The sequence below is a fragment of the Mobula birostris genome, chromosome X, assembly GCF_030028105.1.
Source record: "Mobula birostris isolate sMobBir1 chromosome X, sMobBir1.hap1, whole genome shotgun sequence".
Lineage (NCBI taxonomy): Eukaryota > Metazoa > Chordata > Chondrichthyes > Myliobatiformes > Myliobatidae > Mobula > Mobula birostris.
Window position 1 is genome coordinate 41117508 of NC_092402.1, and position 141642 is coordinate 41259149.

The 141642-nt window shown below is 39.9% G+C and overlaps 1 protein-coding gene and 1 long non-coding RNA gene across 8 annotated transcripts; one reads left to right on the forward strand and one right to left on the reverse strand.

The window, feature by feature from the left end:
* Nucleotides 1-53920: 53920 nt before the first annotated feature.
* LOC140191761 (V-type proton ATPase 116 kDa subunit a 1) lies at nucleotides 53921-113277 on the reverse strand. 5 transcript variants are annotated; one of them, XM_072249479.1, is made up of 21 exons: nucleotides 113209-113277; nucleotides 109441-109603; nucleotides 108612-108690; nucleotides 108158-108255; nucleotides 103531-103659; nucleotides 94485-94588; nucleotides 91453-91579; nucleotides 90306-90388; nucleotides 88944-89037; nucleotides 87877-88089; nucleotides 85018-85168; nucleotides 84783-84922; nucleotides 84095-84255; nucleotides 83318-83408; nucleotides 75633-75751; nucleotides 74596-74812; nucleotides 74252-74359; nucleotides 73126-73233; nucleotides 69398-69515; nucleotides 61298-61469; nucleotides 53921-56802 (listed from the first exon to the last, which is right to left on the reverse strand). In XM_072249479.1, the coding sequence occupies exons 2-21, from the start codon at nucleotides 109555-109557 to the stop codon at nucleotides 56709-56711; spliced, it is 2523 nt and encodes an 840-aa protein (XP_072105580.1). In that variant the 5' UTR covers nucleotides 109558-109603; nucleotides 113209-113277; the 3' UTR covers nucleotides 53921-56708. The 5 variants fall into 5 exon arrangements, with proteins under 5 accessions (XP_072105580.1, XP_072105579.1, XP_072105578.1 ...); XM_072249478.1 differs by lacking the exon at nucleotides 113209-113277 and adding an exon at nucleotides 112710-112848; XM_072249477.1 differs by lacking the exon at nucleotides 113209-113277 and adding an exon at nucleotides 112588-112847.
* Nucleotides 112813-117889, forward strand: LOC140191762 (uncharacterized). Of its 3 annotated transcripts, none has more exons than XR_011883914.1 (3): nucleotides 112813-112896; nucleotides 116428-116567; nucleotides 117121-117889. It is a non-coding gene; the product is annotated as an uncharacterized lncRNA (long non-coding RNA). The 3 variants fall into 3 exon arrangements; XR_011883915.1 differs by having other exon boundaries at nucleotides 112839-112907; XR_011883913.1 differs by lacking the exon at nucleotides 112813-112896 and adding an exon at nucleotides 114529-114624.
* The last annotated feature ends 23753 nt before the right edge of the window (nucleotides 117890-141642 follow it).

The window sequence follows — 141642 nt, forward strand, 5'->3', positions numbered from 1 at the left end:
AACTTGGAGCCTACACCCAGTAAGAGGACTCTGTGGAAACGCAGAGCGACTGCAGGGCCCACAGCAGGAGAGGTTAGGCCAGCCGGCCCTCACCCCTGAGAGGGATACTGATCCAGAGGATGAGGATCTGGATGTGTGGTATATGCTGCCTTTTGCTAACTCCCCATTGGTTGAGGAAGAGACTACCAGCCCTTCTCCCGCTGAGTCAGGTGAAATGGGTGGGGGAGGGGGGCTATCTGTGGACAGCCTGGGTTGCTGCAGGACCCTGCAGGGAAGGAAGCGGGGCTTGGCCACGGGACAGAGGTGTCTGAGTTGCAGATGGGCACGAGTGGTAGGTCGACAGATGCCTCGCCAGGTAGACCGGAAGTATCCCCAGTCGTGTCTGAACCTGAAGAGTTAGGTGAGGGGGTGCGGAGGTCTCAGAGAATTAGGAGACCACCGGATAGGTTGGTCTACGTAGCACCAGGGGAGCAGAGTGTGACCCCTACCGTGTTGGGGAGCTATGTCACTGCCTTTTACACCTGGATTGGACTTTGTGTTTTGCAGCAAGGGTTGGCAAATTATCTCAACGTCATGTGGACATAGTCGACTAAGTTTGGTGGGGGGAGAGTGTAACGTGCTGAAAGGTTTCACTGCTAATGTAGTGGTTTCTCTGTGGCAGTAATGTTTGGGTTATGAGGAGAGATAACAGGGCTTTGGAATGTGGGGTTATCCAATGAGAGGGATGTTGTTCTTTCTTGTATGTCTGGGAGCAGGGATTTCATGGTCTTTTGCCAGGTGGAGATGAAGAGAGAAGACACGACTGGAGAGAGTTGGTAGACCTTGGATGGAGTGGACCTGGAACGAGGGTCTGAAGGTCAGTGCCGATCGGAGGAGGTCGATGATGGATGAATGGCCTTATCAGTGAGCTCCAATGTTGCACATTAGACTGTTTCATGAGAATGGGCCCTTTTTTTTAAATTTCTTTACTCACCATATAGTCAAATCAAGAATTATAAAGTCAATCGTTTAATTGCATATTGTGTGCTGTTTATTATTTTGGGGCACTGATTTGTAACAAGGGACACATCACACAGCATCCACCCAAACGAGATTTCTTAAGTTTGGATGGGCCGAGGACTGTCTTCCCCTAGATTAAGCTGCTAGCCGAACCGAGGGTTACATGTATTCCATTGAACTGCTGCTACTAAGTTAACAAATTTCATGTCACGTGCTGGTGATAATAAACTTGATTCTGATTCATTAGTTTACAAAGAGTCGGACAAGTTAAGCCAAATACAGTTGTGATCTTCTCAGATTCTGCCTTGGTACTGCAGAGTTTGGAATCAAAGCGTTCAAGGAAACTCGATCTGTTAAGTGTTCTGCAGAGTATGAGAATAGTAGTACAGTTTTGTTGCGTACCAGCACATGTGGATTCGAGTAATGAAAGGGCAGATGTTATAGCAAAACAGACATTTACTAAGTCAGAGGTAGGTGTCATAGTCAATATGGGAAAGTATGAAGCCAAATCTTGTATCAGGTTAGCTGGGATTAGAAAATGGCAGAATTTGTGGGATAGGATGGGACAGGGAGGTGCCACTACAGTTTAGTTCCATCATTTCAGGGGAGGTGCCTTTTGGGAAGGAATAGGAGGGAAGATGTGTGGTTGGCGAGATTGAGGTTGGGACACACGGACTTGCACTCTACTTTGGCACTTGTTGGTAAACACGGGAACGAATAGTGTGACTTTTGTAAGGTACCAGAGGCAGTGGAACATGTGATCATGGTGTGCCACTGATATTTGTTACAACATGGGAATCTGTTTAGGCAATTGTTGGTTAAGTCATGTAGGGCCCTGGAGAGCATTTTAATTAAAACAGGTTTGGGAGGAAGGATTATGGCTCCTGTCATACTCCATTACAGTAGGTGGTGGTAATGCACCTTCCTGAAGGGTGCAAGCTGTCACTAGCACAAAAGAAGAAGAGTCAATCATATTAGTCCTGACGAAGGGTCTCGGCCTGAAACGTCAACTGCACTTCTTCCTACAGATGCTGCCTGGCCTGCTGCGTTCACCAGCAACTTTGATGTGTGTTGCCTGAGTCAATCATATTAATGGATCTGCAGTCACATATAGGCTGGAATTGGTTTGGCTGGAGCAAAGGAGACTGAGGAATGATTTTGTAGAGGTTTATAAATTGAGGGCCATAGACAGGGGATTGATAGCCACAGGTTTTCCCCCCAGGAAAGACGAGTCTAAAACTAGAGGGAATAGGTTTCTGGTGAGGGGGAATGGCTTAAAGGGGATCTGGGGTTCATGTTTTTCACACCAAAGCTGGTGGGTACATGGAATGAGCAGCCAGAGGAGATGGTGGAGGCAGGTACAATTACATCATATACTTATAACATTTGTGCGAGTACATAGATAGGAAAGGTTTACAGGGGTATGGATCAAATGGCATTAGCTTAGATGGGCACTTTGATTGGCACAAATGAGTTGTTCTGAAGGGGCCTTTTTCTGTGCTATACCAGACAAGATAATGCTGACAGAGCAGTAAGCATGTAGTGTCAGCTTGTGATGCATTGGCGATATTTGCTGGGAGACTTGAATACCTCTATCTTGTCTATCCCTTTCATAATTTTATATATTTCTGTAAGATCTCCTCTCACTCTTCTGAATTCCAGCAAATATAGTTCCAGGCGACTCAATCTCTCCTCCTAGTCTAACTCCCTCATCTCTGAAATCAATGTGGTGAACCTCCTCAGCACCACCTCCAAAGCTAGTATATCCTTCTTCAAGTAAGGAGACCAGAACTGCACGCAAGTCTCCAGGTGCAGCCTCACCAGTAGCAGTATAATCTAACTGCTCTTAAATTCAATCCCTCTAGCAATGAAGGCCAACATCCCATTCACCTTCTTGACAGCCTGCTGCACCTGTAAACCAACTTTTTACGATCGATGCACAAGCACTCCCAGGTCCCTCTGTGCAACAGCATGCTGCAATCTTTTACCATTTAAATAATAATTATTTTTCTCTTCCAAAGTGGATGACCTTGTATTTACCAACACTGTACTCCGTCTGCCAGACCCTTGCCAACTCACTTAACCCATCTGTATCCTCTGCACAATTTGCTTTTCCACTCAATTTAATGTCATTAGCAAATTTAGATACACTGCACTCAGTCCCCTCTTCCAGAGTGTTAATGTATATCGTGAACAGTTATGGGCCCAGCACTGACCACTGTGGCACACTGCTCACCACCGATTGCCAACCAGAGTAACACCCATGTATCCCAACTCTCTGCTTTCTATTAGTTAACCAATCCTCTATCCATGCTAATACATCACCCCCAACTCTATGCGTCCTTATCTTACGGACAAGTCTTTTATGTGACACCTTATCAAATGCCTTCTGGAAATACAAGTAAATAACGTCCATCTGTTCCCCTCTATCCACTGCACTCATTATGTCCTCAAGGAACTCCAGTAAGTTTGCCAAACAGGATCTGCCTTTGCTGAATCCATGCTGCATCTGCCTGATGGATCCATTTCTTTCCAGATGTCTCGCTATTTCTTCTTTAATGATAGCTTCAAGCATTTTCCCAACTACAGATGTTAAACTAACTGGACAATAGTTACCGGCCTTTTGCCTACATCCTTTTTTGAACAGTGGTGTGACATTCACCTCCTTCTAATCTGTTGGGACCTGCCCAGAGTCCAGAGAATTTTGGTAAGTTATCACCAAAGCCTCAACTATAACCTCTGCCATCTCTTTCAGTACCCTGGGATGCATTCCATCAGGACCAGAGGACTTGTCTATCTTTAGCCCCTCGAGTTTGTTCAGCACTACCTCTTTAGTGATAGCTATTGTATGGAGGTCCTCACTTCCCATCGCATCCATATCATCTCTCTCTGGTATGTTAGATGTGTCCTCCACTGTGAAACTGACACAAAATAGTCATTCAAAGCCTCAGCCATTTCCTCATTACCCAATATCAATTCCCCCTTCTCGTCCTCCAAGGGACCTAGGGTCACTTTGGCCACCCTTTTACGCTTTATATGATTATAAAAACTTTTACTATCCATTTTTATATTTTGTGCTAGTTTATTTTCATAATCTATCTTCCCTTTATTGTTGTCTTAGTGATTCTTTGCTGTTTTTTAAAGTTTTCTCAATCTTCCATTTTCCCACTACTTTTGGCGACTTTGTACACACGAGCTTTTGTTTTGATGCTGCCTTTTATTTCCTTAGTTATCCATGGCTGGCTCTCCCCTTCCTTGCTGTTCTTGCTTTTAACTGGAGTATTCTTTTGTTGAGCACAGTAAAAATTCTCTTTGAAAGTCTTCCAATGTTCCTCAACTGTCCCACCATATAGCCTGTGTTCCCAGTCTACCCTATCCTACTGCTCCCTCATCTCATTGAAGGCTTCCTTGTTTAGGCATAATACACTGGTTTTAGATCGAACTATTGCACTCTCCATTTGTATGAGAAACTCAATCATGCTGTGATCACTCTTTCCAAGAGGATCCTTAACTACAAGATCACTAATTTTACCTGTCTCATTGCACAGGACCAGATCCGAGATAACATGTTCCCTTGTAGGTTCCATAATAGGGTTGTTCAAGAAAGCTATCGTGGATGTATTCTATGAAGTCCTCCTCAAGACTGCATTGACCAACTTGATTACCCAATCTATGTGCAAGTTCAGGTCCTCCATGATAACTGCTGTTCTGTTCTTGCATGCCTCAGATATTTCTCTGGTTATTGCCTGTGCCTCTGTAATGTTATTATTCAGTGGCCTATAAACAACTCCCACTAGTGATTTTTGGGGCAAGTGGGAGAGGAAATGGAGGGGCTATTTGTCAATCATCCAGTGTGATTTCAATTATGAAGCAATCTGCTTTTGAGAATACAATTCATATTCAGGCACTGGAAATGGATGAATTCAAGACTCGTTAAAGCAGCAGTTTGATCTTGTGCTTAACACAGAGGAATAAAATATTTTCAGCATGGTAACATACATTGCTGACAAGGCAGTGCCCCAGGAAGAGGCATTGCTTTTGCTTTGCCTAGAAATCCTTTTTCAAAATGAAATGGTCTGGATCATATTAGAGGCCTTAAACAAAATGCTAAGTTAGCCAAGTAAATAAAATCCTCATGTTTCATGCAAAAACATTGCTTTGTAAGTTGCGCACATAAGGCATAATCTCTGATCAGATCGCATATGAAATTTTAAAAATTAGTAATGATTGCTTTAATTGCCATCAATTCACCCCATGGTAATTTCACACAAGATAACATAGTGGTTTAAAAGACCAATTAAGAGTATGAAGTTAATTTCTCAAATTATGTTCAACATTTGTTTGCCTTTTTGCAAATGCTACTGAGAAATTATGTGCAAAATTGCCCCATTCCACAAAACTGCAAATATGGAAAAAAAATTTGCATGAAACTGGAAATTCTCCACCATTTAGTTAACAACTGAAAAGATATTAACTGTTCCTTTACAGTATTCCAAACAGTTTTTTGTTTAATTGAACGTTTCTCCGTGAACTTCTATTGATTTGGTGTTCCCAGAGGCTCACCAATTATCCATAAATCCATTGTTGGACGTACAGCATGGAAATAGGCCTATCAGCCCACTGAGACCACATCAACCATTAAACATCCATTTATACTTCTACACTAAGCCCATTTTTATTCTCTCCTTATTCCCATCGAATCTCCCCCCACCCCCCCAGAGTGTACCACTACACAGTAGAGGCAATTTACAGTGACCAATTAATTTATCCTTGGGAGAAAACCAGATTACCCAGCGGAAACCCACAAAGTCACAGGGCGAACCTACACACTTCACACGGGTCAGGAACAAACTTGGGCTACTGGAGCTATGGAGCTGTATCTGTACCATTGTGCCTTGTTCTAATCCACTGGGTACAAGAGGAGGTGAATATAGAAATAATTTATATATACTCCACAAATAACTCTTCTTTAAACTATTATAGTTATTTGGAAACTAGAACTAGCTCCATGTGTTCCCCACCATCAGTAGTTTTGGTTTTATTTCTTAACAATGGAATAAAGATGATTGGCACAGTTAAGTAGCAGGAAATAAGTTGGTGGGGAAGTTGAGAGGGATGCAAGGAGAAAAATATTTGATGGTTATGGGTGGACTGAAGGACTTCTTTCCCTCTAATATTAACTCAGCGAGAGCCAAATCCTCATCCATCCCACATTATTCCCCTTTAATGATTTGCTCAGTGACAACTGAGAAATTTCATCCAATTAAGCATGTTAATTGTTATTTGAATGCTAATTTAAATATCTTTAAATTGTATTATACAATATGTTCAGATTTAACTTTTTTTAAGTACTTCCAATAGTTGATTATATAATTACTCCTATTTACAGTGCAAAATTATAGTTGTGGCACAAACCAGTGGAGAAACAGGCCCATCATGACTATCTATACTAATCCCATGTACCAGCTCTTGATCTGTAACCAATAGGCCACAGTGATTCAAGTGTTTGTCCAGATACTGCTTAAATATTGTGAGAATATTTGTCTCCCTCTCATCAGCAGTGTGTCTAGATTGCAATTATCCTTTGAATTGAAAACATTCTTCCTCAGATCACCTCTAAACCTCTTACTCCTTGCCTTAAATAAATGCCCTCTGGTTTTATTCTCTTTAGTGGGGTGGGGTGGGGGGTGTAGTTTCTTACCATCTGCCCTATCCATGCCTCTCATCATTTTGTATACCTCTCTGTCAGGTATCCTCTTGACCTCCTCTGTTCTAAGGAAACTAAAGTCAGCCAGTCCAGTGTACCTCATAACTGTAACTGTCCATCCCAGGTAACATCCTGATAAACTTCCTTTGCATCCTCTCCAGTGCAGTTATATCTTTCCTATAGTGTGGCAATCAGAAATGCACACAGTATTCCAGTGTGGACTAATTTTTGTTTTATAAAATGGTGTGTCTGAAAAAATAACTTTAAAATATAAAAAATTATTATGGTGGTATCTGATGCAAGTAATTTAGTTATTAAGACCATGACATAAATAAAAGACAGTCTTCCAATTTTAAACATTGCAATAACTATATCAAAATAACATAGCACATCAAAACTTCTCAACTCTTTTCCTATTGCCAAACAAGGCTGGTTTAACAATTTTGGTTGCAAATGACGTTTTTCCAGTTTTAAAATCACTTACTTGTTCATTGTAAGAATAAATGTTTTGAAGCACATATCTGTGGGAACTTTAATCTAACCCAGATTAACTGATATTTCTGTGATTCCTGTAAACACTACATAGCTCATATAGATTATGGTTTGTAAGCACATGTTCCAAGAAAGAATTGGATAGTTCACTGCCAGATCATGCCAGTTGGCAGAAAGGTTAGAGGAACATGAACAGCAGAATGTGATACAATGCCACACCCTTGGCAAGAGCAAATAAAGTGCTTAGCATGTTAAGTTTTTGCTAAAGGTTGCAACAGCCTGATAGTATCATCTTTGAAAAATGCCTGTTTCTGTTGCAGTACATTACACCTTGATCACATTTTCATTAGCTAAATAATATAATTATTCCTAATTGTGCCACTCCCATTTGGATGGTCCACATGAATCAGTGTGTTCTTAATTTCTATCCTCTAAAGTCCAGAGAGTGTCTCACTACTCCACTACATTGAGGTAAGTTGCTATTAACTCCAACATAGTGCATCAATCTTAAGAGGGGTTAAAATAATAGGTACATAAGAATGTTGCAAAAGCTCTCACTTTTCTTAGTCTGAGAATGTTTTGTCAACTGGGGTATGATATTGAATCCAGTAGAAAGTGACTACTTGTGATAATTCTATAGCTACTTCCGGCAACACGGTTTAACTGAGCTACAGACTCATGGCAAGGGATAGCGTTACTCCTGTATGGCTCAGTTGCCACCACCATAACATCCAGTGAGGTCCAGAGGAAGCTGGAGGGTGGGGGCAATCTATTGGCAGACATTTCCCATTTGCACCTCACTGGTCAGGCAGACAACACCGGAGGACACCAGGCATTGAAATTGATGTGTGCCTTTTCAGGTACAGAATCAGGTTTAATATCACCGGCATATGTTGTGAAATTTGTTAACTTCGTGGCAGCAGTACAATGCAATACATGATAAATTTAGGGAAAAAAAATAAGTAAATCAATTACAGTAAGTATATATGTTAAATAGTTACATTAAAATAGTGCAAAAACAAATAATTCTTTTAAAATCAGTTCATGGGTTCAATGTCCATTTAGAAATCTGATGGCAGAGGAGAAGAAGCTGTTCCTGAGTCACTGTGTGTGTGTGTGTGTTTGTTTGTTTGTTTTCAGGCTTCTGTACCACCTTCCTGATGATAATAATGGGAAGAGAGCAGGTCCTGGATGATGGGGGACCTTAATAATGAGCGTCGTCTTTCTGAGGTACTCTCCTTAAAGATGTCTTGGCTACTACAGACACTAGTACCTAAAATAGAGCTGACTAATTTTACAACTTTCTGTAGCTTCTTTCGATCCTGTGCACTAGCCCCCATACCAAACAGTGATGCAGCCTGTCAGAATGCTCTCCACAATACATCTGTGGAAGCTTTCAAGTGTTTTAGGTGACAAACCAAATCTCCTCAAACGCCTGATGAAATACAGCCGTTGTCTTGCCTTCTTAATAGCTGCATCGCTATGTTGGGAACAAGTTAGATGCTCAGAGATCTTGTCCTCTCAGTGGGTAAGGAACCCAAAACAAATGAATTAATTCACTTCCCAATCCAGCTCCTACATGATGCATGCTTCTATCTGAGATAAAACATATTAGGAGTTTGAAACAAATAGAAAACATTAGAATTATCCGGTTGAGCAGGACTGCAGTCCCAGAACAAGAATCTTCCATCAGACTGACAACAGGTCATTGACCTAAAATGTTAATACAAGTTCTTTCCCTTTTGATAAGTGACTTCAGCATTTTCTGATTTGTAATATTAACTGTGGCCTAGCCTACACCAACAACTAAGTGGCTAATTTTGTTCAGTTATAGAAGCTAAAAGTAATCAGTTTTCCTTTCCTAAATTGAATCCTAACCTTTGTTGTTGCAATGTACTACCAACCCCACCCGCCCCATCCACCTTTCAAACCCCTTCCTCCGCCATCCCATAGGGTGAGCTCAAAGAAGAATGTCTTCACATCTTTATTCATGGCCTGGGTAGACAATGTACTAAAAGAAAACTAAACTACATTTAATATGATGTAGAATATATTGGGAAAATGAAATACTCTTCCAATCAACAGCAGAAAAAACAGCCTTCCATAAACAAAACAGTTCTGAATCCAGTTCATGACTTGGCTGTGAATATAACACATTCTGTCAATTTGTACAACAAATTTTAAATGGGTCCATTACTCTGAAAATGTTTGTATGAAAGCCAAGTACAATATGAGTAATTATTTAAAAACAAACTCTACTGCTACTACCTTCAAGAATTAATTGCCTGAAAGATTTGAAATCAGTCGATTTTGCATGCCAGTGATTTTTCTGATTAAAGACATTTTTTGATAGTTTATCTTCAGCTGCAATTCATTTCTCAGCAGTGTGCACTTTATAAAAGAAATTCATGTTTTCATTATTAAATTTGGTACTTAACAGTTTCTTAACCAGGCTAAAATGGCAGAGAAGTAAATTGCATTTAAAGCTTAATGCATTTTAGGAAGACTTTCAATCCAAGTTATTGAAATATCTTTCCAATCATCAAAATTGGAGCAGCACAGTAGTGTAGTTGTTAGCACAATACTGTTACAGCACAGGAGACCCAGGTTCAATTCTTACTGCTGTCTGTAAGGAGTTTGTATATTCTCCCCATGACCGTGTGGATTTCCTCCCACAATCCAGAGACATATGTGTTAGTAGGTTAATTGGGCACATGCATAAAATTGGGTGACATGAGCTCATTGGGCTGGAAGGCCCTGTTCCTGTGCTGTTATCTCTAAAATAAAAGATAAACAGAAAAAAAGCAGCTCAAATAAATTTATATAAATTCATGCTAATAATTTAATCGGGGAATTCTGCATGAATGGACATGCCTCAATTTAAGACAATTTCACTTCTAACAATGCTTGAATGGGACAGGCCAGAAGATCTGCTTCATTTCAAATCTTAAATATACCCAAACCTCAAAGTCTGTAGCAGTTCAAGAGGGCGGCTCTGTGCCACCTTCTTAAAGCAACTGGGGATGGGCAATTAAATGCTTGCTCAGCCTGTGAAATAAATGCATGTGGGAAAAAAAAAAATCCCAGTTATAAATTTTCACTTTCCTACTAGTTGTATTTTCTATTACTTTTAATTAGTGTAACTAGGAGCAATCCAAAAAAGAAAGCTACAATATTATAGGTCGGAAGTTAAGTCATTTGGTTGAAAGACATTTTGCAAGAAACATGATTCTTGGCGATGGGGTTCCTAAGATGCAAAGGGACATTGAGGGCCAATCCATTCTTATTGGGTAACTAGTGTTGAAAGACACAGCATAACTGAAAGTATAATTAAGTATAATTACCAGCTGTCAGATTTATCAGTTTTACAAGCTGTTGATTTGTTGTCTATTCTGAGTGCTGGTTTCATTCATTCGTAATTTTTGTTTTACATCTACGCAGCATCTTGGAAAATTGAAGGAAATGGAGATGTAGAATCAAGTTGTTACCTTATGTTAACACACACAATGCTGGAGTAACTCAGCAGGTCAGGCAACATCTATGGAGAGTAATAAAGAGATGATTTTTCAGCCCAAGGCCCTTCATCAGGACCATAACATGGCTCTATATTCCTCTTCGTAGATGCTGCCTGACCTGCTGAGTTCTTTCAGCATTTTGTCTGTGTTACTCTGGATTTCCAGCATTCGCAGAATCTGTTGGGTTTATGTTATTCCATGTTCAATAGTTACAACAGCAACTGGACATTATAAGATTTCTATACTTCATGTGTGAGGGTAAAGTCTTTGCAGTGCAACACAAAGATTACAGAAAAGAACTGCATGCTTCAGAGATTGTGCTATTTTCAAACAGGTAATGTAAAAAAAACTCGTTATGTTTACCTGCTGCTATTCTTGTAAATAATCTTGTTTTTTTAAATAAACATTGTATTGATTTTATAACCAAATCAACTTGGTTTGGAAGTATGACGTTTTCCACCAGTCTGAAGGTTTCTGAAACACAGTTAGATTGGTTTACTTCCAGTATATTGCCAAATAAACAAGGGTTCATTGTTCAACTGGCAGTGATATTATGACAGATATAAAGTGTACAAGGCCAAATTTCCATTCACAGGAAATATGTGAATGTCTGCAGAAGGTAACCCATAACAGGGATTGAATTAAAAAAAAGCGCAAACTATAAAACCTATGTTATTAAGCATTTGAATTTTTATGTGTCCGTGCATTCTGGCAATACTTCAGTGCTAAGATTACATTTGTTTAATTGGAGGTTTCACAGCATACAAAGCAACTTCTATTTCTCTGCATGGCACGAGGCCCTCCCCACATTTCCCACAACAAAAAAAAACAGGGATGATTGGAACTCAGTAGACCTAGATGAAAGCATCTTTCAACACGTTTAGCAATTTAGGAAAAGGAATCAGAATCCAGGTTTATTATCGCTGACATATGTTGTGAAAATTGTTTTGCAACAGCAGTACAGTGCAATTCATTAAAAATTACTACAAGTTACAAGAAGAAATATATGAAAAATAAATAAATAGCACAAAGAGAGAGCAAAATAGTGAATTAGTATTCATGGGTTCCTGGACCATTCAGAAAACGATGGCAGAAGGGAAAAAGCTGCTTTTGAAACATTGAGTCTGTGTCTTTGGGCTCTTGTACCTCCTCCCTGATGGTAGGAATGAAAAGAGGTCATGTCCTGAATGGTAAGTCTCCTTCATAATGGATGGTGCCTTCCTGAGGCATCGCCTTTTCAAGACGTCCTCAATGGTGCCCATGATGGAGCTTGATGAGTCGACAAGCTCTTCAGCTTTTTTCAATCCTATGCAATGGAGCCTCCACATCAAATGTGACGCAACTACTCAGAATGCTTTTCTGTAAAAGGTGGCTGGAGTCTTTGGTGGCATGTCAAAGAGGAAAATTGAATCAGCCATGATGAAATGGTGGAGCAGACACGAATGGCCTAATTCTGCTCCTATATCTTATGGTCTTGTACCAAATCTCCTCAAACCCGTAATGCTATGCTATCCTCCTCCATTTCTGCAAGCTGAACTTTATGTCTAAATAAAGAGACCAATGTTCAGCCACGCAAATTTCTGTTTCCCTCATTTTATAAATAATGATTATTGGAGGGACTTAAAGAGAAGTTAGATAATTGTTCAACAGATCAGAGAATTGAGGGCAATGGAGAACTGGCAGAGAAGAGAAGTTGAGACTTGGGGTAGATCAGCCACAATCATATTGAATGGTGTGGCAGGCATGAGTGACCTACTCCTCCTATTAGTTTACGTAAATGAAATCTGAGTACTTGTAGAAATTCCCTTCATGAAACCAAAAATTTGAGGCCAAAAATTCTTGGTCGGGGAGTAGGAGGAATGAGGAGGGGGAGGTTGAGGAGGGGAAGGGAATGTTGTTCCCTTGTTCAAAAAAGGTAGTAGGGATAGTCCGGGTAATTATAGACCAGTGAGCCTTACGTCTGTGGTGGGAAAGCTGTTGGAAAAGATTCTTAGAGATAGGATTATAGGCATTTAGAGAATCATGGTCTGATCAGGGACAGTCAGCATGGCTTTATGAAGGGTAGATCGTGTCTAGCAAGCCTGATAGAGTTCTTTGAGGAGGTGACCAGGCATATAGATGAGGGTAGTGCAGTGGATGTGATCTATATGGATTTTAGTAAGGCATTTGACAAGGTTCCACATGGTAGACTTATTCAGAAAGTTAGAAGGCATGGGGTCCAGGGAAGTTTGGCCTGGTGGATTCAGAATTGGCTTGCCTGCAGAAGGCAGAGGATCGTTGTGGAGGGAGTACATTCAGATTGGAGGGTTGTGACTTGTGGTGTCCTACAAGGATCTGTTCTGGGACCTCCACTTTTCGTGATTTTTATTAACGACCTGGATGTGGGGGTAGAAGGGTGGGTTGGCAAGTTTGCAGACGACACAAAGGTTGGTGGTGTTGTAGATAGTGTAGAGGATTGTCAAAGATTGCAGAGAGACATTGATAGGATGCAGAAGTGGGCTGAGAAGTGGCAGATGGAGTTCAACCCGGAGAACTGTGAGGTGGTACACTTTGGAAGGACAAACTCCAAGGCAGAATACAAAGTAAATGGCAGGGTACTTGGTAGTGTGGAGGAGCAGAGGGATCTCGGGGTACATGTCCACAGATCCCTGAAAGTTGCCTCACAGGTGGATAGGGTAGTTAAGAAAGCTTATGGGGTGTTAGCTTTCATAAGTCGAGGGATAGAGTTTAAGAGTCGCGATGTAATGATGCAGCTCTATAAAACTCTGGTTAGGCCACACTTGGAGTATTGTGTCCAGTTCTGATCACCTCACTATAGGAAGGGTGTGGAAGCATTGGAAAGGGTACAGAGGAGATTTACCAGGATGCTGCCTGGTTTAGAAAGTATGCATTATGATCAGAGATTAAGGGAGCTAGGGCTTTACTCTTTGGAGAGAAGGAGGATGAGAGGAGACATGATAGAGGTGTACAAGATAATAAGAGGAATAGATAGGATGGATAGCCAGCACCTCTTCCCCAGGGCACCACTGCTCAATACAAGAGGACATGGCTTTAAGGTAAGGGGTGGGAAGTTCAAGGGGGATATTAGAGGAAGGTTTTTTACTCAGAGAGTGGTTGGTGCGTGGAATGCACTGCCTGAATCAGTGGTGAAGGCAGATACACTAGTGAAGTTTAAGAGACTACTAGACAGGTATATGGAGGAATCTAAGGTGGGGGCTTATATGGGAGGCAGGGTTTGAGGGTTGGCACAATATTGTGGGCCGAAGGGCCTGTACTGTGCTGTACTATTCTATGTTCTATGTTTTATGAGGTGAGCTCGGGCCCTGATTTCAGGATTTCTCTGGACCCGGTGGCATTGATACCCTATGTGGTTGGAATGGCCCTTGTCTGGCAAGTGGACTCAGCTATACAGTGGATGGGGTAACACTCTGCAGCAAGCTATGGGAGCAGGGAGTACCATTCCATAAAACAGGAAATGTTGGGTCCAAATTTAAAGTTCAAAGTAAATTTATGATCAAAGTACGTATATGTTACCATATGCCACCTTGAGATTCATTTTCTTGCTGGCATTTTCAGGAAAAATAAAGAAATACAATAGAACTTACAAAGAGCTATATATGAAGACTGACAAACGACTGATGTGCAAAAGAAGACAAACTGTGCATATAAAAGATAATACTGAGAACTTGAGTTGTAAAGAATCCTTGAAAATGAGTCCGTAGGTCATAGAATCAGTTCAAAGTAACGATTCTAGAAGTTATCCACACCCATTCAAGAGCTTGATTGTTGTAGGGTAATATCTGTTACTGAACCTGGTGGTGTGGGACCTAAGGCTTCTGTACCTCCTTCCCAATGGTAATAGCACGAAGAGGGCATGGCCTGGATGGTGGGGGTCTTTGATGATTGATACAGCTTTCTTGTGGCAGCGCTTCATGGAACTGTACTCAATGGTGGGGAGGGCTTTGCCTGTGATGGACTGGGTTGTATCCACCACCTTCTGTAGTCTTTTTATTCCAGGGCACTGGTGTTTCCATACCAAGCCATGATACAACCAATTAGGATACACTGCACTGTGAATTTATAAAAGTTTGTCAAAGTTTTTGGTGACATACTGAATCTACATAGACTCCTAAGAAAGTAGAGGCATCCTCATGCCTTCTTTATGATGGCACCTACTTGCTGGCCTCAGAATGTAAGTGCCTTCACAGGATGGTCTGAGATGTTAATGCCAAAGAACTTAAAGCTACTGTATCCTCTCCACCAATCCCCTAATGAGGACTGACATGTGGGCTTCCAGCTTCTTCCTCCTGTAATTAGCTCTGGTTTTGCTGACAATGACTGGACGAACAGTTCTCTGACCCTGAAATGAGGTATGAAAATAGAAGGGAATTTTGGAGCATGTGGCTGGAGAGGCATTTGCTAGTATTAGGACAATTAAGTTCAGAGTGATCAGGTCTCAGAATGGAGCAGATGTCCAAGGATTATTGAGCTAGATGAAAGATCAGAACCATAAACAGGTCTATTACCACTAACATATGTCATGAAGTCTGTTGTTTTGTGGCAGCAGTACAGCAAAAGATATAAAAATTGCTATAAGTTACAAAACTAAGTAAATCATGCAAAAGAGGAACAAGGAGTATTCAAAGAGCTGAAAAGACAAATGCTCTCACAGATTAATGCTGGAAAACTGGAGTGGCTGCATAAGAGATTTATGATGATACTGCCTGGAAACAGAGAGCCTGCAGAGAGACTTAGATAGTTTAAGGGAATGGGCAAAGAAATGGCAAATGAAATACGATGTTGGAAAGTAAACAGACAGACTATTATTTAGCTGGAGAGAAAATTCAAATTGCAGAGACGCAAAGGGACTTGGGAGTCCTTGTGCAGGATACCCTAAAGGTTAGCCCAAGTTGAGCCGATGGTGAAGAAGGTGAATGCAATGTTGGCATTCATTTCTAGAGGAATAGAATATAAGAGCAGGGGTGTGATGTTGAGGCTCTATAAGGCACTCATGAGACTACACGGAGTATTGTGTGCAGTTTTGGGCTCCTTATTTTAGAAAGGATATACTGACATTGGAGAGGGTTCAGAGAAGATTCACGAGAATAATTCCAGGACTGAAAGGGTTACCGTATGAGGAACATCTGGCAGCTCTTGGGCTGTATTCCCTGGAGTTCAGGAGAATGAAGAGGGACAACACACAACAGTGCCTCTTTTACCTCAGACGGTTGAGGAAATTTGGTATGGGCCCCCAAATCCTAAGGACTTTCTACAGGGGCACAATTGAGAGCATCCTGACTGGCTGCATCACTGCCTGGTATGGGAACAGTACCTCCCTTAATCATATGACTCTGCAGAGAGTGGTGTGGAGGACCCAGTATATCTGTAGTTGTGAACTTCATGATTCAGGTGTGTAAAAAGGGCCCGTAGGATCATTGGGGACCTAAACCATCCCAACCACAATCTATTCCAGCTGTTACCATCCGGGAAGCGGTACCACAACATAAAAGCCAGGACCAACAGGCTCCGGGACAGCTTCTTCCACCAGGATTAAGACTGATTACCTCACGCTGATTTGAATGTACTCTATATTACATTGACTGTTCTATTTATTACAAATTATTATAAATTACTATGATTGCACATTGCACATTTAGTTGGAGATGTAACATAAAGATTTTTACTCCTCATGTATGCGAAGGATGTAAGAAATAAAGTGAATTCAATTCAATTCAATCTCATAGAAACATTCTGAATGTTAAAAGGCCTGAACAGATTAAGATATGGCAAAGTTATTTCCCATGGTAGGAGAGTCTAGGTCAAGAGGGCATGACTTCAGGATTGAAGGATGTCCGTTTAGAACAGAGATGCAAAGAAATTACTTTAGTCAGAGGGTGGTAAATCTGTGGAATTTGTTGCCACAAGCGGCTGTGGAGGCCAAGTCATTGGGTGCATTTAAGACAGAGATAGATAGGTTCTTGATTAGCCAGGGCATCAAAGGGTATGGGCAGAAGGCATGGGAGTTGGGTTAACTGGAAGAATTGGATCAGCCATGATTGAATGGCAGAGCAGACTCAATGGGCCAAATAACCTACTTCTGCTCCTATATATTATGGTCTTATAATGGACGCTGCCTTTCTGAGACACTGCTCCTTGAAGATGTCCTTGGTGTTTTGTAGGCTAGTGCCCAAGATGGAGCCGACTAAATTTACAACTCTCTGCAGCTTCTTTCGGTCCTTTGCAGTAGTCCCCTCATACCAGAAAGTGATGCAGCCTGTCAGAATGCTCTCCATGGTATATCTATAGAGGTTTTTGAGTGTATTTGTTGACATACCACATCTCTGCAAACTCCTAATGAAGTATAGTCACTGTCTTGCCTTCTTTATAACTGCATTGATATGTCGGGATCAGGTTAGATCCTTAGAGATCTTGACAACCTGGAACTTGAAACTGCTCACACTCTCCACTTGTGATCCCTCTATGAGGATTGGTATGTGTTCCTTCATCTTACCCTTCCTGAAGTCCACAATCAACTCTTTCATCTTGCTGACGTTGAGTGCCAGGTTGTTGCTGTGACACCACTCCACTAGTTGGCATATCTCACTCCTGTACGCCCTCTCATCACCACCTGAGATTCTACCAACAATGGTTGTATCGTCAGCAAATTTATAGATGGTATTCGAGCTATGCCTAGCCGCACAGTCATGTGTATATAGAGAGTAGAGCAGTCGGCTAAGCACACACCCCTGAGGTGTGCCAGTGTTGATCGTCAGCGAGGAGGATATGTTATCACCAATCCGCACAGACTGTGGTCTTCTGGTAAGGAAGTCGAGAATCCAATTGCAGAGAGAGGTACAGAGGCCCAGGTTCTGCAACTTCTCAATCAGGGTTGTGGGAAGAAGAAGAAGAAGAAAGCCCTTAACTCCGAGTGGAGTCATCGGGACATCATCATGACGGCGTTTTTTTAGCAGGCTTTCTTATTTTTACGAGGCCGAGTTATAGAACATAGAACACAGAATACTACAGCACAGTACAGGCCTTTTGGCCCACAATGTTGTGCCAACCCTCAAACCCTGCCACCCATATAACCCCCCACCTTAAATTCCTCCAAATACCTGTCTAGTAGTCTCTTAAATTTCACTGGTGTATCTGCCTCCACCACTCACTCAGATAGATAGATAGATAGATAGACATACTTTATTGATCCCGAGGGAAATTGGGTTCTGTTACAGTTGCACCAACCAAGAATAGAGTATAAATATAGTAAAATAAAACCATAAATAATTAAATAATAACATGTAAATTATACCAGGCAGTGCATTCCACACACTAACCACTCTCTGAGTAAAAAACCTTCCTCTAATATCCCCCTTGAACTTCCCACCCCTTACCTTAAAGCCATGTCCTCTTGTACTCAGCAGCGTTGCCCTGGGGAACAGGTGCTGGCTATCCACTCTATCTATTCCTCTTAATATCTTGTACACCTCTATCATGTCTCCTTTCATCCTCCTTCTCTCCAAAGAGTAAAGCCCTAGCTTCCTTAATCTCTGATCATAATCCATACTCTCTAAACCAGGCAGCATTCTGGTAAATCTCCTCTGTACCCTTTCCACATCCTTCCTATAGTGAGGTGACCAGAACTGGACACAGTACTCCAAGTGTGGCCTAACCAGAGTTTTATAGAGCTGCATCATTACATCGCGACTCTTAAACTCTATCCCTCGACTTATGAAAGCTAACACCCCATAAGCTTTCTTAACTACCCTATCTACCTGTGAGGCAACTTTCAGGGATCTGTGGACATGTACCCCGAGATCCCTCTGCTCCTCTACACTACCAAGTATCCTACCATTTACTTTGTATTCTGCCTTGGAGTTTGTCCTTCCAAAGTGTACCACCTCACACTTCTCTGGGTTGAACTCCATCTGCCACTTCTCAGCCCGCTTCTGCATCCTATCAATGTCTCTCTGCAATCTTTGACAATCCTCTACACTAGCTACAACACCACCAACCTTTGTGTCATCTGCAAACTTGCCAACCCACCCTTTTACCTCCACATCCAGGTCGTTAATAAAAATCACGAAAAGTGGAGGTCCCAGAACAGATCCTTGTGGGACACCACTAGTCACAACCCTCCAATCTGAATGTACTCCCTCCACCACTACCCTCTGCATTCTGCAGGCAAGCCAATTCTGAATCCACCTGGCCAAACTTCCCTGGATCCCATGCCTTCTGACTTTCTGAATAAGCCTACCATGTGGAACCTTGTCAAATACCTTACTAAAATCCATGTAGATCACATCCACTGCACCTTTCTAAAATCTGCCTCCCAATCTGCTAGCTAGTTGCTAGCTCGATGCTCAACCCAGCACGGATGGAAAGCGTGCAAGGGAACGGCTGGATTCGAGCTCGGGAGCCTTCGCTCCAAAGTCTGGCGCTGATGCCACTACGCCACCTGTCGGCTAACAGATTGTGGGATTAATATTAAATGCTGAGCTATAGTCGATGAATAGCATCCTGACATAGGTGTTTGTGTTGTCCAGGTTTGTTCCCGATGTTGGGGAAATCCAGAACGAGGGGTCACAGTTTGAGGATAAGAGGGAAGCCTTTTAGGACTGAGATTAGGAAAAACTTCTTCACACAGAGAGTAGTGAATCTGTGGAATTCTCTGCCACAGGAAACAGTTGAGGCCAGTTCATTGGCTATATTTAAGAGGGAGTTACATATGGCCCTTGTGGCTAAAGGGATCAGGGGGTATGGAGAGAAGGCTGGTACAGGGTTCTGAGTTGGATGATCAGCCATGATCATACTGAATGGTGGTGCAGGCTCGAAGGGCCGAATGGCCTACTCCTGCACCTATTTTCTATGTTTCTATGTTTCTAAAGCCGTGAGAAGAGCCATTGAGATTGCATCTGCCCTTGACCTATTGTAGCGATAGGTAAATTGCATTGGGTCCAGGTCCCTGCTGAGGCAGGAATTCATTCTAGTCATGACCAACCTCTCAAAGCATTTCATCACTGTAGATGTGAGTGCTATTGGGCAATAGTCATTAAGGCAGCTCACATTATTCTTCTTAGACACTGGTATAATTGTTGCCTTTTTGAAGCAAGTGGAAACTTCCACCTGTGGTAGTGAGAGGTTGATAGTGTCCTTGAATAATCCCACTAGTTGGTTGGCACAGGTTTTCAGGTCACCATCGGGACCTTCCGCCTTGCGAGGGTTCACTCTCTTTAAAGGCAGTTTAACATCGGCCTCTGAGACAAAGATCACAGGGTCATCAGGTGCAGCAGGGATCTTCACAGCTGTAGTTGTGTTCTCCCTTTCAAAGCAGGTGTAGAAGGCATTGAGTTCATCTGGTAGTGAAGCATCGCTGCCATTCATGCTATTGGGTTTCGCTTTGTAGGAAGGAATGTCTTGCAGACCCTGCCAGAGTTGTCGTGCATCTGATATCGCCTCCAACCTGATTCGAAATTGTCTCTTCACCCTTGAAATAGCCCTCTGCAAATTTTACCTGGCTTTCTGATACAAGCCTGCGTTGCCAGACTTGAATGCCACAGATCTAGTCTTCAGCAGGTGACGTACCTCCTGGTTCATCCACGGCTTTTATTTATTATTTAAACCTCTCCTTGGGGGTCAAAATGAAATGTGACAAATACTTTGAAGTTCAATGGCAATTATGTAGGCCAACTCTTTTAAAGAAAAACATATATTTTGAGAATTATTCAGCCAGTAGTTTTACTGCCAAAAAAAAACAAATAGCAAAAAATTTGGATCTCAACACAAGTGGCTTGTGGTGTGCATATTCTTTAAATTAATAAATACTAGGGTTGTAAAATAGAAATTTCACCAAGTTCCATTAAACATGTTCTGTTATTCCAAATTATGTTATTTTCAAACAGATACTTTGAGCAATCTGTGGTTTTTAACTGGAAGCAAGGCTCATGGTTGTCTGTCTGATCAAAGTTGTTCATGTTCCAGTCTTTTCCTGTTCCACTTGGCATCCATTAGGTAAACAATTAAAAGTTGATTTCTGATACGATTCCAATTTTTGGCATGTCCAACTGTTTAAGGAACATGTCTTCTTATATACTTCTGCTGTCAAACATGACATAGTATTTTCAAAATATAGAAATATTGTGAGCACAGAGACTCCCATTGAAAGATATCTGATTTACATCATGTAACTACATAAAGGTCAAATTCTCACTGACACTCAAAATCATTCCAAATCAAAAAGCATGCCAGTCTCAAGAACATGAGCATGTTAATTAACTCCTTCTACTTATTCTGCTGTTCCATGGGATCATAATGGTTTTGTAAGCTGATTCCACATACCCAATTTTTCCCATATCTCTCATTGTATTTATTTAACATCCCAGCAAAACAATTAACCCATGAACCATCAACAATTATCATTTATGTAGGAGAGGTCCATATTGTGACCAAGGCCATTTGGTGTTTATAAAAAATACTGATGAAAACTCAGTTTAATTGCATTTAATGATGAACTTGAGAAAGAACTTTATTCCAGGCACCCAATGCAAATTCCCACTCCCTTGCCACCCAGTTCTCCATATCCTGTCTAAAACAAAGTTTCTGTCGATAATCTTGATTGAATCAGACATAATCTAACGACATAGAACTATCTCCTTTCCAAAACATTTACAATAATCAGGTCCAGAATCAGTCAGCCGTGATGCGTATATGATTAGACACTATCTGTAACATCTGACTGCATCATCAGGTGGCACTGGAAGTTCCAAACGTTACAAATAAGGCAATCCTTCTAACAGTCATACTGCCTCCATTTCAGGCATTTGTTTTGCCGGGCATATTGTCAATAATGCAAGATAACAAGGGTGGGTGATAGAATAGACTTTTGTTCATATTCAGAAGAGGTAGAATGAAATGCTGGAGCTTTGGGGGAAGGCTTGTACAAAGACCAAAAATTTTTTTTGCAAACTATTGCCAACAAAAGTGTCAGAAAATGGGGCTTGCAGCCTAAATTCATATCATGTATATTTGATTAAGCTTCTAAGTCAACAATGAAAAGCAACACTTCCAATCAAGATGGCGCCTGTGTACAATGCTCCTTTGGTCGACATCTTCTGGATAGATCATGAAACCATCTTTTTCACTTGTTTTATATCCTTTACGTTTGTTTCTAGTCTTGAATGTGATTATGGAACTGTTGGAGCCTATGTTTGCTGCTTGGAGATCTTTGGGTGCCTCAGCACTCTGCAGTTTCTGAGGAGATTCCAGGAGACAGAGGCAGCATGAGCAAACTTCAGGGCAAGAAGGTTGCAGGATGGTGCGTGAGCCTATGTTTGACCCCATTTTGCTGATTTATAGCTTCTGTTGTTCACTGATTAAAGCGATGAGGGCAATGAAAACATTGGGGTGTGTGCGGAAGTTTGGAGATCATTTGCGTGTTCCAACACGCTGCAGTCTCTGAGAGGATTCTGGGAGGCAGAGACAGTGTGCGGGAACCTCATAGTGGGCAGGCTGCAGGATGGGGCACAAGCCCAAGTTTGGCTCCATTTCGCTGATTAAAGCTCCCGTTGTTCGCTGATTAAATCGACAAGGGAGAATAAGCATCGAAGCGAGTGTGACAGGGTGAGCACTGGCTGCCTGTCTTTTAATCACCCTGTACTAGAGAAGGAAAGGGCTGCTGCTGGGCCCGGAGAGTATACCCGCATTTTTGTTTTGGAATAGGACTTTGGACTATAGATGCTTTTTAATCCAGTTTTATTGTTTTTATATTCTGTATTCTTTTTTCCACCCGCTCTGTTTTTTTTCTGTGGGAGAAGAGATTTGGCGGTCAATGTAACTGATCCATTTTGCTCGTTATTAGTGTGGGAGAAGGGATATGGGGGTCGATATAACCGATCCATTTTGCTCATTTTATTTGCAGGAGGAGGGATTTGGGGGTGAATGTGCCTGATCCATTCTGCTCGTTTTTCGTGCGGGAGGAGAAATTTGGGGGTCGATGTGCCTGATCCATTTTGCTCGTTTTTCGTGTGGGAGGAGGGATTTGGGGGTCGATGTACCTGATCCATTTTGCTCGTTTTATTTGCAGAAGGAGGGATTTGGGGGTCGATGTGGATTGATCCATTTTGCTTGTTTTTCTTGCGGGCGGAGGGATTTGAGGGACGATGTGCCTGATGCATATTGTTCGTTTTCCGTGCGGGAGGAGGGATTTGGGGGTCGATGTGCCTGATACATATTGTTCGTTTTTCGTGCGGGAGGAGGGATTTGAGGGTCGATGTGCCTGATGCATTTTGTTCATTTTTCGTGCGGGAGGAGGGATTTGGGGGTCGATGTGCCTGGTCCATTTTGCTTGTTTTTTCGTGCAGAAGGAGGGATTTGGGGGTCGATGTACCTGATCCATTTTGTACGTTTTTTTTGCAGAAGGAGGGATTTGGGGGTCGATGTGCCTGATCCATTTTGCTTGTTTTTTCGTGCAGAAGGAGAGATTTGGGGGTCGATGTACCTGATCCATTTTGTACGTTTTTTTTGCAGAAGGAGGGATTTGGGGGTCGATGTGCCCGATGCATTTTGTTCCTTTTTTTGTGCAGGAGGAGGGATATGAGGGTCGATATTCCTGATCTATTTTGTTCGTTTTTTGTGCGAGAGGAGGTATTTGGGGATTGATGTACCTGACCAATTTTGCTCTTTCTTCGTGTGGGAGGAGGGATTTGGGGATCGATGTGCCTGATCCATTTTTCTCATTTTTTGCGTGGGAGGAGGTATTTGGGGGTCAATGTACCTGATCCACTTTGCTCGTTTTTCTTGTGGGAGGAGGGATTTGAGGGTCGATCTGCCTGATTGATTTTGTTCATTTTTCGTGAAGGAGGAGGGATTTGGGGTTCGCTGTGCCTGATCCATTTTGCTCGTTTTTTGTGCGGGAGGAGTGATTCGGGGGTCGATGTACCTGATCCATTTGGCTCATTTTTCATGCGGGAGGGGGGATTTGGGGGTCAATGTGCCCGATCCATTTTGCTCCTTTTACATGTGGGAGGAAGGATTTGGGGTCGATGTACCTGGTCCATTTTGGTCGTTTTTCATGCGGGAGGGGGGATTTGAGGGTCGATGTGCCTGATGCATTTTGCTCGTTTTTTCGTGTGGCAGGAGGCATTTGGGGTTGATGTACCTTATTCATTTTTCTCATTTTTCGTCTGGGAGGAGGAATTTAGGGGGCGATGTAACTGATCCATTTTGTTCATTTTTCGTGTGGGAGGAGGGGTTTGGGGTTGATATGCCTGATCCATTTTGCTCGTTTTTTGTGTGGGAAGAGGGATTTGATTTTGGATGTACCTGATCCATTTTTCTCATTTTTTGCGTGTGAGGAGGTATTTGGGGGTCAATGTACCTGATTCATTTTGTTCGTTTTTCAAATGGGGAGGAGGAATTTGGGGATCGATGTACCTGATCCACTTTGTTCTTTTTCGTGTTGGAGGAGGGATTTGAGGGTCGATCTGCCTGATCCATTTTGTTCATTTTTCGTGAGGGAGGAGGGATTTGGTGTTCGCTGTGTCTTATCTATTTTGCTCGTTTTTCATGCGGGAGGAGGGATTTGGGAGTCTATGTACCTGATCCATTTTGCTTGCTTTTCATGCGGGAGGAGGGATTTGGGGGTCGATGTGCCTGATGCATTTTGTTCGTTTTTCATACGGGGAGGAGGGATTTGGGGATCGATGTACCTGATCAATTTTGCTCGTTTTTCATGTGGGTGGAGGGATCTGGGGGTCGATGTACCTGATCGATTTTGGTCGTTTTTCGTGCGGGAGGAGAGATTTGTTGGTCAGTATGCCTGATCCATTTTGTGCGTTTTCGTGCTGGAGGGGGGATTTGGTGGTCGATGTGCCTGATCCATTTTGGTCGTTTTTCATGCGGGAGGAGGGATTTGAGGGTCGATGTGCCTGATCCATTTTGTTCGTTTTTTTTGTGGGAGGAGGGTTTTGGGGTCGATGTACCTGATCTATTTTGCTTATTTTTTTTGTGGGAGGAGGGATTTGGGGATTGATGTTCCTGATCCATTTTGCTTGTTTTTTATGTGGGAGGAGGGATTTGGGTGTCAATGTGCGTGATCCAATTTGCTCATTTTTTTATGTGGGAGGAATGATTTGGGGGTCGATGTACCTGATCCATTTTGCTCATTTTTTATGTGGGAGGAGGGATCTGGGGATCGATGTGTGTGATCCATTTTGCTCGATTTTTATGTGGGAGGAGTGATTTGGGGGTCGATGTGCGTGATCCATTTTGCTCATTTTTCGTGCAGGAGGAGTGATTTGTGGGTTGATGATTGTGCTGCCTTTATTTTTTTTCTTGGTTTCCTGGCTACCCGGAGAATTGAAGATTTTCAAAATGGTGTACTTTGACAATAAATGAACCTTTAAGTGAAACACATCTTAACCTCCCCCACCCCCACACTTTCCACAGGGATTGCTTCCTCCGTGATTCCCTTGTCCATTCTTCCCTCCCCACTCAGATCCCTCCTGGCACTTCTCTCTGCAAGTAACAGGAAGGCTCCATCTGCCCATTCACCTTCTCCCTTAACTCTATTCAGGGCCGCAATCAGTTTCCAGGAGAGGCAGCTCTTCATCTGGAAATCTGCTGGGGTCGTCTTTTGTGTCTGGTGCACCCAATGTGGCCAGCTTTACATTGGTGAGACCCGACGTAAATTGCAGGGCTGCTTCATTGAGCACCTACATTCCATCCACCAAACGCAGAATTTCCTGATCGCTAACCATTTTAATTCCTATTCTGATTCCCTTTCCCGCATATCAGCCCATGGCCTCCTCTTTTGCCACGATGAAGCCACTCTCAGAGTGGAGGAACAACACCTCATATTCTGTCTAGGTAGCCTCCAACCTGATGGCATGAATATCAATTTCTCCTGCTGGTAATCTTTTTGTTCCTTCCATCTTCCGTCTTCTTCTATTCCCCACTCTGACCTCTTACCTCTGTTCCTCACCTGCCTATCACCTTCCCTTGGTGCCCCTCCTCCTTTCCTTTCTCCCATGGTCTAATCTCCTCTCCTATCAGATTCCTTCCTCTCTAGTCCTTTACCTTTCTCATCCTCCTGGCTTCTCCTATCATCTTCCATCTATTCCTCCTTCCCCTCCTCCCACCTTTCTATTCTTGCATCTTTCCCCTTCCTTTCCAGTCCTGAAGAAGAGTCTTGGCCTGAAATATTGACTGTTTATTCATTTCCATAGATGCTGCCTGACTGCTCAGTTCCTCCAGCATTTTGTGTGTGTGGCTCTGGATTTCCAGCATTTGCAGAGTCTTTTGTGTTCAAATTTTTCAGATGTCTCTGTGTCAACGTTGTGTGAACATTTTGTTGATAGGTCACCATTACACAAATTAGGGTCCACTATTTTCTTCATTCTCTGTACACACTCAAGATACAAGACTTGCATTTGTCTGGTATTGCTCACATTCTATTTCGGATGTCCCAGAGAACTTGACAAACAGTAAAGTTTTTTTTCTACATTACTAGCATAATGTAGAAAACCAGTCTTCACACTGTAAGCTCCCAAAAACATGTAAACATGTGGGCTTTGGAGGGAGAATAATGGGTTTCAATAATATTGAGCTAGGAGTAAATATTGGCAAAGGACAACTCTTCTGCACTTCTTTGAAAGACTTTTTTTTCAATTTTTACACTTAGTGGGAAGAACAGATAAGACACTTCATTCAAAAGAAAGTACATTTAACAGTGCAGTAATGCGCCCAGAATTGGACTGGAATGTCACCCAAGGGTTTGTCAATGGAGTGGACCATTTTTCTGAACATGCAAATAATATCAAATCACACTAGATTCCAATTACCAATCCATTCAATACTTCAAGCCTCACTTGTGGATTTCATCAACAAACTGGAACCATAGAACAATACAGCACTACCCTCTGTCTTCTATAGGCAAGCCATTCTCCCTGAGAGCATGAGGGTCCACCCCCACCCCCTGAGTTCTGCTGTTTCCTCGCACATCCCAAAGACTTGTGGGCTAGTGAGAAGTGGCACTGTAAATTGCCACTAGTGTGTAAGTCAGTTATAGTACTTGCAGAGATTTGATTGGAATAGGGGGAGAATAAGAAACGGGATGTATGTGGATATCATGGAATCATAAATTGATACAGGCCCTTCTGCCTGAGAAGCCCACAGTTTACAATCTGTTCCTGATAAAAGAGGACAGTGCAACATGATGGTGGTTAATCGGAAGATTTAATCTTTAGGTTTTTGTTGAACCTCATTACAATAGAAAATTCTCAACAAAGGAAAGAGGTCAGAGATGGCTGATAATGAAAATGGTGAGAGAGCAGATGCCATAAATCTCTTTGAAACTGATTATTCCAGGACAATGATAGGTTAGTAAAATGGGGAGATGAAATTTAATACTGAGAAGTATGAGTGGATCTTCCAAGAGAACGACAATCTTGTTGTGGTTTGGAGGCTTGTTTGCCTCAATGACCCAGAGAGCTATGTTGGCTGGAGTCAGGGCCTTATGCTTTGGCTCTTGGTAGGGTCACCCATGTCAAACAGGTCAAAGGGTAGAGGCCATCTCAGGGCTAACAATCCTGACTGGTAAAACAAAATCATTACGGAAACAGCTATGAAGAATCCTTCTACATCTGAGTGCAACAGTTTTCCTGAGTCTCCACCCAGGACTTGCATGACGGACAGTAGTGAAAACCGAGAGGCAGCTACTGATATAATGAAGGAAGCCCTGAACACTGCCAGAGATGGAGGATTTTCATTGATGCTCTAAATTCCAGTGATGTAACGGGCAGTAAGTAGTTATGAGAAGATGCATTTTGGCAGAAAGCGTGGGGGGAGAAGCAAAATATACTAAAGTGCAGCCAGGAAAAAAAGAGTCTTAGGAATTCATCCGCATACATCTTTGAAGGGGACAATACGTGTTGAGAGAGTAGTTAGCAAAGGATACAAACCTTTGGACTTTATGAATTGGAGACATTGATTACAAAAGCAGCCAAGTTAAGCTGAACATTTATTAAGCTCCAGGAAAGCCAAATCTAGGACAATGTGCCAAGTTCTAGTCACTACACTCCAGGAAGGATGGGAAGGTCCCCGAGAAGCTGCTGAGATTTTCCAACGATGAAACAGTTTAGCTGTAAGGTGAGGAAGTAGAAGTTGGGCCTTTTCTCCTTGTGGCAAAGAAGGCTGGGTGGAAATTTGATAGAGGAGACCAGTTTACATAAGGTTAACAGTGAAAAGTTGTCTCAATTAGTTGCTGTTGCAAGGATTTAGGTCAGAGATTAGAGTTTGGGGAAGAGATTTTGAGGAAGAAGTGAGAAAGAACTCTATCACAGCGAGTAGTAACAACTTGGAACTCACTGCCTAGGAGGGTATTGTAAATGGAGATGATCAATAAATTCAGAAGGGATCAACCTATGCACTTGACTTGCTGGGTTATGGGATGGCATTGGCTACATTGATCTATGGAGAGCAAGCGTAAACTGATAGATTCTATTCTATGTCACTGATGCACTATCAATTACTCCAAAAGACTGGAAAGAGTAAATACTGAAAGGCTTTTATTAACAGTAAATGGTCTAACGTCCATGCTGAGTATCTGCCCCGGACTGAGGGAGGAGCAGTGGCACAATTACCTTTATTCAGGGGTTTGTGGGAGGAGCCACAGGGGCAGTCAGCAGAGGGGCGTGTCCAGACAGGTAACCCAGTTACAACATATATACATGGTTTACCACAATCACCATGTCTAAATTCCTCCAATATACATAGAGAGTATTAAAGAGTTTATTTTAAGAAACAAGAGAAAAATCAAACTCACTCAAGTAGCTGTGGAGCTGAGCATGCACCAAGTATAAATACAATAACTCCCTATTATCTCATTATTAGAGGCTAAATACACTGAAGTTAAATTAAAATTACACTGATATTTTCCATTAAAGACAGCACATTGGTACATCTGAAATAATTGGCCTTACTTCCAGCTCTCAGCACTCGCGGGATTTCCTGATACATGTGTTTCAAGTCATGGAAATGCCAAATAGTCAAGTACAACTATCATGGCTTTACCTGTGTCATATTAAAATATTCAGGAAAAGGAAATTGTAAAAATGTAGCAGCAGTATACAACTATTTAGGACTAATGTTTAACTGCTGGATCACATACATTTTCTTTCTTGATATTCCTTTCAAAATCATATGTGAAAATCCATATTTTTTTCTCTTAGCAGCAGAAACAGCTGATAATTGTAAACCTCTGAATTCTACTTCTTTCAAGCGAGTATTTCCCCCAGAGACAATACTTTACCAATATCCTTGTAATCGATAATAATAAGTCAAATTGTTTAATGTTAAAAAGACTCATGGTCTCACAGCAAAAGTAAAGCAATAAATTATATTTTCAGAGATTAAAACTAAATCAATTTACTGCCAAACTCTTAAATCTGGAGTTGTAACCTGAATTGTTTTGTCTCATTTTGATTTTTTTATATTATTGGTCAATTCATTCTAGTATAGACATTGAAAAATGACACACGTTCATAACTCATTTCTTGTCTGATTTTAGTTATAACAGGATAATGGATAGTCAAGTTAACACAGGAAGCACATCACATTAGGTAAGCCTGCAGAATCCCACTGAAATATTCGCTTTAGAAAGTTAGGCCTTGCTTATGTATGGTGCTTTTCAAGAACTGCAGATAATTGAGGGAGTCCGATAAAGGCAGTAAGTAGTATAAAATCCTATCAGAATCAGAATCTGGTTCGAAGAAGGAGTCTGAGAGTCTGAGTGGGAGTGCCGAGAAAGACATTTTTGAAATTTTCGTTATTTTTTTCTCTCCAACGGCGTTCTGAGAGGCAGGACTGCGCAGGCGTGTGACGTCGGGCTGTGCAGTGCGGCAGATTTAAAAGGAACAGAGCCTCATAGAGCGGGCAGCGTAGTTTGCGGGCTGCGGAGTGAGCCGGGAGCAGAGTGAAGACTTAAGGGCTTCGGCTCAACGGGCTTAGGCGGAAACAGGCGAGGAAGGTTTGGCATTCATTTTCTGTTGTTATTTGAGGAGAGGGGCAGTTTGCTGTTCTCGGTGTCGGATGTGGGAGGCCCTGGAGTCTCCAAGCCTCCCGGACATCCACATCTGCGCCAAGTGCATCGAGATGCAGCTCCTAAGGGACCGCGTTACGGAACTGGAGCTGCAGCTCGATGACCTTTGTCTGGTCAGGGAAAGTGAGGAGGTGATAGAGAGGAGTTGCAGGCAGGTGGTCACGCCGGGGCCACGGGAGGCAGACAAGTGGGTCACGGTTAGGAGGGGGAAGGGGAAAAGTCAGGTAATAGGGAGTACCCCGTTGGCTGTGCCCCTTAACAACAGGTACTCCTGTTTGAGTACTGTTGGGGGGGACAGCTTACCCGGGGGAAGCGACAGTGGCCGTGCCTCCGGCACAGAGTCTGGCCCTGTAGCTCAGGAGGGTAGGGCAAGGAAGAGGAGGGCAGTTGTGATAGGGGACTCGATAGTAAGGGGGTCAGATAGGCGATTCTGTGGATGCAGTCCAGAGACCCGGATGGTAGTTTGCCTCCCTGGTGCCAGGGTCCGGGATATTTCTGATCATGTCCAAGATATCCTGAAGTGGGAGGGTGAGGAGCCAGAGGTCGTGGTACATATAGGTACCAATGACATAGGTAGGAAAAGGGATGAGGTCCTGAAAGGAGAATATAGGGAGCTAGGAAGGGAGTTGAGAAAAAGGACCGCAAAGGTAGTAATCTCGGGATTACTGCCTGTGCCACGCGACAGTGAGAGTAGGAATGCGATGAGGTGGAGGATAAATGCGTGGCTGAGGGATTGGAGCAGGGGGCAGGGATTCAAGTTTTTGGATCATTGGGACCTCTTTTGGCGCAGGCGTGACTTGTACAAAAAGGACGGGTTGCACTTGAATCCTAGGGGGACCAATATCCTGGCAGGGAGATTAGCGGGGGCTACTGAGGTGACTTTAAACTAGAATGGTTGGGGGGTGGGAATCAAATTAAAGAGGCTAGGCGTGAGGAGGTTTGTTCACAACAGGGGGATGGGAACCAGTGCAGAGAGACAGAGGGGTGTAAAGTGAGGGTAGAAGCAAAAAGTACTATGGAGAAAAGTAAAAGTGGCAGGCCGACAAATCCAGGGCAAGCATTAAAAAGGGCCACTTTTCAGCATAATTGTATAAGGGCTAAGAGAGTTGTAAAAGAGCGCCTGAAGGCTTTGTGTGTCAATGCAAGGAGCATTCGTAATAAGGTGGATGAATTGAAAGTGCAGATTGTTATTAATGATTATGATATAGTTGGGATCATAGAGACATGGCTCCAGGCTGACCAGGGATGGGAGCTCAATGTACAGGGATATTCAATATTCAGGAGGGATAGACATGAAGGAAGGGGAGGTGGGGTGGCGTTGCTGGTTAAAGAAGATATTAACGCAATAGAAAGGAAGGACATAAGCCGAGAAGATGTGGAATCGATATGGGTAGAGCTGCGTAACACTAAGGGGCAGAAGACGCTGGTGGGAGTTGTGTACAGGCCACCTAACAGTAGTAGTGAGGTCGGAGATGGTATTAAACAGGAAATTAGAAATGTGTGCAATAAAGGAACAGCAGTTATAATGGGTGACTTCAATCTACATGTAGATTGGGTGAACCAAATTGGTAAAGGTGCTGAGGAAGAGGATTTCTTGGAATGTATGCGGGATGGTTTTTTGAACCAACATGTCAAGGAACCAACTAGAGAGCAGGCTATTCTGGACTGGGTTTTGAGCAATGAGGAAGGGTTAATTAGCAATCTTGTCGTGAGAGGCCCCTTGGGTAAGAGTGACCATAATATGGTGGAATTCTTCATTAAGATGGAGAGTGACATAGTTAATTCAGAAACAAAGGTTCTGAACTTAAAGAGGAGTAACTTTGAAGGTATGAGACGTGAATTAGCTAAGATAGACTGGCAAATGACACTTAAAGGATTGACGGTGGATATGCAATGGCGAGCATTTAAAGGTTGCATGGATGAACTACAACAATTGTTCATCCCAGTTTGACAAAAGAATAAATCAAGGAAGGTAGTGCACCCGTGGCTGACAAGAGAAATTAGGGATAGTATCAATTCCAAGGAAGAAGCATACAAATTAGCCAGAGAAAGTGGCTCACCTGAGGACTGGGAGAAATTCAGAGTTCAGCAGAGGAGGACAAAGGGCTTAATTAGGAAGGGGAAAAAAGATTATGAGAGAAAACTGGCAGGGAACATAAAAACGGACTGTAAAAGCTTTTATAGATATGTAAAAAGGAAAAGACTGGTAAAGACAAATGTAGGTCCCCTGCAGACAGAAACAGGTGAATTGATTATGGGGAGCAAGGACATGGCAGACCAATTGAATAATTACTTTGGATCTGTCTTCACTAAGGAGAACATAAATAATCTTCCAGAAATAGTAGGGGACAGAGGGTCCAGTGAGATGGAGGAACTGAGCGAAATACATGTTAGTAGGGAAGTGGTGTTAGGTAAATTGAAGGGATTGAAGGCAGATAAATCCTCAGGGCCAGATGGTCTGCATCCTAGAGTGCTTAAGGAAGTAGCCCAAGAAATAGTGGATGCATTAGTGATAATTTTTCAAAACTCGTTAGATTCTGGACTAGTTCCTGAGGATTGGAGGGTGGCTAATGTAACTCCACTTTTTAAAAAAGGAGGGAGAGAGAAACCGGGGAATTATAGACCGGTTAGCCTAACGTCGGTGGTGGGGAAACTGCTGGAGTCAGTTATCAAGGATGTGATAACAGCACATTTGGAAAGCGGTGAAATGATCAGACAAAGTCAGCATGGATTTGTGAAAGGAAAATCATGTCTGACGAATCTCATAGAATTTTTTGAGGATGTAACTAGTAGAGTGGATAGGAGAGAACCAGTGGATGTGGTATATTTGGATTTTCAAAAGGCTTTTGACAAGGTCCCACACAGGAGATTAGTGTGCAAACTTAAAGCACACAGTATTGGGGGTAAGGTATTGGTGTGGGTGGAGAATTGGTTAGCAGACAGGGAGCAAAGAGTGGGAATAAACGGGACCTTTTCAGAATGGCAGGCGGTGACTAGTGGGGTACCGCAAGGCTCAGTGCTGGGATCCCAGTTGTTTACAATATATATTAATGACTTGGATGAGGGAATTAAATGCAGCATCTCCAAGTTTGCGGATGACACGAAGCTGGGTGGCAGTGTTAGCGGTGAGGAGGATGCTAAGAGGATGCAGGGTGACTTGGATAGGTTGGGTGAGTGGGCAAGTTCATGGCAGATGCAATTTAATGTGGATAAATGTGAAGTTATCCACTTTGGTGGCAAAAATAGGAAAACAGATTATTATCTGAATGGTGGCCGATTAGGAAAAGGGGAGGTGCAACGAGACCTGGGTGTCATTATACACCAGTCATTGAAAGTGGGCATGCAGGTACAGCAGGCGGTGAAAAAGGCGAATGGTATGCTGGCATTTATAGCGAGAGGATTCGAGTACAGGAGCAGGGAGGTACTACTGCAGTTGTACAAGGCCTTGGTGAGACCACACCTGGAGTATTGTGTGCAGTTTTGGTCCCCTAATCTGAGGAAAGACATCCTTGCCATAGAGGGAGTACAAAGAAGGTTCACCAGATTGATTCCTGGGATGGCAGGACTTTCATATGAAGAAAGACTGGATGAACTGGGCTTGTACTCGTTGGAATTTAGAAGATTGAGGGGGGATCTGATTGAAACGTATAAGATCCTAAAGGGATTGGACAGGCTAGATGCAGGAAGATTATTCCCGATGTTGGGGAAGTCCAGAACGAGGGGCCACAGTTTGAGGATAGAGGGGAAGCCTTTTAGGACCGAGATTAGGAAATACTTCTTCACACAGAGTGGTGAATCTGTGGAATTCTCTGCCACAGGAAACAGTTGAGGCCAGTTCATTGGCTATATTTAAGAGGGAGTTAAATATGGCCCTTGTGGCTACGTGGGTCAGGGGGTATGGAGGGAAGGCTGGGGCGGGGTTCTGAGTTGGATGATCAGCCATGATCATAATGAATGGCGGTGCAGGCTCAAAGGGCCGAATGGCCTACTCCTGCACCTATTTTCTATGTTTCTATGTTTCTAATATCACTGACATATGTCATGAAATTTGTTGTTTTGCGACAGCGCTACAGTGCAAGACATAAAAATACTACAAAGAACAACAAGACTTAAATTAAATAAGTGGTGCAAAAAGAGAGCAAAAGTAGTGTGGTAATGTTTATGGGTTGGTTAACTGTGTTCAGGAATCTGATGGTGGAGAGGCAGAAGCTGTTCTTAAAACACTGAGTTCGTTTCTCCAGATCTTGCACCAGCAATACAGTCCAATACCATTTCTCAAGTTCTGGCTGTAAAGCATATCAGGAATATGGGAATGGAAGGAGATATATAAATAAAAGTCTTTTTTTCCTTGAAAGAGTATACTTTCCTGTATGTACACTGGTTTCGTCACCTTGGGGAGACCAGAATAACAGAACTACCTATTAGAAAATTTTTTTAAGTTTCTTTGTACCTTCCTCATCTCAGTTTGTCACACTTGTCCTGCACTATTAACCTACTGAGGAGAGCAGGGCAGATATGGCAATATTTTATAAAATATTCATTAAGTGTCAGCTAACCCCACGCATTCAGTTCTGGTCAACACACCATCAGGAGGATTGCTTGGAGAGGGGAAGCAGTGGAAATTCACTAGTATGCTGCCTGGGATGGAACGTTTCAGTGATGAGGAGAGACTGCAGGGACTGGGCAGAGGAGGACAGGGGTTGAGGGAGGCGGGGGGGGGGAGGGGGGTGTTGTTGATGGTAGGCCTGACAGAGGTATACAAAATTGTGAGATTGTAGAAAACATTTCCCCAGAGCAGAGATATCTAAAACTAGAGGGTATGCAGGTTTAAGAGTCAGAAAGTTTAGAGGGGCTTTGAAGAAGATTCGGCTGGTGGCGTAGTGGCATCAGTGCCGGACTTCGGGACGAAAGGTCCCGAGTTCGAATCCAGCCGGCTCCCCTACACGCTTTCCATCCTTGCTGGGTTACGAGCTGGTGATCTCTTTGGACACTCACCTGGCAGAAGGCAATGGCAAACCACTGCTATAACTTGTCTCGTACACGGTTCCCCACTACGTCAGATAGGCGTGGAGGGAAATCGTTCACTAACAGGAGAAACCCCGGATGCGACATACCTTTCCTTTCCTTTTGAAGAAGATTATTTTGATTCAGAGGGTGGTTGGAATCTGGAACACACTGTCAGAGGAGGTGCTGGAGGCAGAGATTCTAATAATATTTGAGTAGTATCTAGAAGCTCTAAAATTGGCACATGGATGATAAAAAAAAAATGGAAGGCTATGTAGGAGGGAAGTGTTAGATTGATCTTAAAGGGCCCAGTTTTGTGCTGAATGACTATGATCCTTTAACAGTGATTTGCATACGTATACAGTATATGTCTAACCAATCACTGAATCTGCATCTGCAGCAGGACAGTCTATCCTATGAAATTTAACAAGAATCTTGCAATTGGCAGTCTTCTGCAACTTGAGTCAGCTACGGCATTTATACCCTCACTTGAAACCCTAAATTTTAATAGAATACTTTCATGCCCCTATGAATCCTGGGATAATTTGTCTCCATGACTGGCTGGTGCTCACATGCTTTTGAACAATAAAAAAACAGCATATGCAAGCACCACAGTGAAAAGAGATCAGGGAAAAAGACCTTATAGAGAAGAAAACGTACTGTATTGTCTGTTAAGAGTTTGTACGTTCTCCCCGTGACCGTGTGGCTTTCCTCTGGGTGCTCCGGTTTCCTCCCACAGTTCAAAGATGTACTGGTTGGTAGGTTAATTGGTCATTGTAAATTTTCCCATGAATAGGCTAGGGTTAAATTGAGGGTTGCTGGTTGGTGCAGCTGGAAGGGCCTATTCTGCGCCGTATCTCAATAAATAAAAAAAAAATCTGGACATCCTGCAGTCCACATGGTAAATATGTTCACAGTTTTTAGCCATTGTAACAAATCTGAGGTGTTAGATTAGCAATAGCTGCCCCTCCCAGAAGATCACCTACTTACCTCACAATCAGGAACCTAATATTGCCTCCAAATGTCTGGATGCATTAGAACATTACCTCAGAGGTGTTAATAATAAGACTTCTTTGTGGACTAGGTATAAGGATAATATCACATTTTCCACCTGAATGATTAACACTTTGGTGAGAGGAGGCCAGAAACAAGTGATCAAGCTGCCTTACTTTGCAGTTACTCTTGTGACAGGCTTCTTACCTTCGCTTAAACTTCTATTCATTGAGTTCTAGAATTGTACAGCATAGAAACAAAGCCTTCAATCCACCAAGCCCATGCCTACAAACATGCAGACCTATATTAATCCCACTTTATTTAGAGATACAGCACGGTAACAGGCCCTTCTGGCGCAATGAGCCCTCACCGCCAAATTTACACCCATGTGACCAATTAACCTACAAACCGTACATCTCTGGAATGTGGGAGGAAACCGGAGCATCTGGAGGAAGCACATGTGGTCACGGGGAGAAAGTACAAACTCCTTACAAGATAACACTTGCCTGCATTAAATCCATGTCTCTCTATGTCTCGCTTATTCATGAGCATGTCCGTAAGCCTCTTAAGTGTCGTTGCTGTTCCTATCTCCGCCACCTCCTCTGGCAGCTTGTTCTAGACACCAGCTGTTGTATGTGTGAAAAATTTACCCCTCGGAACCCCTTTAAACCTCCTCCCTCTCACTTTAAAACTATGCCCTCTATTTTTAGATGCCCCTTTCATTGGAAACAGAGATTGCCTATCTATCTTATTCATGCCTCTCAGAATTTTCTATCATTAGCCTATTCTTCCTTCATGACCTGTGAATTGGAAGGAATTTTACAAAATCAACATAATAGCAAGGTAACAAGATTGAGAATATTTATGGAAATTTATCACAGAGATGGAAGTCTAGTCAAGAATGTCCAGGCTAGACAAAAGGGCGCTTGAGTTTAATTGGACACTTAGTCCACAACCCTGCAGGTCATTCATATGCTCATCCAAGTCTTTTTTTTAAATATAGTGAGGGTTTCTACTTCCACTGCCTACTTAAGCAGTAAGTTCCAGACCTTCACCAATGAAGGAAGCATTTATTTTTATAGACAGTCCTCTGATCATAAGACCATAAAGCATAGGAGCAGAATTAAGCAATTTGGCCCATCGTGCCTGCTCTGCCATTCCATCATGGCTGATTTATTATTCCTCTCAATCCCATTCTCATGCCTTCTCCCTGTAACCTTTGACACCCTGGCTAATCGAGAACATATCAACCTCTGTTTTAAATATACCCAATGGCTTGGCCTCCACAGCTGTCTGTAGCAATGAATTCCACAGATTCACCACCCTCTAGCTAAAGAAATTCCTCCTCATCTCTGATCTAAATGGATGTCCCTCTGTTCTGAGTCAGTGCCCTCTGGTCCTAGACTCACCTACTATAGGAAACATCATCTCCACATGCACACTATCCAGACTTTCGATATTCGATAGGTTTCATTGAGATCCCCCTTCATTCTTCTGAACTCCTGCGAGCACAGGCCCAGAGCCATCAAATGCTCCTCATATGTTAACCCTTTCATTTTTGGAATCATTCTTGTAAACTTCCTCTCAACCCTCTCCAATGCCAACACATACTTTCTTAGATAAGGGGCCCAAAACTGCACACAATACTCCAAGTGTGGTCTGACCAATGCCTTATAAAGTTTCAGTATTACATCCTTGGTCTTATGTTTAGTCCTCTTGAAATGGATGCTAACATTGCATTTGCCTTCCTTACTACTGACTCAAGCTGCAAGTTCATCTTTAGGGAATCCTGCACAAGGACTCCCAAGTCCCTTTGCACCTCTGCTTTTTTAAAATTTTCTCCGTTTAGAAAATAGTTTACACCTTTATTCCTTCTACCAAAGTGTATGATCATATATTTCCCTACACTATATTCCATCTGTCACTTCTTTGCCCATTTTCTCAATCTGCCTAAGTCCTTTGGCACATTCCCTGCCTCCTTCACACTACCTGCCCTTCTACCTATCTTCATATTGTCTGCAAGTGTGGCCACAAAACCATCAATTCCATCATTCAAATCATTCCATCATTCAAATCATTGACATATAACATGAAAAGATGCTATCTCAATACCAACAACTGCAGAACACCACTGGCCACTGGCAGCCAACCAGAAAAGGCCTCCTTTATCCCCACTCTTTGCCTCCTGCCAGTCAGCCAATCTCCTATCCATGCTAGCATCTTTCCTGTAATACTATGGGCTCTTATCTTGTTTAGCAGACTCATGTGTGACTCCTTGTCAGAGGCCTGAAAGTGCAAGTAAGCAACATTCACTGACTCTCCTTCGTCAAAGAATTCCAACAGGTTTGTCAGGCAAGATTTTCCCTTAAGGAAACTATGCTGACTTTGTTTCCTTCAGGGAAATCTTGTTCTTATGGCCTATTTTATCATGTGCCTTCAAATACCCTGAAACCTCATCCTTAAAAGTGGACTCCAACATTTTCCTAATCACTGAAGTCAGGCTAACTGTTCTATAATTTCTTTTCTTCTACCTTCCTCCCCTCTTAAAGGGTGGAGTGACATTTGCAATTTCTAATCATTCAGAACCATTCCAGGATCAACACTCACTTCCGTCCCCTGACACTCTCGAATTTCTGGCATACTGCTAGTGAATTCCACAGTGAAGACTGATGCAAAATACAGTACTTATTAAGTTCGTTTGCCATGTTGTTATCCACCATTACTACCTCTCCAACATAATTTTACAGATGTCCAATATCCACTCTCACGTCTCTTTCACTCTTTATATATTTGAGAAAACTTTTGGCATCCTCTTATGTTATTGGCTAGTTTAGCTTCCTATTTCATCTTTTCTCTCCTTATGGCTTTTTAGTTGCCCTCTGTTGGATTTTTAAAGCTTCCCAACCCTCTAACTTCCCACTAATTTTTGCTATATTATATGCCCTGTCTTCTCATTTTATGCTGTCTTTGACTTCATCTTTTGAGAAGGTACTTCTTCGTCGTTGAAATATATCTATCAAGCGCCTTCCTTATTGCCCCCAGAAACTCTAGCCACTGCTGTTTTACCATCATCCCTGCTAGTGTCTCCTTCCAATCAACTTTGGCCAGCTCCTCTCTCAGGCTTCTGTAATTCCCTTTACTCCACTGTAATACTGATACATCTGACTTTAGCTTCTCCCTCTCAAGATGCAGGATGAATTCTATCATACTATGATCATTGTTTCCTAAGAGTTTACCTTAAGCTCCCTAATCAAATCTGGTTCATTACACAACACCCAGTCTAGAATTGCCTTTCCCCTAGTGGGTTCAACCACAAGCTGCACTAAAAAGCCATGTCGTAGGCATTCTACAAATTCCCTCTCTTGGGATCCAGCACCTACCCGGTTTTCTCAATTTACTTGCATATTGAAATCTGCTATCATTGTCATAACATTGCCCTTTTTTACATGCCTTTTCTATCTCCCATTTTAATTTGTATCCCACACGCTGGTTACTATTTGGAGGTCTGTATATATCTCCCATCAGGGTCTTTTTATCAGGATTTGATTTCATTTTTTATCAACAGTTCCACCCCACCCTTCCAGCAGTTCACTTATATCTCAAACTATCTTTGTGGCACTTAAAGTTCTCTCCCTAGACCATTAGTCTTTGATTTACTGATCAAGTCATGCAGCAACACGATTGTGCAAACAAAACAGAGCATGGTGTGATGACCCGGGATACGAACACGTGTTTATCCATTGCAGCAGCCCTTGCTGAACTCTGATGACCTTACTTTCAATTTACAACTTTTCCACACCAGCCCGTCCACACTGACCTCTGACACTTAGCCTGCTGACCTCGGGCTGTTGGCTTTGTGCTTCCAGTGGACAAGATGTTTGAGCCGCAACCTTTGACTCTATTCTCTACCCAGGGGTTGCCTATCAGAGCTGATAATTACACTGAATATCATTCTGAGTGAGAGTTTCAGGAAGCTTAGACTCTGCAGAGATCAAAAGGATAAGGCATTCCAATGTCTAATGTGTTAAAAATTCCTGGAAAGTGTTTTAATAAGACCCCAGTGTCCAGTTTCCAATTCACATCTGCAGAATATATCTGTTCTCAAATTTAAAGGCAATTCATCTTTTGATTTTCCATCCATCCTTATGGGGAAGTCTTCAAGCTGCTGTTTGGAACTACATTTATAACCAAATCTCTTATGTGGGAAGTTACAAAGTAAGACTCCAATCAACTTAAGCCAAAACTCAAAGACTTGTCTGTAACCACTGTTTCAGCTGAAGTCTATATTTAAACATCTGTAAGAGGTTTGGATACAAAATAAACTGATAGTGTGAGTATACTCTTCTTGGGTTTCCAGATGGGTACAGGCATCGATTATATCTGATGTTTTGATGACAAACTCTGCCACCTTCATCAGGGATTATGCCGAGGCATGTATAGTCTGGCGGTATTTATATCCCCATAGCCTGCTTTGAGCAGGCCCAAATAAGTGCAACTTCCTACTGCAGAAATGGTATTCCTAGACTCTTCAGCCATGAGGGTCGCCCCCTCCCCACTCCGCATCCACATCCATGATGAGCACTCCAAGGATTTTGCAGCTTCAATGAAATCACCTCTCAATTGAAAGGACTTCGTCTAAGATCAAAATTCAAAGTAAATTTATTATCAAAGTAGATATATATCACCATATACAGCCCAGAGATTCACTTTTGTGGGCATACACAATAGAACCCAAGAAACACAAGACTGCACCATCAGGACAGATAAATAACCAATGTACAAGAGACAACAAACTGTCCAAATACCAAAAAAAACACAAATAAATAAGCAGTAAATAGTGAAGAATATGAGATGAAGTGCCCTTGAAAGTGAGTCCATAGGTTGTCGAAGCAGTTCAGTGACTGAGCAAGTGAAGTTGAGTGAAGATGTCCCCTCTGATTCAAGAGTCTGATGGTTGAGGGGCAAGAACTATTCCTGAACCTGGTGGTGAGAGTCCTGAGGCTCCTGTACATTCAACTACTGCACAGAGTCTTGTCATCTTCAGAAGTTTTCTGATGACTCTGCCATAGTTGGATGCATCAGCAAGGGAGATGAGGCTGAGTACAGGGCTACGGTAGGAAACTTTGTCACATGGTGTGAGCAGAATTATCTGTAGCTTAATGTGAAAAAGACTAAGGAGCTGGTGGTAGACCTGAGGAGAGCTAAGGCACCGGTGACCTCTGTTTCCATCCAGGGGGTCAGTGTGGACATGGTGGAGGATTACAAATACCTGGCGATACGAATTGACAATAAACTGGACTGGTCAAAGAACACTGAGGCTGTCTACAAGAAGGGTCAGAGCCATCTCTATTTCCTGAGGAGACTGAGGTCCTTTAACATCTGCCGGACGATGCTGAGGATGTTCTATGAGTCTGTGGTGGCCAGTGCTATCATGTTTGCTGTTGTGTGCTGGGGCAGCAGGCTGAGGGTAGCCAACACCAACAGAATCAACAAACTCATTCGTAAGGCCAGTGATGTTGTGCGGATGGAACTAGACTCTCTGACGGTGGTGTCTGAAAAGAGGATGCTGTCCAAGTTGCATGCCATCTTGGACAATGTCTCCCATCCACTACATAATGTATTGGTTGGGCACAGGAGTACATTCAGCCAGAGACTCATTCCACCGAGATGCAGCACAGAGCGTCATAGGAAGTCATTCCTGCCTGTGGCCATCAAACTTTACAACTCCTCCCTTGGAGGGTCAGACACCCTGAGCCAATAGGCTGGTCCTGGACTTATTTCCTGGCATAATTTACATATTACTATTTAATTATTTATGGTTTTATATTGCTATATTTATACTCTATTCTTGGTTGGTGCAACTGTAACGAAAACCAACTTCCCTCAGGACTATGACTATGTATGACTATGACTATTCTTCCCTATGGAAGCAGTGAGAAGAGAGCATTGCCTGTGTGGTGGGGATCCCTGAGGATGTGTGCTGCTCTCCTGCATTCTGTGTAGAGGTGCGCAATTTTTGGGAGGGCCTGACGAAGGGTCTCAGCCTGAAACATCGACTGTACCTCTTCCTAGAGATGCTGCCTGACCTGCTGCGTCCACTAGCAACTTTGATGTGTGTTGCTTGAATTTCCAGCATCTGCAGAATTCCTCGTAGTTGCCTTTCTAATTACTTCGTGCAGTTAGCTTTCAGTGACGTGTGGACAATCCACCAGGATCCTTGTGGATATCATCATCCTCTATTTTAATAACACTTCTTTTGCACCAATATGGATGACCTCACTTTTTTCATTTTACCTGCTAAATTTTTGCCAACACATTCACTGTCCCATTGAAGCCTCCTAGTTTCCCCTGTATTTACCATCCCACCCACTTTCACCAGCGAATTGGGACATCAGGTATGTGGTCCCACTGGCAAATCATTGAAATGGATAATGAATAAAAGGGGCCCAAATGCTGATGTTGTCAGTATCTGTTCATCACAGGCAATCTGACAAAGACCCATTGATTCCCATTCTTTTCCGTTATAATCCATTTTTAATCCATGACATTACATTGCACCCAGTTCCATCTGCTCCAACTTTGTTGACCTACTTTTTTGGGACCCTATTGAAAGCACCTGAAAACCTAAATACATCAAAATCTTCTAGTTCTTCCTTCTCTTCCCTTCTGGTCATGTCTTCACTGTTGAATGCCAATGATACAAACATGATAGCTTTTCATAAATCCATGCTGACTTTGTTTAATGCTATTACTCTTTGCCAGGTGTTCTGGTATTTGCAGCAAGTTCCTAGCGTCAGCATCTCTGAAGTACTATCCTGTGCCCAAGGTGCATTGATGCAGTTACTAAGAAGACATGCCAGTGGCTATATTTCAGTTGAGATTTACTATGTCACCAAAAACTCTAGCAAATCTCTGCAGATGTACCATGAAGAGCATCTGACTGGTTGCATCACCGTCTGGTATCCTGCCAATGCACACGGTCGGAAAAAGCTGCCGAGAGTTGTAAGCTCAGTCACTCCATCACAGGCACTAGCCTCCCCACCATCAAGGACATCTTCAAAAGACGATGCCTCAAGAAGGCAGCAGCTGTTGTGAAGGGAGCCTCACCGTCCAGGACAATCCCTGTTCTCATTACTATCAATCAGGGAGGAGGTACAAGAGCCTGAAGACACACACTCAACACTTTAGGAACAGCTTCATCCCCTCCGCCATCAGATTTCTGAACAGTCCAAAAACCCATGAACATTACCTCATTAGTTTGCTCTCTTTTTGCACTACTTATTTATTTTTTATATTTCTTATTGTAACTTATAGTATTATTTTTATGTCTTGCACAGCACAGCTGCTGCTAAACAACAAGTTTCATGACATACGTCAGTAGTCAAAAACTGGATCCTGATTACATCTTTTATTATAAATTCCAGAAGTTTTCCCATGACTGGTATTTTCCTGATTTCCATTTGCTCCTTTCTTCAAAGTTATTTCACTTTTGCCACCCTCCAATCTGCAGGGTCTCTTTGGTTTGTATCACAAATTCTTGACCTAATCAAGGCTGTAGCAGTGGAAGAGTTCCCTTCCAAACAGTGCTATTTGAAGCCAGTGTATGGACCCACAGTCTTAATGCACTGTTAAAACAGGCACATACGAGGTCCTATGTGAGTTGCGGGATGTACTTCGAGAAGTTGCAGCTGAATCAATGACAATTGGACAAAATTATGGAAAAGAAATACTTTTACTAATTGTAATGTATAAAAGTCAGACATGTAACTCTTCCTAGGGTATAGAAAACAGCTTAAACTATATAAAGTATCTAAAACATTTATCATATCTTCATATCATATACAAAGATCATTTTAATTTAGCAACTGTAGTTTATTCTTGTGCACTGCATTTCTCTGCTCTAATCCATGGATATTATTGATTGGGTCCATAAAAACAGGAGAATTAGGTGTATGTCGTTGGGTGGGAAGAAAACAAACCCAAGCGTGTTCCATAATATTGCCATCCAGGTAAATGTGTAGCCGTAACTCAACAAATAGATCTCTGTAAATGATCACTTATTTCAGCGCAATTCATGCAAAGTGCTGATGAATAAATCCTGTTGGACTCACCTGTTTTAACTCCTAGCTTCAACAATAGGAAAACATTTACAGTGCAAACCAGCTTTTAATGCACATCATTTGTGTATATTCTTACACAAATGTCTGACCATTGTTTAATCCTGGTCTCTTGCACCATCTAGTGGGAAACTTGGAGAATTTAAATGCAACACACATCAAAGTTGCTGGTGAACGCAGCAGGCCAGGCAGCATCTCTAGGAAGAGGTACAGTCGACGTTTCGGGCCGAGACCCTTCGTCAGGACTAACTGAAAGAAGAGTTAGTAAGAGATTTGAAAGTGGGAGGAGGAGGGGGAGGTCCAAAATGATAGGAGAAGACAGGAGGGGGAGGGATGGAGCCAAGAGCTGGACATGAGAGGATCATGGGACAGGAGGCTCAGGGAGAAGGAAAGGGGGGAGGGGGGAAAACCCAGAGGATGGGCAAGGGGTATAGTGAGGGGGACAGAGGGAGAAAAAGGAGAGAGAGAAAAAGAATGTGTGTATATAAATAAATAACGGATGGGGTACGAGGGGGAGGTGGGGCATTAGTGGAAGTTTGAGAAGTCAGTGTTCATGCCATCAGGTTGGAGGCTACCCAGACGGAATATAAGGTGTTGTTCCTCCAACCTGAGTGTGGCTTCATCTTTACAGTCGAGGAGACCGCCATGGGTAGACATATCAGAATGGGAATGGGACGTGGAATTAAAATATGTGGCCACTGGGAGATTCTGCTTTCTCTGGCGGACAGAGCGTAGGTGTTCAGCAAAACGATCTCCCAGTTTGAATGCAGGTTACCTACCTGAACACTGATGTATTCTCTCCCTTGTCTCCTTCCTCCACTTACTTTCAGTATCCAGGATGAATTAGTGAGCATTATTAAGGTATTGGTCAGACCACACTTGAAATATTGTTAGCAGTTTTGGACATTTTTATCTAAGAAAGAACGAGCTAGCTTTGGAGAGGATCCAGAGAAGGTTCATGAGAATGATCCCAGAAATGAAAGCTTTAACATATGAGGAATGTTTCATGACTCTGGGCCTTACTCACTGGAGTTTAGGAGAATGAGGGAGGAATCTCATTGAAACCTATCAAATATTGAAAGGCTTAGATAGAGTGGATGTGAAGAGGATGTTTTCTATAGTGGGAGAGAACAGTTCCAGAGGGCACAGCCTCAGAATAGAAGGATATCCCCATAGAACAGGGATAAGGACAATTTTTTTTTTTAACCAGAGGGTGTTGAATCTGTGGAATTCATTGCATTATACAGTTGTGGGAGCCAACCCATTGGATATATTTAATGTGGAGGTTGATGGGTCCTTGGTTAGTCAGGGCATCAAAGGTTACAGGGAGAAGGTGGGAGAATGGGATTGAATGCAAACTAAATCAGCCATGATGAAATGGTGGAGCAGACTCAATGGGTCAAATGGCCTAATTCAGTTTGTATGTCTTATGGTCTTATGGATTTGCTTCTACACTGGTTTTGAGGAATCTTAAATAACAGAATAAGTCATTGTGGGAACCATTGACATTTCTTCTAATGGGGCAGCAGCTTCATTTGTTTGCACAGGGATTCAATGTGCATGGATTCAAGTCTTCCCATGCTTCTCTTCTTTGAGCAATTGTAGGTCAGGGATTACCAAGAAGTGTTCAGTTTTTCCAAAGAGTCTTTGATCGTATTCTTGAATCTTATTTTTTGTTTGCCTGGTAATCTGCACCCATGACAGGACTCAGAACATTATTTGGTGTCAGGCACTGAGTGTAATTAGGGCCTGAGAAAGGAACTGACATCGGTTAATTTATCCTACCACGTTTGGGGGTAAATATTGATGGTGCCTTTCTAGAGTCTGTAGCCCCCGACCACACTCAGGGTCGCTGGGCTCGCTGTCGTCTCGGGAAACAGCCTCGACCCCGCCAAACTGGGTAATTAGTTTGTGTGGATGCTGTGTGAGGTACCCCACCCCGCCCAAATAACAGACAATACACCAGATATGATTAAATGATTTACAGTTTATAGATATTACTGGAACTATATAGTTAATAGAGAGTAAAATATAAAAGGAAAATAAAAGGCGCCACACTTATCAAAGTTCAATCTCTTCATGCACAAACAGTTAGAGCTCAGGACCCTTCTTCTTCACGCTGCGACCCCCTTGGACCACCTCGACCAGCCATCTGGGGCCAACAACGGTGGTCGACCAGACACTCCACACGAGTCCGTCTCCTCTTCTCGCCGAATGCTCTCCTCGGGGTCCAACCCCATTAGCGGACATCACAGCACCTGGTCCATCCTCCGTCTCGCTCTCTCGCCTTCTGCCCCAAAACCCCGCGCATACAGTATCTTCAAATACACCAAACCCATAACAACTATCCCAATTGGTTCGTAACATATTTCTTATCACACTCTAAACCAAAACAAGCTGCTAGCGCAAACTTTCTCAGCATTTAGCATAAAAAAGAAGCATTCCCGATTATAACATAACAAAGAAGCCATTTTAATTAGCCTCCGCAGTAACATAAAAGACAAAACCCCCTTACAAGTCTCATAGTGCCTGCTCTAGTGACTGCAGATCTCAGTTGCACATGGGAAGGCAGGGATTACAGCTGTCTAATAAACCATGAAATTTGTGATAGATCAGAGGTTTTGATTTTCAGATATCCTTTTCCTCACTCAACCATAGACTGTACCTAATGTAATGGCAAATTACATCATCAGCATATGCTTTTGCTGAGATGTGGGGAGAAGTCCACACCTCCAGGGTCTCACCTCGAAACTTTAATGTGGGAAAGTTGCTTTGTACAGCAAAGGCTGGTTGGTAGAGGAGCATTTTCACATGCACATTAAGTGTAAGGCCTACTACCCCTCATGTGCTTAAGTGACAAAGTCATAGGGACATTTTTTTTCCATGCAGAAAGGAGTAACCAAGGAAAAGGCAGAGGAAGGGACAATTACTATATTTTAAAGACATTTGGACAGGTACATGGGCAGGAAAAGCTGAGCAGGATATGGGCCAAATACAGGCAAATGGGATTAGCATGGCTTGGTAAAAACCTTGGGTAGCACAGATGCGATGGGCTGAAGAACCTATCCGTGTTGTATACCTCAATGACTCAAATTCTCAGAGAGGTGAACTCCTCAGCTTCAGAAAGATTGTCAACAGCCACTGAAAGGGACATGCCAAAGACATCCCCACCCTTGACATGAGTACCTTTAACAACATCTGTTCTGCCCTTGACACTACTCTTGACTGATGAGAAGTCAAAGAGGCCACATCACAAGTAAAAATAAAGCAACGCCCTGGGAACTGATACAAACCTTTTAAAGTTCCAGAGATGATGATGAAAAGCTCTAGTCACGAGTCCAAATCTCATTGTTCACATAAGGGAAGAGGAGGATATTCTAGGAGACCTCAGGAAGTGTTTCAATCATGATTATTACAGAGGGGGCCTTCATGCCATCTACCATAGGGAAAGTCAATAGCATGGTGGTTAGAATAACATTTTACAGCACCAATGACCCAGGTTCAACTCCCACCACCGTCTGTAAGGAATTTGTATGTTCTCCCTGTGGTCACGAGTTTCCTCCAGCATTCCAAAGGCGTATGGGTTACTAGGTTAATTGGACACACAGATGTATCTGGGCAGCGTGGGCTCATTGGGCAGGCAGGGCCTGTTACCATGCTGTAACTCTAAATAAAACTAAAAATAAATAGGTCAGCACTGGGGTCCCTCTCAACCAATTTTCCTCAATGGACAAAGAATTGCTCCCCAAAATCACAGTGTGGATTACATTAACCCAAAGGCATAACAGAGTACAACCAAGAAAATTGCAGGGACTTTATTAAACTCTACACTTGGCTTCTTTCAACTTGACCAAATTCCTTGACTCCTTTACTGAAGAGGGACATTAGAACAGCCTCTTCAATTCAGCTGCCCACAGAAATTTATCACCATTTTACCTTTTGCTTTACAACTGAATCAACAGACCAACTGCAGAGTCAAGCTCAGTGAAGAATAGTATCAAACTAACCTGTCTAAATACCCATGAAATGAGTAATTACAACATACGTAATTTAATGTCATCTGACTTCGTTCTTTTCTCCACCGAAGACTGAGTTTTCTATTCAATATAGAATTCAACACAATTATTTCACCTTGTCCCATTTTGCAATGCTCTTTGTGTTGCCACTAATTCTAAGGTAGAGGGAATGGTTTTATTCATAACAAGATCTGTTATTTGAAAGGAAAGGAAATGTTAGAACATGCTAGCAACTGGGATTACTTTGGACACACACTGGAGACGTACCCCAGGAGACCATTTTCTTGCCTCCTGTGGTATTCCTGTTGCACCTGAAATGTTTATCAGAGATACTGACAGGGAGGTCACAAAAATGCTTAACTGTTTAACATTCTGCCACCCTGTGTAAGTAATTGCTTCAATTACAGAGAAAGAAACCAGAACAGGAGTTCCAACAGAATTGCTGACTAAGATGATCAAAACCAGACTCAGCAGTCACCTGGTTGTCACCAGGTAGAGTCTGAAGTTCATTTCTGAGTGGAAAATTTATTATAGAGAAGGAGGGTGGAATGCCACCTCCCCTCTTGTGTCCAAAGAGCAGCTCCCTGAATTGCATTGCAATTATCCCCATCCAGAAGCAGAGGAAAACAATGTTAACCATGCAACAACTCAAAAAAAATGGCAGGGGGCATTACCAGCCTTTATTGGCCTCTTTCCATCAGGACAGACTATGGAAAACTCTTTTTGATTTCAGAAGCACACAGAAATCCATCACCATTTTACATTGGCTTCATGATGGCATGCAAGCCATGATCCCAACCAAAGGGTCTTCAACATAGTTTATCTCAAACATGGCCGTCATTATCCTGACAATTGTTTCAATCGTTCTCACTGTTACTTTTACACCTCACCTTCAAGAATGAAGACAATCTTCAGAAATAAAAGGAAGTTATTCAATCTACAGAAACTACTCTGTAGAACCAAGGTCACTGGATCATTTGCAGCCAAGCTGCTATTAAGTAGTTAGGTTTCTGGACATAAAAGACATGAAGGGATTAAGAGTGTGAAGATATGGTATAAAGATGTAGAAACAGCTGCTGAAGGGCAGAGCAAGTTTGAAGGGCTAAATAGCTTAATTCTGCCCTTAATGTCCATGCAGTTATGAGAACAAGACTACCTGCAGCAGGCATCTCTAGCATGGGATCAATACCATTCATCATGTAGGATTCCAAGGGGGCTTAATCGGGTGGACATTTCTTCTTATCAGGGCACACAAGAACTAAGGAGTTTTACTTCAGAATAGGGTTTTGTGCATTTACAATAGAGATGAGAAGAAATTTCATCTCCTGGTGGATTGACACTCTTTGGTATTCCCCCTCCAAGAGAGTGGCAAATGCTAACTCACTAAGTGTATTCAAGGTTGAAGTTAACATATTGTACTCTACAGCACAGCCAAAGACTGTGGGAATTTGGTCCACTGGTGGAGTTGATTCTGAAAAAAATGATTTTGTTGAATGGTGGAGCAGCTTAAGAATGCTTACGGCTTCAACCTGCTCCAATTTCTTGTTTTTAGAATCTTTCCATTCCAAAGGGCAGACTTGGTCAGGGCCAATCCACCTCCTTCCCAGAACTCCCTTTCAAAGGAAAATTCCAATTTGGCTGATATTGAAGATTATGTATTTTCAACCTAGGTAAATGGGACTACACCTTTGGATTCCCAGACAAAATAACCTACTTTTAATACTTCTGGAGCAAGAATAAACACTTAGAGCCTCAACTCTGTTCAACAAGATCACAAAGCTGTTATGCTTTCCAGTGCCTTGACCCTTGGTTAACAAAAGTCTCAGGTTAAAATTAACTTTATAAAGAGAGTTCCAAAGTTTTACCATTCTTTACATGTAGGTATCTTCTAATTATAGTCTTAAAGTATCTTTGTCTGCCTTTCTCCTACACTCCCAAACAATGGAGCAAGTTTCTGTCTAATCAGTTCATCACTCTTCTCTAGTTTATTTTGCAAACTCCAAATAAATTAACCTTGAATTACAAGGTTAAAAGGAGTCCTGGAATAAAGGTAAATCACCAGAGCTGGAACAAAAATCATTAAAAAAAACCTATGTATTATGAAAAGATAACTTTTCACAGATTGGAATCCAGAATTAAAATAAAAAATCTACTTAATTTTCTTGGGAAATGAAAAAATCACAGTGATCAGGCTTTGTCCATTTCCCTTATGACAATGCTAAATTAGCAATGGCGCAATAATTAAAAGCACCGCCTTCAATCATGGCTGATTTATTATCCCTCTCAACCCATTTTCTTGCCATCTCCCTATAACCTTTCATGCCAACTAATCAAGAACCTATTAGTCTCCGCTTTAAATATACTGAATGACTTGACCTCCACAGCCATGTGTGGCAATGAATTCCACAGATTCACTACCCTCTGGCTAAAGAAATTCCTCCTCATCTCTGTTCTGAATGGATGTCACTCGATCCTGAGGTTGTGCCCTCTGGTCCTAGACTCACCATTATAGGAAACATCCTCTCCACAACCACTCTAACTGGGCAGTTTAATATTTGACAGGTTTCATTGAGGCACCCCCCACCCCCGTTCTTCTAAATTCCACTTCTAGATTCCTCTTCTTAATGCATACACTGCTTATTTATCGTACCACCATTCTTTGAGATTCGGTATCCTTTTCCAGTATGTGCATCACAGTATGGGTTATATATACATTGCACCCCATTTTAAATATAGTTTTAATTATGCAGTGTGGTACATTACCTTTTTCCTAACTCAGGATTCAATATGATTAAATTATCTACGAGAAGCATTATGTAACTAAATTTATTCATTTTAATAGGTCCTGAAACAAAATGAAAGGAGAACAAAAAGTTTTTCTTTTTTGGAAATACAATTTGATCATAAGACCATAAAATATAGGAGCAGAATTAGGCCATTTGGCCCATCAAGTCTGTTCTGCCATTTCATCATAGCTGATCCATTTTCCCTCAGTCCCAATCTCCTGCCTTCTTCCCCATATCCCTTCATGGTCTGAACAATCAAGAATTGATTAACCTCTGCCTTAAATATACATGAAGACTTGGCCTCCACACTTGCTTGTGGCAAAGAATTCCAGATTTAACACTCTCTGGCTGAAGAAATTCCCCATCTCCATTCTAAAACAATGCCCCTCTAGTCTGAGGCTGTGTCCTCTGGTCTTACACTCTCCTATCATAGGAAACATACTATTCACATCCACTCTATCAAGGCCTTTCATCATTCAATAAGTTGAAATAAGTCACCCCTCATTCTTCTGAATTCTAGTGAATACAGACCCAGAGCCATCAAATACTTTTCATATGATAAGCTATTCAATCCTGGAATTATTTTTGTGAACCTCCTTTGAACCCTCTCCAGTTTCAGCATCCTTTCTAAAAATAAGGAGCCCAACCCTGTTCACAATACTCTAAGAGACTCCACCATAGCTTTATAAAGTTTCAATACTACATCCTTGGTTTTATGTTTAGTCCTCTTGAAATGAATGTTAACATTAAAGTTGCCTTCCTCATCACAGACTTAATCTGCAAATTAACCTTTAGGGAATCCTACACAAGCACTCCTGTTTTTTGTATGTTCTCTCCATTTAGAAAATAGTTAACCCTTTCATTTCTTCTCTCAACATGCATGATCATGCCCTTCCCAAGATTCTATTCCATCTGCCATTTCTTTGCCCATTCTCTTAATATGTCTAAGTCCTTCTGTAGCCTCTCTACTTCCTCAGAACTACCTGCCCCTCCACCTATCTTCACATCAGCTGCAAACTTTGCAACAAAGTCATCAATTCCATCATCCAATTAATTCACATATAACACAAAGAATCAGTCCAAACACTGACCCCTACTAATGGAACACTCCTAGTCACTGGCAGCCAGTCAGAAAAGGCTCCCCTTATTCCCACGCTGTTTCCTGCCAATCAGCCGCTACTTTGTCCTATACCATGGAACCTTTCCTATACCATGGGCTCATAGCTTGTTAAGCAGCCTCAAGTGCGGCACCTTGTCAAAGGCCTTCTGAAAATCCAAGTACAAAACATCAACTGATTCTCCTTTGTCTATCCTGCTTATTATTTCTTCAATTTGGTCTAGTATTTAGCTATATATAATTAATTGTAAATATATACCCAACGTAGCCATTAGAAATATTTCCCAAGCATAAACAAAATAATTTGCTTCCCTGGAGTAAACACACATGAAACAGTTCATACGTTGATTCCAATATTGGCTTATCTAACTGCCAGCAAATACAATTGACCTGCTATTAAAGGTCCTTCCCAGATTACAAAAACCTGCCTTATGTACAAATCTATACATACAAACGAGTGTTTGGAGGACCAGCAGAATGGATTTGCTGGCTGCTACAGAATTGCAGGCAACTGCAATTGATTAGCTGGAATGTTGCCACATCAAACAAGAATACATTTCAGTGAACACATTGAAGTCCATTTTGCAAATCCTGTAAAAAGACATGTTGTCCAGCCTTGCAGCAGTGTCCTTTTCAACACCACCTATAGCACTTAAAAACCCAACTGTAGTAGTAAAAGCTTTTAAGTATCAGAGTCCCATGCTAAATTTGTTAATATCAACTTTATTAATAAGAATGGCAAAAGGAGATTTAAATGCTTCAACAAATTCATATGGGAAACTCACTTCCACAGGCATCTTCTGCCCTGCCACTTCACAGCCGCATTTCCAACATACAAACTATTCAGGAACAGAAGTCTGTCATAGCCTGGGGAGGACCCGTGTTCTTATTGCAAATAGTTAATTACATATTTTCATGTAAATCAGGATTTAAGTATGTAAATAAGGTGGGACAGTGGAAACCTGATTGGATGAGGACTAACCAATCAGGAGGGACGGACAATGGGGGTATAAATACCACCGGACTAGACGTGCCCAGGCATCATCCCTGATGAAGGTAGCAGAGTTTGTCATCGAAACGTCGATTAAAATTGATACCTGTACCCAGCTGGAAGCCCAAGAAAAGTTTATTCGTCATATATGCCGGGAAAGTAATAGATCTTTGTTCTGGTAACCCTTTTAGTAATTTCTGTACAATGAAGAATGTGACACAAGGGAATTACTATTTGCTATTAAATATAGATCTGCACCAAAGCTATTTTAATGCTCATACCCAAGTGAAACATTTCATGTCCTACAATCCATTTATAAAAACCCCATAAACCAAATTAAATCATCAAGAAGCAAATATATTTTCCCCACAGGAAATGAGACAGTATACAAACTTCAAGGCTGTATCTTGTATTCAGTGCAATGAACTTAATTTCCCCGTGAATTGGTATTTTGGAATTTTAGACTTTGTGAAGTTAACCTCTGCCTATTAAGAACCTCAGTGGCACAAGACATCCCGTGTCATACACAGGACATTTTTTTTTAAAGGGACTTTCCATTTATAAAGTCTGTTTATGTATGAATTTAAGATTTTATACAACTTTGTGATGTGAAATAAACTGCTATTCCCTATCCAAGCCAGTGAGAAGCTGAATGTACTGTACCTTATACAAAATGAATAGAGCTTTGTTTGAAAAAGAAGTAAGGTTGCAGTGGAAGGCAAAAAGATATCTTTGCATAGAATCCTTCAAAACCTTGTTATGCCCGTAAAATGTATTAGAACAAAAAAATACAATGCTAAGATAGTTTTCCCCTAGATATATTAATTTTATATTGTTGTAATTTTAGTTGCTTTAATACTAGAAATAGTTTGTGATTCAACTATTAAAAATACAACAGTTAAACAAAACAAAAATTGTACTGTCCCCATGGATTCTGGCCATTTAATACTCCTCAGAGGTTTATTTTTGACCGTTACTGTAGTTCTGGCAAGCAGGGAAGGTGGCATTTTGTACTTCACTATTATGGACTCTTTGATTAAATCCAAGTAGTTCCCACTGATATAAGGAATAGTCAGGCAAGCAATCAGCAAATATTTATCATGAAGATAGAAAGATCAATCAAGTGTCTCCAGACATTTTTTTTTAAAATACACACTTCACCAGACTTTTATTCTATACTTAAATATACACTGAAATTATACACACTGAATTTTTACAATGTAACCATGCAAGAGTATTTCAAAAATGACCAAAATAAGCTTCAGCTGGGTGCACATTCGCAAGCTGTAAACAGTCAAAACCCGTAAACAAATGTCTCAACAGCAAAGAAGCATTAGCATACAATCAGGACACCTCAGTCACTGTGAGATGTATAAAATTAATGCAACATTTTAAAGATGTAATTTAACATCTTTACTAGAGAATGGGGTAGCAATTTGGAACACTGACGCTTGATGTCAAATGTTACACAGTCAACCTAGATCAAAATAGACATTAGCTAGTACAAATCAAATATTTGAATGCATTATTGTAAAAGTCTGTTGAAGCACAAAGTCATCATTATTTCTCTAAATTGGAACACACTGATAAATAAAAAGATAAATTTGCACAGATGAGAAAATCCCTAAATATAAAATGAAGTAGTTTTTGAAATTGGTAATTATTCTGTGCCTCACTTTATTATTACACACATGATCATTGTGCTACTGATCAAGAGTCACAATGGAAAAGTTTATTAATGCATTAATTGTGGACAAAGGAGTACATCAGAAAAAGTAATAAGAACTAATTTTAAAGCTAGATATGGCAATGAAAAGTGAAAAGAAAGTTATGTTGGTCCAAATAGTTAAGGATATGCAAAATTTTAGTGCAAATCAGTTAAAAATACGTGGGGGCACGTAGCCTTAATTTAGGCAATCGTTCAGCATTTTCTACACAGCACTAAGAAATATTCTGCATGTTACAATACATGTACCGCAAAAGCATGTTTAATATTCATTCACACACAAAAAGCTATGCACGTAGATAAGGATAGTCACTTAAAACTGTCACCTAACTAACATTCACTAAAGCGCAGGGTCTACAGGGAAAGACAAACCCCATATTCAGCTGCCAATGGGGTTTAAAAAAGATGTTTAATTTCCAAATACTTATAAAAGACTGCTCACTTGCTTAGATCAAATCACCCATTGAACAAAAACAGACAGCTGCCTTTTAAAGTCTCTTAATCATGGTGCGAGGTCAGGGAAGAGAAGTAAAGATTTACATTAACTTGAATAAAAAATGACAAATTCAGGCAGCTGTTATCTTACACATCCCAGAATAAGATCTGTGCTGTTTCATCCTGCTGTACTCTGAGTAAGATATAGTGACCTCAATGAGCAGAACATTTTGTGGGCATCATATTATAGATAGGATTTTTTAAATAATTTCTTAATCCAAATCATGACTTCAAATGGTCACAGGAGATTTATATGAATTAATACATTAAAAGTGTCACATTCTAACAATGATGTTTCATTACAGTCCTGTATGGTTTATAAACGATGCAAGAAATACATTGAGGATCTAACAATTGCATTTAAAAACGGCAGCAATGGGGCATCACCACCACAATGTTCACTGTTTCTTGGAAATCTAGGGCCACACAAGTGCTTGGGTTGTCATAGTGCCAATTCAAATTTGGCAAATACTTTATGAATATGTGACATCAATCACTAATCAAAGAAACCTTTTGTTACAAAATGTTTTCTGTGAAATTTAATTATAGCAATTTTAAACTAAACCAATTTTCCATTGAATGATGTTTGTTTTCTCAGTCAACTCCAAGAAAACTAGGATCTCCACCAATTAAAAGTCAACTCTGATAAAGCTTAGACAAACCAAAAGTATATGGCACCTTTATTCTTCATATTGTTCCCTTTAGACCCAAGTAACAAAAGATTATTGTGACACCTTTAAATGTTTAAGTGTTCTCATTATACTGGGCAAAGAGGGGAAAAAATGAAGCAGAAACATGGCTGCATCAGAAAATGGGGTCACTTGGACAATGATGGAAAAAAAACAAGTCAGTTAATCAGTTCAGTGAAGTCACAGAGAAACAAGTCTGATTGGATGGGAGAGCAAGCAGTATGGACACTTACTAACTTTGATGCTTTTCTCTACTGAGCAAAGAAAATAACAGGTATTATCATATAGTGTCCAGAACTATTTTCCTTGAGCTACAGAAATTTTGTAAGAATTTAAAAAGTTATTTTTGGAATTTCAATGTATAGAGGCCAGAGTAATTCTTCTAAACACAACAGCAAGTTTAGAAACAATGAAATTCACTTTCCTGACATTTTCTAAACCATCCTGCTTGGTACACACGTACGTACATGTACGTACACACACACACACCACAGATTTTATAGTGATTGCAATAATCTGAAAGGCAAGAATTGCTTCCAAATGCTACATTTCACAGATGCCTCTTTACACTTCATTTTGAAATTCAACTGTCTGCCTGTCACTTTCAAAGATAAAATTAAATAAATAAATTAGCGAGATAGCTGGAAGTTACTGGGAGCCATAATACAGTAATACTGTTGATTAGTCTTAGTGAGCAGCTTTACCATATGAACATGTTTGCCAAAAGGGATAATTATACTGCAGGAAACCATTAAGTGAATACCAAATAGAATCAGAAGTTCAGTTATAAGAGTCACAATTGACAACTGCATTCATGAACATCAGAAAACTATTTGGTTTTAGTGCATGCAGAAATACATCAAAACTACGAATACAACATTGTGCTGAGATACAGAAGGACTAACTGATCCACATGAGCATCACTATTTATACATTGACAACACATCTAAGTTTAACATAAATGCCATTTACTCTTCAAACCGCCCTTCAAGAATGCTTTCAAAGGAGAAGGGAACAAACTTGTAACCAGAACCAGAGTAGAACTTGCTCTGGAACTCAACCCTGTGAAAACGAGAAAAAAAAACAAAATGTTGGATTTTTGACATATGGCAATTTCATCTAAGAACACATTTCGATGCTAATATATTGCACAAGGTCACAATACTGCTTCAGCATACCAATGTACTATGTTATAAAAATGAATTCAATGCTAATTATCAAGAATATAACTTCAAGATAGTTACACGGTCTCAATAGCAAAATCCTGCATTGAACCTTTGAATTACCTAATAGGATGAAAAATGGAATTGATTTCACCCTGTCCTTAGATACCAACTTCATACTTTTAGATTTAGATTATTTTAGATTGTGAGGGCACGCAGGCCTCTTTTATTGTCATTTAGTAATGCATTCATTAAGAAATAATACAATGTTCCTCCACTTTTGATATAATTTACATTTTTGCACAAAACTAAGTAGACAATTATACTGATTGACAGAGCAATGATAACATTTAAAAAACTTTAAGATATTAATGTGTGTAGATTTTCCACTTTTGAAACATCTTAGTAACTTTGTTCACAATTTTGGATAACATTAATAAGAACATGAAAAAAATTACAGTAAATCAACTGGTCACTCTTCTATCCAAGGCTGATATGATCTTTGGCCTCAACTCTATTTTTCTGAGTTTTGTTCCTTCATGCTTACAACTATCTAGATCATAGAGAAATAAAATGGACATGAAAGTAGATTGATAGTTCAACAGGAAAAGCCTGCATCATTGTCAGCAGGGGGCACCAGAAACTAGCAAATGTTCTTGGGTCAGAGTCTCAATACAGTAATGAAAGGGGTGCTGAGAATTGTTCTTCTGGCAACTGAGGATAATCAGTGAAACAGATTTAACATAATCTATGTTCAGTTCCCAGTTGGTTGTGTCCACAGCAGAATGACAGGTAGATCTGTCCTTGTCAACAGCCAGAGTGATGATAGACAAAGTGGTCTAAGGTGAAGGTTAAACAAAATATTGAGCAAGTATGAATTTGGACTTGACAATCCCAACTTAGATGTACTACATATTATACACTAAAAGCAGAAATCAATTTAGCCATAAAACATCAAGTATTAAAAAATAGAAAGGAGATTTGAATTTACATGCATTTTTTCCTGAATATATTGTGCATAAAATGTCCAACCAGTTTGCACTACAGCCACAGACAGGTACAACATACAGAACCAAAAAAAAAAAGAAACAGCAGCCAAAGTGAAATGCTATATTGGATAGCCATCTTAACTTGCTATCTGACAAAAGCATCCACATAAAGTGGCCAAGTGAGCAAGCTAGACATGATGACTAACGTTTATATCTTTCAGAACAGACATTGTACTTACAATTTGAAACATTTAGGCCACACCCTAACAAAGCATGCTGGTATAGTACTTTTGTCACACTTCCAGATACTACTTATGGATACGACTGATATTTGTCATCTGAACTTTGATACCATACTTAAGTGGGTTTATCATGAACAACTGGATCAACTGTCAACATTAGCTACTAACATGCCCACGTGGCCAACTATTGAGCACATCATAATGAGCAGTGGAATTTAATTTTTAAAAATTAGCATACAAATACATTTGGTTACACTAAAAAGGTTCATGCATAGTTTCTGTCTCCTTCATTGTTATCAAAAAAATTAAGACTTCATATACATATATTTCAATAGATGACGTTGAAGCCAAAGTTCTTTGGATTATTGGAACTTTTACTGATAGCCAGCTATCTCACTAATATCCTACACACTACTATATGTAGAAGATGATTAAATTTATGCAACATCCAAAGTGTGCGTGTGAATGCATAAAGTAATCCAGGCTATGAACAAACATTTCCAAAGATGAGAGCAATTCCTCCGCAATACTCACAATCATCATTATTGTACAACCAATGATTTATTCTACAAACTTTGAGGCATTAGGGTATCTAGGGAAAGTTATTTTCCACAATGGATAGCCTCGCTTTAAAATATAGTTGCAGAACTGCTCTAAAATGGACTTTTTTTTTTAAAAAGTAGAATTAGTGCATTCACTGGATATGCTGTGCCACACAGCAAATAAATTACTCCCCCCACCCCCACATGAAGATCAGCAATACTGGCTTTAGATGCAGTTGAAAGTTCCTTAAGGTGGGGAATAGGGGCATGGTGCTGCTGTGAAGAGTCAATTAAAACACAGTTCCTCTTTAAACAGTGCCAAGGTGTGGCTACATCAGATTGGGTCTGGGTTTAACAGTAACCAATGACACTTAGACCACTGTGAGTATGCAAGTGTTAACCTAGACTTCACGGTCAAGTCTGGGAAATATACAAAACTCTTGATTTGGAGTCCAAAAAGGAATATAGAATAAAAGAAAATGCTGAAAATACAAATATTAATGCTCGGTTGGATCTGTAAAGAGACTTTTCGTAAGAACTGGGAGAAGGAAATGTGAATCAGTTAAGGATTTGCTTAGCTTCTTAAATATACTTTGCAATCAGTGGAGTATAATTTTAAAAACATGCTGTATAGCAAACATAGGGAAAATATAATGGACTTAATATAAGCTGTAAATAAAAAAAACAGCAAAAGAGAAAATAGGACTTCATTCGTGAAACATTAGATCAGTTGAGGGAAGAACCAGGAATATGGGAAAATCCAACCAGATTATTAATATGACCCTAAATACTACTTTGATTACATCTTGTTCATATGCTTAGAATGGTTGGAATTATCCAAAAAACTACGCCATGTGCACACAAATATATACCTCACCTACCTCCTATTAAGTGGCAATTTGATCCACCATCTTTGAACTAGCATATTTTAACTTCCAGTGCTATTGTCAGTGCAATGCTTAAACTCAATCACTATTTTCAACATTCAAATCACTGCTTGGCAAATCACGTTGAGCATCCAGGATTTCTCTTCGGTGGGCTTATTTTTGCAATAAGGTACTCAAGGAATTAATTTTCACTGGGCTGGGTGGCACTGTTGAGATTTAGTTGTCCAGGATTCAGGGTATAACACCATAACACCCAATTACCCACTTCTTTTTACATAACTGTATTTTCCACTTTCATAGCACTGTAAAATCCACACTAAGCTGCAACATGCATTTGCTCTATTTGCACAAGGGATTTGCAATAATTTGCATATCCTTACTCCAGTGTGGCACACTATTCATTTCTGAAGGGCAGTTTGAAAGTATATGCAGGTCAGTACCCTGGGTGTATTGATTATCAAATGTCACAATTTTGGTGGCATATTAACTGATGAATCCAGTGCTTCTGTTGCATCAGGCTATTCAAATGCAGAACACCACAACCAAGCAAGGCTCAGTCCTCAACACTTCCATCAGTGAATAATGCAGCTGGTTTTATTTTCTTTAACTAATTCTCCATGATTATTTTTAAGCTTTAAAATAGAAGTGATTTCAGGTCGTGGCATGATTTGTAGTTACCTTCCCCTTATCCAGGAACATACAAGCCAATTACAGCAATCATGCTTTTCCCCTACAAAAGATACTGTGGGCTAGAGTCATGTTCATCCGTAACAGCACTTCCACAGAGAACTTCTGACTACAACTCATCAGAGTTCAACACCTGAGCATTATAATGCAGACGTTTGGATCCTCAGCTTTATTACAGGGATGGCTGGCGTCAGTAGGACGACTCCATTCATTTGAATGGGTTTGCTGAACTTGATTAAGAACGCTTATGCACAAAAGTTTAATTTTTTTCTACTTAGATTTATCTTTATTTGTAATTAAACTTCTAGAAGCGTAATGTTTCAAAACAATTTATTTTTAATCATTTTGAATAAGAATTTAATTTGTTCTAATTTTTAAATACCTCTTATTATCACATATCTAAAAAAAGTGTGAAGACTTGAGAGAAGCCAGATAAGTCACGAAAGAGCAGGGCCGAGCCACAGGACTTACACAAAGTCCACATAACTGCTTACCGCCCACTCCACAGTGACATAGACAGGCGTCAGGGCCTGTGGCCAACTGATATCAAAGAGCCGCGAAGGTGACCTATATCTGTGCAAAATTACAGGGTAGTCACAGACAACAGGCTGGAATTCAATACAGTCCATAAGACACAGGAGCAGAAGTAGGCCATATCAGGTCTGCTCTACCATTCGATCATGACTGATTTATTTTCCTCCTCAACTCCGTTCTCCTGTGACCGCCTTGTAACCTTTGATGCCCTTACAAATCAAAACCTATCAACCTCTGCTTTAAATATACCCATTGACTTGGCCTCAGTAGCAGTCTGTGGCAATGAATTCCACAGATTCACATTCCCCTGACTAAAGAAATTCCTCTTCATTTGTTCTAAAGGGATGTCCAGGGGTTACATCAAGCACCTCATTGATGAGCATGGCTCAACATTTGACCATCCATTGTACTTATTCATTCAGCCAATTGAAGTTTAAGCAGATTAAAAGAAAATAGGTTATTGAATATCCTAACTCCAGTCAGGAGGAATGAACTTAGAATTCTCGATCTTACCAGTGCAAACGAAGGGCATGCAGAAATGCAGAAAGACCCTCCATGACAAGGAGAATTGCGACTGTCAACACAGCAAAACCAGCAAATATGAAGAAAAGGAGAAAAGATCCACCAAAGCTGTTTACTGATAGTCCAATGTGCATAATCATAGTCCACAATACTTCAGAGAGCTCTGAAAGACAGAAAGTTTAATTAATCTATTTTAAATAGTCTATGAACATTAGCAACTTTTACACCATTATATAATGAAAATCAGATGCATTTTTAAAGATTCATTTACGGGATGTGGACGTCGCCAGCTAAGCCAGCATTTATTGCCCATCCCTAGCTGCCCTTGAGGTGGTGGTGATGAGCTGCCTTCTTGAACCACTGCAGTCCCTGAGGTGTTGGTACACCCACAGTCCTGTTAGGGAGGGAATTCCATGATTTGACCCAGCAACAATGAAGGAACGGCGATATGTTTCCAAGTCAGGATGGTGAGTGACTTGGAGGGGGATTTCCAAGTGGTGGTGTTCCCAGCTATCTGCTGTTCTCGTCCTTCTAGATGGTAGTGGTTGTGGCTTGTGGAAGGGGTACCAATTATGTGGACTGCCTTGTACTGGATGGTGTCAAGCTTCTTGAGTGTTGATGGAGCTGCACTCATCCAGGCAAGTGATGAGTATTCCATTACACTCCTGACCTGAGCCTTGTAGATGGTGGACAGGCTTTGGGGAGTCAGCAGGTGAGCTACACGCCACAGGATTCCTAGCTTTTGACCTGCCCTGGTAGCCATGGTGTTTACATGGCTAGACCAGTTCAGTTTCCTGTCAATGGTAACCCCCAGGATGTTGATAGTAGGGGATTCAGTGTTAGCGATGACACTGCATGTCAAGGGACGATGGTTAGAGCCTCTCTTGTTGGAGATGGTCATTACCTGGCACTCACGTGGCTCGAGTGTTACTTGCCACTTGTCAGCCCAAGCCTGGATATTGTCCAGGTCCTGTTGCATTTGGGTATGAACTGCTTCACTATCTGAGGAATCACAAATAGTGCAGAACTTAGTGCAGTTACCTGCGAACATCCCCACTTATGACGAAAGGAAGGTCATTGATGAAGCAGCTGAAGACGGTTGCCCTAGGACACTTCCCTGAGGAAGTCCTGAGGATCAGATGATTGACCTCCAACCACCACAACCATCTTCCTTTGTGTCAAGTATGATTCCAACCAGTGGAGGGTTCCCCCCTCCCCCCCCTAAATTCCCCATGACTCTATTTTAGCTCGAGCACCTTGCTGCCATACTCAGTCAAATGTGGCCTTGATGTCAAGGGCTATCACTCTCACCTTATCTCTGGTATTTAGCTCTTTGGTCCATGTTTGGACCAAGGAAGTGATGAGGTCAGGAGCTGTGTGGTCTTGACAGAACCCAAACTGAGCATCCCAATTAGGTGCTGCATGATAGCACTGTTGATGACCCCATTGTTTTGCTGATGACCGAGATTCTCAGTACACTTTGAAACAAACACCCATGTTGGAAAAAGAGAAGTCTAGGTGAATTAGAGGGAATGCATCACTGCCAAAGACATCAGCCACAGGACAGAAAGCTTTAGCTTTAAGATCTGTTCCAATTACTCAGGAAAATGTCAATCACCTCAGGCCATGATTTACTAAAACATCTTTTAACTAATACATCAATTGGTCACATCTGAATTGTATGTGGAATATGTTACTATCATAATCCTCACTTCTCCACCTTCCCATATGACCCCTTAATCCTTCTTGTTCCTTAATTTTTTTTTTGTCCCCACCTCCCTTCCACTCCCAAAGATCCCACTCCTTCAGCCCTTTCACTCTTCTCTTTCTTTGAACATTTGGCACATGTCTGGCCATATTCCCAGACATATTCCCAACCATGTTCTACCAAAGGTGCAAGGATACTATACCCAATCACTTGCTGAAAGTGAATGGCTGACGCAGAAGCAGGTGTACTTGGCTGAGTAGAACTAATCAACTGGGTAAACAAGAAACTGTTCTATCTATGCAGCTTACACTCCAAAACCAAGGTCACCCCACCTTAGTATTTGAAGGGAGTACTCAGATACTCAGATGACATTTATATTTGCACAAATTTGGAGACTCAGATCCAAATCACTGTTGATTCCATCAATGAACTATATACTGTAGATGGTTCTTAATGCCCATAAGAGGTGCAGTACTGACTTGCTCCCAATTTACAACACATGCCTTCTTACTAAAATGGCTCACATTAACACTCTGAAAACATGGACAGCTTCCAGTATCTCAGAAGCCAGTTCTTAAAGAAGGAAGGAAGACATTGATGGTGGATTTTGCTTTGCCTTTAGACAGCAATAAAGGGTGTTGGAAGATCAAGACTTCAAATCTAGCACAATATTCATGGTCTAGCAGGCAGCAGCAATCTCTGATTACTTACAGCTGGCACCTAAAATTTGCCTCTGAAATTTCTTTTGAACCGCTGAAAGAATGTGCAAACCAACACCAGCATCCTCTCCCAGGCCAACATCCCAGAATCAACACCAAATTCACCTCAAATATGAAATTTTCTTAACAGTGTATCTTTCACTTTGATGCAATGGTTCTTTTTGAGGCAAAATTCAGTCAAATGAATTAGTACAAGACTATTGAAATTTGGCTTTAAATAACTTAAATGAGAAATATATAATCCTGTCCATATGACTGTTAAGAAAACTAAAATTAATTTAAATTGAAAAAATTGAAGCAAAATTAACTTAAAATCCTACCCCATTAATTAAAACACTTAGCACATTAGTTTCTCACAGCAATCTTTAAATGTTTGCCTTTGCTCTGTAAATTGGACTGGCAGATTTTCAGTCCAATGAATAGGCAACAGTTGGGTTCATAAAGATAATTACCTTTTTAACAATGCGGCCTAATCTGATTCTGGTAAGGATCTTGTTTAAAGAGCTGTTATGATCTTAGCAAATTGAAATGTCAGGATTGTGATATATGTAATCAGCTTCCAGTTTAAATGAAAGCACTTCTGCAAAGATTGATGTCTGGGCAGCCACTGTCTCTACGGCCTAAAAGGCATTTGGTATAGTCCACTGAACAAATTGACAGATTTTTTTTTTGCATCTTCTATTTATTGACGATCTTAAGAGGGAGATCTACTACTCAGTTTAAATGCCATTCCCATTGTCCTTAACTTTATATCTTGTTCTATGTGCGCGAATGATTGGATTAAAGAAAATAAAAATCTTAAACCAGATACAAGTGTTAGGAATTGAATAAAGTCTTGACCCAAATTCCTAGATATTACACACATTTTTACATTCCTGGGTGTTACTGTATCAGATGACTTGTCCTGGGCACAGCATACATGTACAATCACAAAAAAATGTGTGCCAGTATATTTACTTTCTTAGAAGATTAAGTAGTATTGCAAATGGGAATTATTTTTATCAACCCAACTATATTGCCCATTTGGTCATTTGAAGCATTGAGAGCAGATTTGGGCCCTTATCTAAGAAAGGATGTGTTGGCACTGGAGACAACCCAAAGGCAGCTCACGAGAATGATCCCAGAAATGAAAGGGTTATCAATATGAGAAGCATTTGATGACTCTGGGCCTCTACTCATTGGAGTTTGGAAGAATAAGTGATCTTACTGAAACCTATTGAATCTTGAAATGCCTCGATAGAGTGAATGTTTAGAGGGCGCTTCCAATACTGAGGGTAGTCTAGGGCCAGAGGGCACAGCCTCAGAATACAAGTATGTCCCTTTAGAACAGAGATGAGGTGCAATATCTTTAGCCAGAGGGTGGTGAATCTGTGGAATTCATTGCCACAAACGACTGTGAAAGTCAAGTCATTGGGTATACTTAAAGCAGAGATTAATGGATTCTTGATTAGTAAGAATGACAAAGGTTACGGGAAGAAGGCAGGAAAATTGAGTTGAAAGGGATAATAAATCAGCTACGATCGTTTGGCAGAGCAGATTCGATGGGCCAAATGGCTTAATTCTGCTCCTGTGTCTTATGGTCAATCCATTTTGCAAACCAAAGACACTAATATTAATGATTGCTGGCAAACAATCTTCATTTCCCCAACAAAATTTAAAAAATAGTAATTATAGTACAATGTCACTTTATAATACAAGGTCAAGGAACTTGGCCTGGGGGATAAATTCTAAAAAATGTCTTATTTGTACTTGATAAGCCAATATGTCTATCTTTAATATTACTCTTTTAGCAAGCTCCAACCTCCACAGCTCGTTAATAGGTCAGTCTTTGCATTTGTTAATTATCTCAGAAGCAGAATGGCGCAGCTTTATGAGTACTTCAAGATACTTTTTTGTTCATTCAGGGATGGGACTTCACAGGTTGAGCCAGCATTTAAAAGCCTATCCCTAGTTGTACTTGAGGTGGTGGTGGTGGTGGTGTCTTCTTGAACAAGTGCAGTCCTTGGCTATTAAGGACTTCCAGAACTTTGTCCCAGCAACAGTGAAGAAACTATAATGTTTCCTAGTCAAGATGGTGTATGGCTTGGTGGGCACAAGGCTCATGTGGTGATGTTCCAAACTTTTACTCCCCTTGTAGCTAAAGGCACAATCTAGCTTAGTTTTGTTTTATATTCCAGTGTTATGTGTAATTAGAAACAGATACTAAAAGCTAATGATACATTTAAGATGTGAGAAATTCTTTCACTTGGAATCTTCCTCATTGTTTGTACCCTGGAATAGAACTAACCACAAAAAGCAAGTATTTTTTTGAGCAGCGGCCAATCAACGATCAGAAGTATGAGAAGACGTAGCTTACTCAGGTTTGCCAACTGAGTACGCAAGGCATTTATTTGCAGCAGTTTGGTGCTTTGAGCAGCGACCAGTTAGCAATTGGAGCATGAGAAGACGTGGCTCACTCAGGTTCGCCGATTTAGTACACAACGCATCAATTTGCGACAGTTTGGTGCTTTGAGCAGCGGCCAATCAGCAAATTGGAGCATGAGAAGGCATAGCTCACTCAGGTTTGCCAATTGAGTACACAAGGCGTCGATTTGCAGCAATTTGGCGCTTTGAGCAGCGGCCAATCAGCATTGATTGGCAAGAACAAATTAAAATGAGGCAAGGGCAAGCGGAGTGGCCTATATTCAAGTGGACAGTGTTAAGAGTGGGGATTTTGAGGCTTTAGTTTCAGTGAGGAGATGCTTGAGGGAGAGAAGGCAAAAAAGCTGGAGGCAGAATTCTCCTCTCCTCCCCTCCCCTCCCCCCCCCAAAAGTCATTTGTTTTCCTTCTTTTTTTGCCCAGTTAGAACAGCGGTCCCCAACCACCAGGCCGCAGACCGGTACTGGTCTGTGCTACCGGGCCGCAAGGAAACGATATGAGTCAGCTGCACCTTTCCTCATTCCCCGTCATGCACTGCTGAACTTGAACATCGGGTTGCCAACTGTCCCGTGTTTGCCGGGACATCCTGTATATTGGGCTAAATTGGTTTGTCCCATACGGGACCGCCCTTGTCCCGTATTTCCCCCGCTAAGGTAGAGCGTTCCTATGAAACCTTTCGTGCCGAAATGACGTGAAGCGAAAAAGCAATTACCATTAATTTATATGAGAAAAATTTTTGAGTGTTCCCAGACCCAAAAAATAACCTAACAAATCATACCAAATAACACACAAAACCGAAAATAAATAACACTAACATATAGTAAAAGCAGGAATGATATGATAAATACACAGCCTATATAAAGTAGAAATAATGTATGTGCAGTGTAGTCGGGAAGATGAAGGCAAAACCGATTTGTGGGGGAAAAAATCAGCACGTACACACATGCGCACACAGGTGCCCGCGCAAGGCTTCATGGTCATGGTAGTTTTTCCTGGGGTAAAGTGTCCTGGGATTTGACTGCTACTTTTGTCCCTTATTTGGGAGTGAGAAAGTTGGCAACCCTATCTGTAAAAGACATGTTGAGGTGAGTTTAACCCTACTTGAACACGCACCCCCCCCCCGCCCCGTCCACAAGAATATTGTCAATATTAAACCAGTCCGCGGTGCAAAAAAGGTTGGGGACCCCTGAGTTAGAACAGTAGGAATGCCAGGCAGGATAGTTGAATGCTCCTCTTGTGGAATGTGGGAAGGCAGGGTGACCTCCAGTGTACTTGAAGACTACACTGGCAAGGAATGCATCCAGCTGCAGCTTCTAACAAACCACATTAAGGAGTTAGAGCTGGAACTGGATGAACTTTGAATCATTTGGGAGGCTGAGGGATGATTGATAGGACATATAGAGAGGCAGTTACACCCAAGGTGCAAGACACAGGAGACTGGGTTACAGTCAGAAAGGGGAAAGATGTTTAAAAAACCAGTGCTGAATACCCCCTGTGGCCATCCCCTTTGAACAACAGGTATATCACTTTGGATACCGTTGCAGGTGATAACCTAGCAGTGGAAAGTCACAGCAAACAGGTCTCTGACACTGAGTCTGGCTTTGTGACTCAGAAGGGAAGGGTGGGGGGGGGTGAAAAAGGGGAGAGCTGTGCTGATAGGGAATTCATTAGTTAGGGAAACTGAAAAGAGGTTCTTTGGACAAAAATGAGATTCCTGGATAGTATCACACATCAAAGTTGCTGGTGAACGCAGCAGGCCAGGCAGCATCTGTAGGAAGAGGTGCAGTCGACGTTTCAGGCCGAGACCCTTCGTCAGGACTCGGCCTGAAATGTCGACTGCACCTCTTCCTACAGATGCTGCCTGGCCTGCTGCGTTCACCAGCAACTTTGATGTGTGTTGCTTGAATTTCCAGCATCTGCAGAATTCCTGTTGTTTCCTGGATAGTATGTTGCTTCCTGGGTGTCATGGTCTAGGACATCTTGGATCAAGTCCTCAGCATTCTTAAGTGGGAGGGTGAGCAGCCAGGGGTTGTGGTTCATGTAGACACCAATGACATAGGTGGGAAGAGTGACAAGGTTCTGCAAGTTCAGGGAGTTAGGTGCTAAGTTAAAGGGCAGGACCTCCAGTGTTGTCATCTCAGGACTGCTACCTATGCCATGTGCTAGTGAGGCCAGAAATAGAAAGATTTTACAGTTTGATACTTGACCTGCATGATAATGCGGTTAACTGGATCAGCAAATTCGCCGATGACACCAAGATCAGGTGTGTAGTGGACAGCAAGGAACACTACTAGAGTTTGCAACAGGATCTGGACCAGGTGGAAAAATGGGCTGAGAAATGGCAGACAGAGCTTAATGCAGACAAGAGTGAGGTTTTGCACTTCAGAAGGACCAATCAGGGTAGGTCTTACACAGTGAAGAGTAGGGCACTGAGGAGTGTAGTAGAACAAAGGGATCTGGGAATACAGGTCCATAACTCATTGAAAGTGGTGGCGCAAGTAGATAGGGTTGTAAAGAAAGCTTTTGATTTATGAAGGCCAATATGCCAAAGTATTGAGTACAGGAGATGGGATGTTATATTGAAGTTGTGTAAGACATTGATGAAGCCAAAGTGGGAGTATTGTGTGCAGTTTTGGTCATCTGCCTAGAGGGAATATGTAAATAAGGTTGAAAGTGTACAGAAAAAATTTATAATAATATTGCTGGGACCAGAAAACCTGAGTTCTACGAAAAGATTGAATAGGTTATCAAATTATTCCTTGGAATGTAGGACAATGAAGGGAGATTTGATTGAGGTATACAAAATTATGAGTGGTATACATAGGGTAAATGCAAGCAGCCTTTTCCCACTGAGGTTGGGTAGGACTACAACTAAAGTTCATTGGCTAAGGGTGAAAGGTGAAAAGTTTAAGGGGAACATAAGAAACTTCTTCACTCAGAAAGTAGTGAGCGTGGTACGAGCTGCCTGCCGAAATTGTGCATGCAAACTTGACTTCAATGTTTAAAATAATTTTGGATAGGTACATGGATGGTAGGGGTATAGAGGATTATAGTCCAGGTGCAGGTCATTGGGCGTAAGCAATTTAAAATGGTTCGGCACAGACTAGATGGGACTAAGTGCCCGTTTCTGTGCCCTACTTTTCTCTGACTATATCTAAACATCGTACTCATGTTTAGAAATTCTCATCTACAAATGTATACTGTAGAAACTACTCCTATGAAGTATGAATGCATGTTGTACTTACGTGCATGAGCCAAGCTGAGTGCCCACAATCGCAAGTAGGAGGCAGTATTAGAAACACATCCCAAGCAGTACTCAATTGTATGGATGGCCTGATGTACTGCAACATCGCCAAAGTTAAACTACAAACAACAGATTAAACACATAACATAATGTAAATGCAAGACATAAGCTATCTCAAACCATTACTTGAAAAAAATATTTTCAAATATGCATAACCTAAAATATTCAAAGTCTTTGAAGTGAAAGAGGAAATCAACAATGAAAATGAAATGATCTGAGATGAATGTAAAAATCAGTGATAAGTGAAAACTGAATTCTTTCTATTCCCCCCAATATATTTCATACACTACATTAGGGTTAAGAAAAAAAAAACAATCGAAAAACTAGGACCTCATTCAGTGGAAACTAAAATATTAGTCAATTAAGTTTTCAAGATAAATGGGAAACTGACTTAATAGAGAAAAACTAATTCTGAAAATTTGGAATTTAACACGAGAAAGCAGAGCCTGAGAATTAAAATTAGATCAATTAAAACAAAGTTTGGAAACAATTCTACAAAGGATGGGAGCATTTTGGCTTGAATGGCACTAACACTACAACAATTGTTAAACTAAACTGAAAATACAGGAAAGAAAGATTTTTATTAAATGAAATTTTACTTATTTTTAAAATTCTTTAACAAGGCAAGGATTTAGTGTTTAATCGCAAGTTGTTTACGGTGGGGCCATCAATTCTTGAATAATAGAGAACGACAGGGCCCTGGGAAGCATTATAGAACAGGGAGCTTGGAATTCAGTTAGAATGGGTATGGAAGTTAGAAGGTTAAGCGACATTTGAACAAGGTGCTGGTGAGGCCACACTTTAGAATATTGTGTTCAGTTTTGGACACCACGCTATATAAAAATGTTAGTAAAGTGGAAAGTGTACTGAAATGATTTACAAGGGATGTTGCCAGGATGTGAGGGACTGAGTTCCAGGGAGAGCTCATGCAGGCTAAGGATATATTTTCCTTGAACTATAGGAAGAGGAGGGGTGATCTTAAGTAGTATATAAAATAATGAGGGGCACAGAAAGGGCAAATAAGAGTTTTCTTCCTCGAGAGTTGGGGAATCAAAAACTTGAGGTTTAATGTGAGAGGGGAAAGATCTAATAGGAACTTGAGGGGCATTTTTTTTAAATGTATACAGAGGGTGGTATATATCTGCAATGAGCTGCCAGAGAAAATGGTTGATGCAGGTACAATAACAACTTCTAAGAGACTGTTGTACAGGTACAATGAGCAAGAAAGGTTTGGAAGGATATGGGCAAAGGAGGCTAGCTTGAATGGCCATTTTGGTCGGCACGGACCAGTTGACCCAAGCAACCCATTTCCAGGCCATATGACCTCATGGCACCACAGGCCCACTGGCGAATATGGGAAATAAGTGAAATATTTGGTGTTCGGTTAGGTTGTCCATGATGTAATTAAATGATGGAACTGATCCAAGTCCCTGAGCAATTGCTCTTCTCACCTGTCTACCAATATTATCCTTGAGCAACAATTTTTACAGCAATTGATGTAAATTTATTGCAGAAGCAAGAATACGTCATGCAGGCTTATAAGCTGTGGACTCGTATACATAAAGCTGTGGCAAGGCTACAGCTGTGGACACCCTTGTACTACCAGTGATTTCCGGTTGGATTCAAACAAGTTTCTATTGAGCAAGGAAAGGCAACAGCTAGGTCTAGCATCCAGCCACTGTCTTATTTTAGGGTCAGTAAAAAAAAAAAAAATTTGACTGTCTAAACTTCAGTTGAACAGAGCTGAGAATGTTTTTGACATTCTCAAGTCAAAAAAAAAAAAGCTGAATACTTTGAACCTCAGCCTGTGGTTATTTCTGAAACAAAGCAATACTGGATAGAAGTATCTCATCCACAAAGCATAGAAGTGTGTTGAATGTCACACACAAGATATACAGTGGATTCCAGTTAATTAAGACATTGGGACCAGTACGTTTTGGCCCAATTAAGCAGCTGCCCCAATTGACTGAAGTATCATGGAAATAGTTATTAAAGTATAAAAAGACAAACTACCACTTGAGTAACAGATAATGTATTTAAATGAAATACAGAAAAAATTAGAACACTACCAATAGCACTACAGTACTATAAAACTTTTATTAGTTCCTAAAAATTATTGGAGGAATTCATCCAGAGTACACTGCCATGTTCTTTGATTGATTGTAGATAAGCAAAATCAGTGCAGATAATGAACTGCTTCCATACAATACTTTTGACAATTGCATCCTCCAACTCTTCATTTTCATCATATTCAAGATAATTGTCGTTTCTTCAAATTCTTCATGGTTCCTAACTTGTTTAAGTATTGAAATTGTTTAATTTCCACTCCCAGCTGTTTCCGCTATTTCCAAGCCTGAATGTTTGACACCGCAGTGAGCAAAACAGTTTGGAATTATCTTGTGTATTTGTCACCAACTATCAGTGACAAAAATCACTGATTTTTGAACACACACACACATACACACACACAAATGATGCCATTTAAAAACTGTTTGTTCTAAAAATAGTATAGTGTCTAACAGCCACACAAGTGCATGCAACAGTCTCCTGCCCCATTTAAGCAGCATAGTGTTCCAAATAAACGAAGGGAATCCGGGCTGTTTTCTCGACTAGTTTTTGTTCTTTTTGTTCCAGATAAGCAGTTGCCCCAATTAACTGACGACCCAATTAACTGAAATCCACTGTATTCCAAAATTCACACAATTAAAAGGTCATGAAGAATAATGAAATAAAAATGCCAAGAACACAGCCTTACCAATTGTTCCTCAGTTGGCTTGGAAAAAAATGTAGATTTTAGTTAAATGCAATGAAAATATGAATGTCCTGTTAGTAAATGCTAAATTGTTAAACTCATGTACCATTTTCAAGAATATCTCATCCTTTTATTTGGTAAACAAGGGAACACATTTAACTTGCTGAAGTTATACTTCAAGATTTATTCACAATCATTTGTGTAGTACCTAGATTTTTACCAGACCTTTGAGTGTAAAATTATGAACTGTTCCCAATTAAAATAAAATAAAGACATCACGCAAATATCAAGATGCATTAAATCCGCCAATAAAGGCACAAGATCTTTCAACAGCAGAGGAAGAAGCTAGCTTAAACCTGCAACAAGTGATCATGATATCACATCATGAAAAACCAAAAAAGCAAGGATTGTGGCATTCATAATTGAATGCAATTCTTAATACTCTGACTATACTTAACCAATTTCAAGGAAATTTACAAAAAGCTGATAAGAAATCAAAAATGATAGGCACACACACAGTAATCACTTACAATATGCTTTAATTTTCAATATTTTGGACTTTGATTAGGTTGAGTTTCCAAAACTATTACACAACCAAACAAATGGTATCTTAGTACTGGAGACTGTTGGAGCTTGCCAGATACTTTCAACTTTTACCAGAGAAGACTCAGCCTGCCCTCTATGGAGATAAAACACAACCAGTAACGTGAAGAAAATAAACTCAACTGGCAATTGATTGCGTTGATACGCAATCCTTTGCTTCCTCTACTCTTCATTAGTTCGTACTGGCAATTCTCTTTTTGCATTTTTTTTTTGAAAAGAATGACCATAAGATGGAGGAATATTCTGGATAATGAACAGCACAGCTGCTGTTCAGCATTATAAAACTTAATGAACAAAGAAAATTCTTTACTTACCTCCTCACCATCTTCTGAGTGGGTGTCAAGTTGGTCATGTTGAATTATCTCAGCATCCTCCTCAGTTGGTCCATTCCCAACTCTGATTCCACCGAAGTTGTGTGTTCCCTGTACAGTGATAAAACAATAGCCAAATAATAGGTCTACTACAAATTAGATTTAATGATTAATCTTTCCACAATTGTATTTCGACATCGAGATCCAAATTAATTTTTCAGCAGTGGGCTCAGTTTCATCCAGTAAATCTCCATCACCCCATCTCAGACCCTCCCCCAAGTTCTAGGGAACTGCTAATATGTTAACTTTCTCAGCTTAAGTTCTCGGCCCTGAGTACTTCAAGTATTTGCTAATCGCACTCACTTTTCAAAATGCCCTACCCAAACTTTATCATACTGAACACCTCATCTTTTTACTTTCCATTCCCTTGTTCGCTATATAATCCAACAAACCTTTGGACAAGTAATGAGATTAAAGCCTAAATAAGGCAAAGCACTACACTTTGCAATAGTATATACTATTCAAAGGAAATTATTTTTACCAAGTAAAAAAGCTATGATGCCAAATGCCATTGTTCACAAGGGAAAAATATTCTCTATGTAAGCATCTGCATCCTTTACATTAACATGCAAATATTAACCATAAGTTGAACAATGCAAAAAAGTAAAATAACAAAAAATTGTATTAAATAACAAAACTGAATAGAGGAATGCAAATCCACACTTCAAATGGAATTTGATTTTGCATTCAGTATTGAAATAAGTCATTTTGAAAAATGGAACATTACTCACCTACTAGTCAAGAAGTGGGAAAGTAGTATTTCCCTTATTGTGGACAATGGGTGCACAACCCAATAAACGATCTTTTCCTTAGCAGTCTTACCCAATACATTTGAGATAAACTTAATCTGTTTCACCACTGCAACATTTACACATTAATTATATATTAGTTTAACTCAGTTGCATTTAATCACAGTAATTTAATGTTGGAATATTAAGAGGTAGATAAAGAGATTTATTTTCTAAGTGCCAATTTGCCCCTAGAACAGGAAATTAAATACAATACTAAAGTACAGTTACTACTATCCCAAGGACAAAAACAATTTGAACTTGGAAACATGAAAACTTACCAAGTTCTTTTTTCTCAAATACTGATGACGCAGCACCAATGGTTTCACCACAAGCATACATGGAACACACAGCAGAGCTACAATTACCAAAAAGGACTGCAAACCTCGCTGTGGACAAAATAGAAATTGTGATTAAATTTTTGTCTGTTAAACCTTAGTTTTTCCCAATTAGTAGATAGCGTATGCAGTAGAGAAAGTATCAGTTTGTTTCAATGTTTTGCACAGATGTATCAATTTAGATTTGTAAGCAACACCAGAATGTATTTTATATTCAAAACTGGAAGCTATTGATTTCAAACTGCTATACAGAAATATTGCATAAGCACATTTCAATAATTCCATACCTGACCCTTGTATAGATATTTCATTGTTTTATCATTATAGCTGAAGAGGAACATATTGATGAAGTGAATGAGAAGACTGGGAGCATCTCTTGAAGTGCTGGCATCGTAAGCAGTCCACTTGTAGAAGATGAGAATAACAAGATAGCCAAACAAAGATAGCATAAACACCATTTCAGGGATAAAGCCGAAATAGATGTTCAGTGGTTTTTTAAAATATCTAAGAATAAAGCAGAGAAAACAAATAACATGAAAAATTAGAAATATTGAATAAGTTTGTACTTTTACATTATTTAACAGCTAATTGCAAACACTGAAATCAAGGAGCTTATAAATCATTACCTGCACCCATACTTTGGTGTATTAACATAAATAGAATGCACTGGGATTGAAAGGGATAATAACATGATGCAAAGGTGTAGCAGACTCAATGGACCAAATGGCCCAATTCTGCTCCCATGTCTTATGGTGTTACTGAAAAATAAATCAATACTTAACATGCCAGTGATAATACCTGCAGTCCACCCTGAGAGGGTACAGAGATGGAATAAAGTCATAAGTTTCAAGTCATAACTTTGGTTGGTCAAATTTGTACCTCATTGAGCCATTTAAATAGATTAGTAAACTATGGAAGTCAACCTAAATGATGGTTCAAATTTGAATTGACATGTAAAAGTTTACTAAAACTTGACAAAAGAACTCAAATCCACCATGAATCATTACCACTAACAACCTCTACCTCCCTTCCCACCCTACAGAAAGATCAATGTTGTAAACTCCCAGGACTGTCATTAGTTTTATAATCATAATCAATCAGATGATTAGTTTCATTTGATCTTTTGGTTGCCAGAACGCCGTACAGGGGCCAAATTTCAGTTTTAAGAAATTCTGGCCCATGCATTTTAAATGTCATTGTCTGAGTATTTGGAAATGTCAATCTTCATTATTAAACATTTAATGAAGTGACACTTCAAAATCTGCTTGAAAATCACGTCAACAGCTCAAAATTTCTTTTCTATTCCTAATGTATTCAGACTCACATATAATTCAGAAGGCTGAGAGACACTCCAAAGGTCATATGGATGACACCCAAAATCACAGACATCTTCATCTTGAAGGAGTTCAGAAATGTAAGTTTGTTTGTAGCAATATTCCATATCTAAACAAAATATGAAATCTATTAATCTTCGGGGGTTAAGACCAAATATTTGGCTATTTTCTTTCCCTTAGACCCCAAATTCAGAAGAGGTGGAATTGGTCATCAAGGAAAAAAGTGGGTAAAGCCAGGACATGGAAATCATTTCTTCTGGAAGGGTGAGATCAAAAGCAGTGAAGAAACATACTCATCGGAATCTATCTTGTATGATTCTGCTTCATGCACAAAAATAATTTTATGAGAAAACAATGAATTTTCTGATAGACTTGGCTAGAAGAATTAACATGAAATGAACTGCCCAAAAAGTCTAACAAGCAACGTATTATCCTTTAAGTCCTTTCGTCTACTAGTCTTTGCATAGGACTGAAAACATCCATTTCCTTTCCCTCGCAAACACGAGGAAATCTGCAGATGCTGGAATTTCAAGCAACACACATCAAGGTTGCTGGTGAACACAGCAGGCCAGGCAGCATTTCTAGGAAGAGGTATAGTCGACGTTTCAGGCCGAGACCCTTCATCACTGAAACATCGACTGTACCTCTTTCTAGAGATGCTGCCTGGTCTGCTGCGTTCACCATTTCCTTTCCCTCTTAGTTCTGATGATGGGACCTTAATCTGAATCATTCTCTACCCATACATCACCTGCATTTTCTGTTTATGATCTAAAAAAAATTGTATTTATTCATTAGTCAATGTTAATTAAAATACTGCTGAATCAGGGAGTTTTCTCTCAAGTGAGCAATGGCATTAAAAACATCCATTCTTTTGTGCATAGCAGAGTTTGCAAATCATTGGTTTTCATGCTGTACAGCAAAGAATTGCATTTGCACAGTTAAACCTCCTTGACTTTAAGCAGATCCATCCAATATGTTTCAAATAAAACCATAGTTCATATTGTTACATTTCCTTCCAGAACCTTCATGATTTAGAAACATAGAAAACATACTGCATAATACAGACCCTTCAGCCCACAAAGCTGTGCCAAACATGTCCCTAGCTTAGAAATACCTAGGCTTTACCCACAGCCCTCTGTTTTTCTAAGCTCCATGTAGCCATCCAGAAGTCTCTTAAAAGACCCTATCGTTTCCACCTCCATTGCCAGCAGCCCATTCCACGCACTCACCACTCTCTGTGTAAAAAAATTTACCCCTGACATCTCCTCTGTACCTACTTCCAAGCACCTTAAAACTATGCCCTCTCGTGCTAGCCATTTCAGCCCTGGGGAAAAGCCTCTGACTATCCACACGATCAATGCCTCTCATCATCTTGTACACTTCTATCAGGTCACCTCTCATCCTCCGTCGCTGCAAAGAGAAAAGGCCAAGTTCACTCAACCTATTCTCTAGATTTGTCTAGACAAACTAATTTAGGGTTTCAAGTCAAAGGTAAATTTGAAAGATTTAAGTGATTTTTATTCATTTGTGGGGTGTGGGCATGAAAGGAAAGGCCAATCCATAAATGCCCTTGAGAAATGCTTTAGGACTTCCGCCTGCTGCTTAATGGAGTAACACACAATTTCTGTGGCTGCATTTAATTCTTCCTTTTCCCCAGTTTAAACTCTGAATTTTTAACTTATTTGTCGGATCTTAGAGGGGAATAGTTGTCATTATGTCACAATCTTTAACAAGTGGAAAGCAGCTTTCTAAATCCAGCAATGGAAAGGGAAAAACTTCAAAAGAAAAATCAGAAGATATGCCTGTCTGGGCTGAGCGTTTAGAACATGCGTTGATGGCTCTCAACAAGAAAATAGATAATATCACTTCTGAGATGAAGTCATTTCCACAGAGTTTTCAGTTCGTAGAGGAAAATATTATTTCCTTGAATTCTGAGCTTAAAGAGTTAAGCATCAGATAGCAGATATTTCAGCCTGCTTGGAACAGTCTCAACGCAAGATTATTGATTTGGAAGCACGATCTCGTCGGAATAACATTCGAATTGTTGGACTGAAGGAAGGATCTGAGAGTGGGAATTTATTGGACTATTTTGCTAATTTATCTCAATCTCTGTTTCCGGATATTCTACCTCAGCCTCCCGATATTGAAAGAGCGCACAGAACTTTCACTTCGAAATCTCAAGATCCGAATAAGCCAAGATTAAATATGCAAGGAAACACAGAGCTTTTGAATTCAAGAGTTCGGAGATTCATTTTTATGAAGACTATCCACGGGAAGTTATGGAACAGCGGTTCAAGTTCGTTCCAGCTATGAAGATACCCCATGATAAGGGATTATTCTCATCACTTCGCTATCCAGCCCGATTAAAACTATTCCCTAAAGATTCAACTCCACGTGTTTTTTTGGATCCCAAAGCGGCATTGGACTACGTTAATTCTATTTTGGAGGTGGCCGAGGTTTGAATGGTATTAGGTCTGCTTAATAACTTTCTGAAAGAAAACAAGCTTTGAAGATTTCTGATATGTTGAAGATATCCTTTGATCAAGACTGTTTGGAGATTGTTTTTGCATTCCCCAGTTTATTTTTAATGATTAAGCATAAACATCTTTTTTTCCTCTGCAAGGCTTTCTTATTTTAGGGCTGTGTGTTTTTTTTTGTAAGGGGGGGGGAGAACTAAGAAAAACTTTTAAAATCACTATTTAAATTGAGCAGCTCGCGGAGTTCTGTTTCTTTTTTCTTTTTCTATGGGGACGCATTCCGGCCTTTTCTTCTTCTTTGCTGGATTTCTAGCTTTTGGGATGGTGGGAGGATTGGGGGTAGTTTCGAACTATAGGTTTCATTGTAGGATTAATTTCATTTTTTTCAGTTTTTTTTCTTCTTGTATTTTTTCCCATTACGGAGTTTCGGAGCATGCGTATTTTCTATATGGTTATACTTATCACCACCATTTTTGATTAGCCCGCATTGGTATGCATGTATTTACGTGTTAAAATATTTTATGGTAGTTAAACAGATAAACGTTATTAGTTGGAACGTACGTGGCTGGAATCACCCTATTAAGTGAAAGAAGACTTTTAAAATTATTAATCGATTCCAACCGAATATAATTTTTGCTCAAGAAACGCATATCAGAATGGGCGATCAAAATAGATTTTTTTTTAATGTGGAAGGACCTTCAATATCATGCCACTTGTCAAAATAAAACAAAAGGAGTATCTATTTTTATTAAATCTAATATTTTATTTATCCAAGACAACATTGTGTCAGATACTAATGGTAGGTTTTTAATTGTTAAAGGAACAATTTGTAATAGAAAAATTGTCCTGGTTAATCTATATGGGCCTAATGTAGATGATCTTTTTTTAAAAACATATTTGGTTTATTGCCAGATTTAAATGAATATATGTTGTTAATGGGTGGTGATTTTAACTGTTGTTTAAATCGTTTGATTGACAAGAGTTCAACCAATCAGCGGCTTCCGAGTTGTTCAGCATCACTCTTTTTTAATTGATTAAGGTTTGATCGAAATCTGGAGACACCTACATCCTAATGAGATAGATTATTCCTTTTATTCACATGTTCACAAAAAATATTCGAGAATCGATTATTTTATAGCTGATTTCCGATATTGGTCCAAAGTCCAGAAACGTGAATATGACGCTATCGTTGTTTTGGATCATGCACCTTTAAGCTTAGCTTTTGAATTGAATGATGTTGGTATTGCAAACTTTCCTTGGTGTTTTCCAGAAAATTTATTACAAAGTTCAGACTTTGTCATATTTATTGAGACTCAGATAAAAGATTTTTTTCTTTTTAACAATGCCGGAGATGTGTCGAAATTGATTATATGGGATACATTTAAAGCATATTTGTGAGTGTAGATAATCTCCTATTTAGCTAAGCTTAAGAAACAGACAAAAATAGAGTTAGATAAGATTTCAAAACAAATTGAAGACTTGAATAATATTTATGCAATCTCTCCTAACATTGATTTATTTAAACAAAGGGTTGAACTTCAATCACAATATAATTTACTATTAACTTATCCTATTGAAAGAAATTTGTTTAAATTGAAAAGTCAATTTTATGTGTTTGGAGATAAAAATAATAAGCTATTAGCATCCCAATTAAAGGCAGCTAGAGCTAAAAGACAAATTTTAAAAATTCGTAAGGGAGACAGTAGTTTAGCTTGTAATTATGAAGACATTAATAAAATTTTTCAAGACTTTTACAGTGAACTTTATAAATCTCAGTTTCCAGCTGATCCTTCTAAAATGAATGCCTTTTTACAAAAGATTGATTTTCCTAGAATATCTGTTGAAGATCAACAAACTCTTGATGCTCCTATCACTAAAAAAGAAATTCAGAAAGCTATTCTTTCAATGCAATCTGGTAAAGCTCCTGGATTGGATGGTTTTTCTGTAGGATTTTATAAAAAATTTGAAAAATTGCTTTCTCCATATACGTTGCAAACTCTTAAAGATTCTTTTCTGTTAGGAGAGTTACCTCCCACATTTTATGAAGCTTCTATTTCTTTAATTCTTAAGAAAGATAAAGACCCTAGTGACTGCACTTCATATAGACCTATTTCATTATTAAATGTGGATGCTAAAATTCTTTCAAAAATAATGGCTAATCGACTGGAAAATATTCTAGCTAAAATTATTTCTCAGAACCAAACAGGTTTTATAAAAGGCCGTTATTCCTTCTCTTTTACTCGGAGACTGTTAAATGTTATATACTCATCCCTTTCTGAGACTCCCCAATGTGTTGTTTCTCTTGATGCTGAAAAGGCATTTGATAGAGTTGAATGGAAATACTTATTTAACGTTTTAGAGAAATTCAACTTTGGTACTAATTTTAATAAGTAGATTAGAATGATATATAAAAGCCCTATTGCTACTGTTATTACTAATAATTGCAGATCTCCTTTTTTGACTTTTGCGGGGTACGAGACAAGGATGTCCGTCAAGTCCCCGTTATTCAATTTGGTGTTGGAACCCTTGGCCATTGCACTTTGTGAAGCTAAAGATATCCATAGAATTTTCATAAATGGGACTATTCATAAGTTCTCCCTTTATGCTGATGATCTTTTAGTTTATGTTTCGAATCCTGAAGAATCCATTCCTAGTTTATTGAAATTATTAAATGAATTTGGAAAATTTTCGGGATATAAATTAAACCTTTATAAAAGTGAATTATTTCCTCTAAATGATTCTGCTTCCATATATGGTGACATTCGTTTTAAAGTTACAGACTCTTAAATATTTAGGTATTATCATCACTAAAAATTACAGAGACCTTTATAGAGCTAATTTGGTTCCTTTATTGGATATTACGAAGCAATTATTTTGTAGATGGAATCCACTTACACTTTCGTTAGCTGGCCGAATTCATGCAGTTAAAATGATGATTTTACCAAAATTTTTATATGTATTTCAAAATATTCCTATTTTTTTTAACTAAGAAGTTTTTTGATCGGGTTGATTCTATTACTTCATCTTTTGTTTGGAATAATAAAAGACCGAGAATTGGAAAATATCATTTACAAAAAGTAAAAAAGGATGAGGTCTTGCTCTGCCTAATTTAAGAATGTATTATTTGGGCTGTTAATATACGTTATGTGTGTCCTTGGTTATATTGGACTGATAAAAATTAACGACCACCTTGGGTTGATTTGGAATTGAAAGCTGTGAAACAATTTTACTTAACTTTGTTATTAAGATCTTCTTAACCTGTACAACTGGCCAAAATTTCTAATCTAAATTTATATCCTATGATTAAGTAGTCATTACGAATTTGGTACCAGTTTCATAATTTTTTTAGACTCAAAAAATTTAACCTTCTTAGTTTAATTTATCAAAATTATTTATTTAAACCTTCACTAAGTGATCCTACCTTTTTTTCTTTGGAGGAATAAAGGAGTCTATTCCTTCATGGATCTGTTCCAAGAAGGCCAATTGATGTCTTTTGAGAAATTAGTAACTAAATACTCTCTCTCATACTCACATTTCTTGCAATATCTTCAGGTCAGACATTTCTTACAAGAATATTTAAGTAATTTTCCATATATACAAGATTCTGACCTGTTAGACATTATTTTAAAAATGAATCCTTTAGTAAAAGGTTTTAATGGGAAAATTTATAATTTACTATTACAACAGTATAATTATCCTTTACTTAAGATTAAGCAAGATTGGGAAAATGAGCTTAACATGACCTTGATAACAGAGGATTGGTTGTGAATTTTGAAGTTGGTTAACTCTTCTTTGATTTGTGCCAGTCACTCTTTAATTCAATTTAAAATTGTACATTGTTACTATTTGACAAAGGATAGACTGAATAAAATATTTCCTAATGTTGATAGTCAGAGTGATAGATGTAAAACTGAGACAGCTATATTGACACGTATGCTTTGGTCGTGTTCTGTATTGAAACAGTTTTGGAAATCTATTTTCTCTACAATTTCTAAAGCTTTAAAAATTAATTTACAACCTAATAAATTGACAGTTTTGTTCAGTATAATCCCTCAATATATTCATGGTATTTCTATATCAGACCAACATGTAATTGCATTTGTTACATTATTGGCCAGAAGGGCTATTTTATTGAAATGGAAAGATGCCTCTGCTCCCACTTTGATACAATGGTCCTCTCAGGTGATGTTATGTCTTAGTTTGGAGAAAACCAGAAGTCGAACTTTTGATCCTTGATTTGACTTCGAGAAAAGGTGGGGTTCTTCTGCCTGCTACTATCATTTGATTTGAGTTAACTAAGATGGTTCCCTTCTGATTCTTGTTTAAATGGATTTGAGTTGGCTGATTGATGTTTTTCTTTTATGGAAGCTTGTATGGCATATAGTTCAGGGGTTGTACTCCCAATGTTTTTTTTTTGTTAGTAGTAGGGGTTCTTTTTTCCAAAACAAAATAGTTTTAACATTTTATTTTTTCTTATTATTATTGATATATTGTTTAGCTTTGTTAATCAGTTATTTGATAATTTAATTTCTCATTGTACATAGACATGTTGACTTGATTAATGTATGTTTTTGTTGATCCTCAATAATAATTAATAAAAAAGATTTAAAAATGAAAATGAGAAATGCTTCAGCCCCCGCAATGAAGGAGGCATTGCAATATACATCCAAATCAGCATCAAGTGGAATTTGAAGGGGAAATTTAAAATCAGGATGTCCCACTGCACGTACTCCCCTTGACTTTCTTAGCAAACAAGACTACAGATTGTCTAGACAAGTAATTGCAATGTGTTTTGTAAATGATGCATACTTCCACAGGAGCTGAAGGTAATAAATATTTAGTGTTGATTGGGGTGCGAATTAAGCGAAATACTTTGCTAAGTATGGCATCAAGGCTCTTAAATATTGTTGGAAATGCATTCATCGAGGCAAATTAAGGACACTGCATTTTTCTCTCAACCTTGCAAATGGCAGAAAGATTTTCAAGAGTCAGAGGGCTAGGTGCCTGCAACAGGAGACTTTAAATTTTACCACTTCTTGCACCATCCACATTAAGGTAGCTTATCCAGTTTATTTTCTGAACAACAATTCAGATAGTTGACTACATAAAGTCATTAGTTCAACACTTCCAAAACAGTCAAATGACAGACCAAACTCATTTTCCATTTATGATTAAATTTTAATAAAAATACAACTCACAGGATCTATTCCAAATGGATACGGCCCTTTGAAGACATTGGGATGGGCAGGGTCTAGCTGAAGATTTTGATTGCCTTGAAGGGTTTCCTCTCTACAAAAGATTACAGTTATGAAACATCATCTACAACGGCAGTTTTTTGTTTCACTAATGGTAAAGCCAGAGTGTTAAAATTCATGGCATTAAATCAAACTAAAAATACTTGCATTTATATGGAGTCTTTCACAATCTCAAGATATACTTATGAACATCAATGAATAATTGTGGTAATACTACTGGGCAGTTAGAGCAATTAAAATGTTAATTTTAAATATTTTTATACACAGTATAACTTGCAGAAAGCATTGTGGGTTTTTTTTGAATCATGCAAAATATGTCAGCTCTGAATTGTAAAGATATTTTAATATATTTTCTTTTGTCACTTGGGCCATGTATTATTTAAACAAGTAAACAAATTGGTTATTGGCCTTCAGGTTTCAGCTAATATCTTTCTAATTATAGAAATGTTAGAATAGTCTATTGATGGCTTAAACAATTGTCAATTAAAACATTAAATAAATCTTTAATCTAGTTTCACCAAACTTAAATTATACATTTCTCTTAAGTTTCTGGACCCTAGTATTAATCCATGCATATAATACCCACTTCACTGTTTAATGTTAAAAGTTTATATTGCTATGTAATATTTTCCCAGTACAAATTTGTTTTGTGGTGTAAGCGCAAAGAATTCATAATAAAGCAATGTAAAAACAACCTTAATGTCTTTTTGCAATACTTACGTCCAATTTCCATATGGGTGAAACATTGATCTAACACTCCATGCTGAACCAAACATATTGAGAGTCTTTGCAAAGCAGTCATTATATATGAGACCCGTATACACAGAGAAAATTCCCATGAGTAAAATAATGTAGCGTCCACTGAAAATGGTGCTGAAGATCTGTCAGGAATGAAGCTCAAATTAAAACTGGAACAACAGTAACTACATCAATTGTTGTTACCCACAACACAACTGAAAACAGCTTGAACATCTTACTATTGGTATAAAGTACCAATGAATTAATATTTCTATCTTCTTTCCATATGTACGGATGAACAAAAAAACATGCTGGTAATTATTCAGTACATATATGCAACGTTGAGAGTTATGTTTTCCTTAAATATAGTGTGGTTGATATCTGGATCTCATTGCTGGAGGTGATGGTGGAGTCAGATCTAATCATTATGTTTAAGAAACATTGAGACAGGCACTTAAATAGGCAAGAAAAAAAGGATAAGGTCCTTATGCAAGCAAATGGGATTAGTGTAGATGAGCAAAAGTATGAATGTGGTGAGTCAAAGGGCCTGTTCTGCACCCTACGACTCAACAAAAAACACAAAACATTTAAGTAATTACTATCATCAAGTCCACAGAAAACATCAGAAGTTTACAATTCTTGATTCAGTAACTATTGGTACAAAGAATACCTCATTTTCAATCTTCTGTGACAATATTCGGCTCTCTCTCAAAACCATCCACACAGCAAATAAAGTCAGCAGAACACCATGGCCAAAATCCCCAAACATAACAGCAAAGAGGAAAGGAAAGGTTATAATTGTATATGGAGCTGTGGAAAAAAAAGACATCAAAAATAGGCTTTACTCATAAAAAATTTGAAAAACATTTCATCCGAAATATCGACAGCTCAATGCAGTTTCTTACCAGGATTAATTTCCCTGTAGGTTCCGATTCCATATGCATCCACAATATTTTGAAAGCCATAAGTAAATTTGTTTGTCTTGTTATAAGTTGGTGGTGTCTGGCTGGCTTGCATCCTATTTAAGATGGATGGAACTGTAGATCCACTGCGCTCCTGAATGGAAAGAAAACATTGTTTAAAACCATAAAGTTATATACGTGGATAGAGCGTTGGCTGATTGGCAGGAAACAGAGAGTGGGAATAAAGGGATCCTATTCTGGTTGGCTGCCGGTTACCAGTGGTGTTCCACAGGGATCAGTGTTGGGGCCGCTTCTTTTTACATTGTACATCAAAGATTTGGATTATGGAATAGATGGCTTTGTGGCTAAGTTTGCTGACGATACGAAGATAGGTGGAGGGGCCGGTAGTGCTGAGGAAACGGAGAGTCTGCAGAGAAACTTGGATAGATTGGAAGAATGGGCAGAGAAGTGGCAAATGAAGTACAATGTTGGAAAGTGTATGGTTATGCACTTTGGCAGAAAAAATAAACGGGCAGACTATTATTTAAATGGGAAAAGAATTCAAAGTTCTGAGGTGCAACGGGACTTGGGAGTCCTCGTACAGGATACCATTAAAGTTAACCTCCAGGTTGAGTCAGTAGTGAAGAAGGCGAATGCAATGTTGGCATTCATTTCTAGAGGAATAGAGTATAGGAGCAGGGATGTGATGTTAAGGCTCTATAAGGCGCTGGTGAGACCTCACTTGGAGTACTGTGGGCAGTTTTGGTCTCCTTATTTAAAAAAGGATGTGCTGACATTGGAGAGGGTACAGAGAAGATTCACTAGAATGATTCTGGAAATGAGAGGGTTAACATATGAGGAATGTTTGTCCGCTCTTGGACTGTATTCCTTGGAGTTTAGAAGAATGAGGGGAGACCTCAGAAACATTTCGAATGTTAAAAGGCATGGACAGAGTGGATGCAGCAAAGTTGTTTCCCATGATGGGGGAGTCTAGTATGAGAGGGCATGACTTAAGGATTGAAGGGCGCCCTTTCAGAACAGAAATGCAAAGAAATTTTTTTAGTCAGAGGGTGGTGAATGTATGGAATTCGTTGCCACGGGCAGCAGTGGAGGCCAAGTCATTGGGTGTATTTAAGGCCGAGATTGATAGGTATCTGAGTAGCCAGGGCATCAAAGGTTATGGTGAGAAGGCGGGGGAGTGGGACTAAATAGGAGAATGGATCAGCTCATGATAAAATTGCGGAGCAGACTCGATGGGCCGAATGGCCTACTTCTGCTCCTTTGTCTTATGGAATTCTCTATGAATCAATGGGCAAAAGATATGGGTTGTATAGCTTCTTCAATGCCATTGTAAACACAAGCTAAGTTTGAACACAAGGTTAAAACAAAAAGCTAAAATGACTTCTAGTTTATTAAGGTAATTAATTGAATATATAGAACTGAATACATTCAAGCTAAGAAGACACAGTGAAGTTTCTAAACTCCTCTGTGGTGCTAACAGTTTTTCTGCCAAAAGAATGGGAAAGAAGAGAACAGAAGGTGTAATGAAAAGTAAAATCGTATAAACATCCATTTTCAAAAGGTTTTTGTTTTGTTCCCATTTGTTTGTTCCCATTATTGTGGCAAATAGCCCATGTATAATAACTAACAGACAAAGCATCTGAAGATATGATCCTCCCTTGAATAAGTAGAGAGCCATAACTGGAATTAGTGAAATAAGATTTGAAAATAACTTACCACAAAGGATTAATTACAAAGTGCTTTTTACTCATCACTGCTCAGAATAAGTTTGTTAAAACAACCCATTCATCTCCAGAAGAGCTGAATTGGTTGAAACAAAAAGACTAACTAGAAAAAACATTTTTAAAAAATCAGACCAATGTTGAGTTTCTGCATTTCACAGCACATGGATGGAGATCCAGCAATTTCTCCAGTTTTAAGTGTGAAGCGCAGAGACCCAAAAGTTACTGAAATGTAAAAAACAAATGCTGAAATTACTCATCAGCCAGGCAGCATGCTCTCTGACCTGAAAAACATTTCCAGCATTCTATGATTTCATGCTCCCCTCAAATGCAATTTTTTGTTTCCCAAACCAGAGTATTTTGGAGAATCCCTAATTCTATTAGTTTCAAGCATACAATTTAGGCAACAGAAAAGTCAATCCAAACTATTTAGTCCAGTGGTCCCCAACTACCGGGCCGCGGAGAGGAAACGATATGATTTAGTGATATGAAACAATACAAGCCAGCTGCACCTTTCCTCATTCCATCACACACTGTTGAACTTGAACACCCTCCCCCAACCCCGTCGGTCGGTCCACAAGAATATTGTCAATATTAAACTGGTCCGTGGTGCGCAAAAGGTTGGGGACCCCTGATTTAGTCAATGTTTAACATTTTTAATATTGTTTTATATTTCTTAAAACATCTATTTCAGTTTTAATGTGTCTCCAAGTGTTGCAAGCTGGCAAAGCTTTGTCCCAAATTTTCAAAGGAGAGGACTCCATATTGCACTATCAGAGGCTCAGTTGGCAACTAGAGCACACAATGATGCAGAGTCAGCAGGATCCATATTTCACTTCCTGTCTAAGAAAGTGTGGACATGAGCAGACCACAGACTGTAATTACACAATCACAATTTAGACCTATATTAATTGTAATTATTAAACACAGTGTGAGTATATTCCAGGAAGAAAAACATAAATCAGCAAAATTAGGCTCCTCCTTTCAGAAACCATTTCAGCATTTTTGCCATGAATCTCCAAATCACTACAAATAGTTGTGTCTAGGAAGCAGGTAAGCTTAATAGACCTAATGAGCAAGGTAAATTTCTGAACTTGAATTAGCATTAACAGCGACTTACCGTACCCCTTCGAAGGGCAAACTGAATTGAATCCAAATCAGAAACTGGGCACCAGACCTCTGCGATTAAACATTTTTGTGTGACATCAATGTTGCAGAGATTCAGGGTATGGTAAATTGCCTTCATTTTCCGTACTTTAATAAACCATACACGAATACTCTTCGAAGCTGCCTGCAGTACCCTCTGACGATGATCCTCTGTCTGATTTAAAACCTGGAGACGAGAAAAATACATTTTTGAATATACAGAACTGATCATCTTCGCTGAACAGTAGATCTGTAACTACTCACTCTACATTGCATTGAAGGATCCATCTAGCTAATGATAGGAAATGACACAGCTAAAGGAGCAAAAGAAGGTAAAAACACTTGGAAAAAGATGAAAACATAAGAATTGTAATCTAATTCTCAAAACAGTACAGGACACCCCCGATAATGAAACGATTCTACTCTTACAGACATTCATCAATAGATTTTGTCAGAAAGTTGAAAGATACACAAAAGTCAGTCGATACAGTAAGTAGATCTTTATAGTATTGTAATGAATGGCACTAAAAACACAAAAGAACAATTAGTAAAAGAGGAAAGAAAAGGGGAAGTTGTTTTGTCACTTGTAGGAACAAACTCTGAGCTCAATCGTTTGAGGGGTTGTCCATAAGTCCGGTGTTCTTAATTGGGGGATGGCCTGTAGTTTTAATGCTCTTTTAATACTGAATACATCATTGAATGTACAGTTAGGCATATTATAAATGTGCTTGCAGTCTTCAAACATGTAAAACAGACTCAAATTTGTAATGGAATTAAGGGCATTTGAAATTCTGGGTCAATGAATTGACCTGCAGAAGCAAAAATGAAGCAATAGTTAAATTCTGTTCAATAGAACAATATAGAAGATAGCATAAGGCTATCATAGAAAAGTTATGCTGATACATACTTAGAAAGCCAAAGACATTCAGCAGATAAAGGCAATAAGTAGTATTTGTCAACTTATGTTGTAAAATGCCTTTAAATCATGCAGAAATCGTACAAAAACTGAGACTTGACTATCCCAATAATTGAATACAATACCATTTGAAGATCATCAATTCGTGTGTTTACACCAGCTAACATTTCCTTTCGTTCTTGAGGAGTTTCTGGGCAGGGATAAAGGGACGCTCTGAACCTACAAGATTAAGGTTCTTGTTAACACAAGCATTGATAATGGATCAAATTTTGCTTAACTAGTCTCATGCCTTAAATTCCCACCCAACCAAATTGACTTATACTAACTGTATTGATTAAACTAGAGGTCTCACTACCAGAGCTGTGCCATGAAGCACAGATCTATCAGCTTCATCTTTGACCTCATGAGATAGAACCCATGGCCCTACCCCATTCCATCTCAATAGTCTGAATATATTTTCAATTATTTCCAAACATCTCCAATGACCAACAGTATTTAAAAATAAATGCCTTAGAATTTAAGTTTTTAGAATGTTGATTAGTGTATTTATCTAAAAGGTTAAATTATTCAAATTACTTAAAAACACAGCTGCATAATTTACTCTTTCCTTCCAACCCAATTTAAATAAATGGGTCTGTACCAGACAAGCTGAGATTTCAGATACAAAGTGTTCTCAGTTCCTCAGCTCAGTGCGATCTGGAAGTCCCTAAAATCAGTGCTAAGTCCAGGAGTACAGCAGGAGATCAGTTGCACCAGCATCTGAACTCCAACACATTCTGTCAACCACACTGCCCTGTACAGGCACACAAGTCACGCACATGCTGACCAGCAAGGAGGATATCAAAAATATTTCTGAGACCTCCAAGAGGACCACAACCTTGCCATGGTTTGGAGGCTTGATGCCTCAATGACCCAGAGACCTATGTTGACTGAAGTCAGAGCTTTATGCTTTATCTCTTGGTAGTGTCACCCATGCCAAACAGGTCAAAGGGTAGAGGCCTGACTAAGAGTGGTCCACCTGTCCTCCAGGTTCGGGAGTTTAGCTCAGGGCTAACAACCCTGATTGGTAAAACAAAACTGTTAAGGAAACAGCAATGAAGAATCCTTCTACATTTGAGTAGCCAAGGACAGACAGAGATGGAAGACCTTCATTGCTGCCCTAAATGCCAGCAGCATACTGGAAAGTAAGCAAGAACCACTGAGAGGGGTCAAGTACATTTTAGCTTAATTAATAAATTATCTTACAGTGAAGCTACAAAGAACCAGTTTTATAACCTCACTTGGTAAATTAAGGAGGTTGATGGTTTGGGAAGTCATCAACTGAGACCTACAAATCATGAATTTGGCAAGCTTCAGGACAATTATTGACAAATGTCAGGCATTAAAGTAATTAGATGTCATTACAGCATAACTGATATAGTGCCATATTTACAAGCAACAGGAATTAAACATACGCAGAATACTATCAACAAAATTACTATTCTCACCCTTCACAAATTTTCTTCACCCTGTTTTTCAGTTGGTCACCTTGAAAGAAAATGATGAAAACAGACTTGTCCACCTGACCACCCTAAAAAAAATGGTGAACACATTCAGCTGAAATCTCTTGTATTAGGATTACAAAACATTTAAATTATTGCACATCTCATTTACTGCAATAATATGTTGATAAATTATGTAAGGACATTTAAACACTTTTACAGTAAATGACAAGCAGAATATTTGTATTATCTGTCCTCTTTATACATTAGGGTAGTTACTAATTCTATAAGCTTTTTATAATAAAACAACTGGCAATACAAGCCATGTTTGTTACCCATCATTAGAAAATTAATATAAAGATACTGCTTAAACACAAAGTAGATTATCGAACACAAAACCAAGATTAATTCTATGGACTACATTCATTCCTTGAGTCTACAGACATACATTTAAAATATTGTTGTTTCAAATATTCAAAATAACTATGAAAAACAGCAACAGCTTTGGATTGTGCTGGTCATTGACACAAAAGACACATTTCATCGTATGTTTTGATGTTTCAATGTACATGTGACAAATAAAGCTGATCTATCTTTTTCAAAATTATAAATAAAACCATAAGCTGATAAAATGTGAAGTGTGTATAACAGATTGGCGTTTCCACTATCTGATAACGTACACATCATTTATCTGCTTTTGCACTCAAAACAACTTGTAGATATCAATCAGCAAAGATCTACCTCCTTTTATTAGGCACAGTTAAGCTACTGGTTGTCAACATGATGCTTGTGCATACCCTCAAGACAGCATGCATCTAAATTCAATTATTCCTAGGAGTGAAACGTCAATCCTATTGGAACTAAAACTGGGTGGCACGGTAGCATACTGGTGAGCACAACACTATTACAGCACCAGCAACCCAGGTTCAATATCCGCCACTGTTTGCAAGGGGTCTGTACATTCTCCCCATGACAGTGTGGGTTCCTCCAGGTGCACCAGTTTCCTCCCACATTCCAAAAGCGTAGGAATTAGTAGGTTAACTGGTCACATGGACTGTATCTCTCAATAAATGCTGCAATGACAATTATTTGAATTCAGTATCATTTCTATAGTCAGTTATGGAACAAGTCATTTTTTAAAATTATTACTTACAGCTAAAGGATCTTCCAAGGGATTTTCAATTTCAGCTTGACGAAGAAAAACATTTCCTCTGCATACTCGCCATAACATCCTTTCAAAAGTAGGGATTCTTTCTCGGTTTATCACACCAGCAACAAAGCTATACATAGGAATATGTATGGTCACAAGCTACATAACATACATTTGCAAAATATAAACAGTAATTCATGGTGAACTATCTATACCTAACAAATCATATCTATTTTTTCCCCAAACTTTAGCTTCTATTTTTTCTATCTTTGGCTTCTTTAAGAACATTATACAGTCAGCCCTCCTTATCCACGAGGGACTGGTTCCGGGACGCCTCACAGATACTAAAAAACGCGGATGCTCAGGTCCCTTATTCAACCTGTCTCAATATGGTGGACCTTAGGACCCAGCGGAACCCCGAACCTTATTTAACCTGTCTCAGTGCGGTGGACATTAGGACCCGGCGGCAGAGCTCTGAATCCGCAGTGTTTCTGTTCACAAAAATAATCACGATCACAATTTAAAATAAATTGGAAATAATAAAGCGATCAGAAAGAGGTGCAATGAAATGCCATCGGTCATCGGAAAAGCGTTAGGCTACAGTCGGTCAACGATTGGAACAATTTTAAAGGATAAAGGGAGAAAGGCCCTGCCCCAATGAAAGCTACAATTATTACTCAGCAACGCAGTGGTTTAATTATGGGGTTTTGGGTTTTTTGATCCTCCACATCAACCTGGCACGGATGAAGAGCACGCTCAGGAGCGGTCTGTCACTGGATCGAACTCGGGAATTTCCGTTCCCAAGCCTGGCACTGAAACATACGTTTCTTAAGTGTTTTATATGCATAGAAAGGTCAAATATATACGATATACTAAGGCAAACGTTTGACTAATTTATGCTAAATAATATCGGATGAATCTGTTCCAACTTACTTAGTAAGAGAACTTCTGGTTTTTTTCCGATCCCGATAACCTATGCACATCCTCCCGTATACTTTAAATCATCTCTAGATTACTTGTAATACCTAATACAATGTAAATGCTATGTAAAATAGTTGTAATACTGCTTTGTTTAGGGAATAATGCCAAGAAAAAACAAGTCTGTACATGTTCGAACAAGTGCTGGAAGAGCACTTCCGGGTTTTCTCGATTCACAGTTGAATTCGCACATGCGGAACTCGCGGATGAGGAGGGCCAACTGTATCGAATAGTTCAGCTTTGCCAATTGATGAATACATCTTGTTTTGAACCAATCTCATGAAATATGTTTTATAACGTGGTACTTAATTCTTGCATATATGTGGATATTTACAAAATCTTACTTGTGCTTATGCAGGCCTCTTTGAATTTTCCAAAGCAAAATAATAAAGTTGTAGTAAAAATGAAATTGGTAAACAATTGAATGCACCAGCTGATAGATTAGAAAAATAATAGTTGCTTCCCAATTCAAACTCGAAGCAATTTAATGTAAAAGACTATTTGGGAGGTGGATGGTGGGGGGGAAGGGGAGGAAGAAGAAAGAAATGAGGAAAAATTACACATTATGCCACCTAGAAAGGTATATAAAAGACTACATCACAACATCAAATTCTAACATATGGTTTGAAATCCAATGAGGCACCAGCCTCATTTCTCTATTCACACTCCTTCTCAATCAACATTCCCCACCCATCCCACAATAATTTTGATCTCCAGTACAGCTCCCTCACTCCCCTGCAATGATCCTCATCCTGCGCTTCTCCTTCCATTCAAACAGTTCACCATTTTCACACAACTTTGAGCAGGGAAATGCATGAGGATTAGGGATGGAATAAGCTACCAAGCCACAAAAAGCAATAGGTCCACTCAATTATCTACAAAATCTACATAGAATTTAAGACTGTGAATGCATATTCGTGCACCACAGCATAAAGTACAGATTCACAAGCTCCTCTGAATTTGTGCTTCCTCCATTTGTGCACCCAACACCAATTTTTTCTACATTTGCCCAGGAAAATACATTTCAACTGCCTAGTATTTGGCCCCTATTCAAAATAGCCTGAAAACCACTAACTTGTTCAACTTCTTTGTTAACTTCAATACCAATGCTTGATCCTGAGTAAAGCCTTCCTAGTCTCAATCTGGTAGTTCCGTTTTATTTCCTCAAGAACAAGTATACATTTATCTGCATCCTGCACACAACTTGTTTACACGTCAACCCCCAAGTTTGGTTAGACTACATTAACCACTGAACCTAACACACATCTACCCACTGCAGAACCTAGAAGAAAATTAACAATCAAATATAACTTATTTCCTTAATCACCTTAAAGTGCTTCACAAAATCGATTACAAAGAGTGCTTCAAAGTAAGAAAATATGCTGCATCATGATTTTTAAAAATCCATAGGCGATATCAGCAGAGCGATCAAATGTTTGGTCTGAAAAGAGGAAATTCTACTGCATATGGGCAGCTCACGATCAAATAAATGTAGAGCAATACACAAAAACTAAGGCTAGGAAAGTTACAGAGATGAAGCAAAAGTGGAAAGGTGATGATGCAACTTAAATAAGTTAGTTGTTTATCTTAACCTATCTGCATTGCTAAATATCTTAAAATTCTTAAAGCAATTATCTGCCAATCCCTAAATATCACTCGCTTTGGCTTATTTCGCTTTAACCCAAGAAGCAGCTGGGAAAACTTTCAGTTTTAAGGCACATTTGGCAACGCTGCAGATATTATATTTGAACATACTTGTGTCATTAAAAAAAATGACCAGTGACTTAGTGGCTTTAACTTCTGAGGTTTATTTCGAGCGAAAAAAAAGAGCTAGAATTAAAAGCAAAATGGTCAACTATTTTAGTTACTTAACCATTATGTCTGATTCAAATCACCTGAAATTCTTACTTGCAGTCTAAATTATTCTACAACCAAAATATTGCCACCATTTGCTATTATTCATGTTTCTTAAATAAATAATTCTAACATACATTTTTCTTCACAGGACTGGAACTACAGTTAGAAACACAAAATATTTAGATAGCAAGCTGAGTTACCCAAGTCTGAGGGGGGTACCACGTCCCAGTTCACTTGGCTCCAGCAGAGAAGATGATTCTTCAAGTAGGTCTGGATCAGACATCTGCTGATGATGCAATTCAGCCTGAATTCACAAATCAATTAACATACTATGAAATCAGTTAGTGGCATGCAGGGGAACCAGGAACCAGGAGCCAGGAGAAAAGGAAAAGGTGAAAATTAAATTAAAATATAACTTAAAAAAATTAATTAAACAATATACATTAAACTTTGAAAAATACAGAGAATACAGAGAAAAAGCAAAGATGAACAAGGAAGCTGATGAATACAGATGAAGAGCAAGTTCATTCAAGTTGGATATTTCTGAAGATCTCCAATGAGAATATCAGAAAGATCAAAATGCTATCGCCAAGATGTGCATGCTAGAGAGCCACAGAAGTGGAAATTTGTTTTACTGATTTCAAAAAGATACTGACATAGTATCAACTGCTTGATAATTATTGAAAATATTTTAATGTTTTTGCTGCATTTTATGAAAGAAATACTTCAGATTTTAAAAAACATGTATCCTGCATAGGAGAATGCCTACAATGTCGTTGTGGAAGACATTTTACAAAAAAATGTCCATTTATCTGTGCCTTTATTTCATATAGTTGAAGCCATCTATTGAAGGAATCCCCTACAATCCCATTTCTACAAAAGTGTAGAGATCAGTCAAAATATCAAATATAGCAATCTAAAGAAAAAGACCATCAATTTAAGTTATGATAACACTTCTTTCTAATATTTTGGCGTCAGTACAAGTACATTTTAGAGTTCTGATTCTCTCTTTCCTATTACATTTAAAACATAGGGCAAACCTATTGATGGTAAAACTGATATAAATATGGGTTGAAACATGTAGCTGCAATTGACCTGGCCAAACTTCATAAGAAAAATCATCTGAAATTGTTTGCATGAAGTCCAGATACATATGTTTGTTAATAATTAAAGTACTGGAAAAACAATGAATTAGAGATTCAAGTTCTCCCTCTAGCACTTCTGGATCACATGTACACTGCTACTGCTTAGTACAGCATCACAAAATGTATTAGGAAACATCTTCAACTCTGTTCTCACAACATGCTTTAACTCTCAGCTGCTTTACTGTACATGTTCTAATTTTCCCTAAGGTCAACTTTATTAATTTACGCTTTAACTGTAATTATGAGGCTTTGCAGCGTACTCAGACATAACGAATACTAAATGTAGACTTTTAAAAGATTACCAGTAAAGTCATGTGCATATCATTTATCCATAACTGAAAAAAAATCAGAAAGCAATGATATAAAGTAGAATGCACAATAATTACGATATTTGTTAAAATTATATCCACTTTTTAAATGGATATCCAGGGACCAAGGAAGATGGGAACAGTAAAGGAAAATGGCAAAATTAGAAGAAAAGCCATGACCTTGATAAAAGGAGAAGGCTCGGGTAGGGGTAGGGGCATATGGTCTATACTCAGTCTGTTTATTTTTAAATATATAAAAGCTATGTTGTTATCAAGAAGTCTTTCTTGGATCAGAGAAAGATGAGCATCTTGTATGCAGAGTAAATTCTTTTTACTTTGCTAGTGTGACCTACACAATCAAATCACAACTGAATCATCAGAACTGAACCCCAAAAGAGTTTAAAAATAAAATTAAAGCTGTCAACAGGAAATTTCTTATGAACCAAGGTAAATTATGAATCACTGCATTTGGTCATTAAACATTGATGATCTAAATGTTCTCAAATCTTGGTTGTTGTGTTTTTTTTTTTGAAAAAAGGAACTACATCTTGAAAAAAGCATGAAGCAGATCTTGCATCCCTCCCAAAATCTTTTGACCTGAAGCTTCAGTTTAAAGCTTAGATTCTACTTTTGAATAATTCCATTTTGTCAATAACAAGCTTTCTATTCCTAAATTTCCACCACTGCAAAAACACAATTAAAATAATTTTGGATAATTATATTTGAGAAAAAAAATTAGAAGTTGGCAACCACTCCATTTTTGTTACCATTAAATGCAATAGATTTGTGGCTATCTTTTTGAAAATAAATACTGGAAATAGTATTAAACTGCAAGCTAAAATAGATCTTTGTTCAAAAACTGGCAAAAAGCCTAATTTGAAAGTGTCCAGGTACTTTGATGATCACCCCAATTGATTTTAAAGAATAAAGATTAGTTTTACTTGTCACATATACATTGAAACATATAGTGAAATGTGTCACCTACATCAACGACCAACACAGTCTAAGGATGTGCTGGGTGCAGCCTGCAAGTGTCGCCATGCTTCTGATACCAACATAGCATGCCCACAACTTACAAACCCTAACCTGTACATCTTTGGAATATGAAGGAACCTGAAGCACCCAAAAGAAACCCACACAGTTATGGGGAGAACGTACAAACTCCTTACAGTGGCAGAATTGAACCTGGGTCATTGGCACTGCAATAGTGCTACACTAACCGCTAAGCTACAATGCTGCCCCTTTTCTGACCGGTTAAGCAAAGGAAGTCACTAAGATGGGTTACTTATGCCTCTGCACAATCAGAACAGTAATTTAAGGTTTCCAATTCTGTTTGTGATGCCCATAAGATTAAAAAAAAGGAAAAATAAAACTTTTTTTTTTAAATCAGTACACATATCTTCCTGATTTGCAACTATTAGCATCAAACTCATTAGTTAATTGCACTTGTATCTTAGCATAGTTGATTTCAAGAAGGCTTTCAACTAATTCAAAAGTGTTGAACTACTGGTCATCATGTCTAAAATACAAGAAGAGCAAGACTAATGGAAAGGGAACAGCGTTTATAATACTGATGATAGCTAGATTTCGGCAATGAATGGGACAACTATAATCGCCTATACAGTTTGAATCTGTCATCATGCCATGAGCAGCAATGATGACTTAACAAATATAATGGGAAATTAATTTTAGCCTTTAAGCTGTTGACAAAAATGTTGAGGTCCACCCTGAGCCAGAGGAAGAATATGACAAGGTGTTCTTGGCATGCAAAGAAATGATTTGGAAATCAGTGAGGTTAGTCTGATTTTTTCCATATTTCTGGTGTATTTCATTGTTTTACTTGGCGTTTTAAAATTGAGACTATTTAAAAATTTGTGAAAAAGGTACTTGAAGATCCAATACATGTAACTAGTAAAATGTTATGTTTATCAAAGCACAGGTTAACACTGAATCCTGTTAACTAAATACAACCAAATATTAAGCTATTTCTTTATAGAGGTCCCAACCGTCAATCCCAATTTTTACATCCAAATTTGAAGTTGAGTATCAGCCTCAACTCTAGCCTCAGAGAAACTATCTGTCACCATCCATATGACCACCACCTCCTAAGGCATTGATTTTCAATATGAATCTTGCATTTCTGAGCAATAGAACTCTCATTCCAACAATCATAGCTGGATGAAAATACAGGAGATAAAGATGAGTTTGCCAGTCTCTCTACCAACTAGTCACAAGAGCCTTCGGGAAAACCTGACAAGCTTTCAAAAAAATGTTGATGAGAAACTGGAGCTAGGAATTCAATGGATTTTTTGAAAGTTTAATATTGAATGACACACGACTTGTTAACGGATGTGCAATAAATTTACAAAAGGTGTGGAATGCAACTCCTACATTCATGACAACAAAATCTTCAAAACAAACTTACAGGCAAGAAAAGGGTTGCCTTGTACTGTAAAATAGGTGTTTTTTTTAAGATCAAACTAAATTATATAGTAGAGCAGGTGCCCCTCATACGCATTCTATGAAAACTGAAGTAACTAAGGATTAATTCTAAATTGAGACAACCATAACATAAGCCTGTTAGTCTAGAAGTTGGCATCATAAAGTCAATTAAAACTACTCCAGATATTTAGAGAATACCAAATCCACCAGCATGTGTCAATTAGCAAGGTTTACAAACTAATGCAGGTTAATGCCCAAGGTGAAGTGGCAGTTCTTCAATCCATCCCCAAAATACAATAGATCTGAAATTCCTGAATTGGTCTTCTCCAAAATACCAGCAAAGAGCTGAGACAGCTAATATTATTCTTTCGCTATGTAATTCAGGACAACTAAAGAAGTGCCCCAGTTGATCTTGGATCTTTTGACACTTAACGTATATACAAGCTATTGTGCCTAGGATCTGACCAGTGCCCATGTATCTGAAATGCAAACAGTGCAGTGTTAGCACTGTGCACTAGATTTTGAATGACTAATTTCAATACCTCTGTTGCACAGATAAATTAATCCTTTTTGAAGATCCAGGTGTTTAGAGAAAAAGACAGATTAGTTCACCTAGACAATTTACTTTGAAAAGCACTTGAGAAAATAGAAAGCAAATGCAGTAACAATGTCATGTTACATTAGAACCTTAGCTGAAATATTCTAAAGATAACATTATGCTACTCATATTGCAGATTATAAGCCTTGCTTAAGTTTTTCATTAGTATAGATTTGCTAAATCCACTATCATGTGTTTTTGTAATACTCAGCAAAACTGAAACTGTGTTTACCATACATCTTTTTTCAGGGGGGGTGGGGGAGGCAAGAATCCATCTTATGGCAAGAGCCCAACAAATGCTAGAGGCACTTGTTTAAACTGCAGTTTTATAACTAAGAAGCAAAGACTATACAACTAACTATATGTCAATATGATTATTATTAAATCCCTGCTGCATTTTTACAAAATGATTGTATTTAAAGTCATTAGGTCAGAGGAACAATTTTGTCCTTTAACAGGAAGAAATGTAAAAAAATGGCTGAAAAGAGCTATTTGATGCAAAGTTGGAAAACAGATTTAGGCAGGTATAATCTTTAGAGAATACTCATTTACTTTAGACCATTTGGTAAAGATATTCAAAACTATTCAAGGACTTTGCAATGGACATGCATAAGGGATTTAGTCTCAAACAGCCAATTTGAAAGGCACAGTAAATCATTCCATGAAGTTTTTAAAATATCTTTGCAGAGTACATCACAACCCCTATTTCTGAGATTGATCTCCACCATTAAGCCCCACGTTCCAATATAGTTATACCAAAAAAAAAGCATTGTAATTAGCCAATTATCGATTTATCTTTAAATGCAAATTATTAACTAGCTTACAAAGTGCAGGAATGGAGATGCCTGTTAACAAAAAACTTATTGATGCATGGTTCTTTATTGGAGACCAACCATGAAACAGTCCGGAATTTTTCCAAAATGGTCAAGAAAAAAAAACACAAATTAAGTTTGCGACAGTTCACTCAAAACAATAAGCAGAATAGGAAAGCAAAAGAAAAAAAATTCACAGGAAACTCGGAGATGGGAGGGAGGGATGGGAATCTGCATGCCATTAACTGTTACTTTTCCAGTCTTCCTTAGATTCCTGCACTGAATGCTGCTTACGCTGAATGATTCAAAACTTAGCTCTTCCGTTGTTACTGTTCTACCTATTTTTAAGAAACAGAAGACTGGGAAAAGGACAAACATGATTAACATATTCTTGATCCTTCACTGGCCAGCTAAACTGGCTTTACAGTTGTTACAAGGAGTACATACAATACAATTTTTTGTTGAAGGATCATCCCAAAAGTCAATTGAAAACATGTACTGCTCAATTAAATCAATAAATTATGGTATTCACTGATCATAATGATAAAATTCTTCACAGGCATTTTTCCTCAGATGTCTTTTGGAAGTTCAATATTGCTACCCAGTTTTAGAGAGGAATACTCTACTTGATTGCTCTACAAAGATAGAACATTTTCAAAATGAAAAAAAAATCAGAATTTCTACTTCAAACACTGTTTCAAAGTACAGTAGGATTCTGCAGTTGAAATATTCGGAGGATGTATATTAGAAACAAAAATGCCAAGATCAAATCTTATGAGCTAACATTAGGAAATAAAATGCATTTTGATGCTATCACATCCAAAAATTGTAATGAGCAGGTTGATATGTGAACATGATATGCAAACAACATAAAGGTTGTACTAACTACAGTTTACTCCACAGGAAGGCAAAATAGAACCATGATTTCATTATACATACATCATTGAGGCTATACTAAAAAGCAAATTTATAGATAAGATGTTAGCTGAGAGTTGAAAAAATTCTGCTTTGGAAACTAGTCTTCAGGTGACTTGGAAAATTGCCAAAAAAATTTTTCCTGAGGAAGGATCCCGGCCTGAAACGTCAACTACTCTTTTCCCTAGATGCTGCCTGACCTGTTGAGTTCCTCCAGCACTTTGCACGTGTTGCTTGGATTTCCAGCATCTGCAGATTTTCTCGTTTGTGATCTTTATATTTCTACCTGGGCAACAATTATTATACTAGCTGTTCCCACCCCAACCCAAATAGCCTTGGATTTCACAATCAAGCCTGGCCCATATTCATCTGTCCTGGCTTCTTCCTTCAGCCTTACCCCATAGTAGATGGAATGCTGCATAACAAGTAAACTATTTTGCACTCACTCACAAATGGTTTTCAGAATCTATCAAAATTTATAGCCAGAAACAACTGCAGTTAAAAACACTCTGAACAGCTGAAAAATGGAAATTTTCCAAAACAACCGCCAGATCTATCACATTTATACACAGAGGAAAAATACCTGCTTCCTTAAAGGCAATTTCACAGTTTGAAAATCTGTAATTTGTAATTTCCAATTTCCAATCTATTTTCAGGATTTTCAGTTAAAAACAAAACACTGAACCACGATATATATAATAATTTTCAAATTAGCAGCTGCATATTACTGTGCAGATCTATGTCAGTATTTATCTTAATCACAGGTGAACTCCCTGTGACATTAGGGTGTTAAACTCTTCAAATGTGCATGTCAGTCTTATGCACTACATCTCAAAACTACAAAAAGCAGTGAGCAACATACAAAGCTGAATGGGAGACCAAGTGTAGGTTGGTTTTTAACTAATTCATAACATGTAAAATGTCATTTAGCTTCCTTATTTTTAAAATTTCACAACAGAATACTTAAGATGCCTGTTGCTTGATAATGACCTGCTTCTACAATGTTAATTTAGCTGTGTTTTTTTTTTTTTTTTTTTTTTTTTTTTTTGAGTTATTTGATCAATATTATTAGCTGGAATCCGCGATCAATGAAAATCCAGGGGTAGACTGTATTTTATACTGTAGAGGATCCAGAAGGTTAATGCACCAATGCACTGAGAAACATCCTGGCAAAACAGTATGCCAGTTCACTTACTTTAATTGCAAACAGATCAAATGATGGTCATTACTTCTAGCCAAAGAAAATGGTGGGAATACGCAGCAGGTCAGACAGAATTTTGTGGAGAGAGAAGCATTTAATATTTCAAATCAATGACTGGAGATGTGCAAAAACAAGTTCTGATGAAGGGTCATTCATCAGAAATATTCTCTTTATAGATGCTACCTGACCTGCTGAAAATTGCCAACATTTTCTCTTATTTCAGATTGCAGCATCAGTAATTTTTTTTATTTTCATTCACACTTTTTCGTAGTTCATGTTCTTCAAACATTCCTCAGCCAAAAATAACCTCCTTTTGTGACATCCAATGATAATTTTGGTTATAACTGTTCATAAGTTCTTGGACAAAGGGTTGGCAATAATGTTCAAGTGGGAATATCTAGCCACTCAATATGACAAGATACAATTCAGAGAAATAATGGCCAGGATTTTGCTGGTAAAAGCCAGTAGCCCTACATCAAACATTCAGTATTTCTCAGGTTGAGTTCTCACAAATATCAGGATTCTTGTACTGATACTGAAGTCCATAACTTACTGGCTAAGCTCTGTCAGCAAATTTTCAACTGTTAACTGCTACTGGACACCCAATGGGCTCCAAAAGCAGAAGTGTATTGCAGCACACAGCTAGTGCAGGACCTTGAGACCATTCACTTTAAGAGACAGTTTATAGAGCTACAAGGATAAAAAGAATGCAAATTACTTTACAATCATTATGTTAAGAGATTATAATTAGCTGCATGCAAAAAACATATTGACTGGTTGAATTTTAATATGCCTTCAATGTTCTGACAGCAAGTTGGGGACAGGGCCAATTCAACATTCCCAGAAAGCTCTCATGGGCTCTGACCTCTCACGATTTTACCCCACTGCTTCACTCAAGGCTTTAGTGTTCATCTTCAGGATCATCTGGGCTTGTGAGATCAGCCTTCACATTCAGAGATAACAAGTTCAAAAGGAATGGAGGGAGGGGGATTGGGGGAGGGGGGTAAGAACTAGTCCCACTCTGGAACATGTTGATCTACAGGCAGACACAAGAGACTGCAGATACCAGGATCTGCAGCAATAACCAATCTGCTGGAGGAACTCAGCAGGTCAAGTAGCATCTGTAGGAGGAAAGGAATTATTGATGTTCCAGCATGAAACCCTCCATCGGGACTGATGTAGGATTTCAACCCAAAATGTTGACAAGTCTTTTGTTCCCATAAATAGCCAGCAATCTGCTGAGTTGCTTGCTCTACAGGCAGTATGAAGAAAGGCATCAACCATCATCCTGCTTTTGGTGATGTACAGAGAATGAAGATAGACGCTTTTGTTTTAAAGAAGTGCAGCAATAGGTACAGTATACATTTGATCCAAATTTTCTAACAAGTTAAGCAATATTCAGTACACTTGCCCATTCAGCACAAGTAACACCCAAGTTTAGACTTGGACATTGAACAGTTGAAGAGCTTAAAACAGCATTAATTCTTACCCCATCAATTTCTCTTAAGTACAGTATAATTACCAATTCAAAATAGTATTAAAAGAGATTTTTGATTAAAGGTAATTAGGCTGAGAAGCAAATAAGCTAAATATAAAATCATGCACTTTTGTGCTGAAGGCAAATCAGCATACAAATGAATTTTAGGAATTCTTTGATGTACTTGGTATGGAATATTACGTCTTTTTGCAATGGGCATTCTTAAAGTGACCCTGCAAACTAGAAACATGGACTGAAGGCCAACCGTGATGTAAGCATGCATTGCAAGCTTAAACTAATCCTCAAGGAGGAATGGGATATAAATGGATAGATGTGCAATAATCCGACCTCGTCAAAGAACTGCTGGGTTCTACGAAGGATGTATTTCAGTTCAGTCAGCTCTAGAAAATTACGTTTTAATGCTTCCTGGTTAGTATTAATTTCCTTCAGTTCATTTTCCAGTTTTTCAAAGGTTGCCTGAAAAACATTACAAAAAATGTCAGTGTTAATTCAAATTAAACCATTTTACAGTGGAGATAAGGTTGCCCAGTAGCAATGCACCATTTAAATTTGAACTATATTCCAGTAATACACTGTGTGTGTGTGCGCCCTTAACTCCTGGTGGGGTCGTCGGGGCGCCGTCATGACAAGCTTTTCGCACCGATCTTTTTGGTATGCTCCTCGTACGGCATGTCTTGGGCATTTGAAACCTGGTGGAGCCCATCCCTCGCCAGGTTTTTTTTAAAATGAGGTAGAGTTGTTAGCTCAACACTCATCCCAGGCAAGGATGGAAAGCATGCAAAGGAGCCGGCCAGATTCAAACTCGGGACCTCTCACCCCGAAGTCCAGCGCTGATGCCACTATGCCACCAGCTGAGTAATACACTAGAGGGGGAAGAAAATAACAAAATCTGCAAGTTCCATTACTACTGTTAACATCACCTGAACACCAGAATGCACCCAATTTGATAGTTGACAACCAGGCTTTTATTTTTAAGAGCCACTGCACCAGATCTATAGTGGGATTTATCATCTAGTTGCATACAAAAGGGTGCATGAGAAGAAGTGTCCGAGCCTTGAAAAATTTTGGAAAGATGTATTTCAAACTTTTTCCTGCACTTTTCATTGTCAGCTTTAAGCCCAATCCTTTGACTGTCATGTTTGGTATTATTGAGGATAGTGCTACAAAACTGAAGCCATCTAATTTGCGGGTATTGGCCTTTATGTCTCTTACAGCCAGGAGGGCGATCCTGCTCAAGTGGAAGGAGGCCGCCCCATCCACTCATGTTCAATGGCTATCTGACGTTGTGTTGTGCCTTGATCTAGAGAAGATTCATTGTTCGATTTCTGATTCTAAACATGATTTTCTAATGTTATGAGGACCCTTTCTGAATTATTTTCATAATCTTTGAACTGTTATTAAAGTATGGATCTGAGCCATTATTATATCATATGGTAAGGTATTTTTCTTTTTTTGTAAACCAACCAGCTCATTTTGGTGGGGGGGGGGGGGTAGATTTTTTCTTAATAAAATACAATAATTTTACTTTATTTCATTTCACAATTCAATCTTTTTTTCTACATGATTGATTTGGAATATGGGATACTGTGCTCATATTACTGTGATTTAAATGTAATGTAATTTGTATTATTTATTTGTATCTTATGAATTTTGTATTTGTATTCATGCAATTTATATAATATCAATAAAAATATTGAAAAAAAAAGAAATAATAGGTTTTATTTCACTACATCCTGCACAGAATGTAAGATATAAGCAATTATTTGATGAGTTCAATTGATGTTGAATTGTAAAATACCCAGTAAGGTTTGCAGTTCACATGATACATCTACAGATAAGCATCTAATCATATGACATTACAGAAAATAAGGAATGTCAACTATGACTGCCCTGCCATTGCCTCCTAGAATCCAATACAACAAATGTACCTATTTAGGGAAAAAATAATCAGAGTTAAACAAGAGGACATGAGTTGAGAGTTAAAGGGCAAAAGTTTAGGGGTAGGTAACATGAGGGGGAACTTCTTTACTCAGTGCGTGGTAGCTGTGTGGAACGAGCTTCCAGCAGAAGTGGTTGAGGCAGGTTCGATGTTGGTATTTAAAGTTAAATTGGATAGATATTTGGACAGGAAAGGAATGGAGGGTTATGGGCTGAGTGCAGGTCAGTGGGACTAGGTGAGAGTAAGAGTTTGGCACGGACTAGAAGGGCCGAGATGGCCTGTTTCCGTGCTGTAGTTGTTATATGGTTATGATCTGACCATTGTCTGAGTTTGCTGTTAATTTGCTCACATCAGTGGGTTCCTAATCTTACTACATTTATGACACATGCATCTACTCTTTGCATCCCCCATTTAACAACCTCCGGTCAAATGCTAATGCTATCTACTTCAACCATTCCATGCGGCAGTAGATTTCACATTTTCACTATCTTCTATAAAAAGAAATTCCTCTAAACCAGGGGTTCCCAACCTCAGTTAATGGGAGGGGTCCATGGCATAAAAAAAGGTTGGGAACCCCTGCTCTAATTTATTTAGTTTCTTTTTCGCCATCCATCCCCTAAGACTGCTGAAAGTAAGTTCTCATCGCACTTGTGCATATCACAATAAATTTGACTTTAATTATGCTTATTTGCTCTAAGGTAATTAACCAAGCAAGCTCCTCCATTATTTAAGGTTGTTCATCGATGATATTTTATCCCTTCAACAAAAAGATAACTGGTAATGTCCCAGATAGTTCAAATATTCCTTATTTAAGCAAGACCTTTTAATATCCCACTGAACCGTTTCACCCATTCTCCAGACTTCAATATCTTTTCAGAACTGTATAGCAGAAAACTGGGTGGTTTAAGCAAAGTGTGGGCACAAATTAAAACCAATATATATTGGAGATAATCTGTCCAATAATACTAATGTCTCCCTTGACACTTTGATATGGTGTCGCGGTGTTAAGCATAATTTCTGAGAGTTTATTAGTGAAATGTTAAACTACCATTAAATTTGCTGCTACTGCATAGTTTAACATTTCACTAAAGCTTTTAGAAATGATGTTTAACACCTCGGCACCATATCCAAGTGCCAACTGGGACAGTAGTGTTACTGTATTATGCCTCACAACTGTCCCAAAACTTATCCCTGAAATTTAATAACCATTTTCCTTTTAATTCTAAAAAGACTTACATTTTGGTTTCTATTTCACAGCCATTTCATCTGACCCTAGCTCCACACACTGTGACCCTGACAAGATATTCCATGAAAGCAATACAACTGAAAGCCCTCTGAAGTACAGCACCACAAAGCCTTCAACTTTATTTTACACACTTTGGAGTAGATACTGAAATAAGTTGGTTAATTATGACCTTCCACATACATAACAAAGCAAATATAGAGAAAGATTGAAACTTCCCACCATCAATAATGTTAGCCTAGCACAAAATGCACTTAAAACTTTGTTAAAAATGTCATAAGTCAGTCAAAATTTATAGCCATGCTTGGTTGAAGGTGGTCGAGATAGAAAAAAATGTTCCTAAATGCAAAACTTCACTCTCCCTCCTCTCTTCCCTCCCCCCCACCATATTGTTTGCCCAATTGTAATTAACACCTTATCAAAACTGATAATGGAACCAGACTCAAGATCAAGGTCCAAAGAGTTTTATACTCTAAAGCTAAGAAGGTTATTGTAAATGCTATTGTCAGCACAGATCAATCAATAATGTAAAACTAAGTGAAAATTCATTCCAGGACTCAGTTTATATTTGTTGTAGCCTCATGGAAATTATGAAACCCCTAAACATTTCACTGACTTTGCAAATAATGTTTTAAAAGAGAGATTTTCTAATAAATTATCAACACAGTTCTTTCAAATTGTTATTCAAATGTATTTGAGCACATTCTAGTGCATGCAGGGAGAAAACCATCAAGTAGATACTGGAAGTAAATTATTCAACTCAAGAACACTACTAAATAATTTATAACACCCAACTGAAAATAAAATTAGTAACGAGTTGAATTTAAACATATCTTTACAAAAGCTGATCTATCATGCATGCTTCAATCACATTGATAGCCAAATACAATAGATTTATATTACTTATTCATCATTTAACTTCATATTTCAATTCTATTTACAGCTCCCCAGTAAATGAATCAGCTCACACCTGCATATGCCAAGAGCTAGAGTAAGAAGTAACATCTGATCCATAAAACTGCCAATGACAATCTCCAAACAACCACCTAATACAATCACTCTTATCACCAAGTCTCCCACCATCAATATCCTGGAATCACCAATGACTAGTAGTGGGCCAATCATACAAATACTATGGCCACAAAAACTAGAGGTGCTTTTTATTCTTGTCAGTAACTCACTTTAGGAGATGCCATGGCCTTCCCACTACCTACAAGGCAGAAATCAAGGACATAATGGAATATTCTCGGCTTGCCTGGATCAAATGTTGTGCCAACGTCTCAAGAAGTTTGACATTATCCAGGACATAGCAGCCCACTTCACAGGCATCCTATCAACCAATTTACCACTAGTGGTGGTAGTGTGCATCATCTACAAAATGAACTTCAGTTACTCATCCAGGATTCATCTACAGCACCCTGGAAACCCACATTAGGAACCCCACCAACTGCAAGGTTCCCATCAAAGTAGTCAGTAAGTTATTACACAAAATTATTAGCTTTAAGAACATACATCACTACTCCAGTACCACAATTATTTTAACAAGAACCTCAACTCTCAAACTCAAATAGAAATGAGGGTGAATGGAGCAAATAAAGCAAGGCGTTTTGCTTCATAGTATAAAAGTCTCCCGTCATCATGATCTACTTATTGTGAAGACAAGCATAACCAATCTCTTCTTTCAAGTCTATCAGGAAACAAAATTTATTTTCTGTACTATTAAAGTCTAACTTCTGAACAGATTGTATACAAGACAATCTAGATCTGCTTACCTCTAAATCAATCATGTCACGAGGAAAAGGAACCTCTGGATTCTCTCCAGTGTCCAAAATTGTAAGGTTGGCTTTTCGAATTTCCTTTTCAACAAAACCTGAAACCAATTAAATGGATTTTTTTTTTAAAAAAACAACAACCAATTGCTTGATTTGCATCATCTTTTATTCAAATCAAAAGATAGATGATACACCACTAAACAAATACTTTAGTCACTCTTCATTCTCAAACTCATTTCTGGCTGCAAGAAAAGTTCCCTCAATAAAAACATTTTGGTGCCTTGGTATTTTAAATAGAAATGAATGTTAAGACTTGTGCATTGCTTTCAATACTTATTACAGAAGTGATTTCAAATATGAAAAATGGAACAACATAGCTACTTCCCCAATATTATACCTCAAGTATTGTAACTAAGTGACAAAGGTCCCTGTCAAATTCATTACAGATACTAACGGAGTTTGCGATCCATTTCTTCACAACGACGAACTTCATTTACAAATTTGCGTTGAAATACATTCACATCTGGATTTAACTGCACAAGGAAGAAGATGAACTAAATTAACTGAGCGAATTTCTGTAAGATGTTTACAAATTACAATTTTAAAGGTTGTTTGATTTACAAAGCCTAGATTTACATGTTAAAATTCTGTTAGTCAATACCAGGAAATATCTATGGAATACAATGGATGCAGAGTCTAAATAAACGGAACAAACTAAAAAAGAGCAGGATTTATTAATGTATTCATAATTCCCTGCACCAGAGATTACCGACGTAACCATCAGGGTGGATGCACCAAACTAAAGGCACAGAAAAGGTTTTTCTTTGTGCGAATGTGTCAAAGCACCCGAACTGATAGTTGTCAATTGCCGAAGGGGCACTAAATAAGTCCTTCCAGTGATAAAATATTTTATAGCACTGGATATCCAAATGAAAGAAATACTAGGAATTTTGAAATAAACCTCCATTTCAGTTTACTCAAAGCAAACGGGAATCCAGTTGATCTACTGTATATATAACAAAGGCAGTCCAACTTAATATTTATTTTCTCAGTGTTGTTAGACTGAAATAGCCAGTTCAAAAACTCTAGGCAACACAGGACAGCATACAAATATAAAACAAACAAGCATCCAAACCTATTAAATATAAAGCACACAAGATAAGAATCAAGAGTAAACAGTAATTTCCATTAGCAGGAAGGCTACATCAGCCTCTCAAAGACAATTAGGTGGTACTCACAGTCATGTTATATAATCACTTAGGGAAACGAAATCATCAACTTACATCTCGAAACTGGACCATTCCAAGCTCTCCGAGCTCACTGACACAACAGTAAGCAGCTTCTGACTGCAGGAAAAGCTGTGCCAGTGTCATCTCCTCGCTCCGGAAAAGCTCTCCCATGGTGGATCACTGCAGTGCTATCAAGTATTTTCAATGTGATAATTTGCTTTAGAAAGAAAGATGATATGTAAAAATTACTATTTACCTACAAACTTACAAAAACACTTAAGTGCTGTTAGATTTCAGTCAATGCTACTGCTGTATTCAGATGCTTTATAGACATGACTTGATTATACAATTCATATAGATTATATTCTCATAATTGAAACAAGTTCCTGTTCCTCACTATTGATTGCTACAACAGTTTTATACCTTATAAATCTTCCCATCTCAGTACTTCCTTAAAACTTAATGTTTTTCATACATTGCATAAAATTTATTTTACCCTTTTGTAAATTACTTAATTTAGTATCGTTTTATCTTGAAAAGATTTGTAACCACAAAGCGTCGGAGTAGAATGTACAATTTCTATTCTTAATTCAGTTTGATGGAATGCTTAATTGTTCATGGTGTTTAAATAAACAGAAAGCTCTGTTAAAATACTTGCAAAAGAATTGACATATCTGACCTCTGCATTATTGATGCAAATCATAGAAATATAAAATTGATCTACATAAAGTTTATTTCACAGCAAGTCATTAATAAGTCATACAATATGCATTGTACAAATGTCTTAATCTACTAAAAAAGTAATTACACATCAAAATAACATTTGAAACAGGTGGCCAATGGCTTTGTCAAAAAGATGGTTTTAAGGAGCATCCTAATCACAGAAATACAGTACAGAAACAGGCCCTTCAGCCTACTAAAGCCATGCTGACTACCAAACACTCACTTTTATATCAACCTTATACTAGTTTATTAATCTTCCACAGATTCAACCACTCACCTACACATTAAGGACAAATTACAGCAGCCAATTCATCTCCCAATCTCCACATCTTTGGGACGTGGAAGGAAATTGAAGTACCAGAAAAAAATAGAATGGCAGTGACATTTCAGGAGAAAACTGCAGGGTTTGGGGAATAAGCAACTGAAAGGTTAGTCAAATATAGTGACTAAAATTGAAGGATGCACATAAAGCCAAAGCTAGAAGCCTGGAAAATTAAGGGCTAAACAGTTAAGGCATTTAAAGTCCAAGAGCCAAAGTAGGCAAAACAACTCAAGACCAATAGATGAAGAGAATGTGTGTGCGTGTGTGTATGCATGCGTGTGCGTGTGTATGTATGGATGCCACATGTAACCGGTAACTTTCAACTATTGAATCTTCAAAAATTCTCGACTATTTGCACATATTGTCTTACATTTCACTGGGAAAAATAGCTGTTCAGATTCCGCTACAGCTCAGATAGAGCATCAGATTAGACAGTGTATTAAGTTCAAATGATCTACAAACCTAATGATTAGGTAGGCCAAGGGGAAGGTTATGTATATTTTATGTATTTGTTATGTTCAACCATATTTCAACCATTTAGTTTGATTCAAATGATTTATAAGTGTGCATGCTTTGATTTGCATCACTGCATTTGACAAAGGTGTTTTCATAAATGTCCCTGGAGATCTGAGACATTTAAAAAACCTGGTGGAACATCAAGCCAAAGTTGACATTTCAGCCCAAAACTTCAACTGTTCATTCCCTTCATAAATGCTGCCTGACCTGCAGTTTGCATGATTTGCTCAAGATTTCCAACATCAGCAGATTCTCTCTACCCCCAGCTTTGCTTTCTATTAAAGCTGATTAGGAAATTCCAAGGGTGGAATTTCTACATTATTTTCCCAAAACCGTAGCCACCATTGAGATCTCGCACACAATTCCAAGGATAGCTAATGAAAGCCAATGATATTGGACCTAACATCAGGCCAAGTAAAGGCAAGTGATCAGAGCCTGTATGTAGTGAGGATTTCAGCAGATAAGCGGAGGCACAGACATAAATGGACAATGATAGAAGTGGAAGAAGGTGTTCCAATCAACAAAGCAAATGTATAGTTAGGAACTAGTTCAAAGCCAAAACCAACATTTAAAATAATACAAAACTAATTTAAGTTATTGCATCAGTGCTTCTAGCTTAATCTATACCATCTAGATTAGTGACATTCCCAATGCTGAAAATACCAATATTGCCTTTGCAGATAAAAATGTATTCAATAAACAAAAGATAGAAAGTGATAGAACTTCCAGTCACCAATTCACCAATCTCACTCTGAATTCTTTGACCTTTCCCTGCTCCAGCAAAACTCCAGGAACAGCATCGCATCCTCTATGAGTATTCTACAGCCATCACTAAATTGAACAATTTTAGACAACTAGACTTCACAATTTTCATATAAAAACAATGTTGTCATCTTGAAATGCTAACTCAGTTTTCCTGCTCATAAATACTGCCCAACTTGATACGATTTTTTACTACTCCCCTTTATTTCTGTATCCCACAGACGCAGTATTAACTCTCTTTTCATACCTCCATTTACACCTCCGACAATTGGCTGCAATTAGCATTAATTCCAACACCCTCTCTCGGCAGATACCAACCCATTTGCGTCCCCACCCTTTCACTGACATTCCTTTTGGTTTTTTTTTCACCCTTCCTTCTGACAACCAAAAATGCTTCTAATTCTGATGAAAAGTCACGGACATACAACGTTAACTATTTTATTCTGAGCTCGATGATTATCTCTGATTTTATTTCATTTTCACTGCGTGTAGAATTTCATGCGTTCAGATGCAATAATTATGTAACTGGGTCTTTTTTTGTGTGAACTCCTCATTGGATCTTCAAATGCAAAACAGAACTGTCTAACCTAGACTACATAAGATTACATAACCAATTATACGCAGACAATATAACGCATTTTAACACCACCAACCAGCTCAACTGCGTATTTATAATTCATTGAACAATGCCTTTTCTTTTTACACATTCTCTCCTGTCTAATTTAACAGATGGATCACAGAAAAAAATAAAACGAGTAAAGGAGGGTGTCACGGTGGGGAGCAGAGGTGATTGAGAATAGGGGGTGGACAGGTGAAGCCTCCCACTCCACGACCCAGCCGGGCCCGAGCCTATCACCTCCCCAGAGCCCTTGGTTCACCTTAAACACGATCTTATCCCAAAACGTCTCTGGCTTCCACACACCCTCTGGGATCGCCCCGCCAACGTTAGTAGACATCAATTCGAAGCTAACTCTTAGCTGGACGAGTGGAGAAGATTTACCTTCCCCTCAGTTTCTGCTGCCGCAACATCACCTGATTCCCTTACTGAATTGTCCCAGCAGTGCCCTGTGCGCATGTACGATCACGTGATAACACCGAGGGAGGGGGCTTTCTCGCCCCTCCGGGTTTTCGGTTATATGCGTGCGCAGTCAAACAAATGTCTTCGGTCGCTGCGCGCCCCACTGACGGTAATGGTTGGGTGCGTGAGTCTTTGTGTCGACGGTTTTTCTCGAGGTCGTTAACGCAGGCGTATGAGTTACGATTCCCTAAATAAAAGTCAAATTCATAAAGAAAAACTACAATGTTAACCCAGCAAAGCTTCCAATAGTAATAATGTGTGATTGTGACTTTGTAGCTATAATTGCTCTTCTAAGAAATTGGCTTGGGACAAGGTGCCGATTAATTGCGGAACCTTCAATCAGATTCACTTTCACAAACAAGAAAAAATATGCAGATGCAGGAAATCCAAGCAACGCATATAAAGTCCTGGAGGAACTCACCAGGCCAGGACAGCATCTATGGATAAAGAGTAAACAGTCGACGTTTTGAGCCGAGGTGCTTTAACAGAACTGGAGGAAAAAAAGATGAGTCAGAGTAAGAAGGTGGGGGGAGGGGAGGGAGAAGCACAAGGTGAAAGGTGAAACCGGAAGGGGGGAGGGATGAAGCAAAGAGTTGGGAAGTTGATTGGTGAAAGCAATACAGGGCTGGAGAAGGGGGAGTCTAATAGGAGAGGACAGAAGGAGACTGACATGTCAGAATAGGAATGGGAAGTGGAATTAAAATTGGTGGCCATTAAGAGATCCCACTTTTTTCTGATGGATGGAGCGTGGGTGCTCAGTGAAGCGATCTCCCAATATACGTCAGGTCTCACCTATGTATAAGAGTCCACACCTGGAGCACTGGATTCTGTAGATGATCCCAATAGGCTCACAGGCAGACATCCCACCCTGCAAAAACTCATTTCAGGGAGGTAGCACGATCACCCCCGCCTCCCGCAATCCCATATTCCCCCCCCCCCCCGGGTTGACCTCCAAGGGTGTATGTATACAGGACATTTGATTATGAAAGAACACAATAATTTATTTGATCACATATTGAAACTATTTACACACACACACACAGATATATATTCCTTGTTGAGTATTTTGTTGGCAGTCTCAATGCTAATAGCTAAATGCTAATACAAATAGCTTTTCTATTTCTTTTTCAAACTTTCCTTGCACTGTGATGTGGCTTGCTTGACAGATTTGAGCATTTTGCCAGAAGTCTCAACCTCAGCAGTCTGTGTCAATGAATTTGTTAATTTTGCAAGACATCGGATTCACAAGTGTTTTGTGAGACAGCTGACTTCTGAATTCTGTCTTAATGTGACGCACCATGCTGAATGCCCTTTCTACATCACAATTAGAATTTGGCAGCACCAAAAGCAGCTTCATCAACTGGCAGAGCTCTTTGAATCTCAACTTATCATGGCGTCATGGAGTCGTTTTTTTATTCTATTACAACTTTAAGCAAGTCTACAAGGAGTTTGGCCTCAGCACATAGGACGTCAATAGAGTAGCTCCTTAGCAGATAGCCAGCTCGTTTAAATAATGTTAGCTATGCTAATGAATGAATGGCACCTGTTAAACTCACCTCAACATGTCTTTTACAGTCATTTAACCCACCATGGGCAATAGAAAAGTCACTGTTGCAAACAGTGCAGAGAGCAACACTGTCATTATTTTTGACCCCTATTAGGCAGGGGTACACTTTAGTGTAGTCTGGGGTGAAGTATGTTTTACATTTTCTTTTTTTGGAACACTCTGCCACAGCACTGCAGGACACTAAACTGAACTGATGGACAATGAAAGAGAGAGCGAGGTCGACTGTAAAGCCTGCCCACAGAGAAAACTGACAGGTCTACTTAGCACAAAGTAAGTCTCAGTCTCTCCCTCTCTCCCTCCCTCCCCCTCTCTCTCTCTCCTTCTCTCTCCCTCTCTCTCTCTCCCTCTCCCCTCCCCCCCCCACTCACTCACTCTCAAAAAAATTGATTTCCAGGATATTGTATATAATTTGTGGGCATCAGGGAGCCGCTATCAATATGCGGGAGACTCCCAGAACTTCCAGGAGAGGTGGGATGTCTGCACAGGTGAAATGTTGCCTCACCTGGAAGGACTGTTTAGGGCCCTGAGTGGTAGTGAGGGAGGAGGTGTAGGGGCAGGTGTAGCACTTGTTCCGCTTGCAAGGATAAGTGCCAGGAGGGAGGTCAGTGGGGAGGAACAAATGGAAAAGGGAGTTGCGTAGGGAGTGATCCCTGCAGAAAACAGAAAGTTGTGGGGGAAGGGAAATATGTGCTTGTTGGTGGGATCCTGTTGGAGGTGGCAGAAGTTGCGAAAAATTATTTGCTGAACGTGGAAGCTGTTGGAGTAGTCGGTGAGGATAAGAGGCACCCTATCCCTGGTAGGATGGCAGGAGGATGGAGTGAGGGCAGACGTGCGTGAAATGGAAGAGATGCGGTTGAGAGCAGTGTTGATGGTGGAGGAAGGGAAGCCCCTTTCTTTGAAGGAGGACATCTCCTTTGTTCTGGAATAAAAAGCTTCATCCTGAGAGCAGATGCAGTGGAGATGGAGGAATTGCGAGAAGGGGGATGGCATTTTTATAAGTAACAGGGTGGGAAGAGGTGTAGTCCAGGTAGCTGTGAGAGTAAGTGGGTTTATAATAGACAGCAGTAGATAAGCTGCCTCCAGGGATACAGACAGAGAGATTGAGAAAGGGGAGGGAGGTGTCGGAAATGGATCAGGTAAATTTGAGGGCAGGGTGGAAGTTGGAGAAAAATTGATGAAGTCGAGTGGCCATCCATTTTAATTCCACTTCCCATTCTCATTTTGATATGTCAGTCCATGGCCTCCTCTACTGTCAAGATGAAGCCACTCTCAGGTTAGAGGAGCAACACCTTATATACCGTATGGGTAGCCTCCAAACTAATGGCATGAACATCGATTTCTCGAACTTCTGGTAATGTCCCCCCCCCCCAAACCTTCACCATTCCCCATTCCCATTTCCCTCTCTCACTTTATCTCCTTACCAGCCCATCACCTCCCTCTGGTGCTCCTCCCCCTTTGTTTTCTTCCATCGTCTTCTGTTCTCTCCTATCAGATTCCCCCCTCTCCAGCCCTTCATCTCTTTCACCAATCAGCTTCCCAGCGCTTTACTTCACGCCTCCCCCTCCCGGTTTCACCTCTCAACCACCTTCTTAATCTGACTCCTCATCTTATTTTCTCCAGTCCTGATGAAGGGTCTCAGCCTGAAACATCGACTGTACTCTTCTCCATAGATGCTGCCTGGCCGGATGAGTTCCTCCAGCATTGTGTGTGTGTTGATCAGAATCACTTTATTGATTGTGGTTCAGTGCCAAGCATAAAATACAGGACAATACCAGAAGAGACAACACAATAGCAACCAACAATTTACAAGACAATAGTGAAAACAGTCATGAGCACAAACATCAATAATCAAACATAAATAAATGTAAACATATGAACAGACTACATAATAGCTACATTTACAGAACAAGGAGAGCAGGAAAGACCATTTAATGGATGTTGTGCATGGGATATTTAAGGTATTACACCTGAGTGAGTTTTGTTGAGAAGCTTCAGTGAATAGGTGACTGCTAGGGTGGATGGAGTCAGCAGTAATTTTTTTTCAGCTCTCTTCTTCGCTCTGGCGATGAACAGGTCTTTTAACGTCAGCTACTTACATCCAATGATCTTCACTGGTGAGTGGACCACTCACTGCAACCTGGGCTTGGAGAGGGAGGTGGAGGAGACAGGAAACCAAACGTTGATAGAGGTGGTCACAACACTCTCAATGATGGGTGAGTAAAAATTCATCAGGATACGTCCTAAACTGGCACAGGAAGAACAATATCTGCTGGGCTTTCCTAGTGATGAAAGTAACGTGCTTGTTCAGTGGTGGTAATGGTGGCCCCCAGGAATCTGAATAACTCGACTACAGACACAACTGACCGTTAATATCCAAAGGGGGGGCAGAGGTCAATCCTTATTCCCACTGTCTTGATAGTATTAAGCTCCAAGTTGTTACAAGCACACCATGTTGCAGGACAGTCTACCTTTGTTTGATAGCAGGTCACATCAGTATTAGACATGAGTCGTGTCATCCGCGGACCTTAGGATTTGAATGGATTTGTCTGCAGAAGTACAGACATTTGTATAAAGCGAGAACAGGAAAGGTGAAATAATACAGCCCTAGGGAGAGCTTGTGCTTATAGACATTATATTGTATATCCTACTCTCAGTGTCATTGAACTTGTGTGTATGTTTACATTGATAATGATGGGCACTGTTTCAAATGCAATAGCACGCTAACGTATTAAGTGGAGCTGACCAAAAGTTTTTTTTTATTAACAGCTCTACAGGATTCACAGCATCTGCAAAGGCTTCTAATGTGCAAGGAAACGTCTCCCCAATAAAAACCCGTTTCATAACAGTCGGATTGCTGTACAAAAACCATCTCAGTCCTTGGTCCCTGTTCAGACTAACCCTGAAACTATTTCTGGATACATAAAATATTCAGCACAATTTTGAAAACAAAAAATGTTTTAAACCTTTTGCTGTGAAAAACAGTGAAGTGGTTCAGCAGAAATTCCCCTGTGGCCTAGTCTTCAATTCTCTACTTGATTTGAACATGAACTTGTTTTTTTGTCCAATTACAGTAGCTGCATATCGAGTTCACGTGATCAGTTCTGCAAATCACCACTTCTTAAACTGCAGTAGTTGGAAAGAGATAAGGCTGAGTAGCTCTTGCATGAATATCTTATAAATTAGCAAAGAGTTACACCTTATCAATGAGGAAACAATTTAAATTCATTCATCATTAACTTACTAAAGGGAAGTTTAGTTTCTAGATTTTGTTGCTTTCCTGCACTAACATGAATTGATTTATCTTTGGCTATCTTAGCTTGCAAATTATGCGAGACTAAATTGGAACATTTGCAGAATAGGAACAAAAGCCTCATCAAGGAAACTTGCAGAAGAGGTGTTAGATCTTTATAAGTTTGTAAAACAGGAAGGATTAGGTCTAAAAGAACACATCTTTCTACATGTTGAAAAACATACTGTTGTGCATTGTTTGTGAAAACACTTTCTCACATAATAGAAAAAGGAAGAAATCAAAAGAAGTCAAAATATATTAAAAGCTTGGCGAAATCAAAATAGACTCAAAAGTCTTATTAAGGTGAATAAAGTTTGTTCTTATATTAAATCAATATATCATGTAAAAATGCTAATTATGTCTATACATGTATTAACATTTTTACAAGAATTGAATGGGGGTACAAGAGTTGTATGGTGCATCTAAACTTGTGTGTGAAAAAATTGATGCATGGAATGTAAAAGGTTGGCCACCCCTGCTTTAGGTATACACTCAGCGATTTAGGAGCAGCTTCTTCCCCTCTGCCATCTGATTTCTGAATGCACATTGAACCCATGAACACTACCTCACTACTATTTTCTAATTTCTTTTTTTTTGCACTATTTATTTTAATTTAACTATTTAATATACATAAATACAGTGCCTACATAAAGTATTCACCACCCCCGTGGAAGTTTTCATGATTTATTCTTTTACAACATTGAATCACAGTGGATTTAATTTGGCTTTTTTGACATTAATCAACAGAAAAAGACTCTTTCGTGTCAAAGTGAAAACAGATCTCTACCAAGTGTTCTAAATTAATCACAAATATAAAACACAAAATGACTGATTGCATAAGTATTCACCCCCTTGAATATGACGCACCAAATCATCACTGGTGCAGCCAATTGGTTTTAGAAGTCACATAATTAGTTAAATGGAGATCACCATGCGCAGTCAAGGTGGTTCAGTTAATTGTGGTAGAAATGCACCTGTATCTGGAAGGTCCAACTGCTGGTGAGTTGGTATCCTGACAAAAACTACACCATGAAGACAAAAGAACACTCCAATCTACTCAGTGAAAATGTTATTGTAGGCACAAGTCAGGAGATGGATACAAGAAAATTTTCAAGTCACGCAATATCTCTTGGAGTACAGTTAAGTCAATCATCAAGAAATATGTTACAGCTGTAAATCTGCCTAGAGCAGGCTATCCTCAAAAACTGAGTGACTGTGCAAGAAGGGGACTAGTGAGGGAAGCCACCAAGAGACTTATGACAGCTCTGAAGGAGTCACAAGCTTCAGTGGCAGAGGTGGGCAAGACTGCGCATACAACAACTGTTGCCCGGGTGCGTCATCAGTTACAACTTTATGGGAGAGCGGCAAAGAGAAAGCCACTGTTGTAAAATCTCACATGAAATCTCGGCTCAAGTTTGCCAGAAGGCATGTGAGAGACTCTGAAATCAGCTGGAAGAAGGTTCTATGGTCTGATGAAACCAAAATTGAGCTTTCTGGCCAACAGACCAAACGCTATGTTTGGTGTAAGCCAAACACCACACATGATCAAAAACACATCATCCCTACCGTGAAGCATGGTGGTGGCTGCATCATGCTGTGGGGATACTTCACTGCAGCAGGCACTGGAAGGTTTGTGAAGGTAGAGTGTAAAATGAATGCAGAGAAATCCTGGAGGAAAACCTGATTCAGTCTGCGACTTGGGAGAAGATTTGTTTTCCAGCAAGAATGACCCCAAGCATAAAGCCAAAGCTATACAGGAATGGATTAGAAACAACAAAGTTAATGTCCTGGAGTAGGCAAGTCGGAGTCCAGATCACAATCCAATTGAGAATTTGTGGTTGGACTTGAAAAGGACTGTTCACTCACGATGTGGTTGAACTTGAAAAGGGCTGTTTCACTCCAATCCCTATGCAAACTGACAGACCTTAAGCAGTTTTGTAAAGGAGAATGGGGAAAAATTGCAGTGTCCAGTTGTGCAAAGCTGATAAAGACCTATCCACACAGACTCATGTGGGCACGTGGCCAAGTGGTTAAAGCATTGGACTAGCGACCTGAAGGTCGTGAGTTCGAGCCCCAGCCGAGGCAACATGTGTTGTGTCCTTGAGCAAGGTACTTAATCACACATTGCTCTGCGACAACACTGGTGCCAAGCTGTATGGGTCCTAATGCCCTTCCCTTGGACAACATTGGTGTCGTGGAGAGGGGAGACTTGCAGCATGGGCAACTGCTGGTCTTCCATACAACCTTGCCCAGGCCTGTGCCCTGGAGAGTGAAGACTTTCCAGGCGCAGATCCATGGTCTCACAAGACTAACGGATGCCTTTACTTACATAGACTCAAGGCTGTAATTGATGCCAAAGTTGCACCTACTAAATACTGACTTGAAGGGGGTGAATATTTATGGAATCAATTATTTTGTGTTTTATATTTGTAATTCATTTATCTGTAGAGATCTGTTTTCACTCTGACACAAAATCTTTTTCTGTTGAGCAGTGTCAGAAAAAGCCAAATCAAATCCAGTGTGATTCAATGTTGTAAACAATAAAGCATGAAAACTTCCAAGGGGTTGAATACTTTTTATAGGCACTGTATACTTACTGTAATTCAGTTGTTTTTCTATATTTATCATGTATTGCATTGTACTGCTGCTGCAAAGTTAACAAATTTCACGACATATGCTGGTGATATTAAACCTGATTCTGATTCTGATCCTTTTTAAAGTCATTTATCTGGCCATTAGGGTTGAATTCACAGAAAAATTAACTGATGTGTGGATTCAAAGCATAAATCTGAAAACAAAGGAACGTAATTTAAATGAATTCAACTTACTTAGTCATCTTTAGGTCGACACCCTCAATTATATATCCCATCATATTTATATAAAGTGGGTCTTGATTATGAATATGGATGATCTTTTACTTAAATGCCATTTTCCTCCATTATCCCGTATCTGTTGAATCCCTTAATATTTATTGTGCTGTTTGTCTACAAACACAATGATTGAGCCTTCACCACCTCCAGGATAAACAACTCCAAGGACTCTAAGTGAAGTAGATTCTCTCCATCCCAGTCATAAATGATTTATAACTTATTCTGAGACTGTCATGCCTGGCCATAGGCTTTTCAACCAGGAGAACGTTTTCCCTACATCCAGCTTGCTAAGCCTTATACAGATTTTGTAAGTTTCAATGAAATATTCTCTTGCTTATTCTAAACTAGAGAATGCAGACTGATCCCACTCGATCTCCTCATCTATCAACACTTTCTGAATCCAGTCTCATGACCTTCTGCATTCTTTCTATCACAAGTATGTCATTTTTGTTTAAGGTGACCTATTTTCCAAATGTGGTCCCATCAAGGCCTGACATGGATATATTAAAGTACCTTTCCTCCTTTATTCAGATCCTCTCAGAATAAAGGCCAACTTTCCATTTGCCTTCCTTATCACTTGCTATACCTCATGTTGGCTTTCAGGACCTGTATACACCCATGTTCTTGTGATCATCAATATTACCCACAAATCTCTCACCATTTGATAAATAATCTGCATTCCACCACATTCTTGCCCACTCAGTCAGCTGGTCTTGAAGTCTCCACAAAGTATCTTAATGTTCTCCTTCCTGCTCAACATACCCCCTAATCCAATGAGTGTATAAAATCATGATGGGTGTAGATACGGTGAATACTCAGGGCTGAGGAATCAAAAACTAGAGGACATAGATTTATGGTGGAAGGGGAGAGATTTAATTAGAACTTGAGAGAAAGATGGTGTGACATATATGGAACAAGCTGCCAGAGGAAGTGGTTGAGGTAGATACAATAACAACTTTTAGAACAGAGTTGGACAGATACTTGGATAGGAAAGGTTTAGATGGATATGGGCTGAACTCAGGCAAATGGGATTAAATTAGATGGGCATCTTGGTCAGCATGGACCAGTTAGGCTGTCAGGCCAGCTTCCCCTAAGTAAGCAGTACTTCCTCACAGTAAGACTCTATGACTGTATGAACAAACTTGAGAATATACTTTTGATAGGTCATTTGATTTTTTTCTGACACCTTTGTATCTACATGATCGAATTTCTTATGATACTGTTCCCCTCTCAAGGCACGTAGAAACTTAGTGAACCCTAATGAAACAATCGATTCTGATTAACTAAATATCTCAGTAACCACTCAGCTTTCAACCTTTGTCAGAATACCACAACACCTCAGTTGCTTAAATGCATTAAGCATTAAGTAGTCACATTTTAGAATCCTCTTTATTTATTTGTAGTCTCCATTGATTTATAAAAATAACTGAGCCTCTGGGGGCTTCTTGATGAACTCAGAGTTACCCAATGTTGGGGCCTACTTGTATGCTTGAAAGTGTTAACGTTCTGGGAAAGTTTCCAGATGTCGTTCTTCTCAGACGTCCTGGAATCAAATGTACCAGTCATATAAAAATAGAAGGATCTCGCACCCTTGATACTACATGAGTAGGTGTTGCTGATTTGGGTCTCAAGTTCACCAGACTGATTCATGGGATGGCATGACTGGCTATGATGAGAGTCCTTGACAGGAATGGCTTGGACCCAAATGATGGAGTATCCAAGAGGCTAGGATCGAGACAAGGTTTCAAACTGGATCGAAACAAAACAAACACTAGATGAAATCACGAGTAGGCTTACGAATGAACATCCAGCCTCAGTTCAGGTGCTCCTTAAATGCTCAATCCTTGGCACCCAAAACATGATCGGCAATTAGCAGGACTGTCCTGAATTGTTAAAGGAACCGCACCATCTATCCATACTCTGCGGAGTTAGAGAGTCTAAACCTCGGAAGCTGGCATGGATGGGTGTGTGTCGTAACAGGTCAGGAGTGTGTGGGCTTTACGTGCTGGAGTTTAGAAGATTAAGAGGGACTCCATTGAAATTTATGAAGTCCTCATGAGACTGCACGGACCAGATGAAGAAATAGTGGGGGAGTCTGGAATCATGAGTCACACTGTACTGGTGGCTTATTAGGACTGAAATGAAAGAAATTTCGTTAGTGGCAAACCTGTGGAATTCTCTACCAGAGAATGCAGTTGAAATTAAATCATTAAATATATTCAAGGAGAGTTAAATATATAATTCTTTTGGCTAGAAAAAAATCATGGGATATGAGAAGGAGCAGAAGTAGGGTACTGAATTTGGATGATCATAATGACTGGCAGAATAGGCTTGAGGGGCCAAATAGCCTACACTGTCTCCTTTTTAAATCATTTATACCAGATAAATTATATTAGGAACTAAGGAAGAGGTAAAGAAATTAAACAGATATTTTGTGCCTGCCTTTACAAAAGACACAGAAAACTTCCTGAAAAATAATGGAGGACACTAACTTTCTTACCCTGCTTCTGGCCTCTTCTTCAGGGTTAGGCATGTAACAGGTCAAACCAGGTGAGGAAGGAGATGGTGGACAGATGGAACCAGGTAAGGGGAAGGGAGAGTGGATGTAGAGACAGGGGCTGATATGTGGAAACACATGAGGGTGCAGATGCTGGAATCTGATAAGTAAGGAAGATGATAAATAAAATCAGATGGGGGGGGGGGATGATGGATATTTGGAGCACATTAGGGAGAGGACAGGAGAACCAGAAGATGTGTGGCTGAAAGGCAGAGAGAACTAGGTGGAGGAGTGTAATGAAACAGGGTGGCAGGGGAAACTAGAAGAAGAACAGAGAGTTTGGAATATCTGAAATTGAAGAAGTCAATGCTCATACCATGGCATTATAGACTACCTAGATGGAATATATGAAAAATTCAGCATTGGTCTTACAAACTCACTAAAGCTTGCCAAACTGAAAGCCATCTTTAGCAATCCCAGAGTTAGACAATTATTCCTATCTCTAATTTGTAATGTCTTCACAAATGCATTGAGATAACATTTTATTTGCAGGGCAAAGTATTTAAACTATTTAATATTGTGACGTTATGCTCATACAATAGACTATCAGTTATAAAGCGAGTACATTACATGACTCTCCTACCCAACCTACTCTAGATAAACAGGGAACACTCTGTCCATTCCTAAAGGTTAACTGCATATCTCTTACCGAAACTCGAACAATTCGGTGTAATTTAGTCATTTACTTAAACACACAAGCAAGATGGCAAAACAATAGCAAAAAGGCTTAAAGAGCTCAGCAGAAATGCAACTCAAAATGGGAATTTGTTCTTTTGGCAACCTATTTTTAAACTATTTTCCAATGTTTAAATTTAAATCATCCCTTTTCTGCACTGTCAGGCACACCATGCATTGATTTGTGTAGAAATAAGTATTTTCCTACATTCACTGTGTACACGTAATTATTTTATATGTTCCTTATGAGTGCACAGATTTTAAATGAGCTTATGTTTTTGGTCTTGTAAATGTATGAAATTACTAAGCTTCGGTAAAATTTTCTACAATTCTGTCTTCACTAAGGAGGACATAAATAATCTTCCAGAAATAGTAGGGGACAGAGGGTCCAGTGAGATGGAGGAACTGAACGAAATACATGTTAGTAGGGAAGTGGCGTTAGGTAAATTGAAGGGATTGAAGGCAGATAAATCCCCACGGCCAGATGGTCTGCATCCTAGAGTGCTTAAGGAAGTAGCCCAAGAAATAGTGGATGCATTAGTGATAATTTTTCAAAACTCGTTAGATTCTGGACTAGTTCCTGAGGATTAGAGGGTGGCTAATGTAACTCCACTTTTTAAAAAAGGAGGGAGAGAGAAACCGGTGAATTATAGACCGGTTAGCCTAACATCGGTGGTGGGGAAACTGCTGGAGTCAGTTATCAAGGATGTGATAACAGCACATTTGGAAAGCGGTGAAATGATCGGACAAAGTCAGCATGGATTTGTGAAAGGAAAATCATGTCTGACGAATCTCATAGAATTTTTTGAGGATGTAACTAGTAGAGTGGATAGGGGAGAACCAGTGGATGTGGTATATTTGGATTTTCAAAAGGCTTTTGACAAGGTCCCACACAGGAGATTAGTGTGCAAACTTAAAGCACACGGTATTGGGGGTAAGGTATTGGTGTGGGTGGAGAATTGGTTAGCAGACAGGAAGCAAAGAGTGGGAATAAATGGGACCTTTTCAGAATGGCAGGCGGTGACTAGTGGGGTACCGCAAGGCTCAGTGCTGGGACCCCAGTTGTTTACAATATATATTAATGACTTGGATGAGGGAATTAAATGCAGCATCTCCAAGTTTGCGGATGACACGAAGCTGGGTGGCAGTGTTAGCTGTGAGGAGGATGCTAAGAGGATGCAGGGTGACTTGGATAGGTTGGGTGAGTGGGCAAATTCATGGCAGATGCAATTTAATGTGGATAAATGTGAAGTTATCCACTTTGGTGGCAAAAATAGGAAAACAGATTATTATCTGAATGGTGGCCGATTAGGAAAAGGGGAGGTGCAACGAGACCTGGGTGTCATTATACACCAGTCATTGAAAGTGGGCATGCAGGTACAGCAGGCGGTGAAAAAGGCGAATGGTATGCTGGCATTTATAGCGAGAGGATTCGAGTACAGGAGCAGGGAGGTACTACTGCAGTTGTACAAGGCCTTGGTGAGACCACACCTGGAGTATTGTGTGCAGTTTTGGTCCCCTAATCTGAGGAAAGGCATCCTTGCCATAGTACAAAGAAGGTTCACCAGATTGATTCCTGGGATGGCAGGACTTTCATATGAAGAAAGACTGGATGAACTGGGCTTGTACTCGTTGGAATTTAGAAGATTGAGGGAGGGATCTGATTGAAACGTATAAAATCCTAAAGGGATTGGACAGGCTAGATGCAGGAAGATTGTTCCCGATGTTGGGGAAGTCCAGAACAAGGGGTCACAGTTTGAGGATAGAGGGGAAGCCTTTTAGGACCGAGATTAGGAAAAACTTCTTCACACAGAGAGTGGTGAATCTGTGGAATTCTCTGCCACAGGAAGCAGTTGAGGCCAGTTCATTGGCTATATTTAAGAGGGAGTTGGATATGGCCCTTGTGGCTATGGGGGTCAGGGGATATGGAGGGAAGGCTGGGGCGGGGTTCTGAGTTGGATGATCAGCCATGATCATAATGAATGGCGGTGCAGGCTCGAAGGGCCGAATGGCCTACTCCTGCACCTATTTTCTATGTTTCTATGTAATATCAGAGCTGCATCTGTTTCAGAATTTCTGGAGTTGGCCTTCATATGTTACATGCACAAAGGTAGTTTCTATTCCCCTAAATGAAATGTGCTGCTATGAAACATAATGTGCAGATGTAGCAGACTTAATTGAAACCTAATGAAAATATCAAGTCAGAAATAGGTAAATATTTGCAAAGAACTGATATAGTTTGAAAGAGAATCATAGAGAGATACAACATGGGAAAACAGCTACTTGTCCATTGTGTCTGCACCATCCATCAACCACCCATTTAAACAAGTCCTACATTAGTCTCATTTTTAATTTCTCGCACGTTCTCCTCAACTTTCCCGGATTCTACTGCGTATAATTTACAATATCCAATGAAGACACCAACGTGAAAATCTTTCGGATTTGGGAGTAAACTGAATCACATGGTTTTTGGGATGACATGCAAACTCCACACACACAGCACCCAAGATAAGGAACGAACCAGTGTCTCTGGCACAGGTTCTTCCAGTTGTGTTGTTGGGCTGTCTGTTATCTAAGAGTAATTTAGAGTAAGTCCAATGTGCTAAATAATGTATTATTTTAACATTTTTGATTAGTTTCTCTTATATGACTGCAGGAGGAGATCTGGTGGAGGTGTACAATTGAGGATGGCATCGAGAAATCCAAGCAAAACCAGAAGTGAGCAAAACTGAGACTGAGTGCATTCAAACCTACACACAGAAAGGTAACTATGACTGTTCAAATGTAATGTTTTCTTCTTAATTTCTTATTGACAAATTGGGCACTCTTGCACAGTCCAGTCATAATTGCTCTTCAGAAGGTGATGGCGGCCCACCTTCTTGCTTGAACTGCAAAATGCACTGGAGAATTTTCTCAGAACTGAACCTCCAGTTAAACACTTTCATTCACCTTCCCCCCATTCACAGACCAGAACTGGAGAATTTCCTTAAAGCCGCATCATATTCCATTTGTACTGTAAATGAAAATGCCCATGGCAGCCATCATCCTTAGACAATGCAAGGCCTCTTTATCCCCTCAAATCCCCCTGCAACTGGCTCACACAATTGAGTATATACCACTATTCTTTCTTCTTCACAAGGTGAAAGTCCTGAAATTCTTCACCTACTTTAAATTTGAGAAATCAACATTGACACAGGTGTCCATCAAAACAAAGGTGCCTACCACTTGTTTTTTAGAATTCCCATGGGTAGGCAGTAGATGTGGCATAAATTGAGAAGTTCTTAGAAATTATTCCTTTATCAAAGTAGTGGATGCAGATGTCAATCTTGTCTGGAGAAATTTAGAATATATTTACCATCCAATAAATGGCATTGAATTAGAAGGTGTGCACAATGTGCATTTTGTTGTATTTGCCCATTCACAGAATGTTGCCATCATGGGCAATGTCAGCATCTTTATCATCCATCTCTAATTGCCTCTGAACTGAGGAGGCAATGAAAAATCAACATTATTGAGAGTTTCTAGAGTCACATAATGGCTTGACTGATTTCCTTCCCTGAAAGGTACTAAAACACCGGATAGTGTTTATAATGAAAGAGCCACTTCACAGACACTATAATAATGATAGCTACACACACAAAAACTGCTGGTGAACGCAGCAGGCTGGGCAGCATCTATAGGAAGAGGTACAGTCGACGTTTCAGGCCGAGACCCTTCGTCAGGACTAACTAAAAGAAGAGATAGTAAGAGATTTGAAAGTGGGAAGGGGAGGGGGTGATCCAAAATGATAGGAGAAGACAGGAGGAGGAGGGATGGAGCCAAGAGCTGGACAGTTGATAGCAAAAGGGATATGAGAGGATCGTGGGACGGGAAGCCTAGGGAGAAAGAAAGGGGGAGGGGGGGAAAAACCCAGAGGATGGGCAAGGAGTATAGTGAGAGGGACAGAGGGAGAAAAAAGGGAGAGAGAAAGAAAAAATAATAATAATAAATAAATAACAGATGGGGTACGAAGGGGAGGTGGGGCATTAACAGAAGTTAGAGAAGTCAATGTTCATGCCATCAGGTTGGAGGCTACCCAGACGGAATATAAGGTGTTGTTCCTCCAACCTGAGTGTGGCTTCATCTTGACAGTAGAGGAGGCCACGGATAGACATATCAGAATGGGAATGGGATGTGGAATTAAAATGTGTGGCCACTGAGAGATCCTGCTTTCTCTGGCGGACAGAGTGTAGGTGTTCAGCAAAACAGTCTCCCAGCCTGTGTCGGGTCTCGCCAATATATAGAAGGCCACGTCGGGAGCACCAGACGTTATTTATTTATTATTATTGTTTTTTTTTCTTTCTCTCTCTCCTTTTTCTCCCTCTGTCCCTCTCATTATACTGCTTGCCCATCCTCTGGGCTTCCCCCCTCCCCCTTTCTTTCTGCCTAGGCCTCCCGTCCCATGATCCTCTCATATCCCTTTTGCTATCAACTGTCCAGCTCTTGGCTCCATCCCTCCTCCTCCTGTCTTCTCCTATCATTTTGGATCACCCCCTCCCCTTCCCACTTTCAAATCTCTTACTATCTCTTCTTTTAGTTAGTCCTGACGAAGGGTCTCGGCCCGAAACGTCGACTGTACCTCTTCCTATAGATGCTGCCTGGCCTGCTGTGTTCACCAGCAGTTTTTGTGTGTGTTGCTTGAAATTCCAGCATCTGCAGATTTCCTCGTGTTTGCGTTTTTAAATAATGGTAGCTGTCTTTTTAATTCTATAATTCTTAACAATAGATGGGGCATTTATAGTCTTATTCCTTTTTGAAACTGAATTTTATGACAGTTTTTTTCTGCACTTAGGAGAGGAAATTTTTCAGTGGACTCTCACTGCCTGCTGCAATTTAGCACTTAAAAGCTGGGAGTTGCCTTGTCTCCATAATAACAGCGAGACCAGAACGTGTGAAGTGAGGGATAAGGATATGCAGAGAAATAGGAGAAGGAAAGTCACCTGATTATTACCCACTTAACACTTGGTAAACAAAGTATGCTTTGATAAACCTCTTTGCATTAAGTGGAATGGATATTGTGTTCCACTTACCTTTTACAAAGGCAGTGGGTAATTCTGACGATTGCTTTCTATCACCATTTCCTTCCTAGTTCTACATTTTCCTTCATATTCCTCGGCATTTGATAGAGCAACACACAAAGAAGCTGGAGGAACTCAATGGGCCAGGCAGTATCTATGGAGATAGCTTCCAACCTGACGGAATGAACATCGATTTCTCTAACTTCTGGCAATTCCTCCATCTCCACCCCCCCATCTCTTTTTCCATTCCCCATTCTGGCTCCCCTCTTACCCCTTCTCTTCTTTTCACCTGCCCACCACCTCCCTCTGATGCCCCTCCTCCCTCCCTTAATTCCATGGTCTACTCTCCTCTCCTACCAGTTTCTTTCTTCTTCAGCCCTTTACCTGTACCACCTGTCAACTCCCAGCTTCACACTTCATCCCCTCCTTCCCAACCTGCTGACCTTCCCCCTCAACTGGCTGCACCTATCACCTTCTATCTCGTATTCCTTCCACTCCCCCCACCTTGTTGTTCTGGCTTCTTCCCCTTTCCTTTCCATTCCTGACGAAGGGTCTCAGCCCAAAATGTTTGACTGTTTATTCCACTCCATAGATGTTGCCTGACCTGCTGAGTTTCTCCAGCATTTTGAGTGTGTTACTGTGGATTTCCAGCATCTGCAGAATCTCTTGTGTAAGTGAACAGTCAATGTTTCAGGGTGAGACCTTTCATCAGGACTGGTGTTTGATAGATATGTTTCATTGGTACTTATCATCTGACACCATTTAACAGTAATGTTAATCACTTTAAAAATAACTATAACTTTGCATTTAGACAGATACTTCATATGCAGAGAAGAGCTAATTACTCCAACAGGTTTCAATGCGATGAATCTCCATGCGTGTGTCTAATTGACATTTATGGATAATTGCAAAAAATGTATCAAAAATGTTAAGAAAGTAATGGATGCAGATGTCGATCCTTGTCCAGAGAAATTTAGAACATATTTACCATCTAATAAATGGCATCACACCAGAAGGTGTGCGAATGTGTATTGCAGTGAAATGCACACAACTGTTTTAGTGGGAGGTGTTATGTTTTATAACTCCAAAACATAAAACTAATTGAAAGAAAAACACGGAGCCAAGGATAACTCGCGTATGTTTCAGGGAAGTGCGCACTTATGACATGGTGGTGTTATGACATGTGCCATTCATGTACTTTTACATATAACCCATAATGAAATATGTAAACAACAAAGAATTCTTAACAAACACTATATTTACAATATTACTCAAGTATTACTGAAATATTCAATACACAACACTCTTCCCTGCTTAGCTAGAAACTCCAACTCAATATAGAATGCATCTCAAATATGTAATGTATTGCTCTCTAGGCATCACTGTGGAGGATTTCTTACTCTTGTGGGATAATGTCTTTCCTGACAAGGGGGTTGACTCTCCTTGGCAGGTGACACTTGTGTTTGCGAAACAATTTCAGGCCTCGGAGCCACCTCCGGAGTGGTTGTAGGAGTTGGCTCTGGGACTGCAGGATGTGGTTCTGACAGCTCTGGACACCTTTCCTCTCTAACAGTGCATGGCGAGCTGCTCAATCTGGTGATCTATCTCAGACCATCAAATAAAGCTTTGAGCCAATCCTTTCATTTTAACCTTGCCTAGTTGACCGGCATGTCGCTCCTCCAACACTTTAGCGCTCAGATTGGATGGTACAACAACTTCCTATCCCCACATACGGCAACCCCCGTTAAGGGCAATGGCAAAAATGGAGGAGCTGGAATTTCTGCTGCATATTCCAGCTATTTTGGGTTGCCATGTAGACCTACAACTGTGTGGGTTCTTTTTCTAGTTTCCCTTTGGATCATCTCTGTTGTAATGGTGAGAGTTTCGATTTGCATTTCGGAGAGTATGTCAAGAGGAGTGTTTCCTTTTCCAGGGGTAACCAGAACACTCCATCAGCATTTCCATGATTAGATGTCCTCTTGAATTTGATCTTGTAATTGTGTCCTCCAAGAAACAGAGCCCAACTCTGCTGCTGCTGTTAGTGGAACACCCTTCAGTGGATTGAAAATGGACACTAGTGGTTGATGATCAGTAATAAGAGTAAACTCTCTCCCTTACAGGTACTGGTTGAAATATTTTACACACCAAACCAGTCTCAAGGCTGCTCTGTCAATCTGTGTGTAATTTTTCTCTGCAGTGGTGAGGGAACATGATGTAAAGGTTATGGGGCATTCACTTCCATCATTCATAACAGGTGACATGACTGCACCTACACCATAACGTGAGGCATCACAGGGAACCTTCACTGGACGATGTGGATCAGAATGTGTGAGTACAATGTCTGTCATCACCATTTCCTTTACCTTTTGAAAAGCCACCTCACACTGCTTTTTGAATGTGTCCTACTTTGTTGCATTTTCTGCAAGTTTTGCCTCTAAACCTGCGCTGGTCTGGTGTTTGTGAGCCCCTGTCACAGCTGTAATACAATTTGTTCGATCAGGCAGGTTTCTGTTTAGACGTTGCAATTTTGTTCATGCTCGCTTTCATTCCTGATGCAACTGAATATTAAATACGCAACAGGAGTTCTACCTCCCACAACAAACTCCAGTTGTATCAAGAATCTTTCCATAACTGAATAGGTGTCAAACATTATTGGTATGAAAACCTGCTGTTCAGTGATTGGATTCATGGCTGCATTTGTGGTAGATAGGGATGACTGGAAGCTGTTAGTCCAGTCAGGCCTGTGATGTGGTCACTGGGATGGAGGGTTCAGGGATTAAAATTGGTTCTTGATTAGAGATGGGGGAAGGGGGATTGGAACCTTGGGTCATGGAGTGGTTGGAAGTCTGGAGCAGGGAATGGAGATAGACAAACCTGTCCAATGATTGGTGGTTGGCACCCATGTGTCTAAAACAACAACGGGTGATGATCATTATCATCACAAGCCTGGGCGGAAGGTATGGAGATCCTGAGATGCCCAGTCATCAAGATCCTTCTCTCGGCCTGACCAGTGTAGTCCAAAGGAAGCAATACATTTGGCACCAGCTTGCCTGCAGGAGCTGCTGGAAGGTTGTTCAATGATGTCCAGCCGCCTTAGGGACTCCACTCCAGATTTGCTGTCTTGGTTTACTCCCATAGCCTTTGTCTCTCCCAAGGCTGCCCACAAGGTAGTGGGGCTATTTACCCATAGCTGGGGATCTGGTTCACCAGCACCAGGGCGTGTCCACACATCAGTGGGCCTGTGTGCTACGTGTGCAGGGGCCAGACCTCCTCCCCGTCCTCTGTAGTTCAGCCTGAGTCCGAAAGGAATACAGTTTTCATCTGTTGTCAGTGAGGAGGCACTACATGAGGTTTGCTGTCGGAAAGGCTGTGTACAGGCAGGGAGAGACTTACACATTCAGCTCTCCTTTTCACGAGACTGCTAGCCAGCAGTGGAAGCTGAAAGTGAGAGCAACAAGCACTACCCACTACACTACCACACTAGATGCATCACAACAACCATTTTGACGCCAATGATTACTCATAGATATTATGTAGCACGCCACATTGGAGGACTCTAGATAGAGATGAGAAAATGACAAAGCAAAGAGGTTTAGAAATTGAGAATTCAGTCAGGGGCCATTAAGGATCATAGGTTATGACTGGTAGACTGGGCCAGAGTGTAGGATGTTGGTCTTTGACATCCACGTAAGAAGGCAGATCAAGCCTTGGTTTGACATTTCACCTGAAGTCTGCACATCTAAGAGAATGCCTCCCTCAATACAGCACTGCAGTATCAGCCTGGATTTGTGGGCTTGGGACCTGAATCCACCCTCATGGACTCAGAGGCGACAGTCACATTGATTCACCCTTGTCTGTTAGCAACTGTCCAGTTTGTGTCTCAGACTGGATCTGAGTGAATGCAATTTAATTTTACTCTCCCACGTTGCTAAATTCACTCCAAGAAAAATATCTAAAAACTGTTACACTCCTGTTATCTTGATGCATAACAACACTTCAGGCATTCAGACGCATGGTATGCACATGAAATAATCTGAACAATAGCTCTTTGTTGGAGGAAGATGACTTCAGGCTTGCAATCAATAATTTGTATGTTTGATAAACACAGATGTTTCATAGTTTGAAACAATCAGTTTTATTTTTACAATTATATCGTCAAACAGTCATACAGCATGGAAGCAGCTGCACCAACCATCAAGCACCCATTTACTCTAATCCTATACTAACCTATGAACCTATGTTATTCTATCCACAATCCCAAAAATAGCCTTCAAATCCAACTACTCATTTTGCAGTGTCCAATTAACCTACTAACCCATGCATTTTTTTTGGATGAGGGAGGAAGTAAAACACCCAGAGGAAACCTATGCAGTGATGAGAGAGATTGGGCAAACTCCATACAGAAAGTACCGGATATCAGAATTGAACCAGGGTCACTGAAGTGGCAAGACAGCGACATTTCTGTACTGTCATCAAAAGGAACACGACAACTACCTCAGCCCTTTACCTTTTCCACCTTTAACCTCCCAGCTTCTTACTTCACTCCCCCCTCCCTCACTCACCCACCTTCCCCCTACCACCCACCTCACCTGGTCTCACCTGGTCTCACCTATCACTTGCCAGCTTGTACTCCTTCCCCTACCCCCACCTTCTTATTTTGGCTTCTGCTCTCTTTTCAATTCTGATGAAGCGTCTCAGCCTGAAATGTCAACTGTTTATTTCCCTCCATAGATGCTGACTGACCTCCAATATTTTGGGGATGTTGCTCAAGACTTCCAAAATCTACCAAATCTCTTGCATTAATAGTCAACAACAGTCACTTAAACTGGTTTGAGTTCTAATCCCAGCCAACCTGTAGTTAGACCCTTTGAGGGTTGCTACAAAAGCATATAAAATAGGCTGAAACCTGAAGCCTTATGTCAGACTAAAAGAGGATTCCTGCTCCTCTTATCTCCATTGGTATACAGCCAGAGACAACTCTGGACTGATTTTATCACAGATATTTGAGGACTGCTGATCATATTGCTCAATGCCAGGATTTGCAATCCAAATACACACAGTGCATTTGTCCTTTAACATTTCAGGGTTATACTTACATCATTCCATTTTTGCGTGCAAAGGCACAAGGCCAACTGCCTGAACTGGATTTCTACACAAGATGAAGGCTGGAACAACACACCCATTTTAAATCCCCTTCGGCTGATTTTGTTCAGTATAGGTAGTCCCACTGAGTTGTCTTTTACATATTTATTAATTTATGATTTATTTATTATGCTGTCATTCTCTGTGTTTGCAATAAATGATATAAGGGTAAAAATATTAAATGACTATATTTCGTAAGAAATTGTCTTCAACTCTACAGAGATCTGGCTTTGATCCCGACCTCAGGTGCTGTCGGTGTCATTTGCATCTTCTCCTTGATACTTCATAGGCTTTCCCCGCCCCTGTGTTTAATTTTCCCACAGCAAATGACATCCTTATCCTGAGGTCAATCGGCAGTGAAAGTTAGTAGCCAGAGAATCAGGACGGAAAGCCAATGATGGAAATGCAACCGGAAAAGGGGGAATTCGCATCGATAGGTGTTTGATAGTCATTGTGGAGGCCCATTTCTGCACTCATGATTCTAGGACTAGGATTTTCTTTTCTGTCTATCTTCTGCTCCAAGAAGGAAATGATGAGTTGCTGGAGAGCCATTCAGAGTTTCCTGTTTCCCCACTGATGCCCAACCCTACTAGCTATTCTTTAAGCATCAGGGATTGTTCTGAATGTTCACTGTAACATTGATGCAAGAAGCAATGGAAGGTGCCATTCCTGATGTTTCTGCAAGACCTTGGCACCAAAGCTTTGTTAGACACTTGAGGGGGTAATCTCTAAAGAATTTCAAACTCTTAAATAAGTAAAAAATTCAACAAATGATAATCACTGCTAATCCATTTCGTCCCCCTGCCTCAGATGCCCACACACGTTTTCCCCATTGAAAATGATTTTCTGTTCTGTGTCACTCCTTATCAGAAGTCTCCTATAAAATATAGGCAACCCTGGATTATTGTTTTGCATTTATCTGTTGCTCTCAATCTCTACATTGCAAATATTCCATTTTATCAATGGAAAATGCCATGTTATGACAATTTGCTGCTACAGCATATTGGCTATGGTTTCTAACTGGCAGCATAGACATACTTGAGACATGATATATGGCTTCTCAATATCAGCTTTTGGTCATTTTCATCACCTTTAAATTAGTTCAGGAATTTTTGATGCTTTGTGTTGGATTTTTGATGTTGAATTTGTTGAATTCCACACACAATTTAAACACACTTCCGACATTGCGTGTGTCCTTGCAAAACCGACAGATCTGAGGAACAGCTCTAAAGATTGGTCCCAGAACACTGGTTTTAATTTGCTGCCTCATTCAAAATTGGTTAGGGCAGATATGAAAAACAAAGGAAAATTGATTTGTTTGAAGTGAATAAAGTTGCTAATACTAAGGAGAATGTGCTTGGGAAGCTGAAAGATCTGAGGGTAGGTAAGTCATCTGGACCAGATGGATTACCCCCAAGGGTTCTGAAAGAGGTAGCTGAAGACATTATAGGGACAGTTTGTGCAGCTTCAGAGCTGTGTGTCAGACATGGCTATAAGCAGCACTGGGGCCCCACAGGGGAATGTATTGGCTCCCTTCCTGTTTACCCTGTATACTTCGGACTTTAGAGACAACACTGAGTCATGTCATCTGCAGAAGTTCTCTGACAACTCAGCAATAGTTGGGTGTATAAAGGGAGGACAGAAGGATGAATAAAGAGCCTGGTGGAGGATTTTGTCCAATGGTGCAAGCTGAATTATCTGCAGCTCAACATCAGTAAGACAAAGGAGATGGTGATGGACTTTAGGAAGACTAACCCTACACTGCTCCCTGCTACTATTGATGGTGAGGATTTGGATGTGGTGAGGACCTACAAGTACCTCCAGGTGCACCTAGATGACAGACTTGAGAGGAGCACCAACACAGAGGCTGTGTACAAGATGGGCCTGAGTTGCCTCTACTTCCTGAGGAGACAGAGGTCCTTTGGAGTATGCAGACCTTTCCTTCACATGTTCTACCAGTCTGTTGTCGCCAGTACAAAACCTCTATGCGGTGGTGTGCTGGAGCAATGGTATCAATACAAGCGATGCCAACAGACTCAATAAACTGATTAGAAAGGCAGGCTCTGTTACAGGAGTCAAACTGGACACACAGGAGGCTGTAGTCAAACAAAGGACTCTACGGAAAATCCTGGCAATTCTGGACAATGTTTCTCACCCTCTGCATGCCACCCTGGCTGAACAGAGGAGCATGTTCAGTAATAGACTAAAACAACTGCGCTGCTCCAAAGAGCGTTATATGAGGGCATTCTTACCCTCGGCCATTAGGCTCTAAATTGAGTCAACTTATAGCCAGGGAAGTGATGACCCCCCTCCTATTAGGCTGTTTGAGGTAACTTATTTTTTATTCTTTACTTCTCTACTAATATTTGTATATCTGTGCACTTGTAATGCTACTATGACACTGTAATTTCCTTTGGGATCAATAAAGTATCTATCTATCTATCTATTAGTAATGATCTTTCAAGAATCACAAGATTCTGGAATAGTTCTGGAGAACTAGAAAATTGAAAATGTCACTCCACTCTTTAAGAAGGGAGGGAGGCAGAAGAAAAGAATTATAGGCTAATTAGCCTGACTTCAGTGGTTGGGAAGCTGTTGGAGTCCATTACTGAGGATGTGATTTCAGGGTACTTGGAGGCACAAGACAAAATAGGCCAGAGTCAGCATAGTTTACTTAAAGGGAAATCTTACCTGACAAATCTATTGGAATTCTTGAGGAAATAACAGGCAGGATAGACAAAGGAGAGTCAGTGGATGTTGTTTACTTGGATTGTTGGAAGGCCTTTGACAAGATTTCACACATGAGGCTGCTTAACAGGATAAGAGCCCATGGTATTACAGGAAAGATGCTGGCATGGATAGAAGCAGGAGGCAAGCAATGGGAATAAAGGGGGCCTTTACTGGTTGGCTACCAGTGACTAGTGGTGTTCCGTGGGAGTTGGTGTTGGGATCACTTCTTTCGAGAGAAAGTAGTACAGGGAAGTATATGGTCATGCACTTTGGTAGAAGGAATAAAGGCGCAGACTATTTTCTGAACAGGGAGCAAATTTTAAAAAAAAAAGAGATGCAAAGGGACCTGGAAATCTTTGTGCAGGATTCCCTGAAAGTTAACTTGCAGGTTGAGTCAGTGATAAGGAAGGCAAATGCAATGTTAGCATTCATTTCAAGAGGACTAGAATATAAAAGCAAGGATGTAATGCTGGGGCTTTATAAGGCATTGGTCAGACCACACTTAGCAAACTGTGAGCAGTTTTGAGTCTTTTAAGAGTGGTGAATGTTTGGAATTCATTGCCACAAATGGTTGTGGAGGCCAAGTCATTGAGTATATTTAAAGTGGAGGTTAATAGGTTCTAGATTAGTTAAGGCATCAAAGGTTATGGAGAGATTGCAGGAGAATGGGGTTGAGAGGGATATTAAATCAGTCATGATGGAATGACAGAGCAGATTCAATGGGCTGAATGGCCTAATTCTTTTCCTATGTCTTATGGTTTTATGGCCTTATGGTCTACCATAAACTTATACTCGAAATTCAAACTTATTTTGAGATAATTGGCAACCAGACCCTTCTTGCACACAGGATAAAAATCATTACAAGGAGATGAAGAGTGACAAACATTTCCCTTCCCTTGCATTTTACCAGTGAATTTATCACTCCCAGGGTTGTGAGTGTCCAGTCTTCCTTTGCATTTCTTGCATCAATCAATTGAAACTGAAGTTCCCTTGTTCACTGTTTATTTCCACCACGGGTAAGGAAATCACGCAGACACAGAGTTCCAGGATGACTTAAAATTGCAGCTCTCACAGTGACTATTACTGTATATCCTTCACGTAATTACTGTGACCTTCATTATCCAATTCTAAGGTTACATAGGAACATAGAAATTAGATAATGTAGAAAGCTGGCCTTTCAAGCCTGTTCAACTATTCAATATAATCATAGATGATAATCCAAATTTAAAACCCTATTCCTATTTTAAGGAGCCCAAAGAACTCCTTCTTTGAGATATTTAATGATTTTGCTTGAACTTCCTCTTGGTGTAGAGAGTTTTTCTGCTCACTACATTCTAGGAGAAGAAATTTCTCCTCATCTACATGGCTTACCCTGATCCTTGGACTCTGACCCCCAGTCAAAATCAGAATCAGAAGCAAAATTAAGTTTATTATCACTGGCGTCTGTCGTGAAATTTGTTGTTTTGTGGCAGCAGTACATTACAATACTTAATAATTTTTTTAAAACTATAAATTAAAAGTATATATATGTGTATAATTAAGTTAATTAAGTAGTGCAAAAGAGAGGAAAAATAGTGAGGTAGAGAGGAAAAAATATTAATGGGTTCATTGTCCATTCAGAAAACTGATGGTGGAGAGGAGAAGCTGTTCCTGAAACATTGAGTGTGTGTCTTCAGGCTCCTGTACTTCCTCCTTGATGGTAGCTGTGAGAAGAGGGCATGTCCTGGGTGATGGAGGTCCTTAATGATGGATGCTATCTTTTTGAGGCATCACTTTCTGAAGATGTCCTCGATGCTGGGGAGGTTAGTGCCCATGATGGAGCTGACTGAGTTTACAACTTTCTGCAGCTTTTTCCACTCCTGGGCAGTGGTGATGCAACCAGGATGTTCTCCACGTACATCTGTAGAAATTTGTGAGTGTCTTAAGTGACATACCAAATCTCCTCAAATGCCTGATGAGATATACAGTAGCTTCTGTCTTTGTAATTGCATCAGTATGTTGGACCCAGGATAGATCTTCAGAGATGTTAACACCCAGGAACTTGAAACTGCTCATCCTTTCTACTACTGATCCCTCGATGATGACTGGTGTGTGATCTCTTGACTTCCTCTTCCTGAAATCCGCAATCAATTCCTTGGTCTTACTGATGTTGAATACAAGGTTGTTGCTGTGACACCACTCAACCAGCTGATCTATCTCACTCCTGTACACCTCCTCATCACCATCTGAAATTCTGCCAACAATAGTTGTGTCATCGACAAATTTATAGATGGTGTTTGAGCTGTGCCTAGCCACACAGTCATGGGTGTAGAGAGAGTAGAGCAGTGGGCTAAGCACAAATCCTTGAGGTGAGATTGTCACACCATCAGGAACATCCTTCCTGCAGCTAGTCTGTCTAGTCCTACTAGGTTTTTCTGAAATACCCTTTCATTCTTCAAAACACCAGCAACATAGTCTTAATTGACAAAATTCCTCTTCATAGATCAATCCCAGAAATCATCGTGGTAAACTTTTGCTGGCAAGCTGCATAGAAACAACATCCTTCTTCAGATACAGAGACTGAAACTATGCACAATACCCAGGGTGTGATCTCACTGAGACCCAGTATAATTGATTGTCCCTTGTATCCTCTCACCATGGAAGCCAACATACAATTTGCTGTCTTAACTGCCTGCTGCACCTGAACACTGACTTTAAACCACTAATGTACGAGGACGCTTATGTTCTTTACCTCTCTCTTCCCCAATCTACTGCCTGAATGATAATCTGCTTTCCCATTTTATTGAAAAATGTGGACAATCTCACATATATCCACATGATATTGCATCTGTCATACTCTCTCAGCCTGTCCAAATCCCACTGGAGCCTTTTTGCATCTTCCACACATAACACACTTTCTGTGCCATCTGCAGTGTTAGATATACAGTATTGTTTTTAATTCAATCACCTAAATCATTAATATAAATTGAAAATATAATAACAGTAGTGAAAATTGACTTTTTCTGGATGTGTACTGTTTCCTCCTTATGGTAAGGAAAAATAACTTAGACATTAATGGCCACCCTAATGGATATTGTCCTCTGACCAGTTATTTAATGTCCTCACATGTTCCTCTGGGCCTACGTTGAGTAACAGTCATGTTTGAACTGTCAGGAAATGCAGAGGAGGCATCACCTAATAGAGAGCACCGGAGATGATTTAGTAGTGTGATAACTGAAATAATCAACTGCAAGATAACAAGCCACAAGGGGCCACAAAATGAGAGCAAGCAGATAGTAAACTCACAGGCAACAAGGTAACTGAAGGCTCGGAGCAACTGGTTCATATGAGTGAACAGTGACTGTGAATGAGAGCTGGGTTTAAATGGGCTACAGGTGATGAGTTGGAAACAAGCGGCAGTTGAGTCCTGTTAACTGGGTCGAGACTGGGATGAGCCTGCATGCGCAGGCCTCACAGGACTCCCTCCCCCACCCCACCCTCCCTCACTGCTAGACCCTAATGGTCCAGGACGACCCAGATGGGTCCGGTGAAACTCCTCGGATGAGTGATGGAGCTGAGATGTAATTGAATGGCACACAGTATCTCTCCTCAGGGCCATATCCTTTCTAGTTGACCAGGTACTGCACACCCTATCCATGTCCATAACGACATGAATCCATCAACCGGTGAACGATGTACACTGGACCACCTTCCACCATCCTAGGATCCGGAGGTGCAGACTCAGGTGGGTCGGGTGGTCCATGGACAACAGGCTTGAGGCAGGACCATGGAAGGTAGGTGTGATCCTGAGAGATGGTGGCAGCTGGAGATGGCAAGTGACTGGATTGATGCAACTGGTAATCTTAAAGGGACCAATGAACTGGGACAAGTGCTTTCTGGGAGTCATTGTGCAGGAGGAGATCTCAGGTGGACAGCCAGACATGGTCCCCAGGCTGTAATAATCTGGCTGAGCACCAACAGATGTTAGCCTAGTGGCAGTAGGCGTGGTTGGCAGCTAGGATGTTGGCTTTCGTGCCCTCTTCCAAGCATTCCAGCATTGGCAAACCAGGACCCTGGCAGACAGGACCTCCACCATTGGCTCCTCAATTAGGAACAATGGGAGTTTGTAGCCATGAAGCACTTCAAAGGGTGACATACCCATAGTCATGGTAGAGGAGATGTGTAGATTGTGGGACAGCTCAGCCCAGAGTAAATATTTCTTCCAAGTGGAAAGGTTAGAGTCCATGAAGCATCGCAGAAACATCTCCACTTGGTGATTGGCTCTTTCTGACTGATCGTTGGTCTACGTATGAAAGCCAGAGGACAAACTCCCTGAGGTGCTGAGGTGGGAACAGAAGACTCACCAGAAACGGGAGATGAATTGTGGGGTCCAGACAGAGAAAATATCCTGAGGGAAGCCGCAGAGGCGAAGTAAATGTTGGAGAACCAGGTCCACCATCCCAGTGGATGACAGACGTTTGAGGAGGGCAATGAAGTAGGCCGCTTTGTGGCCCCATTGGAAGGTGGCAAACCCGTGATGAAATCCATGGCAATGTGGCACCATGGGCGTCGATGGATCAGTAGGAGCCACAGGAGCCCGGAGAGCCGCTGGTCGGAGGAATTCAACTGGGCAAACTGGGCAGGTAGCAATGAACTAACATACATTTGTGATCATAGTGGGCCACCAGAACTGGTGTCACAAAAAATCCAGGGTCCGTTGTCCAACTGGATGGCCAGAGAGAGGTGACAAGTGGGCCTACTAGAGTGCCTCAGAGTGCACAGCCGCAGGCACGGTTGGCAGGTGTGTTGGCTGGGACAGGCACTTGCTGTATGGCCAGGCAGATCTGGTTCTCAAGATCCTCGGTGATTGTAGTGAGGATCTGTGAGGATGGAATGATAGGCTGAGGGTAGATCTCCTTTTCAGCCAGAATCTACTTTAGTGATCTTGGAGCTGGGTCACTAGGAGATAAAGTTGAATTGCTCATAGTA

Bases quoted from the DNA above. Each gene is read 5' to 3' on its own strand.
- LOC140191761 (XM_072249479.1), bottom strand. From the start codon at position 109,557: ATGGGAGAGCTTTTCCGGAGCGAGGAGATGACACTGGCACAGCTTTTC. The intron at 108,691-109,440 runs GTAAGTTGATGA...TTCCTTGTGCAG, and splicing joins GAATGGTCCAGTTTCGAGAT to TTAAATCCAGATGTGAATGT. The intron at 56,803-61,297 runs GTAAGATCGAGA...TCGTTTTCACAG, and splicing joins CATGCCCTTCGTTTGCACTG to GGTTGAGTTCCAGAGCAAGT.